The following is a 144,179-nucleotide window of genomic DNA, read 5'->3' on the forward strand; positions in this document are numbered from 1 at the left end:
TCCATTTGCTGGGTATTCCCTTGAGAGCTGCTCTACAAGAATAAGTGATGATGAACTCAAGATTATGTGACTTCCTGGCTTCCTTGACTGTCATTGAATCTCAGATAAATTCTGTCCTTTTATAAGAAGCCTTTTTAAAAATTCTGGTACCTTTTCTCTCTTCATTGTTTCTTATATATCCTATACATAGCTTGTTTCTACATATTTGTTTGTTTGTTGGCTCTCCTGTTACACTGTTACACTAATTTGAGAACAAAAACTGTCTTTTTCCTTTCTTTATATCTTAGCAAAATATCTGGAATATGGAAGGCATTCAATAAGTATTTATTGACAAACTAGTAAATGCTTCTTGGATTGTTTGCTGAATTCAGTGGAAGAGAAAGGCAAGACAGACACGAGTAAGATAGAAATCTAAGAGCTTGGAGATACAAAGACAAAAATTGAAGACGATTCCTCAGAGACTATCTCATTGAAACCTTTTATTTTATAGCTACGGAACCAAGAAGCAGAAACGGAAAGATCGCACCCTGCCCCAGTTCACACTGTGAGTTCATAGCAGAGCTCTATCATGATTCATAACTCAGAGGCCCAGCCCAAATGTCTGGCCTCCATATCACCCTGAAAGGATAGTCCATGTTATCTTAAGTCACGGGGAGGTCAGTGAAGAGAGTCATCAATATTGTCTCCTAAAAGATCGGGAAAGAGGTGTGTCAAAAGTCAGAATAAAAGCGCTAAAGAGAGATAGCGTGATAAGGAAGTAGAAAAATAATGTAGACTACTTTTTAAAACTTTGATGATAAAAAGGAATGTAAGAGTGTAATGTATAGCAGGTCTGGAAAAACTTTCTTTTTTAAAAAAAATAAGTTTTTTTATTTTCAAAATATAAGCAAAGATAGTTTTCAACATTCACCCCGAAAAACCTTGTGTTCTAGTTTTTTCTCCCTCCCTTCCCTCCATCCCCTCCCCTAGATAGCTAATAATTCAAAATAGGTTAAATATGTATTATTGAGAAGTTTTATTTAGGATAGTGAATGCCATAGGATTAATCAGTATAATATCATAGATTTGAGCTAGAGGGAATCTTAAAGGCCAATGAGCCCAAACCTCTCATATTACAGAAGTGGAAACTGAGGCACAAAGGAATTAAGTTACACATCCAGAGTTACACAACTAGTATTTGAGGTAGGATTTGAATGCAGGTCTTCTTGAATTAAGTTCAACTCTACCTACTATTCCTCATGAGTTATTGGTACTAAGTAACATTGGACAAATAGCTTAGTACAGTCCAGATACATGAAATAGATCTCATTCAGAGTCTTTAACCCTACTTGAATCTTGTCATTTTTCTCAGGGCATAAAGTATTTTTTGAAAATGGTCCAATTCTTTTTTCCCTAATAATATTTTATTTTTCCAATTACATGTAAAGATAGTTTTCAACATTCATTTTTGTAAGATATTAAGTTCTAATTTTTCCCTTTCTCTTTTACTTCTTCTTCCCAAGATAGCAAGCTTTCTGATATAAATTATACATTTATAATTATTTTAAATATGTTTCCATGTTAGTTATGTCTTGAAAGAAAAATTGGAACAAAAGGGGAAAAATTGTGAGGAAAAAAAGCAAGCAAATAAAAGAGTAAAAATGTGCTTTGATCCCTATTTAGTCTCCATATTTTTCTCTCTGGATATGGATGGCATTTTCCATCCAAAGTCTGTTGGAATTGTCTTGGACTGTTGTATTTGCTGAGAAGAGCTAAGTCATAGTTGATCATCACTAATCTTGCTGTTACTGTGTACAGTGTTCTCTCGGTTCTGCTCACTTTACTCAGCATCAGTTCATGTAAGTCTTTTCAGGCTTTTTTTTTTTAAATCCTAATTTCTTATAGAAGAATAATATTCCATTACATTGAATTCGTAATTGACTTTCTTTAATTTACGGCCTCCTTGGCTACCCCCTATTTAGGTGGATTTAGAGCTGGTTGAATGGCTAGACCCAAAGAATAATCACTAATGGTCCAAAATCAACATAAAAAATCTCTGGTGGAGAGCTTAAGAGGAGTGTGCATAGAGTTATGATAATAAACATTTTATGGATGATTTGGAAAAAAAGCACAGTAAACAGGTTTGTCAAATTTCCAGATAACTTAAAGCTTGGAAAAATAGCCAACACATTGAATAGTAGAGTCGAGATCAACCTTAGGGAGAATGTGATAGCTATCTTCAGAAATCTGAAAAACTGACGTGTGGAAAAAGAAATAGATTCATTTTACTCATCCCCAGAAAGCAGAACCAGAAGCAACAGTAGCAAAGAGGTAGGTTTAGGCTGAATGTCAGCAAAGTCCTTCTCAGCAATTACAACTACTCCCAAATGTAGTGATTGTTCTTGAAAGATAGTAAGTTCCTCATCCTTAGAAATATGGTCACCCAGCTAGAAAGTGTTAAGTATCTGAGGTCAGATTTGAACTCAGGTCCCCCCACCTTCAGGGCTGGTGCTCCATCCACTGCACCAGAGAGATTTAAAAAACCTCTGTCACAAATCAATGCAGCAATCAATTAGCAAGCACTTACTAAATGTCTACGAAGTATGACTCTCCAGGAATGACAAGAGAGGGATACAGGGGATGCTCTGATGTTGTAAGAAACAGAAAATAGCAATACATTATTGGCAGATACTTTGGAAGTTAAAAGGATAAAAGTGAAACAATACTCAGGATATTTCTCCCAATTCCTGCTCCCCTTCCTCCAATCACCCCAGTAGAATGGAAACTACATGAGGGCAGAGACCGATTCATTTTTGTCTCTGGACCCCTTGATGGCCACCAGGGTATTACATGGTAGGCACTTATCAAAGGAATGAAGCAAGCTAATAAAGCAGCCCCTGCCAGAAGATGTAGCCAGTGTTGCCGAGAAGCCAGCAGCCCTCCCTCTTCCTTTCTTCAGCTCAAGAATATTCACAGGGCAGGCTCCTATGGACTCGCTGAAGCTACGGGTATTTCCTGAGCAACAGATGTGATCATTTTCACAGAAAAACAGGGTACTAAGTGCAACGGCCCTATCCTGCCCACAGCCTTAGTGTGACTTGCCTGATGCTCGCTGCTATTTCCTGACCACAATTCTTCACAAGGTGGAGAAACCTCCTCTGCCACAGGAAGCTGCCCCTACAGGGCCATAGAAATTCTGCCTCCTCCTTCTTCTTGTTAATATGAAATGTCTTATAGAGGGGTTTCTTTTTCAGGACAATAGGATTAGAGCTGGAAGAGGTCCTAGAGGTCAATGAATCCAATCTCCCATTTTACAGCTGGGGAAACTGATGCTCAAGGTCATATAGCCAATATGTAGCTGAAGCAGAATTCAAATCACAGTTCTCTGCCCTTTCCACTGCATCAATGTGTCTGAACTGAAGTCCTTTCCAATTCTGAAAGTATAGGATTCTGGGATCCAGTGTGTAGCAAATCCAACAAACCTTTAAAACAATAACAAGTTAATATTCTTCCTTGATCACCTAGATTAAATGATTATCTGAGATAGATCGATGGGCAGTTCTGGGATGATTTGAGAACTAGTTCTTCAGATGGATCATCTTGGAGAAGTCCTTTCTCACCATTCTAAGCCTCAGTTTTGCTACTTGCAAAGTGACTATCTCTTCTGTTGGGAGGATAAGATGGTCCCCACTGTCAAAGTCCAAGCATTTTGGAATTTCACAGCTGGGGGAAGAAGAAAGTGACCATCTAGCCTTGCGCATCCCCTTTATACCATATCTGACAAGTAGCCACCCAACCTCCAATGATAGGAAAGTCAGTCTCTCTTGAAGAAGTCCAACCCTCATCTGGACAGCTCTTTTCAATTATAATAAATATAATATTATATTGGAATGTGAGGGCGAGAAATCATCTTCATTTTTGTCTTGTATCATCAAGCCCTGGTTCTGCACATATTAAGTCCTTAATAAATTGCTTCTCCTAGTCATTAGTTCATGTTCGAATCCCTCTTCTGCAGGATAACCTTCTAAATATCAGAAGAAAGTTTTCATATCCCTCTCAATTATCACCTGGAGCTGAAAGCCAAAAGATCGGCTTTGCTAGTTCAATCCTGTTAACTGACAGATGAGGAAACTGAGGACCAGGGGCACATCTAGATTTTTAATTTTTAAACTTAACTTTTAAAATATTATGGACTTGATAAACATGAAATTGTATTTATTTCCATCTATAAAGAACACAGTATCTTTATTATGTACAGATTTTAAAAAAGGTATATATTAAACCCATTAGTGTCAACATTGATCTGTTTGTGTTCCTTTCTGTTTGCTTTTGTAAATGTGTATGTAAACATACATACATACATACATACATACATACATACATATATATATGTATAGGAAATGCTGGTCTTTTGTTTTTATATTTCTTATATTTATGTATATGTGTGTATAAAACGTAGTTTCATTGACCATCTTTTTTTTTTTCTTTTTCTTTTTGCTTCTCTATCACTCTTCAACCACTTCCTTCCACAACCCTTCCCTCACCTCCACCCCCAATCACTACTGAATAAAAGCTTAAAAAAAAAATAACAATGGGGCAGTTAGATGATGCAGTGGATAGAATGTCAGCCCTGAAGTCAGGAGGACCTGAGCTCAAATCCAGCCTCAGACACTTAACCCTTCCTAGCTGTGTGACCCTGGGCAAGTTACTCAACCCCAATTGCCTCAGCAAAAAAAAAAAAGCAAAAAAAAATTAACAAATAAGTCTAATCAAGCAAAACAAATTCACACTTTGGCCCCATCTCAAAAGGTGAGAAGCCTGGCCTTTCCTCATTCTTCTGAAGTGGTGCTTCCTCCTTGGTTGCTCAGTTTTTAAGACTTTATAAGTTGCTAGAGTGACTTTTCTAGTGTCATAGAGGGACTGTCAGAAGCAGACCCCAGAACTTGTAATTCCAGAGGCAGAGCTTTTTCCCCACTCCAGAGAGAAATTCTCAGAATGCATTCTTCTCTCAGCATCCTCCTTGGTGAAAAGATGGACTAAATCGCTAAGCCTACAAACTATGATTTTCAGGAAAAAGAAAATTGGTCAACTTCCTCCTATAACCAACTGTTAGGTGACATTTGACCCCAGTCTAGTTCATTACCTTGTTATAAATGAACTTTCTCTTAACTGTATAACCTTTATAGGAACAATACAAACCTCTGGCTCCTGGAAGTCAACAACAATTAACTCTCTTTCCTCCCTCTTCCCCTCTTCTCCTACAATTGATTAAATGACCATTCCTCATCCCACTTTGGACTCAAAACTTGGATAATTCCAGATGCTATTGTTCTAGCACTTGAGCCAATCAAATGTACTAGAGTAATTTGACTTATTTTTTTTTGGAAAGTTTATACTGATTAGTAAAAGTTTGCAGGTCTGAAATGATAAATAATAATTCTGTCCTCACATCTACCTCTTAAATATCTTTGTTTTCTTCAAAACTCTGTTCAATCCAAGTTTATGGCCATATATTTGTGTATTAATTGAAATTTTTAGCCATAGATCAACTAGAGACATAATAGAAAACTTCATATAAAGTATTAATAAGTAGCCTATTGAGTGTTGTTATTCCTTTGATATTTTAATAAAGATTCTCTTTAAAGTATTTCTCATTCTGAAAAATACAATTTGAAGCTACATGCTAACTAAACTCTGATAGGTTTTAATGTACTGCTTTCAGCCCTGCCCCCAAAGTAATCTTTGGAGGAGACAATTCCTATGGAGAAGGAGCCAATCATTCCCACCAGCTAGAGCATCCGAGTAGCAAGATACCCTGAAGGGGAGACAGGAGAGTGGTTGTACCAGTAAAGTTGCAACCAGCACCATCATCTCCTCTTAGACCCTTATGGAGACAGCCTAGGATTCTGAATACAAGAACTTTGGGAGAAGCAATGCCCTCCAGACAATCAGTCCACCTTTCTCCAGAGCTATCACTAAGGAAAGAAATCACAACCTCAAGAACCTCAAATCTCCAACACTAACTGTTGATTAAATGTCATCTGAGGGCAATTCTTCAGACAACAGGTCCTGCTTCCTGCCCAGCCCTCATAATTCCAGTAAGCAGCCTCTGTAAAGATGTAGCCTAGCAATGACTGCTGCAATTGTGGGTACTGCAGCTACAGCTACTGAAGATCTAGCAAAGAAAGTTCTTGTCGCCAAAATCTTTGGCCTTGTGATATGATTCAACCTCAGAAACATGTGATTTTATCAGTGGAAATGACATCAAAGACAATACATTGCCATCTGCTTTGATGTTGCATCTTAAGGACCACTGATTTTCTATCTGACTTGTGGCTAAAACCTTCAACTGTGTTGTCTCCCCAGTTAAGATATTATCTCCTAAGATAGTGCTGGGAGTATCTTACCCATTTATATCTTTAGCACTTAGATAGTACTTGATACATAGTAGGCACTTTTAAAAGTTTATTAATTCTCAAAAAATTGCCTTGAATTCATAGTTTATATTATTTTGTCTTCCCTTAGGAGAATTCCCTCATGGAATTTCAACTCTTTGGAATAGGAGCTATGCTTTTACCTTTCTTTGCATTCTTAGTATAAGTGCCTGATACACAGTAAGTGTTGAATAAATGCTTGTTAATGGATATAATATAGCAGTTTATGCAGTTTTTATTCCAATAACTGTGAGTCAGAAGTACAAGAATGACTACCACTATTTAATAGATGGGAAAGCTGAGGTCCAGAAAGGTGAAAGTGATATCTCTTCCCCTTTCTCCTTCCCCAATTCAAACTGAGCCCAGGCTTCTTGACTTTAAATTCAGTGACTTTAAGACCTTAGCATAAGTGCCCGGTACACAATAAGTGTTGAATATAAGATTGTTTATTGATTAATATAGCAGTTTATGTACTTTTTATGCCAATAACATTGTGAGACAGATAGTATAAAGATGACCATTTGACAGATGGGAAAGCTGAAGACCAGAAAGGTGAAAGTGACATCTCTACTCCCTTCCCCATCCCCAATTCAAACTGAGCCCAGGATTCTTAGCTTTAAGCCCAATGTTATGTCTACTCAAAACCACAATGCCTTGGATGCTGACTCTGAGGAGTGTCTGTTTCTCCATTCTGGATAAGTATCTTCCTTTCTTTGAACCTGATTTTTCTTTCTTTATTTTTAAGATTTTTCTTTATTTATCTTCTTGTGAGGCAATTGGGATTAAATGACTTGTCTAGGGTGAAGAACTAGGAAGTGTTAAGTATCTGAGACTGGATTTGAACACAGGTCTTCCTGACTCCAGAGCCAGGGCTCTATTTACTGTGACATCTAGGTGCCCCTGAACCTGCTTTTTCTACCAATTGAATGGAATATATTGAAGAGCAGATTCTTATTCAAGAAAAGATTGGACTAAATGGAATTTGTATGGCCCTCTTTCGTGTTCCCACCACTTGTCTACTGAATGTTAGGAAAATAGAAAAAAGATGGTTCCTATGGAGATGATTGCTAGTCTTGGGCTTAACTTCCTGAGCCACTGCTTCAGGAAGGAGGCTACTGATGCTCCCCTCTATGAACATCAGATTTGGAAACAGAGGACCTGGGTTTCACACTATTTAATGCTTATAGAAATGGAACTTTAGGCAATCATTTTCCCATTTCAGTCTTTCCTAATTATAGAAGTTCCAGCTTAAGGGTTCTTATTCTATCCTTTGTAAATCTTCCTTTTTCTTTTCTGGTTGTTATTTTATTTTATTGTACTTTAATAGTATTTTATTTTTCCAAATACATGCAAAGATAGTTTTCAACATTTGCTTTTATAAGACCTTATGTTCCAATTTTTCTCCCTTTCTTCCTTCTACCCCTTCCCCAAGACAGCAAGCAATCAGATATAGATTAAACATGTGTAATTCTTCTAAACATATTTCCATATTCATCATGCTGCAGAAGAAAAAAATCAGATAAAAAGGGAAAAAAACATGAGAAAGGAAAAAACAGCAAACAACAACAAAAGACAAAAATGTTGTGCTTTGTGATAAATATGAAAATATGTTTAGAAGAATTGTACATATTTAATCTATATTGGACTACATGCTGTCTAAGGAAATGGGGAAGTATTTCATAGTTCCAAATTGCTTTTTAGAATGGTTGGATCAGTTCACAACTCTACCACAAAATGTCCCAATTTTCCACATCCCTGTGAAGACCGAGTTAGCACCCTGGACACCTTAGAATCAGCCAGAGTCAACATAAACAAAAGTCCTTGATCTTTATTCTTGGTGTTTAGTGGTAGGAGTGAATTGGATGGATGCAGAATCTCCACGACCTCTCCTCTTCGTCTCCCATCCAGAGGTCACCCTGGCTAGTCTTACTCTAACTCCTAGTTCCTCCTATAATTCTCTGTATACACCAATTATCGAGCCAGCATAGAATAGTGGGAAAGGCCATTTTCCAATCATATGCTTATAGGGTATTGTCCAATTGGTAATTAGCCTTAAGTGCTTGGTTGTCCAACCTCAGTGCATTAACTCAAGATATTCAGCCCTCTACATCTCCTGCTTTCTTTTGTTTTAGAACACAGGTGGTCACGCCATCCCTGACATCTCAGGAAGGGAGATGAAAAGCACCAAAGGGAAGTGGGGATTGCTAGTGGGTTTCTGGGCTGAAGGATCTTATTAGAAACAGGTATGCACAAACCCATCAGCATGGGAGGTATTACACAAGCACATAGCAATAATACAGAAACTATTAGTGGTGACTTTCCCCACAGCCAGTGCAGGCTCAATGTGGTGCAACAAACATGAATTGTACATGCAAGTAGTGATATAACAAACAATATAAAGCAACATGGTGTTGTAACGGATTTCCAGAAGTCCTAGAAGGAGGGTATGTAAACAACAGTTACACATACACCTTCTTCAGTAGCCAAGAGATAGTCCAAAACCAATCTATTGTCCATTGCTTCACATGTCAGGGAATCCATTGATCCCCGCAAGTTTTTGAAGTCCTGCAACTGTCTTTTTATATGTTAGGAATCCAATGATTCTAGCAGATTTTGAAGTCCTGCAACAGTCTTATCATTTCTCAGAAAATCCAATGATTCCTGAGGATTTTGAAGTCTTACAACAGTCTTATCGTGTCTCAGAGAATCCAATGATTCCTGAGGGTTTTCAAGTCCTACAACAGTCTTATCATGTCTCAGAGAATCCAATGATTCCTGAGGGTTTTCAAGTCCTACAACAGTCTTATCATGTCTCAGAGAATCCAATGATTCCTGAGGGTTTTCAAGTCCTACAACAGTTTTATCATGTCTCAGAGAATCCAATGATTCCTGAGGGTTTTCAAGACCTATAATAGTCTTTTCATGTCTTAGGGATTTCAATGACTCCTGAGGATTTTAAAGTCCAACAATTTTTGATGTATATGAGTCAAATGCCAAAACTGCCATGCTCTTTCAGTGGTGGGCACAGTCAGCAATGGATCCACCTGATGTTTCTTGGGTCTTCTCCTTTGTTTCAAGGGTCTGCTCCACCTCTCTCTGATGGACAAGGTGAATACGGCTCATTGGCATCCATCTGATTCCTTCTCCATCTGTGGAGATATAAACAAACCCTCTCCCCCAAGCAATTAACCGATCTGGTCCCTTCCATTCACCACTTTCTGGGTCTCTCCACATCACCTGGAGATTATCTAAAGATAGTGAAGCTGCTCACACTGGACAATGCCCTTCTGGTGGGTTATAAAACCTGTCTGCTGGACCCAGTGCTTCTTTTTTTTTTAAATTCTCAATATTTCACCACCCTGTTTTTCTTTCTTTTTTTTTTATTATTATTATAGCTTTTTATATACAAGATACATGCATGGGTAATTTTTCATCATTGACAGTTGCAAATCTTTTTGTTCCAACTTTTTCCCTCCTTCTCCCCACTCCCTCCCCCAAATGGCAGGTTGACCAATCCATGTTAAATATATTAAAGTATAAGTTAAATACAATATATCTATACATGTCCAAATAGTTATATAAAAAGAGTCAGACTTTGAAATAGTGTACAATTAGCCTGTGAAGGAAATCAAAAATGCAGGCGGATAAAAATAGTGGGATTGGGAATTCTATGTAGTGGTTCATAGTCATCTCCCAAAGTTCTTTCCCTGGTGTAGCTGGTTCAGTTCATTACTGTTCTATTGGAACTGATTTGGATCATCTCATTGTTGAAGACGGCCACGTCCATCAGAATTGATCATCATATAGTACTGTTGTTGAAGTATATAATGATCTCCTGGTCCTGCTCATTTCACTCAGCATCAGTTCATGTAAGCCTCTCCAGGCCTTTCTGAAATCATCCTGCTGGTCATTTCTTACAGAACAATAATATTCCATAATATTCATATACCACAATTTATTCAGCCATTCTCCAATTGATGGGCAGCCACTCAGTTTCCAGTTTCTGGCCACTACAAAGAGACCTGCCACAAACATTCTTGTATGTGCATGTGTATGTTCTTGCACATACAAGTCCCTGTCCCTTCTTTAAAATCTCTTTGGGATATAAGCCCAGTAGTAACACTGCTGGGTCAAAGGGTATGCACAGTTTGATAGCTTTTTGAGCATAGTTCCAAATTGCTCTCCAGAATGGTTGGATTTGCTCACAATTCCACCAGCAATGTATCAGTGTCCCAGTTTTCCCACATCCCCTCCAGCATTCCACATTATCTTTCCCTGTCATTCTAGCCAATTTGACAGGTGTGTAGTGGTATCTCAGAGTTGTCTTATTTTGCATTTCTCTGATTAATAATGACTTGGAGCATTTTTTTCATATGAATCAGTGCATCTTTGTCAAAAATCAAGAAGTTAATAGTATAAACAGCTAAATTTAGAAGTTCTCTAGGGTTACTTGTGGCTCCCCCTTTCTTTTCTTTTTGGAGGGGCGTCTTAATGTCTCTGTTTCTCCTCTCTACTATTGCCTGCCCTTGAGAATTAAAAGGTATGCCAGTGGTGTGTAAAATCTTGTGCACAAAAGTGTGAAAAATGTTTAGAAGTATATGCAGGTCCATTGTCTGTTTTTATTGCTTGTGGCACACCCATAATTGTAAGTGCTTGTATAAGGAGTTCAGTGACCACTCAGGTTGTCTCTTTTGCTGCTGGTATTGCAAAAGTGAATCCTGAAAAAGTGTCTACCAAAACATGGATAAAAGATAAATGACCAAAAGATTTATAATGGGGTCACATCCATTTGCCAGATTTCATTAGGTCTCAAACCATGAGGGTTCTTACCTGGAAGCAGTGTAGGAGCGTGGAAAGGAAGGCAAGCTGTACAGGCTTTTACTATGCTCCTAGCTTCCTCTCTTGTTATTCCAAATTGTAAATGTAAAGCTCAAGCAGCCTGATGATATTTAAAATGAGATTCGTCAGCCTCCTGAAATAAAGGAGTATTGGCCAACATAGTTAGAAAGTCTATCTGCCTTTTAATTACCATCAAAAATAAGACCTGGAAGTCCACTATGAAAGTGGACATGCAAGATATAAACTTACCTGAATGCTTTCTCACTTGCTTTTGAAGTTCCTTAAAGAGCTGATATATTTTAGAGGCTACAAATTTTATTTGGGCTGTGGCAATTCTTTGTACCACACCTATTGAACAGGCCAAATCAGATATTATAATTATATCTCCTGGATAATAAGTAAGAGCTAGAATGATTGTATACAATTCATTCTGCTAAGTGGGCTGAAAAGGAGTTCTGACTACTCTTTATAGTTAAGTCACGAGAGTATATAGCACAACTATTATGTTTGGATGCATCTGTAAAGATAGTTGGTCTTTAAGAGGAATTTTAGAAACCTTTTCTTCAAGAATCGATTGCCAATTATATAATTGTCTGGTTATCTTTAATGGAGACCCGTGTGTAAACTTTGGAGCCATGGCTAATAAAATTTGCCACTCTGGGATGGTTTCACAGCATACATTAATTTGTGCATTAGTATAAAAGGTATCTATCTTGTCAGGTCTTATTCCAGATAATTGTACTGCTCGCTTAATGGCCTTTAATAAAATTCTAGCCACAAGCACTGGGTAAGAAGTAAGGCTTTGTTCTGGTTGTGCCAGGAGATTCGCCCACTCTATCACACTGTCTCCTTGATCGAGGACTGCTGTGGGTGCCTCTTGTGTAGCAAAAACTGATATTTCTAAGGGTTTTTGAGTGATTCTTTCAACCACATTGGATAAAGCCAGTTCAACTTCTCTCAAAGCCTCTTGAGCTTCTTTTGTAAGCTGGCACTTGTAAGCACTGTCTCTCCTTAAAATGTCATATAATGGTTGTAATTGATAGGTAGTCAAGCCTAACACTGGACACATCCATTGGATATCTCCTATCAATTTAGGCAGGGTTGAAGCTGCCTTGTGAGAGCCAGAATCACCAAGCCCTTCACCATGCCCTTCACCACACCTTTCATCCTCACTTAACACCTCATGTCCTCTGATGATATAGCCATTAGTCTGTTCATTGTTGTCCTCTTTTTCCTCACACTTCCTCATCTGGCTGTTCTTAAAATTTTTATTTTTTCTATAACTTGCAGGATTCTTTAAGGCCAATTGTATTATATTGTATATCTAGAATGTTTCCTTGGAAATTGAACCAGGACCTTTATCATTGTAGTATTTACATAGTTGATTTCCTACTAGTTTCCAATTATCTTGCCCAATATCTTCTTCCTTTAAGAACCAAGGGGACGTGCATTCTAGACCCAAGAGTCTAGCAATCTGCAATCAAGTTATAATTAAGCCTTGTCCTTTGATCAACTTAAGCATGCTTTCTATAGCGCCCCCTCCAGGCGGGGATGGGGATGGGGCTGGGGGAGAATCTTTTCCTAATATCTGCCCCATTTCAGCTATAAAAGGTTACTAGTTTAGCCCTTAACAAAGTAAGTTCCCTGTTTGTCTATCAAAATACTCACTCTAATTCCTAGTCACCAGAGACTTCTTCAGTGAAATTAGGGTCCTTGGTCCACACGTTGAGCACCAAATATGAAGACTGAGTTAGCACCCTGGATACCTTAAAATCAGCCAGAGTCAGGATAAGCAAAAGTCCTTGGTCTTTATTCTTGGTCTTTAGAGGTAGGAGTGAATTGGATGGATGCAGAATCTCCTTCTTTCTTGTCTACTGCTAAAGTGGCTCTGGCTAGTCTTACTCCACCCCCTAGTCCCTCCTACAATTCTCTGTATACCCCAATTATTGAGCCAGAACAGAATAGTGGGAAAGGCCATTTTCCAAGCATATGCTTATAGAGTATTGTCCAATTGGTAATTAGCCTTAAGTGTTCGGTTGTCCAACCCCAGTGCATTAACTCAAGAGTTTCAGACCTTTACACATCCTCTCCAACATTTATCATTATCTTTTCCTGTCATCTTTTGGCTCTACTATTTAAAGTCTATGGGACTTTGGGCAAATCATTTGCCTTCTTTAATCTTTTCCAATTGTAAAAACCCCAGTTTAGGAATTCTTATTCTGTTGTTTGTTGGTATCTTTTTTCAAATAGTTTTTAAAATGCATTTCATTATAATTGATTTTCTTTATAATTTTATGAATGTTATACATTTGAAAACATGATTGTAAGAAGTATTCACTTAACTGCCAAAGTGTTCCATGACACAAAGATTAAGAACTTCTATGTTAGGTAATCTCTAAGTTTCTTAGGACTAGAAGGGCCATTTGGGTTCTCAAGTTAAGTCAAGAAGTGTTTATTAAACCCCAACTATGTGGCAGGTACTGTGCTAAGTGCTAGGGATACACAAAAAAGGACAAAAACAAACAACTCCACAACAGTTCCTGCCCTCATGGAGCTTACAATCTAATAGAGAAGATAATGTGCAAACAACTCTATGCAAATAAGAGAAATAGAGAAACAAACATAAATCTGTCAGTCTATTGTGGGAAAATTATGATTATGACTTTCATAATTATCAAGATGGTATGTATAATGAATATACTAATAATTTAGATCTCTCAGAGTTGCCTTTTCTGGCTTGGGAGTCAGATGTTCACAATTTAGCTTGAAATTATCAATCACTCTGACAATGGCTACATTCTTGTCTATACTGTACCTATGTACAAGAAGTGATGCAAAACAGCAAACTGTTCTCATCATAGAACTCTGGTTTTATAACTTAGGGAAGAGGTGTTCACAACCCTCAAGATATGAAACAGTCCAAGAATTGTTGTCCATTCATGCATTTGTATTGGGAAACCAATCAAACCCTGAAAATAAGTGTACTATACTCCATCTTCTTCCTCCCTTCTCCTTCATGATTTTGTATAAAATTTCTACCTTTCCTGTAACAGAAGAAAGTCTCCTGCCTAGGAGAACTTCCAGTTTGCAAACTGTATTCCTCACTCTGAAAGTGATTAGTTAATTAATTAAACTGCTACTTGATCTCTAAAACCTACTTTGTACAGCTCCACCTATTCAGAATTTACAAACCAAGACAATAAAATCCTATTAACACTATCTATTAATGATTCCTGGAGATAATCAATAGAGGCAAAGCGCTAGCATTAAGGGAGATCTGGGCTTTTTACAGAAGATGGGATTTTTAACAGAGAAGCCAAAAAGTGAGAAGAGCAGGGAAGGCATTCTAAGCTTGGAGGATAGCTACTGAAAATGCAAGAAATCAGGAAATGGTCTTATTTAAAGATTGTCATTGAATCACAGTGTCAATTGATAGCCGTCATTGGACCAAAATGACATCACCATGTTAGTCAAATTATAGTGTGTCCAACTGTGGCTGATCAGATCAATATGAGCACAGAATGCTCTGCCACAAGTTGGACATAAGTAGACCCTATAAAGAATTGGGTTGAATTTTTCCAGTGCAACAAGGAAGTTTGGTTCTGCATGCATATATTGTATCTAGGATATATTATATTTAACATGTATAAGTCTGCCTGCCATCTAGGGGAGGGGGTAGAGGGAGGGAAGGGAAAAATCGGAACAGAAGTGAGTGCAAGGGATAATATTATAAAAAAATTACCCATGCATATGTACTGTCAATAAAAAGTTATAATAAAAAAAAGAATTGGGTTGGATGCTCTAACTTTGCCCATCTTGAATTTCTTCTGAGCTAATTCAATTCTACTTTGTTCATGGAGCACATCACCTTCTCTACCATATTAGGCCGTCCTGTGCCAGTGTCTCCCATATTGTACCATCATTTCTAAAGTTCTTAAGAGAGTGCTTGTATCACTTTTTCTGAACACCACATAAGTACTTGTCCTGTGGGAATTCTCCATAAAACAGTCTTTTTGATAAGTGTACATTTGGCATTCTAACAGTGTGGCTAGCTTTCTGTAGTTGAGTTTGAATGCTTGGTAGTTTAGTTTGAGAAAGGACATCAGTATCTGGTATCTTGTCCTACCAGGTGGTCTTCAGAATCTTCCTAAGACAATTTAATGGAAACGATTCAGTTTTGTGGCATGACATTGGTATCCTGTCCAAGTTTCACAGGCATACAACAATGAGATCAGCACAGTGACTCTGTAAATCTCCCCTTTAGTGGTCATTCTAATGTCTCTCCTCACTTAACACTTTTCTTTGGAGCATCCCAAATACTGAGCTAGCTCTGGCAGCATATGTGGTAACTTCATTATCACTGTGAATATCCCTGGAAATGTATACTGTCAAGATAAGTGAACTTAGCCATGGCATTCAAAACTCTATTTGCCATAATTGATAGTTTCACATGTGGGTGATGTGATACTGGCTGATGGAATACCTGTGTAATCTTGGTATTAATTGTTAGGCCACAATTAGCACAAGCAGCAGAGAATCAATCCATTGCTTGCTGCATCTCAGCTTCAGAGGCTGCATTGCGTGCATAATCATCAGCAAACAAAAAATCCAATACTAGTGTTTTCACCATTTTTTGTTTTTCTTTCTCATGTTCTTTCCCTTTTGTTCCAACTTTTCTTGTACGATATGACAGATATAGAAATGTATTTAAAAGAATTGCACATATTTAACTTATATCAGGTTGCTTGCTGCTTTGGGAGGGGGCAGGCAAGGGAGGAAGGGAGAAAATTTGGAACACAAAGTCTTACAAAAATGGATGTTGAAAGCTATCTTTACATGTATTTGGAAAAATAAAATACTATTGAAAAAATTTTAAAATCATGTACCAAACACTCCCTCCACTTTAGCTTCAGCTTGTAGCCCTTTCAAGTTGAAGAATTTACTATCAGTGTGATAGGTGACTTTGATACCATGCAAACATGTTGGTCCTCACTGAAAGCATTTGACAACATGGCTGAAAATAACATGTTAAAAAGCATGGAAGCAAGCATACAGCTTTGTTTCACTCCATTGGTGATTGGGAAAGCTAGCCAGAAATGACTAAGAGAGAATCCACCGTGATTGTTACAAGATAATCTATTCCCCTTACCTTTATAGAGATGGATAATGGAGGCATCCTTGAACTCCCAGGGCATAATATAATCTCCTTTTGCCGTATAATCTGGAAAAACCTAGCCAGTTTTTGCATGAGTGATAGACCCCTCGCCTTGTAAATTATCAGCTGAAATAGAAACAGTACCAGGTGCTTTGCCACAGAAAAATATTCTAATGACATTAAAAATCTCTTCCTCAGTTGGAACTTCAGCTAGGTGGAACTGATTTCAACCTGAGGTAAACAACAATCAGTGGCTACAGCACTGATTGGTGATGGTCTATTGAGAAAACTATGTAAGTCTTCAATCCATTTCTCTAGGATCATATCCTTATCACTAATCAATGTGGCTCCATCAGCATTGAGTAGTTGAGATGCACCATATAGGTCTTTGGTCCATAAATAGCCTTCATTGCATCACAAAAATGCTTTGGATTGTTGCTATCAGCATAAAATTGAATTTCATCTACTTTCTTATTTAGCCCAAATTGCTGCATCTCTCTAAACTTCACTTATACTTTACTTTTGATAGAATGAAATGCTGCCTTCTTAGAGATGAATGAACTATCCCACTAATACCCTGTGGAGTTCTCGTTTTTCATTTAGCAGCTCCAGAATTTCCCCATCATTTTCATGAAATTTGTGGATGTTCTGACCCAGATGAGCAAGTGCAATGCTATACATCAAATCTCTGAAAGCTGCCCATTCCTTTTCTGTTCCACTGTTGCCATCTGTGTTTTGTCAGCTTACCTTCCAAGTTAGCAACAAACTATTTTCTCTCAATGAGGCACTCTAATCTGTTGACATTAATTCTTCTGATTTTTTTTTTTTTTACCTTGAGGCTGTCACTTTTATTGAATAAGAATATTCAGCTTGGAGAGAATAAATCTATGATCAATCCAGCACTCTGCACTCTACATTGCCTTTGTAATTCTCACATCTTGTCTGTCTCTTCTCCTCACAATCACACAGTCTATTAAATGCCAATGTTTGCTGTGAGAGTGCATTCATGAAGCTTTATTGCATTTAGACAAATGGAAGACACTATTGGTGTTGAGAATGTCAAGAGATGCAGAAGTCTTCAGTAGTGAGGGAGTGACCATTGCTGTTGCTGTTTCCAACTTTATTCTTCCCAAGGACTCCCTTCTGAGTCTGGACGTGTGAGCCTACTCTAGCATTAAAGTCACCCAGAATTATAATCTTATTTTCTTTTGGTAGGTTGATGATAGGGCCTCTAGACCTTCATTAAATTTTTTCTTTGATCTCATTAGGGTTCGTCATGATGGCAGCATAGGCTTTGATGATGACGGCATGGCATTTTCCTGCTAATGGCAATTGCATTGTTATGAGTCTGTTGTTCACTGCTTCTCAAAGGCATACACACTTATTTATTAGATTGGTTTTGATTGCACAATCTGTACCAGTTTCACAGCACTTCCCTTACTGTGGCCACTCCAGAAAAATGTATATCCAGCTCCAACTTCTGTAAGTTGGTATTTATTTGCCAACCTTGTTTAACTAATGGTGACTGTTTGGATGCAATACTTATTGAGTTTTCTTGCAACAAGAGCCATTTGTCTTTCAGGTCTATTGGATTTTGTGTAATCTATAAGTGTCTGTGCATTCTGTGTACCAATGGTGAGTAGAATAAACTTTGCAGAATTTTCTTTTACATTTTTGGTGTTTTGACTGCAGGATAGGAAACCTGCTTGCCATAGTAATTCATTGAGGAAACAGGATTGGGGAAACAGATAACTTTTAAGGCATCTTTTCTAGCCTCACATCTGGAGGTGAGCAGTGTGATCCTTAAAAGGCTGCTCAGACACCTAGAGGGCTACTAATTCCCACTGCTGCTCCCAATGAGATGACCCTATTACCTGGGCCACTTCTTTGTAGGGCTGTGACTATAATTTCCAGCATATCTGCACCTACTACCTCATCACTCACCTATTGCCACATTTGGCAAAATGCTAAATAAAATGCTCTGGTGATGTTTTTTCATTCATGTGTAAATGAGATTCAAGGGAGACAGAGTTGCATAAAGTCATCAAGCTCACTCTTTCTTCCACAGTGAGCACTATGCAGTGGCAGGATAGTTAAGATGATTAGAGATGACTCAAAATGCAGTAGTTGACCTTTGATGTCTCAACACTTGCTTCACCTGCCTTCATGGCCTTTAGAAGAAATTGTTCTCATCTGCCCATTCTACTAGGGGAAGTCTTCATATGTTTGAGGTAGATACCCCCTAACTCACCATAAGATTTGAGATCTCTCAATTATCCTCAATCTGCTGAAATAATTATTAGGGTGTGGTCACTGTACATGCCACAGCTTCTTGGAATCACAGGTGAGAATTAGGTAGATCAGGTGGACATTTAAGGTGGAAAACAGCCATGTAAAGGGCTCAGCGGCTCTCACGTCTGAGGAACTAGTCTTGCCCAAACACACCTTACATCTCAAATCACAGTATACTTAGAAGGGAGTAAGGTATAAGAAAATTGAAAGGGTAGGATGGAGTTAGATGTTGAAGATCTTCAAAAGTCAAAATATTTTTGGTTTGATGCAGAAGCAACAGGAAGACACTGAAATTTATTAAGTGTATATGGGGATGAGGTATGATATAATTTATCACTTTATACCATGATTGTATCAAAAACCAATTTGATCATTAAATGGAGGATAGACTAGAGTGGGGAGAATTTTGAGATAGAAAGACCAACCAGAACACTCTTATAATAATCTTATCCCAACTTGTCACTGTCAAAGAGAACAGTGAGGGAACATCAATATGTATGCTGAAGTCCCTTAGAAGGAGAGCTTGGTGGGGAGAAAAAGACTGTGAGTCAAGCATTGAACTTAATGGGGAAGGAAAAAGTTTGTCTTAGATAACAGCTACCAGAATCTTGAGGGTGATGTAAATTGAATAAATCTCAAAAGAGTAGGAGGTTATTAAGAGAACATTGTACACAGCAATCATATGGTGACCAATTCTGATGGACATGGCTCTTTTCAACAGCGAGATTATTCAGGCCAGTTCTAATGGTCTTGTGATGGAGAGAGCCATCTGTTGGAATCTTTACAAACTGCTAACTCATTAGAGTTGATAGATTATTGATCTGATCTTACAAGAAGATGTTTTGGGCCAGAACCTAAAACAAGGTACTAAGTAGAACTAATTGATACAATGCTTGTGTTTACACCTTTACTCATTGGAGTTCACAAGTATGGGAGATTCACAAAGTTAACTGTGTAACTTTGTGAATTCACACCTCCCTTGAAGCTCTTAGGGCCAGAGAGCACTTTGGGAAAAATCCATAATCTCTCTCTCTTGTATCCCACAATTCCTCTCTCTCATATAAAACAGACAGAGGCTCTCAGGGAGAGTTGAGCTGAAGATTGAGAAGGCTCTCTCAGAAGCACAACCAGATTCATCTTCATCTCATACCACTGTGGTGGCCGGGCTCCTGCACTTCCCCTTCTGAGACCAAGATGGTCTGAAAGACTCACCAGAAAGCTAGCCGCGCCCCAAGTGAAGGAGACAAGAGATTCATTCCATCTCTGTGCTGGTTGGAGGCTGAAGAAAGCAGAGGCAGAGGCTGAAGGACAAAACCTTTGGATTTGGCGACATTTGGAGGGAGCTCTTGGAATCTAGCAGAGAGATAGACCTCTAAGCTAACCGGGCTATATTAGAGACAATAAAAGATCTGAACTTTTATCACCTGGCTGCATTTTGGGTGATTATTACTTTCAACTGCAACTAAGGCTGCCTCCCGAAAACCCCCTTGAGAAACCTGTTCTTTCTCCCAGAGAGAACCATCGTCTCATATTATATTTTAAAGAAGAACAAGAACATCGCAGCTATCTGCATCCAGAGAGAGGACTATGGGAACTGAGTGTGGATCACAACATAGCATTTTCGCTTTTTTGTTGTTGTTTGTTTGCATTTTGTTTTCTTTTTCATTTTTTTCCTTTTTGATCTGATTTTTCTTGTACAGTATAATTATGAAAATATGTATAGAAGCATTGCACGTATTTAACATATATTGGATTATTTACTAAGGGAGGGGCAGGGGAAGGGAGGGAGAAAAAAATTGGAACAAAAAGTTTTGCAAGAGTTAATGTTGAAAACTATCTAGGCATATATTTTGAAAATATATTTTTTAAAAAAATAAAAGAAAAAAAGAGTAGAGGTTATTGAGTGATGATGGTAGAGGATGAGCTTGGAAGTAGATGGGGAGCAAGGAGTCTTCCAATTTCTCTATTATGACCAGTGAGTTAAAGGTATGAAAGGGTGAAGCTGGGTCTCAGTGGGTTCCCAATGAAGGGAGGGACAAGAAAGAAAAAATATCTGAGATGAAAGCAAATGTGTTATTGTCTTAGTGCTATTTAGGAAGGTTCAGAATATCAAGGTCTAGAGAGCACACAAGATAGTAAAGCAAACCAGCTCTATTGAGGAGACATACTTGCAATATCAAGTACAGTCAGAGAAGAAGGGGAACTTCTGTTGAATCGGGTGTATCCTACAGAGGTTCTGGAGGAGATGCGGTATCCTTTCACCCTTAACCGTAAAACTAGAGTCTGATGAGTTTTTATTGGGTTTTTCTCTAGGTCTAGAAAGATCAGGCATTCGGGAAAGGAAGCAAGGAGCTAATGATTCATGCTACTGGGAGTGGGAAGAAAGACTTCTGGAGAACTGAAAACTGGTTGATATTCAAACCTCCAACTGTTGGAAAATGAGTTTGGGCTATTACTCCTGCTCTTACTCTGACAGGGTGACTCAGGGCTTTGAACTTCCCTGTAGAAGGGAGGCTATTTGTATCATTATAGCAATCTATGTAAGAAGCATTCCCAAGTGGTGAAAGTGGGGGGGGGCACTTGAATGTTCCAGTTTGATGGAATGGAACCAAGGGAATGGTCAGAAAGATAAAAATGGAATTTGAACACCCAGCTCTGACATCCTGTTCTAAAGACCCTCCCAGCTGACATCCTGTGTTCTAAAGGTCCCCTCAGCTCTGATATTCCATGTTCTAGAGCTCTTCCACCTCTAATATCCTGTATTCTCTAGCCCTTCCCAGCTTCAATAATCTGTGGACTTGTGAAGAAATACTTAGAAACTAATATCTAGATACTAAAAATACAAGAAGCCTGGGTAATTACCTACCTTTACATCCACTGGCGGGGGGTGAAGGGGGGGGGTGACCTTTTTGTGAGGAAGAGATACTTTTCGCTTCCCAAAAGCTTTCAGAATTGGGTGGGCTGAGAGGGAGAACAAGGAGTGAAGTCATCAAGCAGAATTAGAACTACTAACAATCTTCTAAACATCAGAATGAGTCTCAGCCACTTAGAAGATACTGTTTAATGCTGGAGTCAAGTTCAGGTTCTGGTTACCATTTGTATGGCCTTGGACACATTACCGGAGGTAATAACCAGCATAGAGGTGATAACCAGCAGAATATATATATATGATGTGTGTATGTGTGTGTATATATATACCTATGTATATATATACACCCACACACTCTTTCTTTTTTTAAGGGACCCTCTCAGCTCTGACATTCTCTGTTCTAAGTCTCCTTCCAGTTCTGATATTCTATGTTCAAAGGGCCTTCCCATATATGCACATACACATACAAATACACACACATTATATATATGGCTGTTGGCAGGGCAGTGGACAAAGAGCACCTTCGGCCTGCACTCAAAAAGACCTTAATTCATATTCAGCTTTCGATACTTACTTCTGTGTCATCCTAAGAAAGTCACTTAACCTATATCTGCCTCAGTTTCCTTAATTGTAAAATGAAGATAATAAAAGTACCTACCTCCCATGATCGTTACAAAGGTCAAATATTTGTAAAAACTTATTAGCATAGTGGCTGATAAATAGCCTAATGCTAGCCATTTTGCTAATGATGATGGGATGAGTTGATTGGCATGAGATTAGTCTCATTCTGCTTGACTCCAGAGAGCAGAATTAGAGTAGAAGGTACAGAGAGATGGATTTAGGGTCAAGAAAAAACTTCCTAATAATGAGAAATGTCTTAAAGTGAAATAGGGGTGTCCCTGGTGAGTTTACCATCAATGGAAGTCACCACACCAAAAGCTGTGTGTCTATTGTTGGTCTGGATCTCTTTTAAGAGGAATTATTCTTGTACAATTATGGGCTGCCCTGTGTGGGTTGCAATGTAGCTTCATACTCTGAGATTCTATGTCTGAATTCATTCTAAAGACAGAACCCTAGAGCTAGAGCAGCTGCAAGAGACTTGAGACATGGGTTCAACTCCCTGGTTTTACAGTTCTAGAATCTGAGGCAGGAAGAGGCTCTTCCAGCTAAGAACCTAGATTCAAACCCAGACTATCTGACTCCATTTTCCAATAGCTAAATGGTCAGAGGATATGAATAAGCAGTTGTCAAAAGAATAAAGTGCAAAGTATTTATAATAATATGAAAAAATGCCTAATCACTAAAAATAAAAAGAATGCATCTCTGAAGATTCATCACATACTCTGCAAATTGGCAAAAATAACCAAAAATGGCAATAGCCAGAGCTTCACAAGGGCTAGATTTATTTCCTTTTTTATTTATTATATTCCCAGTGATTAGCTCAATGCCTGCATGTAGTAAGTACAAAAAAAAAGAAGGAAAATGATATTTCAAGTTTACCCTAGTCTGAGACTGGGTTCTTAGTTTTCATGTAATCATGTCTCCCAGAGCATCATTCTCTCTGAATTTCCAATTTGAGCAAAACATTATGGGTGATTTCAAAATAATACTCGTGATCCAAACCCCAAGTTCCTCTAAAGAATGTGGTCTGATGAGTAAACAGGCTTATTTTTTTTGTGTGTGTGTTTTTTTTTACCAGACTGAGATCTAGCAGGAGTAGAATGTAATACCTCACTTACTCATGAGGAATATTCCCAACAATACTAATTGGGAATAAATGAGCATCATAATTTATTCTGTAGTTATTCTCAAGGCTAATTGTTTGTTGAAAGGAAAGCTTAGAGTTTTGAATTTTAGTTTTATGAATTATCAAAGGAGAGCTTCAGGATTCCTGAACCTAAGATTTCTTTAAAACTTCTTAATGTCTTGGACTCCTTGGGTTGGCAACTCATTGGTTGGTTGTTGTTTTTCAATCAAAGAGGACCAAAATGGTATTGCTATGTTGGAGTCATGATACAGTGTGTCTGCCTGTGGCTGGTCAGACCAACAAGAGCTTGGAATGCTCTACCACAGGTAGGACATAAATAGTCTGTGTGAACACTTGGAGTGGAGATGGCTCTAAATTTCTGCATCCCATATTTCATTTGAGTAGGCAACATGGTGAAACTGATGGACCACTTCTCAGAATTATTATTTTAAATGTAAAAAAAAATTACAGGCCTCAGGTTAAGAATTCCCACAGAGTCTAGTCCAATTATTTTATTTTGCACAGGAGAAGGCTGAAAGGTTAATTAACATATTTAAGAGCTCATGAATGAAAGAACCAGGCCTTGAAACTAGACTACAACTCAGTATTTTAGAGTGGGCATCCTCTTCATGTATGGGTTGGCATAGATGTTTGATGAGGCTTCCAACTTAGAAGCGGCAGTCAAGTTAACTTCACTAAATGTCTACTTTTTTAAATGATGAGGATATAAAGAAAGACTTAAGCATTTGGAACTATGCCCAGAGGACTACTAAATCGGGAATACCTTTGATCCAGCAGTGCCATTACTGGGTCTGTTTTCCAAAGAAATCATAGAAAAGAAAAAAGGAGCTGTATGGTCAAAATGTTTGTGGCAGCTCTTTTTGTGGGTAGCAAAGAACTAGAAAATGAGTGGATGCTCATTGATTGGGGAATGGCTGAATAAGTTATGATACATGAAAGGATTGCAATATTGCTGTTCTATAAGAAATAACAAACAGACTGATTTTAGAAAATCTTGGTAAGATTTATATGAACTGATGTTGAGTGAGGCAAACAGAACTAGGAGGACATTATATACAGTAAGAACAAGATCATATGATGATCATCTGTGATAGATTTGGATCTTCTCAGCATTTCAGTTACCAAGATAATTCCAATAAACTTTGGATGGAAAATGCCATCAGTATCCAGAAAGAGAACTATGGAGACTGAATGCAGATCAAAGTATATAATTTTCACCTTTTTTCTTCTGTATTTTTCTTGAGATTTTTCCCTTTTGTACTGATTTTCTCCCCCAATATGACTCATATGGAAATATGTAAAAAAATGAAGGCTTAAATCAATTCCTGCCCATTTATATATCTAGGATAATGAAGGGAAGTTTGAATGGTTGTAGAAAATCTTGTTATCAAATTTCTCTGATGAGGATTTGTTATTTGGGGAATAGGGATATGCACATATGTGTATGTATGCATAAATATACACATACATATAATTCATAAATGTATAAAATAATAGTCATTCTCCAGTAGCTAAATGATTAAAGGATATGAATAAGCAGTTTTCCAAAGACCAACTGCAAAGTATTCACCACCCCATGAAGAAATGTTCCAAATCATTAGTAATAAGACAATCACAAATCAAAACAACCCTGAAATTTCATCTCATACTCTGTATATTGGCCAAAATGACAAAAATAGCAATAGTAAATGTTGGAGGTGTTGTGGAAAGGTAGACTCAATAAAAACATTGTTGGTGGAACTGTGAAATGGTACAACCATTTTGGAAAGTAACTTGGAATAATGCAAATAAAGTTACTACCTTTTGAGCCAGAGACTCCATTATTGGGCTTATCTTCCCAAAGAAGCTATTGACAAGAAAAATGTCTCCATATACTTCAAAATGTATAAAGCAACATTTTTTCTGATAACTAAGAATTGGAAACAAACTAGATTCCTATTGGGATATGGCTAAACAAATTCTGGTTCATGAATGTAAAAGAATATGATTGTGCTATAAAACTTATTTGAATTAATTCAGAGTGAAGCAAACAGAGCCAAGAAAATAATATACACAGTAATTACGACAATGTAGATAGAAAGTATAGTGGCATATCAAAAAATAAAAAGTAAATGCAACAAAATTATTAAAAGTGGGATTCAAATAAAGACACATAGAAAGACATCTCCCAAACTACCTCTTTGTGGAGGTTGGAGGTCCACATATGTTATACATTGTACATGTTTTCAAAGTTTTTCAATGTATCAGTTTATTGGGTTTCTTTTTTCCCCTCTAAAAAGAGTTTCTCATATGAGTTGGCTCTCTGGAAAGGGGAGGAGGAGGAATATATGGGAGACTATGTTAATTCAAGAATTAGAAAATATCAATGAAAACTTATTTTAAAAAAAAGATAATTCCTTGTCCTCAAAGAGCTCACAATCTAACAGGAGCTGTAACACATAAGAATGGGGTGTGGGGGGAAGGTTAAGCAGAGCAGGGGCACACACAACAAAGTCCTACAGGTGGTAGGAAAATTCTGAGGAGATATGAGTTTATAAATTGGTTTCATCTTGCAGAATTATGAGCTTCTGGAGATGATGAAATCCAGGAAAGCAGTGCCGTGGAATTCAAATAGAAATAAATCCTTGCCAATGCATATGGAGTTAGAAAACCACAAATTAATATTATCTGTGTTGTATTGTTTTTCTATGTATTTTGTTAAATGTTTCCCAAATGTCTTTTAACCTGGTTTGGGTCACACTAGGGAGTTTTGCTGATGACTTACAGCTGCTTACCTAGTTTGACACCTCAGATATAATCCAATCCTTTCATTTTAGATGAGGAAATCAAGGTCGGTAAAGTGGCTTATCTAGTCACAAGTGTAGTAATCATTAGAGATGAGGCTGAAACCCAACTTAATGTTGGATTGGATGACTTCTAAGGTTCTTTCCAGACTTACATATATGAAACAACATATTCAATGCTCTTTTTGTACCATACAAAAAACAAAGAGATGTTATCCCATCTACATTGATCAGGCTGGTGTCCTAAAGGTGAAAGGCAAATATAGAGAAATTCAAAGAGATTTGGGGAAATGCCAACACATTTTCTCTTAACTACCGCTCACGGCCTTATTTAGTCCAAGCAGCATTTACTCAAGCCACTGAATTTGAAGACAAAGAGCTATACCAACACAAGTGTTGGATTGTTTGCTGTCTTGTGTCCCTGTGTACAAAGTTTCAAAAATAAGCATAAATCAAACACTAAAATTGCAATACAAAGATCCAAACTTTCCCACCATGCTCAGGGTTTGCTGAGCTACTGACTCCCAAGAGCAGGCCAGACCATTTTTTTTACCTTCAGCAGTTCTCAGTGAAAGTTACTTATCTATCATTCTGGGCGTAACAATCAGCCTTCTCAAATTGAAGAGGGGGCTCCATAAAAAAGGACCAAGGCAGGCTTAGCTCTGTATTTTTTGTGGTTTCCCTGGTTTCTCTTTCCTACACTGCTTCCCTCTACCCTTCCACTTCTCAGGGTGGGAAGTTAGGAGTTACCATCTCTCATCTTACAAATGAGAAAACCAAGGCAAATAATTTAAGTGACTTGCCCAGCTCTCAGAGCTATTAAATATCAGGTGTGATTTGAAACTGGATCTTCCTTACTCCAAAGTTCTCCTTCACACTCTTCAGTTTAAGTCAGAGGGGAAATAAGATGGGGGGGCTCAAGGTTTAGAAGACCTCTACTCCAGATGACAGATGAGCCCTGCCTGCTAGAAAATCTCATGTTCTAAGCGGTGTCCTTGTCGGATGATATCAGGGAGACTGAGGAAACAGCAGTCAAGAAGCAAGATGGTAAGGAAGATGGGCACCTAGTACCTACCCAGATATCACTGGACTGGTGAGTCAATGGGATACCATCAGTGGGAATGGTCAGCAGTAGCTGGGGGTCACCCGCAGGTCCCCTACCAGATAGGAGCACCTTTGAGCCTAAAATCTGCTTCTCTTTGCTCAGATCTGAAGAGAAAGATCCAAATACAAATCCCAGTTGGACTTTCCTTTTCAAGTCAAGCAGAGTAACCACAGGGGACTGGCTTAGAGCCCGCTTCTGAGGAATCCACATTCTCCCAGTGGTACGTTTGCCAATCTGGTGCTAGGAAGCATTTCAGAAAGGGGACTGAAGGGTGCTGGCTGCTGGGGAAAAGGAAGCAGTGGCCTAGGGCCAAAGCTAGCCACTTGGTCTCTGCCACTCCGGACAGAATGGATTCCAGGCCCCTCGATGAAGACAGCCAAGTGTGCTTGGGTGGCCTGGGCCTGGAAGCAATGGAGACATGGTAAGGAAGAATAAATCCTTCTGTCTCTCCCAGCAAACTGAACCTTTTAGTGCCCCCTTGTCCCTAAATCACTTCTTCAAAGTGGAAGTTGGCCCCACAGGGTAGGCATCTGGCCAAAGGCAGAACAGCCTCCAGAACATTCCAGTGTAATCCATTAAACAATTCAGGAAGGTCAGCTTAGGCATGTGTCCCGAGCCCTATGGCCTGCAGAGAAGGGCCCCCGCGCAGCCCCTGCTTGTTATCCCAGCTTCCCAAGCTCACTCCCAGAGATGCCTGGCCTCCTTCCTCTGGCCCTCACTTGGCAGACACAGCCGTTGGCCAATGGTATTCCTTCCCTTCCTCCTCCACGGAGAACATGACTTCAAGGTGGCCCCCAGGGGACAGCTCTGTCTCCTGTTCTGGGTAATGGGTAGACTGGTCTGTCTCCAGGATCTTCTTCTCAATTTCCAAGGTCGTGGAAGGATTCCTGCTCTCGGACACTTTGTTGACAGACCCAACAATCACAGTTTCAGCTTTCATGATATAAATATTCTCTGCAAGGCAAGAGGAGGAGGTGAAGCTGGATTTTAGACAACACCATAATGATCACGGGAAAAATTTCAATAGCATTTCAAAGGCTGCAAAGGCACCACCCTGGGGTCTCAGACAGGTCCTGTAATTATTAATCCCATTTTCCAGATGAAGGAACTCTTCTACCATATGCTGCCTCTCCTTCATTTTATTTTTTTGAAGACAATCAGGGTTAAATGACTTGGCCAGGATCACTAGTAAGTATTCCAGTCTAGATTTGCTCTCAGGTAGGTACTACTGACTCCAGGGCCAATGTTCTATTCACTGTACCACTTAGCCGCCCTTGTTTCATTTTATAAGAATAATGATAGATTTTTATCTTATCTCATCTATCATATTTATCTAATGATAGAGTCTAGACCTGAGATTTTACTGGCAAAGGAAATTTGGAGGTAAGAAAAATCCCCCTACTCTGTGTCTTAAAAGTTGCCTGGAATCAGTGACGTGACTTGACCAGGGTTACGTAGGTCAGAGACAGATTGTACGAGCCCATTAAAAATTGAGCAAGTACCAAGTTAAGGAGGCCTCAGCCCCACTGCAGAGGTTGCACGCTTCTTCCCATCTCGCTCCTCCCCTAGTCTCAGGAGCAGCTCGTTTTAGAGACTGCTTAGACTTCCCATCCCCCTGCCAGTTGAATTTAGGGAAGTTGTTCTCCGTGGGGAGCCGTGGTTTCTCATGTAGCTGGGCCACTGGGTACGGATGTGGGGTGGGTGGGGAAAGCTCCCCAATGCCTGGGACAATCTGGGGAGAGCCCAGGCTCAAGGAGGAAATGGCTTTCCCTGGGAAACACCAGGGCTACTATTCAGCCATTTTTTTGTTTTTTATTGGTAAACAGCCATCCTGGTTCTCTAAGATGAAGCCCAGAACCAGAGGTGCTGGGTCCAAATCTCATTACAGAAATTTAGTCTTAGGCATATCACTTAATCACTGGGCTGATATTTTCTCATCTGTAAAAATGGAGTGCTAGTTCCACCTCTAGAACCATGATCTTAGATTTCAAAGCTTAACCTTCTGGATCTCAGTTTCCTCATCTATAAAATTGGGGGAGATGGATTAGACAGTTTCTGAGGTTCCTTGCTGCTCTAGATTTGTGACCCAATATTGTTCTGATCCCAAGGTCCTGAATGGAAGTTATCTCTCTGGTTCTGGATTTGCTGGAAAGTAAAGGGCCATTCTTGACCTGGCTTCCAAAAAGCTTTGGCTCCCATTCTGGCCCCAGGTCTAGGTGATCTTGCATAGCTTTGCTTGATCCCTTGACTGAAGATGATACTGGAGTGACATTTTCAGGATAGACTTGAGCCTTTCTCTGGCTCCATCTACTATCAGCAGTCCCCAGGCAACAGGCTCCTCCTTCCATGGGATACCAGGCTCGAGGTACCTGGCCAGACAGCCAGGCCAGGAAATGGCATTCACCCTGTCCTTTTAAGGAGTGCCTGTGTCCCCTGAATACCAGCCACTAGCCAGAGCATATCCTTGCCTATGTGCCAGTCACAATGGAGTCTAATGGGGGAGACTCCTCCCCTAATTCCCCCTAATGGGGAAAAAAAGGACTGGATTTGCAAGGAGAGGTCCTAGATTTTAATCTCAGTTTGCTACTAATTTCCTGGGTCAATTTAATCAGCTTTGGGCCTCAGTCTCCTCATCTGTAAAATGAGGAATTGGATTAAATCAGCAGTTCTTCAGAATCTGAAGATCCCCCAGAGTCCCTGAGAACCATAAAAACAATGAACACTCAAGACTTTGGGATCAGGGTAACATGGGACCTCAGATCCAGAGCTAGAAAGGACTTCATCTAGTCCCATCCTCTCATTTTACAGATGAACAAATTGAAGTCCAGAAAGGGGAAGTGATCCAGAAGCACAGAATCAAAGACTTAGAGCTGGAAGGGACTTCAGACATCAAAAGTATTTTCACAATAATGTCTATTAAATTAATGTCTATTAAAACACTCCTCCCCTTTCTAACTACAAATCTGTGTGAAGCTAAAAAAATTTTTTTTACAAACTTTTTCCTCAGTTTCCAGTCTTCAGCATATTCCTCCAGTGTAACCATTCCTGTATTGTTAGCACAGTTCCTGGCACAAAGCAGGAGTTCAATTAAATGTTTCCTTCTTCCCTTCTTCCCTTCTCATCTTTTCTTCTTCCCTTTTTTCCTTCCCTTGCCAACAAGACTTAACTTTCTTCTTTCCTTTCTTTCTTTCCCCTTTATCCTTCCCTTTTACTTTCTCCTTCACTCTCTCCTTCCTTCCTTTTTTTCTCTTTCCTTTTTTCTCCTCTCTTTCTTTCTTCCCCACCCTCTATCTCTCTGTCTGTTTCTCCTCTCTCTCTCTCTTTCTTCCTTGTCTTCCCAACAAGATTTACTTCCTTCTTTTTTTCCTTCATTCCTTATTCCTCTCTTTCTTTCTTCCTCCCTCCTTCCTTTCTTCCCTTACAAACAAGATTTACTTTCTTCTCTCCTTCCTTTTTCCTTCCCTCCCTCCTTCCTTCTTTCCTTTCTTTGTCTCTTTCCTTCCTTGCTTTATTCCTTCCTTATTCCTCTCTTCTTTCCTTTCTTTCTTTCTTCCCTCTTTCCTTCTTTCCTTCTTTTGCTAACAAAAATTAACTTCTTTCTCTCCTTTCCTTTCCTCCTTATCCTTCCTTCTTCCTTCCTCTTTCCCTCCCTCCTTCCTTCTTTTTCTTTTCTTATTTTTCTCCTCTCTTCATTTACTCTTTCCTTTCTCTCTCTCCTTCCTTCCTTCTTTCCTTATTCTCTTTCTTCCTTCCCTCCTTTCCTTCTTCCTTCCCTTCCCAACAAGATTTACTTCCTTTTCCTTCCTTTCTTACTAATCCTTCCTTTCTCCTCCCTTCTTTCCCTCCTTTGTTTTTTTCCTTCTTTCTTTATTTCTCTCTCTCTCCTTCCTTCCTTCCTTCTTCTCTCCCTTCTCTCCCGCTCATATCTTCTGCCTCCAAGATCTACTGCTGATCTTAACACAATCCGAGGAATCTTCTGAGATTAATCCCAACTCACTCTGAGTGCTTCCTTCATGACATTTCACCATGTCTCAGTATTCTATTCTATGCCCTGTTCCTTTGCATCTGCCCATGTCCACAGTGATCATTTCCATATTCTTCAATGATTTATGCATTTATAGCAACCACTGCCTGAACAATTGCTCCATGTAAAGTCTCATCTGAGTACTCCCTCGGCGTATCTCTGCTCCCCCGTTCCCCTACTCCAACTACAGTGAGAAAACACAAATCAGGTATTCTCTCCCAATGCTTTTACATTTACTTGGTGTTTTTTAAAAGGTGGGGAGGGGCTGGGAATTATCATAAATGATTAACATTTCTATAACTCTTTAGACTTTGCTAAGAGCTTTTTTCATCCCAGCTCTGGGAAGCAAGCAGTGCAAGTGAGTTTGCCCTCATTTTGCTAGTAAGGAACTTGAGATTTAAGTGGTTTGTTCAAGGTCACTTGGCTGATAAATCTACAAGCTCCTCGATTAAGAACTAGAAGAAAAGTCAGAGGAAGACATCAGTTCCACAGAATGTTAGCTATGCTGTCAGAGGACCTGGGTTCATACCCTGTGCCTAGCACAGAAGTAAATTTTAGAGCTGGGTCTGAACCCAGATAACCTGCCACCAAGCCTAGAAGGGTGAACGATCTTCATACCTCACCAGCCCTTTCAGTCGCTTATGAAATTTTCCAGTGTCAAGTCTCAGCTCCTCCCAGCCAGACACTTTACATACCAGACCCCCAGTGACTCACCGATCTGGTTATTGGTGTGCTCCGGGATCGGTCTGGGTTCGGAAATATCGCCAGGGCCAAGATTCTCAGCAGCATTCAGATCCGGGCCAACAGATTCCTTGTAGAAGGACATCATAGACTTGGCTGTCTCCGGGGCCGGGCGACTACTACTCATTAACCCTTGCTTTTCAGCGACCTCGGCTTTCCTTGGAAGACTCCTGGGCTGCTGACAGAGAGGACATAAACTTGAAGAATGGGGGAACTCCATATGACCTCCAAACTGGGGCTACAAATGCCAACAAGAAAACTCACTCCTGATGCTGAGAACTTTGGTCTGAGAAGGATGGCATGGGGGGCTATACCTACCTCTATCCGTGTCAAGCTTCTGGGGCTTGGTAACACACACACACACACACACACACACACACACACATCTGTATATATAATATGTGCACAGATGTACATGTCCATATATGTATACACATGTGCACATATATGCTATGCACATAGTGTGCATCTGTGCATATATTATATATCCATATGTGTACATATATACAAATACATTTTTGTTGTCATTTTTTCAATTGTATTTGACTGTGACCCCCATTTGAGGTTTTCTTAGCAAAGATATTGGAGTGATTTGCCATTTCCTTCTCCAACTCATTCTACAAATGAGGAAACTGAGGCAAATTGGGTGAAATGACTTGCCTAGAGTCACTAGGAAGTTATCTGAGGCTGGATTTGAATTCAGGTCTTTCTGATTCCAGAGCATACACATATGTGTGTATATGCATATATATATATATATATATATATATATATATATATTACAAACCTATGTGATTAATTTTTTTATTTTTAAAGCTTTTTATTTTCAAAACATATGCATGGATAATTTTTTCAACACTGACCCTTGCATAATGGTATGTTTCAGATTTTCTCCTCCTTCCCCCCACTCCCTTCCCTAGATGGCAAGCAATCCAATAAAACATATGTGACTATTAACCATTATGTTTGAAGATGTCCAGTGGTCAGTGTGATCTGGAGGATCTAGTCATATGCACATTACATAAACATATAGTATATGTAATATTAATATATATTTTTACATATATAATTTTAAAATTTGATTTGAGATTCACAGCAAACCAGAGAGGCAGGTGCTATAAATATTTCCATCTTCAGCTGAATAAACTGAGGCAGAGAAAGGTTAATTGACTTGCCTAGCCCACAGTCAAAAACTTCTAGTTCTAGAGATAGAAAGGGATTTAAGAGGCCCTTGAATCCAATCCCCCTCATTTTACAAATGGGGAAACTGAAGATGGGAAAGGTTAAGTGACTTGCCCAGGGTCATACAAGTAGTCAGTATATGAAAGGGTTGGGACCAAGGTGTGATGTCCTGTGTTCTAAGGCACCCCCCCCCAATTCAGATATCCCATATTCTAAATGTAAAATGGGGGATAATAGTAGCACCTACTTCCCAGGGTGGTTGTGAGGATACAATGAAATTATAGCAGTATAACACCTGGCACATAGTAGGTACTTCATAAGCATTTGGCTGCTTCTTTTTATCCCTGGGCCAGGGATAAAGGGAGGAAGCAAGGAAATGGTGTCTTTATCTTTGCCCTCTGGACATTGCCTACATCCCACCCCAGAAAAGCTTCAGCCATGTGCTGAAAAAATAATTGTCTATAGGTGGCTGGCTGCCACTCTGTCCTGGAAAACCCCAGCGGGATAAGCCAGCACTTGTGGCTTGGGTTCCTGGCATCGGTTCCAGCTCTGCAGGAGAAAGCCTTCCCAGACTCAGCCCCTCCTTCCTCAGGGGCCAAGACAAGGGGTCGCCAGCCAGGCCCAATGGCTGGGTGGGACAGAGGCTGGACAGCTCCCAGAGCAGCCACCCAAGCATAGGCTCACTCCAGAAGGCCAGAGATTTGGGGTGGGTTCTTTCAACCCTCAGCACACTGCAGAGGGCATCTGGTAGAAGCTATTTTAGGAAGGGAAAGATTTAGGGGATTTTTGCCCAGGGGAGGGCTGACTTACTTGACAATTTTTCCTGGGGCTGTAACCTAGAACACAAACAAAAAAACATCATCAGTGAGAGATCCTGACGGAGCATAATTGATTCACTCATCAGGGTGTGTTTTATAGAGGACATTAAAGTTCTAAAAGGACCATAGGAGCATAGAGATAGAACTGGATGAGACCTTAGAGGTCACCAACCCCAAACCCCTCATTTACATATGAGGAAAATGACACATGGAAATAAAGACATTTGTCCAAAAGTCATAGAGACTGTAAACATCAAAGGTAGGATTTGAACCCATTCTGAATACAATTCCCGCCCAACTTCTTGATATCACCAGTAAGAACTCCAATTGATATTATGGAGGAAACTGTTCACGGGAAATGGGAGGGAGAAAAAAATGGGTGTTTGCTGACGGAGAAGAAAAATTTAATTAGAAAAAAAAACGTAAGCAGCCTCTATGAACACAAGAATTTGTCTTTGATGATAGCAGCAGAGACCTAGAAAGGTTCCCAACAGATACTGATCTTAATCTCTAAGATTATTGACGTACCTAGCCAAACTCTTCCTTCCTATTACCTCAACATCTCCTAATGGATCTCTCCTCCAAATAGTTAGCTGTACGCTTTCTGAAAATGTAATTAAAATGATTATCTCATGTCATCATGATTATAATGTGAACTGGGACTTTAGAACATAAAATGCAGGAAACAGATGCTTTTTCTAAGTAGTCCCAGGAGGACTTCATACATCTATCCTACTAAAGACCTAGAAAACAAAGTTCTTGCCACCATAGTCTTTGACACTGTCAGATGACTCAACGTAAGAAACTGATATGATTTATTCAGTGGAAATGACACTTAAAGTAGATGCATCGACATATGGTACCTCAAGGACTTGCAACCAAAACCTTCCAATTCAATCATCTCCTCTTGGGGAGAAGGAACTGTCTCACTTTTTCTAGTTGTACCCTCGATGCTTAACACAGTGCTGTGCACACAGTAAGCATTTAATAAATGTTTTATTCATCCACTCATTTGTTGTTCCCACGCTGCTACTTTTGTTGGAAATGTGGTGGGGATTCACCTTCAAAAAAAGAGACCGTGACATATACATCTGCATCGCCACCATCACCATCATCATTTACTGGCAATCCAAAGAAAAGGATGTGTGATGTCACTGATAGAGGGAACTTCAGAGTGAGAACACTTCCTCTGCCAACCACACAGGCTGGCTCCTCTTCTTCTAACCTATGGTCTTTAAGTTTTCTGCAGCTCTGAGACATTAAGGGATGTGACTTGGATCACACAGTCAGTATGTGTCAGAAGTCTTAACTACCTTTCAGACCAGCTCTCTACCCATTCCCCATTCCATCCTGCTTCCCCACAGACACAGAAAGGTTAGAAGTCACTTTACTGGTATCATCTCACTTGAGCCTTATAATAATCCTGTAAGCTGAGTACTAGAGATATCACCATCCTGTTATTTCAGATGAGGAAATTGAGGCAGAAGTTTGGTGACCTACCTGAAGTCATACAGTAAAGATTTTAGGCATGATTTAAACCCATGCCTTGCTCTATATGTGAATGATGGGAAATCTTCATACTTTAAGGGTAGATACAACCTTTGGCATCATACCTGACTTTTATAAAACATTTTAAAGGTTTGTGAAATGATGTATGCCCAGGATCTCATTTGAAGTAAAATAAATAAATAAAAAGTTAAAAAAAGAAGTAGTGAGTAGATAAGAGTGTTAGAACTGGAATTTGAAAGCCTCAAATTCAAATCTTACTAACAGTATGATCCTGGGCAAGTCACTTAACATTTTCTGCCTCAATTTGCTCATCTGTAAAATGGGATAGTAATAGTACCCACCTCATACAGTTTTCATTCAATTCCCTCAGTTAACTGACTCTGAGAAACAGCCTGGCACAATTGATAAAACATTGGACTTGTAATCAGGGGAAATGATTTCATGTCTCACTTGTGACACTGCCTATGTGACCTTGGGTAGCTCTGAAACTCAATTTCCCAACCGGAAAATATGAAGTTTGGACTTGTCGGTCTAGTCTATCCTACCTTTAAGTCAGGTGAAGAATCTAATGCTAATTTCACAGGGCTGACATATAAGTCAAATGCAAAATAATAATAATAATAGCATTTACAAAGTGCTTTAAGATTTGCAAAGTTTTTTTTTACTTTAACTTTTTTTTTTTACAAAAGTTCTTTACAGTTTAAAATGACATCTCCTTTTATCTACATGACAACACAATGGATAATACATTTAAGGTGTTACACAATTATCAGTTATGTACTCTTGGGGTGTCAGGTAAGTACTTCTCTCAGATTCAAAGGGATTTCTAGTATTCTAATATTTTATTACTGTTGAAGGTGCTATCATCCTCCCATTAACCCCAACCTGTCTCCCAACCTCCAGTCTTTCCAGTTTCCAAATGCCCATTAAACATTTCAAACTAGACATCCTGTAGACATCTTAAACTCAACATGTTAAAAACTGAACTCATTATCTTCCCCCCCCCAAAAAATGCTTCATTCTTCCTACCTTCTCTATTATAGTTAAAGGTGACATGATCCTCCTATTACCCAGGTTCACAAAAGAAGTGACATTCTCAATCTTTCTCATCTATATCCAGTGTGTTACCAAGTCCTGTAAATTCAAGTTTGGCAACATCTCTTATCTGCACCTTCTCTCTCTTCTGTCAGTATCACCAGTCTGCTGGTTGTTCTCCCTGTCTCAAGTCTTCCCCTACTCCTGTCTATCCTTCACTCAGTCGTCAAAGCTGTTTTCCTAAAAGACAATTCTGATCATACTACTCCTCTACTCAATAAACTCCTGTGGCTCCCTATCACTTCCAGCATCAAATTAAAAATTCTGTTTCATTTTTAAAACCTTTCCAAACTGACCCCTTGCTATCTTTCCAGTCTTCTTACACATTACTCCCTACTGTGTACTCCCTATCTGAGGACACTGGCTTCCTTGCTGTTTTTCCATTATTTGATTCAATGCATTTCACCAGCTATTCTCCATACTCTTTTCTCCTCATTTCTGCTTCCTGGATTTCCTGATTTTCATTAAGATTCAGCTTACATGCTGCCTTTTGCAAGAGGCCTTTCCCAATCTTTTTGTTGATGAATACAAATGCTATTGCTTTCCTTCTGAGGTGAATTCATCCTGTATCTATTTTGCAAAGAGCTGTTTGTATGTTTTCTCCTATTTAAATTGTCAGTTCCTTGAGAACAAGGACTGCTTTTGCCTTTCTTTGAATCCCCATCACTTAGCACAATGCCTGGCACATAGTAGGTGCTTAATAAGTGTTGATTGATGAATAGTAGGTATTAAATAAATGCTTATTGAGTAATAACCCCTAACTAGAATACTGCGACATGAGGAAACTGAACCCCCACGAGTTGGTGACTTTACATACCTACTATCTATACGGGGAGCAAGTATCAGAGGCAAGTTTGGAACCCAGAGTCAGTACTATTTCTACTACACCATATAAACACTTACAAGTTATGATACTCTGCTCATTTTCTCCTTTTGTGGGTCTACAATACAGAAGGACTTGGGCAAGATCAACAAAGGATAAATCAGGAACATCTCATATACAATGTTCAAGTATTTATTGATATTACATGTTCAACTCCATTAAAAAAAAAGGTTATTCTGCAACAAACATTGCAAATGATAGAGAAAATAAAACTACAGCAAAAATTTTAATTTCAATAAGGATTGGAGAAAGAAAGAAATTGTTTCAAGAAGATTCTCAGCCTTCCAGTTCATGGAGAAAAAAAAAAAAACTAGAGTTCATCAAAAAAAACAAAATTTCCCTTTTTGACCAAACAGACGTATCTGGTTATGAAACTGAGTAATGTCAGATTCAAAGTATACGAATGAGAAATTTGACATGTTTTGATCCCCATGTCAAAATCCCAGAGAAGGGTAACGTGGTCCAAAACAGCCCAGATCCCAGCAGCTCTGATTGGTTAAGCAATGAACCCCCCTGCTCTGAAAGTATCAGAGACCTCAGAAGCCCTAACCTGTATCAGCCTCTGCTGGTAGGTCCCTAGGAAGAGGAAATCTACCCCCTCTTCACATCTTCCAGTCACTTTGAATAGCTCTAATGGATAGGAAGCTGGTCTTGTCCTCAAACCTAAATTGGCCCCTTCACAACTTTTACTCATGGTTCCTTGGTCTCTGCTCTGGGCCAGAAAATGAAAATAATAACTGTTAAGGAACAGGTCAATTCTCCGAGAGCCTCCACAGCTATGGATCATGGCGTCTGGAGGAGTTGCAGGACAGCCTTTGCTGACACAGGTGTTCCTTGTGGATTGGGAATGAAATAAATTGGAGGCAGAGGGAAAAGGAGAGAGGTCAGAGAACAGCAACTGCCTCTCAGTCTCCTTGTATCATCCTCTCACAAGAGGAGATCCATTCTGGGTGGGCCCCACCCAGTAGCCACTGTCAGGTGGCTCCCGTGTATTCCAACAAATAACAATAGCAAGAATTTACATGGAGTTTCACCTGTGTTAGCCCATTTGATCCTCATAACATCCCTATGATGTTTTATTTTATAGCTGAGGAAATTAAGGCAAGAGATTAAATGAGTTGTGCAGTATGTGTTTAAGGCAGTTTTGACCTCAGATCTGTCCTGATATAAAGTCCAGCACTCTAAGTTATCTAGCTGCCTAATGTAATCCTTCCTTTTCTAAGAGGCAGCCTTCAACCACTTGAAAATGGGCATCCACCTCTAAGTTTTCTCCAAGCCAAAAACACTCAGCAACTTCTACTGATCCTTAGATGGCATGGATTCAATGGTCATGTCCTCCTCTGGGATGATCTCCAGTTTATCAATGCCCATCCTAAAAACATGGTACCCGGAACTGAGCACACTATTCCAACTGTGATCTGACCAGGCCAAAGGGCATTGGGACCATCATATCACTACCTGCCTAAGACACAAGTCTTAGAGGAAGGCGTCTTAATGCAATCCAAGTCTTCATTAGCTTCTTCAATTATCCCACACAGCTAGCAGACCAGGGGCCTTTGGCCTTTGGCTGTGCATTTGGTCTGGACTTGGGGTGAGCTAATAGACCCTTCTTAGGGAGCTTTGGCCTGGATAAACTATAACTTAAATCAACATCTGGGTCAATCTTGATTTTCCTGAAACATGTCCCTTAAATTTCCCACTTCAAAGCCTTTGCCCAGTCCCTCCTTTTCTTTAAGTCTTACGATTCCTTCAAGAAGGAAAGTTCTTTCTTTTTTTTCCCCAAGCATAGCTCAACTTTCATCTCAAAGCTTTTTTTTTTTTTTTTTTTGAGGTCTTTTCTGATTTCTTTAGTCACTAACTTTCTTTCTTCAAAGAAAAGTTTCCTTGTTTGGGTACCATCAAATTGAACAGAATATCACTGAGGGGGATGGTGTTTTTGCTCTTTGTTCCCAGAACCTAGCACAGCCTGGCACATAGTGGGACTTTTATAAATGTTTTTCAAGTTTAATTGAATTGAATTAATAAAAATTTGTTGAGCAAATGAACGAATGAAAGAAAATGAATGAATCTAAAAGTTATCTGTGATGGTGATAAGTGTAAAAAGGAGAAAGAATAAATAACTGAGGTGGGTTTAAAAATTCTCCCTTAGAAGAACAACTCTCAAGGAAGGATGCTGGTAGACAAGGCAGGACCACAGTAATACACAGACTCCAACCAGTCAATCATTTCCTCTTTCTTTTCCGCCCCATCCTCCTTTTAACACATTTTTATTTTATAGCAAGCGCAAATACTATAAAATAGCATAATCCTTTAAATTAAGGATTTAAAAATTAAAATAGCATAATCTCTGGGAAGAGAGGGAAGATTATGCTCAAGGTCAAACTGCTCCTGCTCAGCCAATGCTCTCTCTCTCCACCTGTCCACACACACATCCTCCTTGTACTTACCCAAAGATTTGACCTGGGGTTGGAAGTTTTGGCCAGAATAGAGATGAAGCTCTGAAAGAGAAGATGGAAAACCTGCAGGGGCCAGTTCTTAGACTTTCTAGACTCTTAGGAGCAGGAGCAAGGTAAGAAATAACAATAACAAAAATGACGACAATAACAATAATGCCTATTTTTACAAGTACTTTAAGGCTTCCTCACAACAAGCCCAGGAAGGAGGTGGCCAGTGAACAGGAATTAATAACAAGGTTCTAGAAGGAGAGCTGGAGGAGTCTCAAAGGCCACCTTGTCTGAACTCTGCATTTCACAGGTGAGTTCCAAGGCAGTTCAGCAGCCAAGGTCACAGAGCTGAGTAGGAAGTGTCAGAGGTGGGATTTAAGCCCTGGGTCAGAGAAAAATACTCTCACCATCCCTCTCTTACAGATGAGGAAACTGAGGTCTTGGAGGGGTAAAGTGCCTTGTCCATGGGGCAGGTATCCAACAAAGGAGGAGCCCAGGGTAGGAATGGTCTTCTGCTAGCCTCTAAGTCCAATGATCATTCCACATCACCGCGTGATGGAAACCCAGTGTCCCGAGTGGGAAACCCCATTGGACACCAAACACTCCCTCCTCCCCACTCCCCACCTCCAAAGGCTCCAGGGACAGAACATGCACTCACTTTGCAGAATCCCCTTCCTGCAGGCCTTCTGCTGGCAGACCAGGAATACAACCAAACCCAACATCACAGCAAAGATAGTCATCACCCAGAAAAGAGGCTCGGACCCTGCAACACAAGAGCTCCATTCCAATCCCTGTAAAGACTGGGGAAGAAATTCCCTGACACAACCACTGGGGAGAGACCTTGTCAACCCAACCCTACCAAACAGCCAGAGCCCCGGGAGGATCTGGGGGATCACCTAGCTCTCTCTCTTGCACTTTGTTTTTCTGTCTGTCTCTGTCTGATTCTGTCGCTCTGTTTCTGTCTGTCTCTGTGTCTCTCTCTCACTCTATCTCTTCTTTCTTTTTGTTTCTCTCTTCTATTTCTATCTCTCCTCTTTTTTGTCTCTGTCACGTCTCTTTCCTCTGTGTCTCTTTGTTTCTGATTGTTTCTCTGTCTCTGAATCTCCTTTCTATCCTCTGCCTCTCCTCTCTCCCTCTTTCTATTTCCCTCATCTCTCATTCTTTCTCTCCTTTCTCTCTTTCCTTCTTCTCTCTCATTCTTTCTTCTGTTTCTTCTCTCTCTTTCACTGTCTCTTCTCTCCTCTTCTTTCCCTTTGTGTCTCTCTGTCTCTGTCTCTCTCTTTTCCTCCTCTCCCTTTCCCCCATTCTGTCTCCCTGTATCTCTTTTATCCCTTCTCTTCCTGTCTGTCTTTCTCTCTCTTTCCCTTCCTTCTCTACCTCCTTCCCTACATCTCTCTTTTTCTTTCTTTCTTCCCTCCTCCCTCCTTTTCTCTCCTGTCATTTTGTTATACTGATGTGTTTTATTCTTATATCACAAACTTTTCAAAATTATCTTTGCCTTTTGAGACCTAAACCAATAATACACTGACCTCATTCAAAACCGCATATAACATTCCACATCTATAATTCCTCACTCTTTCCATTTTTAGTGTTTTTTAATGAACAGGAATTTTTCTCTCCCTTCCAACCACAACCCCACTGAAAAAAGAGAAAACAAATTCATTGCAACAAATACATATAGTTAATAAAATCATTTCCCCAGTTTCTATGTTGAAAAAATATACATCTTGCTCTGCACTATGAATCTTTCACCTCTCTATCAGAAGATAGAGAGCACTTTTCAACATCTATCCTCTGGATCCATGGATGCTCTAGGCATTGATCATCGTTCTTACAACTTTAGAGTTTTTGGACTTTAAAAGCTGTTGCTACTGTACAAATTGTTCTCTTGGTTTTGCTTCTTTCATTCTTCATAAGTTTATAAAAGTCTTCAAAATTCTTCATTTTCATAACATTTATACATAGTATACATTCCTTCTCTGCTTGCTTCATTCTGCTCTAGTTTTTACAAGTTATATTTCAAATTATGTATTTTCCAGAGAGGCTTAGAGAGATTTACATGAACTGATGCTAAGTGAAATGAACAGAACCAGGAGATCATCATACAAGGCAACAACAAGACTATATGATGATTAATTCTGTCATGGCACCTCTGATAAAGCCTGTGAATCCCTTCTCAGAATAATGTTTTTAAATGAATAAAACAAAATTCACAAAATTATCCAAGGAAACCAATCATTTTAAAATAAAGATTTAATATTTTTCTATCCAACTTCACAAATTCCTTGAAATCTATCCATAGACCCTTTGGGTATTCTACAAACCCCCAAGTTAAGAAGCTCTGATCTAGGTCAACTCCCTCATTTTATAGACAAGGAAGCAGACATTTTGTAGGAAAGGAAACTGAGGTTGAGAAAAGTAGAATGACTCTCAAGTTCAGCGAGAACTACAATTCAGTGACAGATTGGATTCTAAGACTAGATCTTTTCCACTATAATATACGGTCTCCATTCACAAGTGCCACGAAAAGACAAGGCTGGACCTCCCCTCTTTCTCTGCAGAGCAAAGGAATGGTACTATGTATGGAACACTGGTCAATGAGTCCATCATGTTTGCTGATCTGTTTTATTTACCTCTTTCTTTTTTATTTCTCACAAGGGATTGCTCTTCAGGTAGAGAAGAATCAGAAGTATACTGGGAAATTAAAGTGACAAGAAAAACATATGATACAGAAAAATACAGAAAAATGTTTTTAAAAGAAAAAAAAGAAGGAAGCAAAGAAGGGAGAGAAGGAAGGACAGGGTTAGAAATGTACTGATCACAAGGGTCTGAAGACACCAAGGAAGGAAGGAAACAAGGAAGGAGGAAGAAAGGGAGGACAGAGGGAGTAAAACAAAAAAGGAGGGAAGGAAGGAAGGAAGGAGAGTAAGAGAAAGAGAGAGAGACAGAGAGAGAGAGAGAGAGAGAGACAGAGACAGAGACAGAGACAGAGACAGAGACAGAGAAAGAAAGAAATTTAAGCTCAGATTCTCTTACTCTGGGCCTAGTACTCTCTCTAGTAACTTGAGTAACGCATTACTTCTTGACTTCAGGTTTCCCTGGGAAATGTCAGTAAGTGAGAAATGATCTCTCCCCCATGCCCACCTTGTTCCTCTTGGGTTGTAGACCCTTTTTGCCTTTGGGGTAAGGAAGTCTCTACTGGCCCTCCCCTACTCCATCAGAAACAAGGAATTACCTGGATTGGGTCTTCCAGTGAGAGATGGCGAAACAGTCTCAGTGTCTTGGGTTAGACTCCAATCGGTTGTGGTGTTGGAAGGCTCTGTAATATTTGTGATCCTGGCAGTGGGAGAGAGCGTGTGTAAGCTGATGATGAAGATTGGTGATCCTGAGGACACCCTGTATGCCAAATGGTAATGCCAAGGATTAGCTATTTCCTCACTCTCTGTCCTGGCAGAAGGACCAGTCTCTAGGAGAAGGTACCAGCCCCCAGTTCCTGGTGTACTTGGTAGCATCTGGAACTGACTTTGGGATGACAGGAAAAGAATCCACCCACCCTACTCAGTCTTCCAAGACCCGCTTCCTCCAGGAAGCTTTCCCTACTGTAGGCCTGTATTCCAACCTCCATCACACTCTTCCCTGAACTCCCATGGGTCTGCCTCTGGACCACCCAGTTTTGCATCTGATTCTATTCTGCCTTCTTTCTCACTCAGTCTTAGGATCCCAGCTCTTCAAGTGAAAAGGGATCCCCCAGAGGTCATCTGGTCCATCCTTATGCCCTCAGAGAGCTCCTCCCCAGCTTGCCTACCCATGGGAGCCCCAGGGTTACCTGGGGTTAGGCAGACAATCTTTGGCATTGGAGCTAAAGTTGGAAAAGGTCCCAGGAGGGCAGGGTTCACAGACAGTGTCCTTCTCCAAGGTGCCTGTGGATAGAAGCAACTCCCCACATTAGCATTACCATGAGCAGTCCCCATATTTTTAGAAAGATGAAGTGGAGCTTTTCTTTGGATGCTGAGGATCTCAGAAAGAGGTGCTCCAAAATAAATATTATTTTACCTAGAGAGATTGCCCTCTAAACAGATAGATGACTATAAACTACTTAACAGTGAGGACCAGATGAATCCACTTTCTTTTCTAATCCTTCAGAGAATCACAGAATATCAGAACTGGAAGAGGCCATATGGTGCCCAGAGAAAGGAGAGGATGTCCCTAATAAATGGCAGCTTATTGGTAACTCTCCCATTAGAGTGAAAACTCTTGAAGGAAGGCAGTGGCTTCCCCCCCCACACACACACCCTTTGTTTTGGCCCTCTCAACACTTAGCATAATGCCTGGCATATAACGAACAATTAATAAAGGTTTGTTGACTGATTTCACTTTTGTATTTGTTAAGTCATCATTAAGTCAGTCAATCAACAAACATTAATTAAGCACCTCCAGTATGATAAGGACTTATTCGGAATGCCCTGATTCATATTGTAGGAGAGTGAGATCCCGAGATTCTACATGAGAGCTAAAAGGACCTCTGACCCTATCTAATTCAATCCTCCTCATTTCATGGATGAAAAAGTCCTGATTCCAAATCTTCTCTTCATGATACCCGGCCTGAAAAAGTATCTTTTCCAGAGTTAAAAAGCAAATCAGTGGTAGAATTTGAACTAGGACCCAGGACTCTTGGCTTCCAGCCCATTGCTCTTTCAACCTTACTTAAACATAAACAGGTTTAGACAGAGGTAAATCTGGAAAGGACCTCAGAGGCTCTCTTGTCTAACTTGCTCGTTTTATGGAGGAGGAAAATCTTCCTTGATGTTAGTGTCTTTCCTCTGTGATTATTATCAGTGTTTCACTGTAGCTTGTACCCAGTCCTTTGCATGTTGTCTGCCCCATTTAACCATGAAGTTCTCAAGGGCAGGGACTGTATTTTACCTTCCTTTGTATCTCTTGTACTTAGCACAACGCCTGACACATATTTACAAGAGAGCTTGCTCTCTTGAGAAATTCTCCCTAATGGGAACTTTGGGAAAAAACAGAGAACTGGTTGTCTTCAAGGTAGACAACAGAGCTGTGGCTTAGCGGAAAAACTGCTAGATTTAGTCAGAAGAGCTGGGTTAAATCTTGTAAATATTCTCATGCAGCTCGTCTACCACCAGTAGAATGTAAGCCTCTTGAAGGCAGGAATTGTTCCATTTTCTTCTTTGTATTTCCAGCATTGTGTCTGACACACTGAGACACGTGTTCCTTTCGATTATCACTTAACTCTCTTGGGTAAATCTCTCAATCCTAATTTGCTTAGCTCTAAAGCAAGGGTATTAAATTAGTTATCACATAACATAATTATGATTATTCTGTAATATACACTAATGTAATTATATAAAGTTATAATCCACATAATTCCAATTTTATGATCTTAAAGAAGACTTCCTGAGAGAACTGAAGAGCAGTGAATAGGTTTTGGTGCCATCTTGTGGCCATCCAGTACAACCCACCAGACAAGCACAATTAACTGAATCTGGAGGGACTGGTTGAAGTTCTCATTTAGAAAGGACCTTATAGATCATCTAGTCTAATCTCCTCATCCTATAGATAACAAAACTGGTCAGCCAGACCATCACTGGATCAATAATGACCTCGCGCCTCAGACTTTGCATAATACTTTCTTTTCAATGGGAATCCTGTAATATTACATATTATCAAATCATAGAATTAGATCCTTTGCTGGTCATAGGCTTATAGATGTAGAGAGAGAAGGGAGGGAAGGGATCTTAAAGTGTATTCCCATTCTACATAAGGTCGCTAAAGTTGAGGCTTTGGGCTCTTTGTTTTTTCATACAGATGAGCCTGCACTCTAAGCATAAATTAAATCTAGAGATAATTGTCTCTGTGTTGATTCGGTGACTCCCAGCAGTGTCTAATCAATGGAACCGCAGATAATTTTTATCACAGTATTAATGGTGAATTTAGTTTGGACATCTATAGTTCACAAAATTGCTGTGAGGATCAAATGAGATCACATATGTAAAATTTGAATCCTTCCTGGCCTCTTTCCTGGACTTCAAAATCATACCATTTGTCACCTTAGAGTTTCCTTCAGCACTTGGACCTCCTCATCCTTGAACACCCTATAGGGTGCTGACCCTGGAATACTCCTCAGTAAAGTCTGCTCTGCCTTTTCAAATTGGTCAGTTCTTGCTGAACTTGCATTTTGTGAAGGGCTCCAGGCAGGCTTGCCTTTATTCCCTTCTTGAATTCAGGTTCTGTTGATGACTTTCTGTGGACTTCAAAGCTAAACCCCCTATCCAGTGGGGCTGCCGGGCTCTCTTGTTGTGTTGCCTTCCTCATTAGGAGGTAAGCTCCTTAAAGGCAGAAACTATTTTTCTTTTTATTGCTATTTATATTCCAGAGCTTATTACAATGGCTGGCACACAGACCATGGTTACTAAAAGCTTGTTTTCTTCCTACAGTACTTTGTGAACCTTACAGCATTTTACCAATGCTAGCTTCCATATCATCATTATTATTATCATCATCATACTTGAGAGGTCTTATGGTTTAGCAGGAAGCACTCAACATGGGGACTGAGGATATCTGAATTCTTATTCTGGTTCTCCTAAGTAAGTACCAGAGAGAGGACTGTGAGAACTGAGTGTGGATCACAACATAACATTTTCATTTTTTTTTTTTGGTTGTTCATTTGCATTTTGTTTTCTTACTCATTTTCTTTCCTTTTTTATCTATTTTTTCTTATGCAGCAAGATCATTATATATTTATGTTTACATATATTGGATTTAACATATATTTTAACATGTATAACATGTATTGGATTGCTTTCCATCTAGGGGATGGCATAGGGGAAAGGAAGGGAAAATTTTGAACACAAGGTTTTTCAAAGGTGAATGTTGAAAAATTAGTTGTCCATGTGTTTTGAAAATAAAAAGTTTTAATTAAAAAAAAAACTAACTTGGTACCAATTACAGATGAGCTGAAGAGGCTGGGGATTCTAAGCATGGAGATGTGAAGACCCATGGGAGATGGGACAGTTGTTTTCAAGAATGTCCAGGGCCATTACATGGGAAAGGGATTAGAATGCTGTTTGGCTCTGCCAGTCAGAATTTGGAGCAATAGGGAGAAGCTGAACAAAAACTTCCCAATAAAATTGGCTGTCCATTAGTGGGGAAATGAATGTGAATATAATAGAACATTATTGCCCATAAGATATAATAAATATGAAAAATTCAGAGGGCTGCCCTATTATCCCATTCATTCTCTTAGGAATTCAAGTCAAATCATCCTTTCTTTCCTACCACTCATCTATAGGTGTTGTGTTTCTTGAAGGCAGGAAGCAAATTTGTTTTTGTTTCTGGGTCCCTAGCATGTAGCACAGTAACTGGTATATGCTCAGTGCTTAATAAATACCTTTTCATTCATTCATTTAGAGAAGCATGAGAAACATTCTAAAAATGATGTAGAATAAAGAAAGCAGGATCAAGAGAAAAATCTGGCTACAACTATATCAATGAAAAGAATGAGAAAACTGAAAGGGAGCACCATGCAAAGATAACAACCAAAAAGTTTGGTCCTGAAGAAATGTTGAGAGAATAAATCCACCTTTCTCCATTCTGTGCAGAAATAGAGGGAAGGAAGGAAGGAAAAAAGGAAAGAAGGAAGGAAGGAAAGAAGGAAGGAAGAAAAGAAGGAGGGAAGGAAAGAAAGAAGGAGAGGGAAAAGAAAGGAAAAAAGGAAGGAGGAAGAGAGGGATGCAGGGAGGGAGGAGGAAGGAAGGAAGGAAGGAAGGATGAAAGGAAGAAAGGAAGGAAGAATGGAAGGATAAAGAAAGAAGGAAGGATAAGGAAGGAAGAAAAAAGAAAAGGGAGGAAGGAAGTAAACAAGCATTTATTAAGTATCTACTATATTCCAGGTACTGTGATAAGAAAGCACTTTACAAATACAGGAAAGAAGGAAGGAAATAAGCATGTATTAAGTGCCTACCATATGCCAGATACTGTGCTAAATGCTTTTTAAAAACATTTTCTCATTTTATCGTCACAACAATCCTACAAAGTAGTCACTATTGTTATCCTCATTTTACAATTGAGGAAACTGAGGTAAACAGAAGTAAAGTGATTTGTCCAGAGTCACTTAGTTCAGAAGTGACTGAGGTGTTTGAACTCTGGTCTTCCTGATGTCAAGGCTGGTACTCTAGCTTCTTAAACTGTGGGTCACAACTTCACATGGCATCCCATAACTAAATGTGGGGTTCTCAAAATTATGATTTATTATTAGTAAATGTTTGTTTTGTATACCTATTTTATATACCTATAGACCTGGGGTTCCATACAAATTTCTTGGACAAAAAGAAGTCATGTGAAGAAAAAGTTTAAGAAGCTCTGGTCTACCTACTATGCCATCAGCTGTCTCTGGTGGAGGACTAGGGGTGTGGAATATTATCTATAACATCAGACTCAGTCAATGACTTTACTAAATTGCTTTTTTTCCTCTTCTTTTTTTATCTTTTGTTACAATGAATGGCTCATTGGGCAGAAAAAGAAAAAAGGCCATATTTAGAATTAAGGGTGATATAAAAAATGGTGGTACACATTTTTAAAATAAATAAACACAATGGCCTGCTTCAAAGGATCAGATATTCCCCTTCCCTAGAGGTCTTCAGGTGGCCACCACTTACGGATGCTGGAGAGGATGTCTTTGGCTGGGTCCAGGCTGGAGAAGATGTTCTCCGGGGTTGTTACAATTTGGTAGAGAGGTAGAATGATACATGGTAAAAAAGTGAGAAACCTAGTAGGCTAACATTTATGAACTGAGTGTCTATGTCACTACCATGGACAGTTACAGAGGGTAATTTTCTGAAACTCATTTATCTCATTTGCAAAACATAATACCTGTAACTCCCTCCTTTCTAGATGAGACAATGAGACATTTGACCAACTTTAATATGCTAACTAAAGGCTATTATTATTTTGTGTAACCTAAGATAAATCACTTTGGCTCCTTGAGCCTCAGTTTCCCCATATGTGGAAAGAGTCACTGCAACATGAGATCATTGATCTTGAGCTAAAAGGGAACTCAGGGGCCATCTAGTCCAACTACTTCATTTTATAGTTGAGGAAATTGAAGCTCAGGAAAATTGACTTCCTGTAGATCCTTCAAGCAGTAAAAAGTCAGATTTCCTGACTCTAGAACCAATGGGAATGAACATTGGCATAGTCTAGCTCCTTCCCATTCTAAAAGTCTTGTGATTTCATCTGTTGCACTCCATTGTTTTTTAGGAAAGAAATGAAGATGATAAATAAGAGCAAGCGATCTGTCCCCAAAGAGTTTAGAGCTGAAACAAGTTATCTCTATCCCCTTATCACATTGCCTCTTTCTGGTTTATCAATCCATTCTGCAGATGCCAGATAAAGCTTATGTGGTAGTTCCTTCTTTATGGGAAATTCTAAAGGGCTTTCCAGATGTGATAGGTGAGGGAGGGTGATAAGAAAGAAGAAGTCCCACAGAAATTCAATGTACTGACCTGATGATACTATCACCCATGAAAGACCTGTCCATTTTCCTTCCTCAGATAGGGAAAGTCCAAGTTAGGCCAAATAATTATACTGATCACTAAGCATCAATCACAGAGTCTCAGAACTTTAAATTCTGAAGGTGACTGAGGCTGTATAATCTCATCTGATCAATAATGTTTTTGTAAAAATCCTCCGTGAGGGGTCTTTCAGCCTTTGTTTGAAGAGTTCCAAGGAACAGGAACGCACTACCTCCTAAAGTCATTAAACTTTGGGACAACTCCCACTATCAGGGAATTTTTCCTCATATCTAGCCTAAATACACCTTTTTGTAACTCTTGATCTGCCCCCTGCAGGCTGAGCAGAATGAATCTGATCTTTCCTTTATGTGAAGACCGAGTTAGCACCCTGGATACTTTAGAATCAACCGGACTCAGGATAAGCAAAAGCCTTGGTCTTTGTTCTTTGTCGAAGTCGGAGGAATAGACATAGGAATCTCCACACCTCTCCTCTTGCTCTCTCAGCCAGGAGTCACCTGGCTTGTCTTATTCTACTCTTTAATCCCTCCTCCAAATCTCTCTATACACCAACAGATTGAGCCAGCACAGAGTGATGGGACAGGCCATTTTCCAAGCAAATGCTAATAGAGTATTGTCCAATAAGTAATTAGCCTTAAGTGCTCGATTATTCAAGTACATCTGCTCAGAGATTCAGCCCTTTACATCTTTATATCTTAGTCTTTTATGAACATGAAGAAAACTTCTTTTCTCTTTTCTCGCCACCCCCTCTCCCATTCTCTATCTCACATAAACATTCTTCTCCAGGCTCAATATTCTTAATTCTTTCAACCAGTTCTTATTAGAGCTTATCAAAGTCCTTCTTAAAATATCATGTCCCCGATTGAACATAATGTTCCTGATATCTGACCACAGCAAAAAAACATAGTTGAGAACATTTCGTTGCCTTTAGACTATCATATCACTTTGTAAAACTATAAGGAGTTCACAACCAAAAAAACCTCCAAATGTATTTAATACCCTAAGTTGCCTAGGTAAGCCTCAATTGAACTTATATTTAGGAATTTATTTTTGGACCTAGAACACATAATTGGACTTTGCATTTGTGCCTACTAAATTTTATTTTATTAGTTGGATCTAATGTTCTAACCTATCAAGATGGATTTTGGATCTGTCATCCAATGTTAGTGTTCATTGTCTTTCCCAAATCTGTGTCATCTGTAAATCTGATAAGCATACTATCTAGACCTTTATAGCTAAGTTACTTTGGGTGGGGGCAGAGGAAACCTAGATTTGTGATCCCATCAGTAAGAGAAACTCTTGACTGATGCATAATGCCAACATATTTGGGACTTCTCATCTTAGTACCCAGGGCACTAAGTGGTTAGGCAATTTGCCCAGAATCACAGAGGTAGGATAGGTCAAAGATGAAGCTTGGATTTATATTTTCTAACACTTAGACCCATGCTCTCTCCACCCTTCTGTGCTTAACATAAAGGAAAATGTTAAACAGCAGAGACTCATGCAACTCTTTGGCTGCTCTAGAGACTTCTTCTAATGTGACATCATCACTCATGCAGCTCTGTGCTATTGTCTAAGGGACATCTCTCCATCTTGTCCCTAAGAAGGGAAGGATTCTATCAGAAACTCAGCAAACTGAAGAAGAAAACTAAAACCTCATATCCCCAAGTCTGGTACCCATCCCCTTGATCAAGTTGTCTTCTTCTTGTTTATTTCCAGTCAGGAAACTAGCACAAACCACATTTTAAGAGGATGGTCTTAACATTTCCCATGTATTTTCCAGGCTCTGGAACATTTTTGGGCCCATTTTTCATTCAATGGACATTTAAGCATTTCTAGGTGCCGGGCACTAAGAAAAAGAGACAAAAATGAAAACAATTCCTGTCTAAAAGAAACTTGCATTCCCAGAACCTCTAGAACATATCCAAAGGTATGTTCTAACAATTCTTCCATTATACTTCCTTCCCCTCTTCTAGTAATATATTATATATAGCAACAATATAGTAATCTACCTGAAATCTAAAGGATTGGGGGGAGTACTTCCTTCAAAACTCAACTCAGCTATCACCTCTTACGGGCAGTCTTCTCTGAGCCCCCAATGTCTCATGTGAATAGCCAGTTTATATTTCCATAGATTTATAGACTTGGGGCTTAGAGGTCTAAAGGGCTACAGAAGTCACTTTGTCCAAGTCTATCATTTTTACATTATGAGGAAATTGAAATCTAAATGCAAGAGGCAAGTCTCCTGAGTTCTGGTCCCATATCCAAACTTGCCTAGGATCCATCCAAACTTTATGTCCTAGAGCTGTCAACACGTCCAAAACAATTCATCATCTTTCCTCCCAAAACTTTCCCTCTTCTAAACTTCCCAAGTACTATTGAGAGCACCATCATTCTTCCACTAACCCAGTATCATGACTTCAGTATCCTTATCAATGCCTCTCTCTCTGTTTCTTCTTTGTCTCTCTCGCTGTCTCTGTCTTTTTCTGTCACTTTGTCTCTCTCTCTATCACTCTGTCTTTGTCCCTGTCTATCTATGTCAGTCTGTCTCTATCTTTCCAATATCCAATCAGTTGTCAAATCTAATCATTTCTCTTAGACAGCCATGACCCTGGTTGAGGCTTTCATCCCCTTTTATCTAGACTCCTGCCATGCCTCTTGGTGTACCTGCTTCAAATCCCTCCACTCCCTTCCCTATTCCATTGTCAAAGTCTAAGTGATTTTCTTAACATACTAAGTCTGACCCTATCTCACTCCCCACACAATAAATATCAGTGGCTCTGAATTATCCCTAGATATAATCAGATATAAAATTCCCTGTTCTGGTATTCAAAACTTTTCTGAATCTGGTCCCTACTTTTCCAATCTCCTCCATTATTCTTTTACATACACTCTACAGTTGCATTATACCCAACAACATATTGTTGCTCCAACACAATATTCCATTTTCTATCTCCAAGACTTTGCACTTTCTGTCCTCAATGCCTCTGTCTCTTGGAATGCCTGGTTGTGTTAAGCTTCAGCTCTAAGTACTGCCCACTTCAAGAGACCCTCCCTGTCCACTAGCTGCTAAAGTCTCACTCTTCTATCTACTTTATACATCTCTTATAGATATTGACTCTGAAGTACCTGGGTGGTAGAGGACCAGAAAACTGGCCTGGGAGTCAGAGAGGCAAATTCGGATCCTGTCTCAGATGCTAGCTATGATAATCTGGGCAAGTTGATTAATCTTCCTCAGTTCTCATATAATAATAACAAGAGAATATTTCCCACAAAGTGGTGAGGATCAAGTGAGACAACATTGTAACATTCTGTAAATCTTAAAAAGTTACATATATAATATATCATATATATATAATGTTTATATTATATCATGTTATACATTATAATTATATCTCTAGATGTAATATATATATATATATATATATATATATATATATATATATATATATATATATATATATATAGTGTCTCTGATTAGACCCTTGAGGGCAAGGATGGTGCTAAGTGCAGAGACAAAAGTGAAACTGTGTTTGCATTCAAGAATCTACATTCTAATAAGAGAGATAATACATGGGTAATAAATGCTTGTTGATCAATAAATTGATTAACTGAAGAGGCAGTAAAGTGTAATGATTATCAAGAAGAACTGAATTCAAGCCCTGCCTATATAACTCTGGGCAAGTCACCAATCTATATTGATGAAGAATGTTTCTTCCATAAGTGTTTTCTATATAGATGAACTCACAATTATGGAACCTACCTCCTTTCTCTCCCCTCCAAAAAAAAAAAAAAGAGTTGAATTCAAATGTCTGTGTGTCACATTTTAAATTGTGTGATCTTGGGCAAATTCTTTAATTCTCTGGGCCTCCTCATTTGCAAAATGAGAAGTTGAATTAGATGACCCCTGAGACTCAGTTCCAAATCTGTGATTCTCAGCAGAAAAAATAATTAACAACCCAACATTCTTAAAGAAAAAAAACCAGAGAGCCTCACCCTTTTTACTCTGTTTTGAAGGAGTATTTATTCTATCCATCATCCAAACAATTGTACAAAAGGATGAATTCCCAAGTGACTACCTAGACACACCCTTCTTACCTCTTTTTGAAGGAGTGTTTATTCTATCCATTATCCAACTCAATTGTACAAAAGGATGATAAATGACTGCGCAAGTAGACTTATGAGCTAGAGGTCATTCACTTCAAAGGGACTGGGGGGATCTTGGTAGAGAAAAGGAGGAAGGCTGCAGGAAAGAAGATGGGGGGGGTGGAAATTCCCTACCTTGGTGTTTGACTCTGGCCTCCGGTGGGCACAGGGAGTGTTTCACACAACGGGCACAGGTGTACCTGACTGCTGTGGCACAGAACATACCATCCTGGCATTTACAGACCCGAGGGGAGTTCCAGGTACACGGAATCTTCTCCACAAGGTCACCTAGAAAAGAGAAACCATTCAAGTACAATCCAATAGAGCTTAAAGGAAGAGCAGAGGGAAGCAACAGAGTTTGAGAGTGAGAGAGACCAAAAGAGTGGAGAAATCTCAGTGGCCTGAGGGCAGCCTGTATTTTTCAGAAGGGCAATTTCAGTGAAATATAAGCTCCATATAAATAGAAACAGTTTTTTATTTTATCTTTGCATATCTAGCTCTTAGGACAGTGTCTTGTACCTAGTAAGAACTGAATCGATGCTTATTGAACTGGATTGCATTGGAGGAAAGTCTGAGAAGTGGGAGAAACTTTCCCTATAAGCTAGACTTGGAGTTAGGAAGATCTTGTTCCAAATTCTGATTCTGACACTACTTGTGTGATACCAAGAAGATACTACTCTGATCTTTCAGTTTTTTAGGTGTAAAGTCAGGGGGATGGACTACATGGCCTCGAAGGTCCCTCCAAATTTAAATTTATGCTCTCCATCTTGAGCAAGGATGGATGGACTTCTCCTTTGTTGGATATTAGAGGACCCTGTAATTCCTAAATGAACTCATTCTATTTTGCTTTGTGCTATAATGATTGATCTTTCAAGTCTGATTTCCTCTACTAACCTATAAACTCTTTGAGAGTAGGGAACATATCTTATTCATTTCTGTACCTCCTGATAGCCCCCAGACATATAGCCTCGAATATAGTAGACCATAATGTATGTTTATTAAATGAAGGAATCATAAGATGAATGGTTGGATGAATGGATTGAATATGCTCTGAAATATACCAATTTAAGGGATTATTTTTGCTACTCTAATACTTGCTCAATATTTCCAAAGATCCATGATTTTTCATCAGTATAGGTGCTTCTGCTGCTTACCCTGACTCACAAATCACAGCTTCTCCATGTTTTTTGTAGCCACTTCTCTTCATAAGTTATCATGCCCACCCCACAAAAAACAACAACCCCTCCATCCCGGTAGCTACAATTCAGGCAATAGCCTCTCTGGGTTTGTCTGGATTGGTCCTCCATTGACAGCTGTGAGACGCAAAATTGTAAGGTTTTGTTTTCACAGTTGAAAAGTTTCAGAGTCTCACAGCCTCCCTCTCCACTGCCATGGTTAAAAACAATGCGACATAAGTTTTAGGGTCAGTACATCCTGACTGAAGAGAATTACAGGATGTCTTAAGTCAACAGAAGTAACTGCAGGGGCTGGTTGAGTGCAAATGACCTGGGTTTATGACCCAAGCAAGCAAAAGTTTTAATTGAGAAAATGTAATAAACCTCATGTATATTGCCTTCTCCTCCCTTAAGGAGGAGACAGTCACCATTTTTGAACATATGATGATGTGGCAAGGGGAGGGGGGAACATGGAAACATATCCAGGAGTGTCATGAAATATTAGATTTTGGAAGGGGCTCCTCGAGTGAAAATTCTGGGGAGGGAATGATGAGGCAAGGCAAGGTTATGGAATATAACTGCTGGTTTTGGATTCTGTAAATTGTGTTTATGCTCTCTCAAAGGGACATGACGCTCAATTCTTTTTTTTTTTTTGTTAATAATTATAACTTTTTATTGACAGAATCCATGCCAGGGTAATTTTTTACAACATTATCCCTTGCACTCACTTCTGTTCCGACTTTTCCCCTTCCTCCCTCCACCCCCTCCCCCAGATGCAAGCAGTCCTATACATGTTAAATATGTCCCGGTATATCCTAGATACAATATATGTGTGCAGAACCAAATAGTTCTCTTGTTGCACAGGGAGAACTGGATTCAGAAGCTAAAAATAACCCAGGAAGAAAAACCAAAATGCAAACAGTTTACATTCATTTCCCAGTGTTCTTTCTTTGGGTGTAACTGCTTCTGTCCATCATTGATCAATTGAAACTGAGTTAGGTCTCTTTGTCAAAGAAATCCACTTCCATCAGAATACATCCTCATACAGTATCGTTGCTGAGGTATATAATGATCTCCTGGTTCTGCTCATTTCACTTAGCATCAGTTCTTGTAAGTCTCTCCAAGCCTCTCTGTATTCATCCTGCTAGTCATTTCTTACAGAACAATAATATTCCATAATGTTCATCATATACCACAATTTACTCAGCCATTCTCCAACTGATGGGCATCTATTCATTTTCCAGTTTCTAGCCACTACAAACAGGGCTGCCACAAATATTTTGGCACATACAGGTCTCTTTCCCTTCTTTAATATTTCTTTGGGATATAAGCCCAGTAGTAGCACTGCTGGATCAAAGGGTATGCACAGTTTGATAACTTTTGGGGCATAATTCCAGATTGCTCTCCAGAATAGTTGGATTCATTCACAACTCCACCAACAATGCATCAGTATCCCAGTTTTCCCCCATCCCCTCCAACATTCATCATTATCTTTTCCTGTCATCTCAGCCAATCTGACAGGTGTGTAGTGGTATCTCAGAGTTGTCTCAATTTGCATTTCTCTGATCAATAGTGATTTGGAACACTCTTTCATATGAGTGGAAATAGTTTCAATTTCATCGTCTGAAAATTGCATGACGCTCACTTCTTGCAGGAAACATAATAACATTTTCCTCCACTCACTTCAAGAATATGGGTCTGAAGTGTTCATTTCTAACACAGCCGTGCTGTCCATTGTACAGCTAGGATCACAAAACCTAATTTGGTATGAGTCAGGAGAGTGATAATGCAGGTTGAAAAAGAGGAAGTCTCTGGATTTATTCTGAGAGGAAGAGTTATCTACTACTAGGGAAGTGAGAATGCTCCGCTCATGTGGTCAGACCACACCTAGAACACTGTGTTCAGTTCTATTGGTCCCTTCATGTCCTTAATAGCTGTCATCTTAGGGCATCTCATTTTAGGAAGGAAATGTATCTACTGGAGAGTGTCCAGAAAGAAGCAGGGAAGGTGGCAAAGGACTGGGGATGTTCAGTTTGGTAGAGATAAGTCATGGGTGGTGGTAGGGAACTGATTGTTTTATTCAAAGGTATTGAATGAGATGACACATGTAAAGTGCTTGGCCAACCTTAAAACCTTCTTTAAATGTTATTTCTTATTATTTAATGTCTTAAGGGTTGGCCATTGGAAGAGAGATTAGATATATTTGGCTTGGTCTCAGAGAGGAAAACCAAGATCAGCATATAAGATGGCAATGACATCTGTTGGTTGGTTGTTCTTTATTCTTGAAGAGTCAGGGGGTTGGATTACATGGATAAAGACATTACTACATTAGAGCTGAGTTACAGTGTGTCCCACTGTGGCTGATCAGACCAATATAAGCTCAGGATGCTCTGCCACAGGTTGGACACAAATAGTCCCTATGAACATGTGGGGTGCTTCTCTAATTTTTCATATCTTGTGTTTCTTCTGAGCTAATTCAAAATTTTCTTTGTTCAGAGAGCACAAGACCTTCTTTGATGACGCCATGCTGGGCAGTCCTGTGCCATACAATTAATATTAGATGATTTTTTTTGAGGCAATTGGGTTTAAGCAACTTGCCCCGGGGTCACACAGCTAAGAAGTGTTAAGTGTCTGAGGTCAGATTTGAACTCAGGTCCTCCTGACTTTGGGGCTGGTGTTCTATCCACTGCACCACCTAGCTGCCTCATACAATCAATTCTAAAGAGAGACCTTGAGAGTGTCCTTGTATCACTTTTTCTGACCACCATGTTTTCAGCCATGTTGGTAATGATAAACATTTAGGAATGCTTTTGGGGTTTAGGAATCAGGAAAAAATTCCTTACAATTAAAATTATGCTAAGGAACATGGATTTCTTCTTTAGGTAGTGCACTAGTCTACCCTAAGCTGTAAGGCTTTGTCTGGTCAATCACTTATTGGGAATATAGAAAAAAGATTTTTCCTTCAGGGAAGTAGAATCTGAGACCCATTCCTGAGATTCTATAATTCTATTGGATCCCCACTCAAAGGCTCTTTGTCCAGATTCATTATTCATTCAACAAATATTTATTCTATCCCTCCTATGCAAATAAGGCACAAGCAGCTATCTTGTCTGCGTCTAAGATAGAGTGCTGGACTTGGAGTTAAGAAAACTCATCATGAGTTCATATCCAGGCTTGGATACTCACTAGCTATGTGACCCTGGCCAAGTCACTTCACCCTGTTTACCTCAATTTCTTCATCTGTAAAATGAGCTGGAGAAGGAAATGGTAAATCACTGCAGGATCTCTACCAAGAAGAGTCCAATATGACTCAACCATACTTATATGCCAGGCCACATGCCTTGCCAGTGATATTTCTTTTTTTCTAGTAACATGGACTTTGTGAACCCAGCATCATGTCCATGCTATGATGAACTGTCAGAGAACTTTAGGAGATACCTGTCTGGATGCCTAATTGGTGTATAATGAAGAAAACAGAACTGAGAGAACAATATACAGACAGCAACTACAGATGGAAGGGGAAGGGAATAAGCATTTCTATAATACCTACTATGTGCCAAGAATTTTATCTCATTTGCTCTTTACAACAACCCTGAGAGATACGTACAATTATTATTCTATTTTGCCATTGACAAAACAGGAAAACAGAGGTTAAGGGACGGAACCAGGGTCACACAACTAGTAAATGGGGCTGGATCTAAGTTCAGATATTCTTGGCTTCAGGCCTTAAACTCTATTCTATCCATCCCCTAGTTTTCTCTATAATAGTATACATGAAAAGCACTTATCTCCCTTCATATTCTACACAATGTCTAACATTAGTTCCAAATCATTAGTGATAAAATACACTTCTCAGCTCTCAGTACAGGGGTGGGGAAATGGAGGAACAGGGACTATGGATGCAGAAGGCTGCATATGCTGTCAGTGGCAGCTGCTTTGTGACTCTGATTTGCTAAATTGTGTTTCTTTGTGATGAAAAATTATGGGATATTGAAAAGTCACAGCAGTTTAAAAAATGTCAACAAAACATGAAAAAAAGACTTGACTCTCTGTGACTATAATGATGAAGGAATAAGGGCTGGCTCAGAGGACCTGACCAGCCAGCTCCCAATGAGCAATACTCTCTCTCTCTCCTGGTCATCTGTATTCTCTTCCATATATAGACACACTCACACACATATTCACAAACAAGACTCACATACACTCATACACACATACACACACTTACAAACATAAAACTTACACACATTTATATTCACACAATCACACACACTTACAAACATGCTCACACATTCATACACACATACATACACTTACACACACACACACACACACTCACAATCCCTTCATAGGTGAAGAAGGAACAAACACATGGCTAGTAGTAAGGACAATACCTTCTGAGCAGCTAACACAGGCCAGGCAGCGGGATGTCCGCTTATCTTCCAAGTAATAGTCTGGATTACACTTCTTTCTGCAGTCTTGAGGCCCTTGGGGACATGACTTTCGAGGCACCTGATCTAGAAGAGAGAACACAGTTGTTCTAAGTGTTTGTAGAACAGCAGATCAGGAGTGGATTTGAAGAAAAAAGATCGAAGGTCCACAAGCATGACTCTAAACTAGTCACTTGATCTCCCAAAATCTCACATTTCCTTATCTATAAAAAAGGAAACTCGATTTAGAATTAGAAAAGATTTCAGATGCCATCTCAGGTCTTAAGGACACTACCTCCTCTTGGTTCTCCTCCTACCTCTCTGACCACTTCTTCTCTGTCTCCTTTCCTGGCTCTTCCTCCAGATCACACCCTTTAACCATAGATGTTCCCAGGTTCTTTCCTGGCCCTCTTCTCTTCTTCTTCTATACTATCTCACTTGGTGACCTCTTCAGTTTCCATGGATGTAATCACCTTCTCGGTGCTGATGATTCTCAGATCTACCTATCTTGCCCTAATCTCTCTGTTGACGTCCAATTTCATATCTCCAATTGCCTTTCAGATATCTCAAAGGGACATCTTAAATTCAATATATCCAGAATGAATTTCATTATCTTTCTGCCTAAACCCTTCCTGCTTCTTGCTTATTCATGAAAAGACCAACACCATCCTCCCACTTCTTCAGACTCACAGCCTAGACTCACCATTCTCTCTCTCTCCATGTCTAATTCTCAAACATCCTCCACTTCTTTCCTCTGATACTCTCATGATCCTGGTTTGGAGCTTCCATAACTCATACTTGGACTGGTGCCTGCCTCAGGTCTTTTCCCTTCCTGAACCATTTTTCTATTTGACTACAAGGAACATCGAAACCAAAGTACAAAGTGGAAGAACCCCAAACACACAATGGCTAAATTTTAAAATTCCTTTTAAAAAAATAAGAAGTTCTACAAGCAACTGAAGGAAGATTTTCTTTTCTTTCTTTTCTTTTTTTGAAAGATTTTCAAATACAAAGGGAAATAAATTTGAATAACACAAAATTATTCTTCAGGAAAGAATGGAATAATGTATTCTGAAGACCAAGGGAGTGCAAGATGTAGCCCAAGATGAACTAAACTGAAAATTTGAGCTTAAACATGAATGAAAACAAGATGCTGAAAAACAATAAAATTGTACTCAATAGATTCTTAGAAAACAGGATCATAGAGAATGAGAAAGATGTTACAGAATCAGAAAAGGGGAAGTGCCCCAATTTTCAAAAAAAAAAAAATGAGGAAAGAGTACCAGTTGCACATTATAGTTAAGAGTTTGTCAAACATATATTGGATTGCTTGCCATCTAGGGGAGAGGGTGGGGAAATGGAGGGAGAACATTTGGAACATAGAATTTTGCAGGGGTGAATGTTGAAAATTATCCATGTATATTTTTTATTATATCTTTTTATTTACAAGATATATGCATAGGTAATTTTTCAGCAATGACAACTGCAAATCCTTTTGTTCCAATTTTTTCCCTCCTTCCTCCCACCCCTTCCCTCAGATGGCAGGTTGACTAATACATGTTGAGTATGTTAAAGTTTAAGTTAAATACAATATAAGTATACATGTCCAAACAGTCGTTTTGCTGTATAAAAAGAGTTGGACTCTGAAATAGTGTACAATTAGCTTGTGAAGGAAATCAAAAATACAGGCAGACAAAAATAGAGGGATTGGGAATTCTATGTAATGGTTCATAATCATCTCCCAGAGTTCTTTCTCTGGGTGTAGCTGGTTCAGTTCATTACTGCTCTATTGGAACTGATTTGGTTCATCTCATTGTTGAAGAGGGCCACATCCATTAGAATTGATCATCATATAGTTTTTTCTAATAACTTCTTATTGATAGAACTCATGCCAGGGTAATTTTTTTACAACATTATCCCTTGCATTCACTTCTGTTCCGATTTTTCCCCTCCCTCCCTTCACCCCCTCCCCCAGATGGCAAGCAATCCTTTACATGTTGAATAGGTTACAGTATATCCTGGATACAATACACGTGTGCAGAACTGAACAGTTTTCTTGTTGCACAGGGAGAATTGAATTCAGAAGGTATAAATAATCCAGGAAGAAAAACAAAAATGCAAGCAGTTTATACTCATCTCCCAGTGTTCTTTCTTTGGGTGTAGCTGCTTCTGCCCATCTTTGCCGATCATCATATAGTACTGTTGTTGAAGTATATAATAATCTCCTTGTCCTGCTCATTTCACTCAGCATCAGTTCATGTAAGTCTCCCAAAGCCTTTCTGAAATCATCCTGCTGGTCATTTCTTATAGAACAATAAAATTCCATAACATTCATATACCACAATTTATTCAGCCATCTCCAATTGATGGGCATCCACTCAGTTTCCAGTTTCTAGCCACTACAAAGAGGGCTGCCACAAACATTCTTGCACATACAGGTCCCTTTCCCTTCTTTAAAATCTCTTTGGGATATAAGCCCAGTAGAAACACTGCTGGGTCAAAGGATATGCACAGTTTGATAGCTTTTTGAGCATAGTTCCAAATTGCTCTCCAATATGGCTGGATGTATTCACAATTCCACCAACAATGTATCAGTGTCCCTGTTTTCCCACATCCCCGCCAACATTCATCATTATCTTTTCCTGTCATCTTAGCTAATCTGACAGGTATGTAGTGGTATCTCAGAGTTGTCTTAATTTGCATTTCTCTTATCAATAGTGATCTGGAGCACCTTTTCACATGTCCACAAATAGTTTCAATTTCTTCATCTGAGAATTGTCTATTCATATTCTTTGACCATTTATCAATTGGAGAATGGTTTGATTTCTTATAAATTAGAGTCAATTCTCTATATGTTTTGGAAATGAGGCCTTTGTCAGAACCTTTGACTATAAAAATGTTTTCCCAGTTTATTGCTTCCCTTCTAATCTTGTCTGCATTAGTTTTGTTTGTACAAAAACTTTTCAATTTGATATAATCAAATTTTTCTATTTTGTGATCAATAATGATCTTTAGTTCTTCTTTGGTCATGAATTCCTTCCTCTTCCACAGATCTGAGAGGTAAGCTATCCTATGCTCTTCCAATTTATTCATAATCTCATTCTTTATGCCTAGGTCATGAACCCATTTTTACCTTATCTTGGTGTACGGTGTTAAGTGTGGGTCAATGCCTAGTTTCTGCCATACTAATTTCCAATTTTCCCAGCAATTTTTGTCAAACAGTGAGTTCTTATCCAAAAAGCTGGGATCTTTGGGTTTGTCAAACACTAGATTATTAAAGTTATTGGCTGTTTTGTCCTTTGAACCTAACCTATTCCACTGATCAACTAGTCTATTTCTTAGCCAATATCAGATGGTTTTAGTAACTGCTGCTTTATAATATAATTTTAGATCTGGTACAGCTAGGCCACCTTCATTTGATTTTTTTTTCATTAATTCCCTTGAAATTCTTGACCTTTTGTTTTTCCATATAAACTTTTTTGTTATTTTTTCTAGGTCATTAAAATAGTTTTTTGGGAATCTGATTGGTATAGTGCTAAATAAATAGATTAGTTTAGGTAGTATTTTCATCTTTATTATATTTGCTCACCCTATCCAAGAGCATTTAATATTTTTCCAGTTGGTTAGATCAGACTTAATTTGTGTGGAAAGTGTTTTGTAGTTTTGCTCATAAAGTTTCTGATTTTCCCTCGGCAGATAGATTCCTAAATATTTTATACTGTCATATGTATTTTAAAAATAAAATAAATGTTTGTTGAACATAGGCTAGTGTGTTTGATTTCAATTGCTGGCAAAATTTGAAAACACTAAATAAAGAAATGGTTCAGTGAAAAACAACTTAAAAAGCAACTGGTAAAACAGCTTTAAAAGTGCCAGTTGAGCATCATCAGAACAGATTATGCTAACCAAGTATCATCTACTTTGGTAGTAATCAGGCTAGTAGATCGTGGAAATAATGTACATATAACTCACCTATATTTCAACAAAGTATTTCACAAAGTATTTCATGGTATTATTGGTAAAAAGTGTTACTGGTATTAAAATGTTCTTTCATGGCATTATTCAGGGAAATGTGGTCCAGATAACAGGCCCCAACCTGAAGAGGCATTGCGCCCAATGGGGAGTTTTGTGAGAATTTTATTGTTAGTAATAGTGCTATATTATTGGAGGAAAGCTTTTGTACCCTGGAAGCTCACTACAACTGGGCTTCTCACATTGGAAGTGCCTTGAATGCCTATGGCCCCTGCCTTTGATCACCTGGTTCCTCCCAGAACCTCCATTTTAAGGTCTTAGGCCAATATTTTCATTCCTCTCCAGCTTCGTTTATAACTCTCTGAAGCTTTCTCTACTATGCCCCAATGTAAGTCCCCCTTTTCCTCTTTATATGTGAGTTTCCTCCACTAGAATGTGAGTTCCTTAAAGGCAAGAACTGTCTTTCAATCAATCAATAAATGCTTATTAAGGGCCTACTATGTGCCACAAAACTGTGCTAAATACTGAGGATATTTTTGTAAAAAAAGGCAGCAGATAGGCTCTACCCTCAAGGAGCTTACAAACCAATGGGAGAAACAAGAAACAATCAATATTGTATTTATATTCCTAGCTCTTAGCATAATGCCTGGCACATGGCTTATTGAAATTGTGAAAGACAGTTGTTCAGAACTGCTTGGGCTCTGACTTCTCAGGTCCATATCAGCTCTGAAATGCATTGATTTCAGAGAAATATAGTACTCTGTCCTTTTCACAATATTGTCAAACTTTCTGTCTCAGGATTCTTTACACTAAAATATTACCAATAACTCCCTAAAGAACATTGGTTTGCATAGGTTATGTCTATGAATATTTACTATATTAGAAATTAACATGCCTTAATATTATTTTCTTTTAATTTTTGTTATTCTAGGCTCAGGTTCATTCCTCTTGCAACTTTTGGTTAACTAAAAGCCTGTCTTCTGTTAATATTAACTTCACCTGACCAAAATGTGTCCCATAGAATGTGAAAATTTAAACATTTCTTAAATAAGAAGCCAGAAGAAGAATCTCAATTGTCTCTGTCCTCTTGGCAATATGTAAATCTTCCTTCCCACCTCAATCAGCCTATTCGTGTCAAAAACAGGAATTGAACCCAGTTCTTCCTGCCACTCAGGCCAACTCTCTATAAACTTTTCCAAACGACTTCTGTTTGTGATCAGGAAGCAGCAATAAAAAAAGAAAATTATAATGACTTCTAAACTAAGGTGATTTCTAATCTCCCAAGAGAAGCTGCCTCCAGAAGCAGACTCAGTCAAGACTTAAAAAAGCTATCCTGTCAGAGGTCTAAAGTCTACCAAGATAATAGCCTCTTCCTCCCTAGAGATAGATACCTACCTTGGCCTAAAAAGCATCAATAAACCTACCACATGAGCAGGACAGTCAGGATGTTAAACTAAACTATAGTAGAAGATTCCTGTTGTGAAAAGAAAAATAGAATTGTGAAGAAGAGAGAGCCTTGCATTTCACACAGGAGCCACTGATAGAAGATTCATCTTCTGTGCTCCATTAAGAGGCTTGCAAGAGAATTCCTTCCATATATGCTTAGTTTATGCTACTGAGTTGCTGCTACCAGGACCCATGTATCCAGCTACCCCTCTGTGTTTTGTTTTTATGCATTAATAACAAAACGAACAAAAAAGTGACAAGTCTGTAGGTGAGATGAGTTCGAAGATCTCTTTCAATTTAAAATCCCGTGATCCCTTGTCCCATTTTTCTTGGGAATGGAGTTCAGGTGTAGGGAAGGGAACCCAAAATTTCCAACCTTTCTTTTCTCCTTCTACCTTGACCTGGCCTTGGAGGAGAGAAGGGAGGAAGGGTCTCCCCCCTTCCCTATTTCTCTTAGAGCCACCATCCCAATAAGCTCCATGCAAATTCTGCCTCTGAAGGCCCAGTGTTTAAGTCAGGCACCAAATGTCACAAATTTCCTTCCCAGAGTGAGTAGGGGTTTTTTGTATATGTGTGTGTGTTGGGTTTGGGTTTTTTTTTCTTTATTCTTTCCGGAAGCAACCCCACTGGGTAAAACACCAGCAAAATGCCCCGCCCACTACTCCTCTCTTCCCCATGCATCTGGCTGGCTTCCAGAACGAGCTCTAGTGACTGTCCTCAAGGGGGGAGGGAGAGAGGAGTGTTCCCCCCGTGAGTCATGCAGCTGGGGGAGCGGGAGGGAAACCCCATTCACAGCACCCTGCTGCCTTGGACTTCTGCTCCCCAACCCCTGCACCTGAGTCTGTAATCAGAATCCACCAATCCCCGTGGTTTCCCACCAGATCAGTGATGGAGAGGCCAGGGGATTGAAAGGAAGTCAATTCTTCCTGGTGCTGTGTGTGGTTAATGATCTGGGAGAGATAATCTAGAAACCCCAAAGTGGAGTTCAAAATTTTCTCCTGCTTTGGAATCAGCTATTAGCAGAAGTTTTGGAGGATGGGGGTGGGAGGAATGATGCATGCTGGAATTGGAAAATGAAATATCACAGGAGTTCAGAGGAGAAAGAGATTGCTTCTGACCGGGCAATCAGGGAGGGTGCCTCAGAAGAAGTGGCAGTCTGTGCTGAGACTTGAAATCTATGGAATATCTCAACAAGAGCAATTTTTTTTTGGTGGGGAGGGCATTTCAGGGAAAGAAATTATCTATATTCCAAGTTTTAAAGACAGGAAGATAGAGATGCCTTTGCAGGAAATAGCTCAATTTGATTGTACATGAAAAGCCAGAAATCCAGCTATAGGAGGATAGACTTAAGGGATGTGATATATTGCTTTCTATTTTGTCTATGTCCTTAGTTCAGAGTTGTATAATGACTAAAGAGCCCACAGTTCCAGGAAATCCTGGGTTCTGAAATGTCCTGGCTGTGTAACTTTGGGCAATTTACCTAATCACTCAAGGCCCCAAAGTAACCTGGGTCTACAAATTGCAGAGAAGATGACAACTAGCATAGGTAGGACTTCCCAGTTTCGTGTCAATGAAATCATAGACTTAGAGGTTACCTCCCAGCACTTATTTCAGTGTCCTGGATGTTGGAAGCACTTAATAGGTTCAAGATGGATTTGATGGTAAAGGGTCCTAAAATTTAAGTAGGTTGACTTTGTTTCCTTACCAGAACTATGATTTCATTTGCAGAAGAAGTTTCCAGTAAGGAAATCTCTTCTATTAATCCATTAGTCATCAGGCATTTATTAAGCACCCATTATGCTAGACACTAGGGTAGGGAAACAAAGCACTGAGGTCATCACTGGAGATCCAGAGACTAAAATAAGCAAACAAAAAAAGAATTGAATAAATGATTGTTAATTGACTGATTTTTCATTCATTCACTTGTTAGAGGCCGCTAGGTGGGCAGGGGATAGAGCACTGGGTCTACAATGAGGAAGATCTGAATTCAAACGTAGCCTCATTCATTCCTTAGCTATCTAATCCTGGGCAAGTCACTTAACTTGTGTGCCTCAGTTTCCTCCACTGTAAAATGAGGATAATAATAATACATACACACCTTATAGGATTGTATGAAGATCAAGTGAGATAATATTTGTAAAGCACTCAACACAATGCCTGGCTCATAGTAGGACTTTAATAAATATTTGTTTTCTTTTGCCCTTCTGCAAGTGAGCCTCAGAGGATTACCAGAGTCATGCAGCCAGGATGTATTAGAGGCAGGACAGAAATTCAATCTTCCTGAAAGGCTCTGCTGCCTCTCTAACCAGCAAGTTAAAACTAGCAATAGATATCCATCAAGAGAAGGAATGATGTCTGGGGTCTGTTCTTAGCTTTGCAAACTCCATGCCCTCCCCTCCATCATCTCAAGGCCTTACAAGAATGCTGAATAGCTATCAGATCTCTAATTCTTCCATCTCCCTCATGTTCTGCACATAGTAGGAGTTTAGGATTGGTAAATCTGAGTCTTTCTTGGTAAATCCCACCCAACCCACCTCAGAGGACAATATTGTTATCAAACAGTATAAGATATTAGGGAAAGCACTTACAGTTGAATACAGCCACATTGATACAATCTGGTTAAATTCGACAAACATTTATTAAGCACTTACTGTAGACTAAAAATTAGCTAAAACTTAGTCCCTGCTTTTATAGAACTTATAACTTAGTAGATAAAAAAGGTAGCAAGATAAAAAATTGAATTGTCTATTTGTGTCCGATTTTTTGTGACCCCATAGACCAAACTATCCATGAGGTTTTCCTGGCAAAGACACTGGAATGGTTTGCCATTTTCTTCTCTGGTGGATTGAGGCAGAGATAAAGTGACTTACCTAGGATCACATAGCTAGTGACTGAGGCTGGATTTGAACTCAGAACCTCCTGATTTCAGGCCTAGCATTCTATCCACTGAGTTATCTAGTTGCCCTGAGGTGTAAAACAATGTGTCATGAGAAGTCTAAGAAAAAAATCAGTTCATTTACAAACATTTATTAAGCTCCTACTATATACCAGGCATTATGTGCCAGGTGGTAACATACAAAAAAAGTAAAGTAACTGATTTTGGGAGAATCAGGGAAAGTGTTACTTGAACTGAGATTTTTTGTTTGTTTTCTGTTTTTTGCTGAGGCAATTGGGGTTAAGTGATTTCCCCAGGGTCCCACAGCTAGGGAGTATTAAGTGTCTGAGGCCAGATTTGAACTCAGGTCCTCCTGACTTCAGGGCTGGTGCTCTCTATCCACTGCATCACCTAGCTGCCCCTTGAACTTAGTTTTAAAGGTAGTCAGTCAACAAGTATTTTTTTTTCTGAATTTATTTATTTATTTTTAATATACATTGCTTTATGAATCATGTTGGGAGAGAAAAATCAAAACAAAAGGGAAAAACCATGGGAGAGGGGGAAAAAATTAGAAAAAAGAAGTGAACATAGCATATGTTGATCTATATTCAGTCTCCTTAATTCTTTTTCTGGAAGCAGTTGGCATTTTCTGTCCAAAGTCTATTGGGATTGCTTTGGATCACTGAACCACTGAGAAGCACCAACTCTTTCACAGTAGATCATCGCACATTCTTACTGTTACTGTGTACAATGTTTTCCTGGTTCTGCTTGTTTTGCTCAGCATCAATTCGTGAAAATCTTCCCAGGCCTTTGTAAAATCAACTTTCAACAAACATTTATTAAAAATGCCACAGGAATTCAAAACAGAAGAAGGGAAGGACATTCCAAGCATCCTCACTTCCTAGAGAAGCACTGCCAGATTCTAGCAGCAGCGAGGTGGTTCTGAGGACCAGATAAGGAATTACACCTCAGATGACAAGGTCCTGCCTTAACACTGAGCAATAACAAGAGTAACCATAGCTGCCGAGTATTGTGGTCCATTAACTCATTGGTGTGGGACAGTTTTTAGATGTTTAGAGTTTGTGACTTGATGAAAATATATATTAAATCAAATAACTATATGGAAACCATGAGGAGATTTTATAAGGGCTGTTGGGCTAATTTTTGATACAAAGGTGGATTTCTTGAGTTTTAGTTTATAGTTAATTATTAGCAGCAGCATTTGACATTTATTAAATTCTTTTTGAGTATCCTGCTAGTGTTGGGACCACAAAGAACATATAAAATACAAAGTGCTCTGAAGGAGCTCACACTGATGAAGGAGATTACATGCAAACAATTATATACGACTTGATATAGACAGGGAAAATTGTATATAGTCCAGAGGGAAGAAGCAAACATTAAGGGGACCAGAAATGGCCTCTTAAAGTAGAATTTGAGATGAATCTTGAAGAAGACCAAGGAGTTATGGATAAATCACTAACCACCAGAAGGTTCTAACTGGAGATATAAGAGTAAAAAAAAAAAAACCAAGGGATGAGATAAACAGAAGAACCAAGAAAATGAACTGAGTACAAGAGGAGATATAAAAAATTAAGGACAGTAGATATAGGAGACTTCAGCATAGACAGCAGAGTCTTTAGTGGCTTTTCCAGGAACTTGCTGATTAGAGGAGGACTATTGCTTGGCTGATCGGATGGGAAAAGACTGGAAACTATTGATTGAGAGCCAAATCCTACTCCTATGTGAAGTCTATGGGACTATTCTTCTTCAGCTACCATCTACAAATGAGAGAAGAAATTTTCTGAAAAGTACTGGTGTTGCCTTTTGTCTGATTATATAGAGAGAAACAGAGGGAAAAGATTTGCTTTGGCTGAGAGAAGACTTTTGGAACTGATTGGGCAAAATGCAATCCCAACTATTTGCAGATGGGAAAGAGGTGGTGGTGGTGGGAGAGACTTGACACCTCTTTATCTTAAGAAGAACTTTTGACTTTTCAATGAAAGTGTAACACTTTTCTCAGCACCCTGTTAAGAGAGGCTAGAAACAAAAAGAGCTTATCATTGATTCATTAGCTTGAAAGTAAGAAGAGCTTTGCTAAGCGGGAGAGCAATGACAATCAGAAAAGAAGCAGCTTTGTGTGATATAGATTGCTCCTGAAGGGAACAATAACAACAAGGCCTGGAAGTCCAGAGGTACAGGTTGCCCCAGGAACACAAGTTTCTCTACTCATTGCCATCCTTCAAAGTTTCTAAAAGTTTCTCTCACCATACTTCATGCATTAGTAAGAGAGTATGACCCAGGTTCTATTTAGTAACTTATATTTGATTATTCTTACTTTTGTTTTCTATTAAGTAAATATTCAGTTATTCATACTTTTGCCTTATCATTAAATATTAAACGTTTAAAAATTAATAGTAAGTGCTCATCTCATTTGGTATTTGTTTAGTTTATAACTTTAAAAAAAAAGAAAATCGATTAAAAATAGTTAATGATGTCAATGGTGACTGATTTTGTAGAAATGGGAAGTACGCCTACAGGAGCTCAGAAGCTAAAACAATAATAGAACTGTCCCCACCTCACATTCACATCAGGGTTACCCCTAGTATTCAAAAGAGAATCTTGAGTCATAAATACAAAGTCATTGCCCCTTTCTGCACCAGAGCTGTCAGCATGAATAAAGGTTCAATGAGCAAATCAACCCAGAGATCAAGAGTGAGGGGCAGACTGGGAGAGGAGTATACTACATCCAAAACTACACATGTATTTACTTCCTATGTATATATGTGCATATGTATATACATATATACAAGTGTGTCTATGTCTATATGTATGCATCTATATTTATCTATCTATATAGATACAGATATATAAAACTTATATGACATTTTTTCCATATTGAAAAGTATTGTTTAACATTTATATTCTTAGCATCCAAAAAATGCCTTGTATGTGGTAAGTGCTTAATATGTGCTTACTATTTGATTAACATAAGTATTGGTGGATGGATTCTAAATGTTTAATTGTTTATTATTATGTGAATAACAGTATTGATTCACTTGGCTTTTCTTGTGTGAATCCTTAAGTTGAACTTTCTTGAAGGATTTAAGGATTTCACTTATATATATGTATAATGCATATAGATATTATTTATATATTATATGTACGAGCACATGTAGAAATATATATTTTATATGTATATACATCTATACATTTATATATACATATATCCTTTATATAAACTCATCCTATTTTACTTACAATATTGCAATAATTTCCTAATTGATCTTCCTTGCTCAAGTTTTTCCCTATTCAAATCTATCTTCCACATAATTGACAAAATGATTCTCCTGCTGTCCAGGGAGCCTACAGAGTATCAGAGATGAGGGACTTTAGACATTACAGAATATCAATTACAGAATGGACTCAAATAGAAAATTAATATTTGATTTTCTCAAATATATAAGAAATAACATACTCCATTTCTCTGGTAAATTTACAATCTATTAATACTAGTAGTTTGCGAGGCAGCTAGGTAAAGCAGTAGATAGAGCATCAGCCCTGAAGTCAGGAAGGCCTGAGTTCAAATCTGACCTCAGACACTTAATACTTCCCAGCTGTGTGACTCTGGGCAAGTCACTTAACCCCAATTGCCTTAGCAAAAATAAAATAAAATAAAATACTAATAGTTTATACATCAATCCTTGATTTCATTTGAACTCACAGTTATCTTTAAAATTAGTAGGGGTAATATTGGGAGGAGGAGAAGGAGGAATAATAATAAGGTAGTAGTGGTAATAGCAGCTGCAGCAGTAGCAGTGGCAGTGGTAGTAATGGTAGTGGTAGTAGTAGTAGCAGCAGCAGTAATAGTAGTAGTACTTATTACTATTAAATACTATTACTATTAAATTGCTCATTACTATTAAGTACTATTACTACTAAATTACTTATTACTATTAAGTACTATTATTAGTAAAGTACTTATTACAATTAAGTGCTATTACTATTAAAGTACTTATTACTAATTAGTACTGTTACTATTAAAGTATTTATTACTATTGAGGATCAGAGAGTGTCCAGTAGAATTTACTGGGATACTGGTATACAGAGTAGTTCTGATATAATTTCTTACATGAAATGGGCTGGAGAACTTGTATCCAGGACAGTTGTAATAACATGAAATGGGAATGACTTTGAGACATTTTTGAGTATGTGTAAACATTTTATAACTGGTTAGAGTCAACTAACCATATGATGAGGAGAAATCTTTTCAATTGTCTGGGCAGCCAGAAGTTGAGGAGTCTTCAAAAGGTACCAGCTGTCTAGCTAACCAGAGTCTTGGCCATTCTCTTTGGCTGCTCTCTTGGTGGATATTTGCTCTTGGTTTATCTCCATTTTCAGTATCTCTCTGTATGTGTCTCTGTCTCTCTCTCTCGGTCTTTCTGTCTGTCTCTCTCTTTCCCCTTTTCCCCTTTCTTCCATCTTTCTTTTTCACTCTTCTTTCTCTCTCTCTGTCCCTGTCCTTCCTCTCCTCTCCTTCTACTTTCTCTTCCTCCTTTCCTCCCTCTCTTTATTTCTTCCTCCCCACTTCTCTGTCTCTATCTCTCTCTGTCTATCTCTGGGTATCCAACTCTATTTCTATAGTTATCTCTGACATACAGTTCTGTGAAAATAGGATTGAATGCTTTGTCTTGACATGGATCCTTTCATTTCAAAGGAAGGAGAATAATCTGCAGGTTCCAACCTCGTAAGTTTCAAAAGGTGAGGAAAGCAATCCTCCTGGAATCCAGAACTCCCAGTGGTCCAGGTTGCGACCCATCCACAATGGACATCCTGAGGGTAGAGGAATTTAGCTGATACAAGGACTCTTTGGAACACATTTTGATGCTAACTTGATAAGACCAAGGCAACCTGGAAAGTGTGCTTATGAGTGAGTCTGCTCTTCCTAGAGACTGAGGTGTTATAGGGAAAAAGTGTCCTCTGAAGTATTAGAGAGAAATATTTATACTTCTGTTCTTGCTACATTTTTGAAGTAAATATTCCTTTATATAAGAAACTGAAGCACAAATCAAGCACCTAACAATGGGGGACACATCTGGCAGGGACTTGAGAAGATAGCATACCCCTGAGGAGGAGATGCAGCCAGTCAGTCAAACATTTGTTAAGCACCTACTATGTGTTTAGCACAGTGCTAAGTGCTAGCGATATAAACAACAGACCTTGTTCTCAAAGAGCTTACAGTCAAATTTGGAAGATAACAAGCAAACAACTATGTACAAATGTAGTGTTCTCTTCTCTAAAATAAAATGTTCTCTGGGAACAGGTTTCTTGGGGGAGGCTTCTGGAGACAGCCTTAGTTTCAGATCAGAGTAATAATCACCTCAAATTCAGCCAGCTGTTAAAGTCCAGTCCTTTATTGTCTCCTTCAAAATAGCCCGGTTAGTTTTCTTAAAGGCCTATCTCCTTGTCCTTTGCCACTAGTCCTTGCCTCTGCCAGCTTCTACCTCTCATCTTCCCAATGTCTCCAGCCAGTACAAAGGTGGAAGTTGGAATGAATCTGACTCCGCCTCTGAGAGTGGGCTTGTGGGTTTCTGTCTGGCCCTGAAAGCTTCTTGCTTATATGCTGTACATTGAGTACACACCAATCATTACATCACTAGGCAACCATTATTTGTTGTAGGATTAAATCAATGCTAAATTAGCAATTTCCACAGAAATAGGGAAGTTAGGAAGAAGGAAGGATGTATGTGAATACCCCATCTATCCCATACTGGAGGTCAGTAGAAAAATTAGAGCTGTATAAGAAGAGTTGAGAATTATCAGCATAGAGAAGATCATTGACTCCATGGGAAATGACAAAATCACCAAATGAAATTGCAAAGAGGGAGAAGAGAGGAAGAACCAGAACATATCCATATTTAGCAGAGATGACTTGGATAAAGATCCAGCCCCAAACCCTGAGGAGCAGTCAAATAGATGGGAGAGAACAGGAGACAGTACAGTCATAAAAACTTAAGAGAGAAGACAGAGTCAAGGAGAAGAGGATAACTGACAGTATCAAAGGCTGCAGAGACCTCATGAAAGATGAGGATGGAATAAAGACCATGGACTTACCAACTAAGAGACTTGTTATATATAGAGTCAGGTGATTGGGTTTAAGTGATTTGACTGACATCACATAGCTAGTAAGTGTTAAATGTCTAAGGCTGATTTTGAACTCAGGTCCTCCTGACTCTATCCACTTTGCCACCTAACTGCCCAACAACTTGGGAGAGAGCAGATTCACTTGAGTGACATGCATAGAAGCCAATCTGTTGTTTATTCTTCATTCTCAAATAAGATCTTGAAATCAAGAAGGAGTAGCAAGTAAATTGGATTTAAGTGAGGGTGGGCCATGCAAAGTCATCAGCCTTGCTCTCTCCCCCAAGAGCCATCTGGATCCAGTGGTGAGATATAGATCAGTACAACCGAAGATGGTAGGTTACAGAGAATGAAGAAGAGAATGAGAGGAAAGGAAGTAGAAGCACCAAATATAGATGGTCTTCTCAAAGAATTGAACTGTAAAAATGCAGAGAAATATGGGACTGATCAAGTTTCTTTTTTTTTTTGCTGAGTTTTGGGGTTAAGTGACTTGTCCAGGGTCACACAGCTAAGAAGTATTAAATGTCAGAGGTTGGATTTGAACTCAGGTCCTCTTGACTGCAGGGCCGGCCCTCTATCCACTGCACCAATTTTCTTTTTTGAGGACAGGGAAGACATGAGCATGTTTATAGGTAATAGGGAAGCAAACAGTAGACAGGAAGAAATTGAACTGAGAGAGGAAAAGACAGAGGCAAGATCTCTACTGGGGGAAAAAAGTGGACAGTAATCTTTGGCAGGGGGAAGAACCATCCCTTCATGTGAGACGAGGGAGAAGAAGGAGCTAAGCAAGATTCTCAACTGAGAGAGTGGATGAAGGGGGAGTCATGGGAGATTTGAAGAAGGATGAGAAGATTAGGAAGAGCTGCCATAGTGAATAGGATAGTTAGTTAAGGAGATAGAAAGGACTACCTTGTTGAAGTGAGGACCATTTGAGTTATGTAAAAAATTATTAGTGGATTCAATCAGGGAGATTCCATTTTTTTCTGTAGCTTCTTTTAGCAGCACATCTGTCAAAACAAAGGCAGCGGATAGTGAAAGCAATCCAGGACCAAAGCTTAGTTCACCAGGGATGAAGATGGGGAAAGGAAGAGGATGTACCTAGGGCAGGGAGAACAGTGTGGGGAAAAATGAGAAGTGAAGGGAATGACTGTGTGGTGAAGTCAAAGAACAGGCCTGAGATTAAATGGAAAAGAGATAGACAGAATGATAACTGATTGTTATCAAATAGAGCAATTTCAGAGTTCATGAATGTAGAAGTGGTCCATTTGTGAATGATAGCAAGATGTATGATCATGTCCGTGTGGGGTGCAGGAAGAAGTCATGGGAAATGCGTAACCTGAGGCTAAGATATCTGAGATATATATATCACAACTTTAGTGGGGAAATGGCATGTATAATACAATGGGATATATATATATATATATATATATGTTTAAGCCCCTAGCATGAGGGCAGGAGTTGGAGAGGAAAGAAAGACTATGAGTTTGGCAGTGGATTAACTGAAGAAGGAAAGAGAATGTCCCAGAAGCCCAATAGACAATGGTCAGCAGAATCCTGATTGGGTGTTAAATCTGGGTTAAATGAAATTCACAGAAAGAGAGTTCACTAGAAATGTGGTGGAAGGGAGTGAGCCTGACAGTGGCAGTGGGGTACAAGTAGTACTCCAACTCCCCAACTATCAGTGAATTGGGGAGTAGGAGTGATAGTGCAACAAGGGAGGCAGGTCTCAATGAGGGCAAGAAAATGGATGGAATCAGAATGGAAAAGATATAAGAGGAAAGCAAGTTTGTTATCTATGGAGCAGGCACTCTAGAGAGCACAGTGAAAGGGGTGGGGAGCATTAGAGGGAGGACATTGAAGAGCTTGGGTTTAAGAGGAAAGGGAATAAGGAAATAGTGGAGTCCCCAGAAGGATTTGGATGATAGCAGCTGAGGGTTCAGAATCCCTGAGACACATAATGTTAATCATTGAATAGTGAGTTCAGATAGGTTATCATTATTCATAGAGTTTCAGCCTAGGGGCGAAGCTGTCTTAGGGGGTCAGAGGCAGCTGGAGAGCATGGGGAAGAGGGATATCCAAGGTCAGGCAAGAGTTTGAATGATGAAAGAGAGTGACTAGAGTTCAATTAGGTGGTGCTGTCGGGAAGAACTGAGTTCAGATCTGGCCTCAGTCATTTATTATCAAATCATCTAATCTGTCAGCCTCAGTTTCTTCATCTGTAAAACACAGGTACTAACAGCACTAACCTCCCAGGGTGGTTCTGAGGATAAAATGATTCAATAATTGTAAAGTGCTTAGCACTAGATAAGTGTTAAACTATATATATATGTATATAAATGTTATATAGCACTAGATAAATGTTAGTCATCATCTTCTTCTTCATCATCATCACCATCATCCAAGAGTTGCCCCTGGGAAGCCAGGAAACCCTCAAAGGCTTCAAGCATAAGCAAACCAATCGCTTTAGAGGATGCAGCTTCACTGCCCAGAGAAGGTTAGCAAATCTTCTGACAGGCAGGCTGTTGTGGAGATAGCGGAGTACCGAGTTAGCTTGATTCTACAATGGTGACCTCTGAGTATATTTGCTACAATAAGCTAATAAATTTGGAGCTGGAGGGGCTAAGAGGCCATCGGGTCAAACTCCCCTAACTTTACAGGCGAGAACCTGAGGCTCAGGGTGTTTAAGTGACTTGCCTAAGATCTCCCAGGTAGGAAGTGGCAGAAGTAAAATTTGAACTCAGGTCCTTTATTCTAGCTCTAGTGATCTTTCCAACTGTACCAGAAACTCTCTAGAGAATTTATAGGAGGACCTGAACACCCATGATATACCTCCACCTTGAATGAATGGGCAAAAACTAAAACATTAAGTTCTCCTGTGTTCCAGGCACTGCGCTAAGTGCTGAGGATACAAAGACCAAACAAATATAACAAAACCAGTTCCTGTCCCCAAAGCTTAAACTTTATTGGGGGAAATGGCATATATATTAAGGTGGGATAAGCTGGAAGGGGAGGAGTGTTTTGATCAGGGAAGTTCCGGGGATGATGGAGAGCCCCCCGGAGAGCTAACACACTCTTTCCATAGCCATGGCAAGGAAGGCAGGAGTTAGAGTGAGCTATTATTGATAATAATTAATGATATTGGGGCAACTGGGTGATGCAGTGGATGGAGCACCAGCCCTGAAGTCAGGAGTTCCTAAGTTCAAATCCAGCCTCAGACACTTAACACTTCCTAGCTGTGTGACCCTGGGCAAGTCACTTAACCCCAATTGCCTCCCTCCCAATAATAATAATTGTTAATGATATTATTGTTTTATTAAACAAAGTCAATTAGGATCTCTAGCTAAGATTTGCAAAGAGCTTTACCTATATCTTCTCATATTGTTCTTATAACAATTCTGGGAGAGATGTGCTATTATTATCCTTCATTTTGCAAATAAGGAAACCGAGTTTCAAAGAGGTTTGCCTGTTTTCTCCTCTGTGGCTCTTTGAGAGCAGAAATTATCTTTTGCTTTTCTTTGAATCTCCAGAACTTAGCACAATGCCTGGCATACAGCACATGCTTGATGCTAATAGACTCTCCCCGGTTAGCGTCCCAGACACAACACCACCTTCAGAATTTACACCATCGTTTATTGTGGTTATTCCACCTCCACTTGAAGCCCACATCTAGAGGAGGTGAGACAGAACCCGCTACCCCTCCAGACATCCTTTCTACTGGGGGGAACCTACATGGTTAGAGACTTCTTTTCCTGACATCTGGCCTAAATGGGCCTCTTCCTTTCACTGCCCAAGTTCAGCCCCCTGAGGCCAAAGAGAAATCTAACTTCCCCTTCCAGCCTTTAAAGACTTCAGGATAGGAGACATGTCCTAGTGCCCTATTCCACTGCCCACTCTTCTCTTCTCCAGGCTAAACCAAGAAAAGTTTTTTTTAGCTGTTCCTTAAATGGCATGAACTCAAGGCCTTGCGCCATCTTACAAACCCTCCTTCAGACGCTCTCCAGTTTCTCAGTCATTCTTAAACTGGAGTGGCCAGAACCAAGCACAACTCTGAGACTCTGGCGATTTGGGAAGGCCATCAACTAAGACACATTGTACTCTGATGACCTGTGATCTGCGTCACTGGAGGGGAAGGCCACGACACAAAACCAGAGATCTTTAGAAATACTGACTTGTGTGCTGATATGATCTGCCTTGTCTCCAGGATCACACTGTCTGTCCTTACGGGGCAGAGAGCAGCTGAGGGTGGTTGGAGGGGCTTTTTTCTGTACTCCCCAGATGACAACCCTAAGTATCTAGAGCATCCAAAAAATGCTTGTCTACTAAAATACAGGGTAAGCAGTGATGATATAGTTTCTTTATGTTCACTGCCTTGCCATCTGGAAAAATGGACCATTTCACTACCAATGTACATTCAGTAAGTCAGCATTGATGTTATGATGGGATCTTGACTATTCAGACATTCACCAAGTCCAAGTTCCCCACTTTGTAGAGGAAGCTGCAGCTCAGCCCCAAAAAGGGGAAGTAACTTGCCCAGACTTAAATAGTTAGCAAGAATTAGAGCAGGGATTTGAACTTTCATAAGTATTCTTTCTATTCTGCTACACTGCCTGTCACTGAATGGATGCCGTGTCCACCGTACTAGGCAGGAAGACAGGAGTATGGAACCTGAGAACTGACAGCAATTACATAGCTCTTTAGGATTCACAAAGCACTTTACAAATACTTTAACATACTTTATAGTACTCACATTTTTAAATTTCACAACAATCCTAGGAGGTGGGCATTACTATTCCTATTTTGAGGAACTTGAGGCAGACAGCTTTTAAATGAAATACCCAAGGTCACGTAGCTAGGAGTACACAACAACTCTAAGAGCTAAGGATTATTATTATTATTCCCCTTTTACAGATGAGGAAACTGAAGCAGAGAGCTTTTAAATGAATTACCCAAGGTCACGTAGCTAGGAAGTACACAACAACCCTAAGAACTAAGGATTATTAATTATTCCCCTTTTACAGATGAGGAAACTGAAGCAGAGAGCTTTTAAATGAATTACTCAAGGTCACATAGCTGGGAAGTACACAACAACCCTAAGAGCTAGGGGTTACTATTATTCCCCTTTTACAGATGAGGAACCTGAGGCAGACGGCTTTTAAATGAATTATCCAAAATCACATAGCTAAGAAGTGCACAACAACCTAAGAGCTTATTAACCTAAGGTTATTATTATCATCTGCCCAAGGTCATGTTTGAATTCAGGTCTTTCTAACTCCAGGTTCAATATTCTATCTACTGTACACCCAGCTTCTTCTACAGAAATATAGCACCCATCACCTCCCCTTGTCCCATCAAACAAACCTGTCTCTCCTCCTAAGTTACCTATCCAATTGAAGAAAATGGAAATGTTTAGTGGGATGGGAAGATTAGAAAGTCCAAAACATGAGAGCAGGCTTCAAGTATTTGAAGGACTCTGAGCTGGCTTCAAGTATTTGAAGGGCTCTGAACTGGCTTCAAGTATTTGAAGGGCTCTGAACTGGCTTCAAGTATTTGAAGGGCTCTGAGCTGGCTTCAAGTATTTGAAGGGCTCTGAGCTGGCTTCAAGTATTTGAAAGGCTCTCCCATAAGAACTAAACTTCTTCTGCTTGGTTTCAGATGGAGGAAATAAGAGACAGCATTTAGGTTTGGTGTCAGGGAAAAGTTCTTAACCATTAGAGCTATGTCAAAGTGGAAACTATTGCCTTTTAAAGTAGTAAGTTCCCTGTCATTGAATTTTTAAGCAGAATCTGAATGACCACTTGTCAGTTTTGTCATAATCAGTGCTGTGATGGAACTAGTTCACTCCAGCTTGTGAGAGCCAATTGTTAAATTTTGGGTGTGAACATTTACATCTTGGAAATTGGTAAACACTACAGATTAGGATTTAATTTCTTACTCTGTTGATTGTCTAGATTTAAGAAATGTTAGTAACAAACTTAAAGTGTATCATCCAAAATAGATTTTTAAGAAAATTTAACCAACACTATTTCATCCTGTAATGTTCTCTTCTCTAAAATATAAGTTCTCTGGGAGCAGATTTCTTGGGGGGCTTCTGGAGGCAGCCTTAGTTTCAGTTCTGAGTAATAATCACCTCAAATGCAGCCAGGAGTTAAAGTCCAGATCCTTTATTGTCTCCTTTAAAATAGTCCAGTTAGCTTTCTTAGAGGCCTCTCTCCTTGGTTCCGAGAGCTCTTGCCACTTTTCCTTTGCCTCTGCCAGCTTCAGCCTCTAGCTTCCTCTGAATCCAAAGCCTCCAGCCAGCACAAAGGTGGATGTTGGAATGAAGCTGACTCCGCCTCCCAGAGAGTAGGATTGTGGGCTTCTGTCTTCCCTCAATCTGCCTGACTTGTGAATCTTCTCAACTTGTGAATCTCTCTAAGTCAGTCCTAGTTGAGGCTCCTAGCTTATACATGCTCTCCAAAGGTGTGAACTCCAATGTGTGAACCAATGTGTGAACTCTCTTAAAGGTGTGAGCTCCAATATGTGAACTTTCCTAAAGGTGTGAACTCTAAAGGTGTGAAGTAAGTACATAACTATTATCTCTCTCAACTCCAGTGACTTAGCACCTTGTTTCAAGTTCTGGCCCATAACATCTCCCGCTTTCTTTTGATTTAGAACCTAGATGGTCATGACCTCCCTGACTTCTCAAGGAAGTGAGAACCCCCCAAAAGAAGGTGATCACATCTTCCCTGACTGCTCAAAAAAAGAGTGAAAATACCATAAAAAGGAGGTGATCACACCCTCCCTGACTTCTCAGGAAGGGAGATGAAAACACCAGAGGAAATGGGAAATCAAATCAGATCAGCGGGTTTCTGAAAGGGCTCATTTGAAACAGGTATACATAAATCCATCAATATGGGAGGTATTACACATAATTACATAAATTACATTAGCACATAGCAATACAACACAGGCTAGTAGTGATATAACAAATAACATGAATCAACATGAGGAATTATACATGTCCTAGAAATAGTCCAAAAGGAATCCATTGTCCATTAGTTCATGTCTCAGGAATCCAATAATTCCTGCAAGTTTTGAAGTCTTGCAACAGTCTCTATCAACAATTTTTCATCTCAAGGAATCCAATGATTCCTGCTGGTTTTCAAGTCCTGCAACAATCTTATCTTGTGTTAGGGAATCCAATGATTCCTGCAGATTTTGTTCTTAGGTCTTCTCCTTTGTTTCCAGATTTTTCTCTTTTCCTGTCTCTCTCTGATGGACAAGGTGAACACAGCTCGTTGGCACCCATCTGATTCCTTCTCCATTTGTTTCCCTCTCTGTCTGTAGGAATGCAAGCAAACCCTCTCTCCCAAGCAGTTAACTTATCTAATTCCCTTCTATTTACCACTTTTGGGATTTCTCCTCATTACCTGGCAATATATTGAAACTGTGTGCACTGGACACTGCCCTATTGGTTTAAAAAGCCTGTATTTTTCCCAATTGTAATGCCTTTCTGCCATGTGGTTACTTTTCGGCTGATTGATCACATCAGAGTTCTGACCTTCTAAAGATTCTCTGGGTGTAAACTCAGCTGCCATCATGTCCCATCTGTCTTTTGTATGATATCTTGGAGCTGGGCCCCACCTCTCATTTCTCTAGGTCAATCCACTGCAAACAGCTTCAATATAATTGCCAGGTAATGAGGAGAAATCCCCAAAGTGGTAAATAGAAGGGAATTAGCTAGCTTAACTGCTTGGGAGAAAGGGTTTGCTTGTATTCCTACATCATCCTATATTTGTTGTCATTAAAAATGTAAATTATAGTATATTTTATGTATATGTAAATATCATAGTGATAACTATATATTTAAAAATATAAATAATATGTAATTATCATGTTATTCAGTTCAGTCATGTTTCAATTTATGTCTAGTTCTATGTGGCTCCCTTTGGCTTTTGTTTTTTGTTGTGTTTTTTTTTTTTTTTTTGTAGAGATTCTGAAGTAATTTGCCATTTCCTTCTCCAGCTTATTTTACAGGTAAGGAAACTGAGGCAAACAGGATAAAGTAATTTGCCAGGGTCACACAGTAAGTGTCTGAAGCCACATTTGAACTTAAGAAGATGAGTCTTTCTGACTCCAGTCCCAGTGCTTTATCTCTTGAGTCACTTAGCAGCCTTTATTATGCTATATGCAAATATATTTTATTTAACTATAAATATATGCATGACATATATCAAATGGCTCCATTTTCCATAAATTTGCAGTTATAAAATAAAATTCATAAACTCTGAAGTTTCAGGAACCCATCTCCTTTTTACCCTATCTTATAAAGCTCTAGGAGTTGTTTAACAAATGTGGATTAACAAATTAACCAATAAAGAAGATACTGTTTCCTTTGGTCCAGTGTAAATGGTTGTGCTAAAGAATACATTTTTTCCCTTTGTAATAATTCAATCATACTCTTAAAAAAAAGTTCCTTTTCTGTATCTTTTCCTAAGTTCCCCATCTTATCTTCCCCAAAAGAGCTTTGTACTCTCAGTATCACATAGCTTAGGAGAAAAGATAGAGATATAGATATGGATATATACCTTTGTATATGTACATATGCCATCTGTGAAATTGTGAATTACATATGTTCGTCACTTACTGATGGTATGGCTCACACATTTGAGTGGATAAATAAATTGCAATTTACCTGTGTGTATCCTCTGCTAGTTTATTATGTAGCAGCTAGCAAGGACCTTGAAAATTCTTGCAACAGTATCATGTAGTTTCAGAGAGCTGACTGTTAAACATTTGTTTAGAGACTGACAACTCTTGTAACAGTATGATACATTTTCAGAAAGCTGGTTATTAAATATTTACTTAAACCTTGAAAATTCCTGCAAGAGTATCTTGCATTTTCAGAGGGCTATTTGTTAAACATTTATTTAGATCTTGAAAATTCTTGCAAGAATATGATGCTTTTTCAGAGGACTGGTTGTTTATTATTTACCAATATACCCTTGATTGTAGTGGACATTTTTTTCTGGATGGACCAGACCCAAATCCTCATGAAATGCCTTCCAATACTGAGATTCTGTGATTCTGAGAGTTGCCACGTCTTGTCAGTTCCACCCACAAAAAATGCTTCCCTAACTTTCTAGTTTTATTGGACACCAAATCAACTCATGCTTTCATCACTACTATTACATGATTTGGAACAAGAAGGAATCTAAGACAGCATTTGGTTCTAACTCTTCTCTTTCAGATAAAGACACTGAAGTCATTAGGGATAAAATGTCATATCTATGGCCATGGGAGCAGGATGGCAAATCCAGCATTCAAACTCTAATCTGACCTCGATCCGGTATTGTCCAGGTACTTCTCACCTGATCTTGTAACAACCCTCTTGCTTGTGGTATCTCCAATCTATCTCTCCCACTGCTGTCAAAATGATCCTCCTAAAGCATAAGTCTAAATGGTCACTATTCTATCACATCCTCATCCCAGAAAGCACCAGGAAGCCACAATGGGGATATGTTTAACAAAATAAATAAAAATACAATGCAACATAGATAATATAAACTTGTGGTTTTCTTCATCATTCTATGACCCTTGACGACCAAACAACCAGATTTATTTGTGGTTTTCTTCGTCAATAGATAATATAAACTTGTGGTTTTCTTCGTCAATCTATGACCCTTGACAACCAAATGTCCAGATTTATTTGTACCATTACTTCTACATGAAACAGTCTAGACTGCTCAGCATTCTTAGCAGCTTATCCTAACTCATGCATTTGTGGGATCTCTCTGCCGTCTGTGAAAGTGATTCCAGTCTGTTAAGTTTCTCAGCTCAGATTTCCCTTCCCTCTTGAAGTTTTGCTCAGTTTAAAGGTTTTCCCCAGTTTAAAGGTTTTCCCCTTCCCCCATGTTGTTTGGAAGGCCATACCAGCTCCAAAAATCTATCCAATGGTTAGACATGCCCAAAAATTGGGGAAAAAATTTGAGTTCAGAGAAATAAGGACACTATAAAACTTTCCTCTGGGTATCAGAATGCCCCGCCCACCTGGTAAGATCTTCTCTGCATCTTGCATCTCATAAACACTCAGGGACAAGGGGACCAGGATTCCCCAAGGAATGCATCTTTCTGGCTGTTCCCACCTGTGTGGTCTTCCTTCCTTACCTGAGGGACAGTGGTAGCAGCATCTCCCAGAAGACTCATTGTGATAGAAGCTGGGTGCACACAAGTCTTGTTTCTGGGGAAAGAGACACAGGGGGAGAGAGAGAGTTAGGCAGGGCAAGCCAATGGAGGTTGAGCGCTGCCAAATCAAATTAAATCAAAGTGCATGTACCAAGTGCTTACTTTGTGCCACACATTGTGCTAATAATGTTAATGGGTACTGTGCTCTATGAGCAAAGCAGAATTGAAGTAGCTCAGAAGAAACGTGAGATGCGCAAAGTTAGAGAAGCACCTCAAATGATCATAGGGACTCTTTGTGTCTGACTTGTGGCCGAGCACTCTGAGCTCATACTGTTCTGATCAGCCACAGTCAGACACACAGTAACCAACTCTAACACAGTGATGCTATTTCAGTCCTCTTTGAGAACAAAATATAACCAAACTAACCACTGATTCCATTCACAAAAAAAAATCCTTCTCTAACTTTACATTGTTATTGGACATCAAACTAACTCAAACCTTTATTCCTAGTATCACACAATTTGGAATCAGAAGGAACCTAAGAGGTCACCTGATTCTAGCCCCTTCTCTTTCAGATGGACACTGAGGTCATTAGGGATAAAATGTCTTATCTGACAAAGTCCATCAGCAATAGAGAGAAAGAGAAATCCCATTTAAAATAACTGTAGACAAAATAAAATATTTGGGTGTTTGTCTGCCAAGACAACCCAAGAACTATATGAACACAACTACAAAACACTTCTTACACAAATAAAGTCATATTTAAACAATTGGAAAAATATCAATTGCTCATGGATGAGCCTAGGTAATATAATAAAACTGATTATTTTGCCTAAATTGGTCTACTTGTTCAGTACCATATCAATCAAACTGCCAAAAAATTATTTTATGGAATTAGAAAAAATAACAACAAAAGTTATCTTGAAGAACAAAAGGTCAAGAATATCAAGGGAATTAATGAAAAAAATAAAGAATAGTGGCTTAGCAGTACCAAACCTAAAAGTAAATTATAAAGCAGTAGTCAGCAAAATCATTTAGTACTGGCTAAGAAATAGAGTGGTGGGTCAGTGGAATTAAATTAGATATACACAACACAATAATCAAGGGACTATAGTAATCTAATATTTGATAAATCTCAAAACTCCAGCTTCTGGAATAAAAACTTACTATTTAAGGCAAAAATTGCTGGGAAAACAATATGAGTGATGCTCATCAATTGGGGAATGGCTGGACAGTTGTGATACATGAAGGTAATGGAATATTATTGTTCTATAAAAAAATTGGTGAACAAGCTGATTTCAGAAAGGCCTGGAAAGATTTATGTGAACTGATGCTGAACGAAACAAGCAGAACCTGGAATACATTGTACACAATAACAGCAAGAATGTGTGATGATCAACTATGAAAGACTTGGTTCTTCTCAGTCTCTATGAAAGATTTGGCTCAGTGATCCAAAGCAATCCCAATAGATTTTGGACAGAAAATGCCATCTGCATCCAGAAAAAGAACTGTGAAGACTGAATGTAACTCAACACTTGCTATGTTCACTTTTTTTTCTGGTTTTTTTTTTTTATTTCTCCCATGATTTTTCCCTTTTACTCTGATTTTTCTCTTCCAACATGATGCATAAAGCAATATAAGTAAAATAAAATGTCTTATTCAAGACCAATACAAAGGACACAGTCCTTGCCCTTAAAGAACCCATGGTCAGATGAGGGAGACACCATGCAAACCACTATGTATGAAAATATATATCCAGTGAGACAGGAAAATAATCTCAAAGAGAAAGAACTGGAGAGTGGGGGTTATATGAAAAAATGAATTAATAAAGAAATACTTTTAAAGTTTGTCCAAATAAAGTCAGACAATCCAACTCATACACTGGTAGTTAGAAAAGGGAGAAGGACAATGACAGGCAAATAATACCTTGGTTAGATAGCGCAGTGAATAGACTTACCTTCACAAGTTTAAATCTGACCTCAGATACTAGCCGTGTGACTCTGGGTAAGTCACTTAATCCCATTTGCCTCAGTTTCCTCATCTATAAAATGAGCTGGAAAAAGAAATGGCCAACCACTCCAATACCTCTGCCAAGAAAACCCCTAATGGGGTCAGGAAGAGTTGGACACAACTGAAAAATGATTTAACAACATTATTATAAAAATAGTTTTTATTTTCCAGACTCCCTGAAAGAATCTCAGGGACCTATAGGGGTCCATAGATCACATATAGAAGATCTTGGCTTTATAATTTAAAAGCATTTTTCTAGCCATGATCAAGAGGTAGCTTAATGCCCTACTAAAATAGTAATGGATCCTTGCAAGTGCTTATTGACTTAGAAAACCACAAATTAAGCTGTGTTGCTTTGTATTTGTATTAATTTTGTTAAATATTTCCTGATTATATTTTAATCAGACTCATCCTGGGTTCAAATCTATACTCTTTTATGACTGCGGTATGCCTCAGTTTCTTTTTTTGTAGAAAAGTGTCTTTTTTCTGTAAAAATTCCTGTAAGTCCTACCTCCTTTGTGAGAGAAGCCTTTTTGTACCACAGAAACATTAGGAGATTTTTTAAACAGACTTTATTTAAGTAGGGAGAGTCTGTGTGACTTAGTAGTAGACAGAGGACTAACCTTGCAACCAGGAAAAACCTGGATATGAGTCCTGTCTTTGACTAGGGCTATGTGACTGGATAAGCCCCTTCACCCATTACTGTTCTAGTCCCCTTTCTAAGGCTTTAAGTTACAGTGAGCTGCAAGTAAGCACTGATGGGAGACATTTCCACATCAATAGTTTCTCATGCCAGTGAAATCACAGATATTCCCTGACATTCCCCTAACTCATAATTAATTTATTGGAGAGCAAAGGAGATTTGTAATTAAACATCAGCCTTGCTATCACAACTAACAAGTAGCTAATGTTTATATAGCTGCAAATTTAAGGGCAAAGAACTTTACAAATATCATTTCATTTGATCTGTATAACAACCCTGGAAGGTAGGTGCTGTTATAATCCCTATTTTGTGGTTATTCAGTCCTAACAGTTGTGTCCCACTCTTGTAGACCCCTCTGAGGTTTCCTTGGTAAATAAGCTGGAGTAGTTTGCCATTTCCTTTTCCAATCCCTGTTTTGCAGATGAGGAAACTGAGGAGGGCAGCCATTAAGGTCACCCAGAAGTTCCTGGGTTCATATTTGCACTCAGGCCTTCCAAACTCTAAGTCCAGTCTATCTACTGAGCTATCTAGATGCCTCGAAGTCACTAATTTCTATGGGCCTCAACTTTACTATCTTTAAAATGAAGGAATTACACTAAATCAGGGGTTATTATTCTATGATCCATGGATCCCCTAAGGATCAAAAGGCAGATTTCAGATTTTATGAACTAGGAAAAGGAAAAAAAATTACATCATTCTTTTGTTGTTTTCCCTGTAATCCTATATATTTTATTTTATGTATTTGAAAACATTATTTTGAAAAGATGCCCACAGGTCAAGATTGCCCAAGAAGTCTGTGACACATACAAAAAAAATTAAATGTTTCTGGATTAGATGAATTTAATTACTTGTCAAAGCTCAATACTCTGATTATTATTATTGTTACCACTATTTTCAGGGTCCCTTGTGAATCATTTCTCTCTCCCCGCCTCAATTTCCATTTTTGTTAGTTGATACACACAAGCCATGGGACATCCCACTCTAGCCCACACCCTCAGGGGTGGGATTGTAAAGAAGCCTTGATAATCAATCTCCACCAATCAGGAGGATCTAATACAAATGAGCTTTAGGCCAAGGGTGGTCTATGAGCTCCCTACGGAGATAACAATATCTCAATTTCATAGCACAATTGTAAAGATTGAATAATAGTAATCGCTAATATTATCCAAACATTTTACTGCTTGAAAGAGTTTGACATAGATTATTTGAACCCTTCACCTATCCTGGGGGGACTATTATCCCCATTTTACAGAGAGAAAAACAAAGAAAGAGTTGAAATGACTTCAACAGGTTACACAGATAAGAAACATTATAGACCATATCTCTCCTTGACAAGTCCAAAATCCTCTCTATCACATCATACCCACTCTTTCTCAATCCTAGCTATGAAAACACTTTGTAAAGCATAGCAGTCAAACTGAGACCTGTTGAAGACCTGAGCTCATGAAGGCTGAGATCTCCCATATCATCCAAGGCCATCTCCAGTCGTCCTGATCTATATCTGGCATTCACTTGCATGTCATGGCATCTCCTCCCCAGATCTCTTCAAGAATGAAAGACAAACAATAATGAACAACAGACTCTAGAAATTATAAAATTCTCTTTGTAATTTATAATAAACAAGACAAATGGGATGCGTTCTTGTATCACATCCACAATCAAGGGCACTCAACACATCTCTTTGGAGTTATTGCAAAGAAATAGGGATTCAGTTAATCTTCAAGAAATTATTAAGTACCTATTATGCATCAGATACTGAGCTAAGGGCTGAGGATTCAGACAAAGAAGGAAATGGTCTCTACTAGCAATGAGCTTACATTCAAATAGGGAAACAGGTGTTTACATACACAGAGAGAGTTATCTAATAATAGCAATAGAAAGCATTTCCTTTTTTAAAATAGTATTTTATTTTTTCCAATTACTTGTAAAGACAATTTTCAACATTCATTTTTATACGATTTTTGAGTTCCAAATTTTTTTCTCTCCCCAAAATTGATATAGGTTATGCATCTGCAATCATGTTAAACATATTTACACATTAGTGGAAACAGAGTTAAGTCAATTGCACAATGTCACTGTCACTATGTACAATATTCTCCTGGTTCTGCTCATTTTACTCGGCATCAGTTCATCTAAGTCTTTCCAGATTTTCTGAAATTTGCCTAATAACCAGCATTTCCATAGCATTTTAGGTGTTATATGTATTGTTTCAGTTGAGCCTCACAATAACCTTCAGTAATAGTTGCTATCATTATTATTCCAATTTTACAGATGAGGAAATGGAAGCAACCATAGGTTGTGACTTGTTTGGGATCACAAAGTTAGGGAAATCAGACCCAGTGTTCTAGCCATTGAGCCACCAAGCTGCCTTTTCCTTAAAGTATGATACGGTATGAAATAATGTCAGGTTTATGAATCAAGATGATTGGAAGGCTAGCACTGCCTTCAATAGAAATGGGGAAGTGTAGAAGAAGGGAGGGTTTGGGGAGAAAGAGAATGGATATAGTTTTTGTCATGTCAGGTTTGAGATTTCTCCAGGACAACCAGTTTGAAAAGTCCAGGAGACAAATTAGTAATGTGAAACTGAAGATGGAGAGAGACTGGATTAATCTGGCAAGCTATTCCATAGAGCTATGGAATATATAATTAAATCCAGGGAAGTTGGAGAGGCTACAGAAAGGGAGAGAGGGAGAAGGAGAGAAACAGACAGAAAGCTACAGAGACAGAGAAAGGGAGAGACAGAGATGGAGAAACAGAGAAAAGAGACAAAGAGAGACACAGAAAGAGGGAGGTAGAGAGACACAAGCAAGCAGGCACAAAGACAGAAAGAGGGACAGAGACAGAGAGATAAAGAGGAGAGAGACAGACAGACACAGAAAAATAATAACAGGAAAAGTGAATAGGGTAAAACCTTGGGGAACACCCACAGTTACCCAACAGGATGTTTAGACAGGAATGAAGACTGAAAGGGAGAAGTCAGTCAGGTAGGAGATGAGCTAGGAGGAAGCAGACTGTAAAAACTCAGAGAGGAGAAAGCATCCAGGAGGAAAAGGCAGCCAAAAAGGCTGCAGAGAGGTCAAAAAGGATGGGGGCTGGGAAAAGGCCATTGGGTTTGTTTGGCAAGTAAGAGTTCACTGGTTAACTTGGAGAAGGCAGTTTCCATTGAGTGATAAGACCAGAAGCTAGATAGTTGAGGAGAATGTAAAAGGAAAGGAAGCAGAGGCAGTGAACTTTTAAAAAATAAATATTTTATTTTTAAAAAAAGAATATGAAAAACAAAAACAAAAAAGGAATACAAAACAAAAGAAAGCTTTGTCATGTTCCAGCAGAACATCATGGAGGATTCAAAATATATAACAAAGGACCAGATCAAATATATATATATATATACACACACACACACACACACACATACACATATATAAAAGTAAATAATATATATATATATATTCATGAATGTCCATTTTTTCTATACTTCCTTGTAAACTGCTCTTTTGTTTCTGCTGTGTAACTTATTTACTTTATTCTTTCCCTCCTTACATTGCCCCCCCACCCCAAGCAAGCTATAGTTAATAAAAGATATATATTTATTATACACATGTAGCTATAGACATACATATACACACATCTCTTCTCTATCTTTGCTGAGCAGTGAGCTTTTTCATGGAGTTTGGTGACGAATGGGAGAAGAATTATGAGAAAATGGCTTGAAGGGATGGCTGGGCCTAGTGAGGATCTTTTTAAAGGATGGCAGAGAATTGGGCACATCAGAAGGAAGGAGAAAAACAACCATACGATAGAGAGAGATCCTATGTATAGGTATAGGTGCTATTGGGGAGAAGATGAAGGTTTTTAGGACGGGAGAAAGAAATCCATGGAAATCAAGGAAATCATATGTCCCAGTCCAGACAAAGGTCAAAGGAAGAGGGAGCTGACATTTATAGAGCATTCTGAGGTTTGCAAAGTTCTTTTATAGACCATATCTCATTGATATTTCACAACAATCTGGATTGTCTTCATTCTACACCTAGAAATTCACAGAGATTAACTGAATTGGCCAGAGTCATAGAACTGGTGAATGTCTGTGGCAGAATCTGAATGCAGGTCTTCCAGACTCCCAGGATTCCGTGATGAGGGTAGTGGAGTGCAGGGGATGGCGTAGGATGTGTTGGGGAGGAGACTGGCCATCCTCCATAAGTACAACTCAGCCAGCTGAAGGAGAGACATCTCCCTGCTGAGGATAAGAAATGAGTCTAAAGGTATCTGAAAGGCAGAAAACCTGGAGCTCAAGGCTGGTGCTTCAGCTCCTTGGGGCACAATCACTGTCCAAATAGGTTCTGGTTTACTTTTAAGCTAGTGTATACATGGGGGAACTGTCTTAAACTAACACATTACAAAAAAGACCCCACGTACCCTGGACTTTACCCACTCTTCATTGGGAATTTCCACCCCAATACAAAATTTAACAAAGAGCCTCGGCTCTTGAGAACTCAGGCCAGTCTGAAGAGAGGACCAGTGAACGTGACCTCAGCCCCAGGCAGCCCCACTGCCTTGATATATGAAGCCTGAAATGAATATGGGGAAAATTCACCCTCCCTAGAACATCCAGCCCTGGGTTTCCCCACCTAGACTATCTGCTTACATCTACATTATTCTTATCTCACTCAGCAAAATCTCCCAAGAAGAGGGACAGCAAAAGGACCAACCCAGTGGACTATCTCACAAACCTATAGATGACTACTCCCCCCCCAATTTCTCATCAAGTCCCAACCCCCAAAGGCCAGGTTCTACACACTGCTAGCTTCCCCTCCCTATTCTATCTGCTTCTCCTTCTAGGAGAAGGGATGGATATTTCCTCCAACAATTCAATTCAATACACATTCATACATAAACACATATATATTGCCTACTATGTACAAGATACTGTCATTTGAGGTTGGGGAGGGAAATGAACTAGATTTGGGGTCAAAAAGTCTGGGTTTGGATCCTGCCTCAGATAGGTATAACCTTTCCGAGTCTCTGTTTCTGCATGAAAAAGTAAGGGGGTGAAATGAATACTATCCAAGGTCACTTCTCAATTTGTGATTCTAGCTTGACCAAGCCCCTTCATTTTACAGACACTTCAGGAAGTAGTTTGCCATATTCCATCACTTAGCTAACTAGTATGAGAGGGAGGCAGGTCAATGCTCTTTCCATGATGACACACTGCCTCAAAGTCCCTTACAACTCAAAATCCACAATCCTGAGGCAAATTCACCATATCTGAAGACAGCCCATTCTTCTTTGACATGGTTAGAAAGCTTTTCCTCACATCAGGCTTCAATTTACCTCTGGGAAACTTCCACTCATTGATTTTAGCTCTGCTTTCCATGGCCAAGCAGAACAAGGCTAATCTTTCTTCTAAGTCATAGTTCTCATCTCTCCCTCAAGCTAAATATTCTTCAAATGATTCTCATATGGCATGACCTAGAAAGTTGTGTTGGGTATAGAAAGATGAAGGGTATAAGAGTATTCTCCTGCTTCTCAGTGTCTTTCCTGAAATGTGATGTACAGAATGGCATTGTTAAGGTATTGTCAGAGATACAGGAGAGATTGGTGGTAAATAAGAGAGAGAGAAGAAAGAAAGAAAGAGAGAGAGAGAGAGAGAGAGAGAGAGAGAGAGAGAGAGAGAGAGAGGAAGGAAGGAAGGAAGGAAGGAAGGAAGGAAGGAAGGAAGGAAGGAAGGAAGGAAGGAAGGAAAGGAAAGGAAAGGAAAGGAAAGGAAAGGAAAGGAAGGAAGGAAGGAAAGAAGGAAGGGAAGGAAGGAAAGGAAGGAAAGGAAGGAAGGAAAGGAAGGAAGGGAAGGAAGGAAAGGAAGGGAAGAAAGGAAGGAAAGGAAGGAAGGGAAGGAAGGAAGGGAAGGAAGGAACGAAGGGAAGGAAGAAAGAGAAAGGTGAGAGGGAGAGAGGGAAAAAGGAAGGGAGGGAGGAAAGAAGGAAGGAAAGAAGGAAAGAAGGAAGGAAGGAAAGAAGGAAGGAAGGAAGGAAAGAAGGAAGGGAGGGAGGAAGGAAAGAAGGAAGGAAGGAAGGAAAGAAGGAAGGAAGGGAGGAAGGAAAGAAGAAAGGAAGGCAGGCATGTAAAATTAGTCACCTGATATATGAATGCATCCATGTCTCACAGTTAAGGATGCTTAAGGGAAAACTAGAAAACACACTGAGTCCACTAGAGGGCGCTCATCTGCCAACTTTAAGCCCTACAATCCTAGACGAGTAAAAGATCCTTGGAAGAGGACCTGATAACCCCGAATTCCAAGTGAAAGGGGACCTCCATAGGTTTGTAGATTTAGAACTGAGATTAAATCATCTGGTCAAACCTTGATTTACAGAAGAGAAGACTGGCCCAGAGAAGGAAAGTAACTTGTCCAAGGCCACACAGCAAATTAGTAGCAGGCTCAGGATTCAAATCCAGATCTTCTGAATCCCTTGTCCCATTGCTCCTTCCCCTTTTCCAGCCTCTAGAATTCTGCAGCTAACCCAACCCCAGTTTCCACCAAGCAAGATTCCCCAGGCCACAGTTCACCCACTTCCTTCCCCAGCTGGGCCAGCTCTGTCTGTCCACTCAGATCACTGACAGGGAGAGGGAATGAATATCTCCTTCAACAATTCAACACACACACACACACACACAAATATATGTATATGACTACTTATTGAGAAGGAGCCGAACCTCCAGCCCTAGGGAGGGAAAGGAAAGCTCTCAGAGAAGCTAATATCCTTTAAAAAAAAAAAAAAGTCCCTATTCAGCCTGCCCTCCCTCCTACCTGTCTTCCTCTTTAAATCCCAGGGTTCGGAATACCAGAATCATTTCTCAATCTCCCAGCACTTAATGCTTCTCCTTCAAAATCCCCTTGAATTTATTTTGTAGACAACAGTAAGTCATAGTGGATTAAAAACCAGTGTCAAGGTCAAGAAGCTCTGAGTTCAAGTCCTGTTTCTGACACATATTGACCCTGGACAAGAATCACTTAAAGTCATTGCCTTAGGCAGTGTTTTCAACACTATACATTACCCAAAAAATTGCCCACCTGCATTGGTGAAGGGAGCTCCCTCATCCGGAGTTCTCGATATCAATGAAATCATAGATCTAGTTCCTTTCCAGCATTTTGTCTATTCTTATTTATGTAGGCTAGAGGGCAGGGGTCATTTTCATTTTAATCTTCGGGTGCCCAGAACCAAACCCAGGGACTCAGATACAGTAGACACTTAAATTTCTACTCATTGATTTCTTTAAAGCCTCTGCAACAGAATCAAATCTTTTAAACCTCAGCTGAAAGCTGCCTTGTATCACAACTGTGTATTCCTCCTTCACCCACCCCCACCATGTTGCCATTGAATAGAAATTCCTTGTAAGCAGAACAGTAATATTTCTATCTTTGAAATTCTAGTGATCAACACTATACCTGGCCTTATAATTCAATGGACCTAAAGATGTGGATACTAGTACTCTCCCTCCAATGGCCCAGATCACAATTCATCCATAGCGCCTAATCTGGCTCGCCCCTTGTCCATACCTAGCATCAGTGATCAGGAGCCCAAAGGGACCTTCTCTCATTTTTACAAATGAGGAAACTAAGGTAGAGTTAAATGACTCTTCCAAGGTCACCTAGCTAGTAAATGTCAGGGGCAGCATTTGAACCCAAATCTCCTTCACTCCAGACCTCTATTTACTGCACCGATTTTTCTTTGAATTTCTCCATTGGTTCCATCTGAATTATACTTACTTGTTTAAGGAACCAAGCAGCTGGAGACAGTACAGACATCTCATAGCTTCCATGCTCCTCCCAATAGTAGACTATAAGCTCTTTGAGGGCAATCACTATGTTGCTTTTTTGCCTTTGTAATTATGGCATCCAGCATAGTCCTTTGAATATACAAAGCAGCTAATAAATGTCTGCTGAATGAGTGGATATGAGCAGGGCAGAATCTATCTCTGTGATTCTCAGGATTAACTTTCCATTTCAACAAATACCTATTAGGGCTAGAAGAAATATTAGAAGCCATTGAGTCCAACCTCCTCATTTGCAGAATACAGAGACTAAGAAGGGTTAAATGATTTTCTCAGAGTCATATTGCTAGAAAGAATCTGAAATGGGTCCAGGGACTTCCTGAAGCCAAGTCCAGTGCTCTACCCACTATACAACACTTCCTCTGGTCACCTGACTTGCTTTGAGAGTTATTGAAGTTACTTGGATATCACTGGAACTGGTCCTAGCAGGCCAATGATTACCTCTTGCTCTCCTGCCCCACCCCCTTTTAATCTGATCATCCACACCTTAGAAGCCACCTTTACATCCACTTCTGCACAATCCTTCATAGGTAATTTGCTGTGGTTCAGGCTCACTTGTCTACCATTCCTTTCAATTGCCCTGAAGATGTCTACCATTCCTTTCAATTGCCTCATTTTAATTTTACAGGGTATTCTATAATTTATGCTATGTGATATCACCATAAGAATATGATTATCAGCACAAATATTCATAGGGGGGGCTTAATAAAACTTGTTGAGAGGGGCAGCTAGTTGGTGCAGTAGATAGAGCACTGCCCCTGAAGTCAGGAGGACCTGAGTTAAAATCCGACCTCAGATATTTAATACTTCCTAGCTGTGTGACTCCAGGCAAGTCACTTAACCCCAGAAAAAACAACAACAACAACAACAAAAACTTGTTGAGTTGTGAATTGTTGAAGCATGTGGATATATTCATGGAGTGATATCCCAGAATTCTGAGGCTCTTGGGCTTCCTCCATTGGCAGGCCATTTTCAGGAGCCTGAGCTTGGACAGTTCCCCTTGATAATCTTCAAAGCCTTAAGAAAGAATACTTCCCTTACTCCCAAAAGATCTTTTATTTAGAGGGATTGGAAGTGTCCCTAGAGTTACTCTCCTAGCTTCTAGGAATCCCAGGCATAATTTGATATTGGGACTCCCATCTACTTCTCTAGTCTTGTTTTGTTTTCATGCTCTCTCTTTTCCAGTTAATTTGGATCTGCTAGCTATCCTTTTTGCCCATAATATCCCATCCTTTGCAAAAATGTGCAAAATGTTCTTCTTCCTCACCTATGCCTCTTGGAATCCCAAATTTCCTTCAAAGAATGGCAAAAAGGTCTTTCTTCTACATGATTTTTCCCCAATTTCCCTATTTGTTAATATTTCCCCCTTTTTAAATTGCTTTGTTATTATTTTCTTGTATATTGAATAATATAATAATAATAAAAATGTTGAAATTATTTTGGATAGATTTAGGGTTTCCATAACCATACTTGTTGTTTTCTCTCAATAGAATGTAAACTTCCTTCATTTTTGTCTTTGTATCCCCAATGCCTAGCATAATATCTGGCACCTAGTAGGTGCTTAATAAATGCTTGTTGACTGGTAGCTGTTGATTATACTTGCTGAAGTGGTTTCTGAACTCTTGTGTGTCTGTATGTCTGCATTCAAATGTGTCTACTTGTGTAGTGTGTGTGTGTGTGTAAGAAAGGGAGAGAGAGAGAAAGAGAGAGAGAGAGAGAGAGAGGAACAGAGAGAAACAGAGAGACAGAAACAGAGAGAGACACAGAGAGAGAGAGACAAAAACAGAGAGAAAGCGACAGAAAGAGAGACAGAGAGACAGAGAGAGACAGAGAGCATCATCTTACTCCCTGGAGCGGTCAACCCACTAGCATATACAAATCTCCAGTGTGGGTGGGAAACACAGAGGAGTTCAAGAATGCATCTCTACACACTTAGAAATTGCAACCAGATCAGGTTCTTCCATTTCATTTATAGAATTGCATTTCAAGGGTTTGAAAATTCCCCCAGCTCCCTTATCAGTCATCATTCCCTGTGGCCATCTTCCCATGGCTGAGAAAATGCTGGACCAGCAATTTTCTCCTGGGCAACTTCCCGTACATACCCCCTCTTATATAAGAAGAGAGGTTGGGGCGGAGAGGGGGGGTGGGTACTAAGCCCTGCTTCCTGCAGAAAGCCTCCAGATCAATTTGATCTTTTAGCCAGTTTATCCAATTCATGGATTCAGGGACTATCAATGAGCACAGGGAGACACTTGGGGATGGGAATGGACCTTTGGTTTCATTATTGTAGGCACTTCTTAATAAGGAAATTCCCTCTATTAAAGAAGATCCACAATTCAGTTTGTTTCCTGGACCTCCAAGAGGCTGATTGGCCTTGGCTCACCCAGCCAACAGGTGTCAGACCCAAGTGATTCTGGACTCCAGTTGTCAAATTGCTACGCCATCTTTCTTCTCATTGGTGAATCCTAAAACAGCCTGCAAACAGCCCCTGCCATCTGCCTTTCTCCTAGCCAAGGAATGAAGATGGAGAATTTCTCTGACATCCATCCCTGGGAGCATTTTTAAGGAAATGGACTTTAGTAAAGGCTTTTCCTCCTGTTATTTTCCAATGAGCGGTTTTTGAGACCAAATGCAGGGCAACTGAGCTGTAGATCATCCTTCCAAGGGGTGCCAGCCAATACCAAGGCTGTCCAAATGTATGCGCTAAGTCTAGGAGATCTCTGAGTTCAGCTCCTTGATTTGATTTGTTGACAGATAAGGAAACTGTTTCTGCCCGTTCTAAAAGGAGAAAAAGCCAACTTGGGAGGTGATGGAGTCCCAGCAAATGGCAGGTCCTCAAGCAGGAGCTGGATACCATTTGTCATGGAATTCAGGGCAAGCATGGGTTGAGCTAGCTGGTCTCTGTGGGCCCAGAGAGGGGCAGGGAATTGCTCAGCAAAGCAAGAATGAGACCTCAGCTTTTGTGACCCCAAATCCAATGTTCCTTTCCTTGTATATTAGAACAATCTCACTCTCTCAGATGTAGAAAAAAGATGGACCATAGAACCATGTTGGGGGGAAGGGAGATCAGGGACCCACTCTCAATTTCACCTACGACTTGCTGTCTGTCACTTTGGGGAGATTTTTAGATTATGGGATACAGGGCTAGAAGCCAAGGCTACTAGAGTTAGCACATATTGAAGAGCTAAATGATTATTATCACATAATATTGAATCATATTATCATATGATTGTCCTATTGTCATGGAGTCAGATCATATTGAAGAGCTAATTGAAGAATTGATTGCTAAATGTTCAGCGGGAGTAGTTATGTCTCAGAAATCAACAAACAAGGTCCTGGAGTTAGGAGGACCCGAGTTCAAATCTGGGCTCAGACACTAGGGCAAGTCAACAAATGGCTAACCAAAAAAACAAAAAAGAAATAGAGGAAGAGAAATCAACAAATACTACAAACCAGAGCTTGATTTGTTATTCACTTGATTGTCTAGGCTTAAGAAAGTGATGAATTTAGAAGATATTAATAATTCAGATTCAACCTAAAAGTTGTCCTACATACATTTTGAGAGAGGGAAGCTGGTTGTTATAGCTAGAAGGGACTTTCAAGGCCATTTAGTCCAACCTCCTCATTTAACAATTGAGGGAACTCAATACCCAGAGACATCATAGGATTTGCATATCTGTAAGTGGCAGAAGCAAGGTTTAAGACCAGGTCTGCTTGATTCCAAACACAGGATGCTTTCTACTACACCACACTGCCTTTCTGTTCCCTAGTTTCCCTTCTTGTCAATAAATGGAATCAACAAGCATTTATTAAGTACCAATGTATGCACAACACTAGATGGTTATTAAATTCAAGGAAAACAAGAGAGATGGCTCCTGCTCTCAAGTAACTTAAGGTTTAGTAATGATATGAGACACTAACCTAGTAGAGTGAGGTCCCCATCTTCTCTCTGGGAGGGCCCTGCCCAAGCTAGGGGGAATTTTGACAGGGTTTGGCATCCCCTAAGACAATGTTGTCACACCATTTCTGGGACAGTGCTAGGAAATTAAATCATCATTTATTACTAAGAAAGAAGATTTATCCCCTCCCACAGGCACCAAGCCTATGTAGTCCCACCCCAGGATCACAGAGGAGAAGGAGGTAAAAAGAGGCAGCAGATTTGGCTCCTTCTCTGACTTGTCTAAGAGAGTGACCTTTCTGCCATCTTGTCTACTGCTCTCTGCAGACCACACAAATCGGGCCACCTGTGGTTTGACCTGAATAACCCCAACTCAACTCCACTCCCTCAAACTCAACTCAATACTAGTTCAAACCACTTCAATGCCTTGACATTCAAAGACAAAGTGGGGAAAAGGAAAGAGGAGATGAGTATATATGTGTCTGTATCCAAGAAGTCTATAAAATAAACTACTATCAAAGTAAATAATATAAAAGTAAAGTATATGACAGTAAACAAAAGGCTGTCACTTGAGGGCCCATCCAAACAGGTCCCTACTTCCCTCCCTTTTTTCCCTCCTCTAGCCCTGTCATCAGGGAATGAAAGGAAGCCAGTCCTACCTGCAGGACTCAGATGGCACACTTGGACGTGGTCAGAATTTGTTTGTCAGAACAGGGATGTTCAGAGCTGGAAGAGATCTCAGAGAGCATGTCATCAAACCTGTACCAGATACATCATCTCCTTCCACCAAAGCTCAAAGACTCTTCCCAATGGAGGAAAGCCCATTGCCTCCAAGGCAGCTCCTTATCTAAGGATTTATTGTCCCAGGCCTGAGACAAAACCCAGGATCTAGAAGGCATATGATTAATTCTTGACTGACTGATTGATTAATTGATTGATACTGAGCTCAAATCCATCTCTCTACAACTTCATATAATTTAAAAAGCTATAAGTCTAGCTTAGAGGTGAAAAATATCTCATTAATGAGCCACACAGTAGCCCACAACACTTCTAAATATAGACTGACCAGATTCAAAAGTAATTGGGAAATATTTAACCAAAAATACAATACTATGTAGCCTACGGGGATCCTTAGATACATTTTAGTGGTTGACACTTCTCTTTGAGTTTTGACACCTTTGAGCAGCAGATCTGGGAATCAGGAAGCTCTGAATTCAATTCAGCCTCTGGCACTTAGTAGCTAAGAGCTTCAGTAGGTCTTCCAGTAAGACAAGGATAGAACTTAACTCACAGGGTAGGTTGTAAGGCTCAAATGTGTTAATATAAAGAAAGTACTTTTCAAGCTTTAAGGGATGATATGAATATCTGTGGTTTGACCTGAATAACCTCAACTCCTATCCCTGTTATCTCTGAGCCACTTGATTTTTCTCCCCCCAAATCACTCCTGGCCTAATGAAATCTGAAGGCCCTTGTGGGCCTTGATACCTGCTGACCTCCCTCATATGTATTATTTCCCCCTATTAGAATCTTAAAATCAGGAATTTTTTTTCCTTTTGTATTCTTTAAGATGCAAGCATTTAGTAATTTTTTCCCATTATTCATTCGTTCAATATTTCATTCATTCATTCATGTACCCTGGGATCTCTCAGCCCCAGATTTCCCTTCTGCCCTCAAAAACCCTAATGCTTGAAATTCATGGGCTCATGGATTTAGATCTTAAAAGACTCCTTTATAAAGTAGGAAATTCAATCTAGAACTGAAAGGGATTTAAGAGACCATCTCTTCCAATGCCTTCATTTTATAGATGGGAAAACAGTTCTAATGGATAATTTACTTGCCCCAGGTCATTCTGGTATTAAATGGTGGAGCCAGGATTTGAATCCAAGTGTTCAAACTCTAAAGCAAGTGTTCTTTCAACTGTTCTATGCTGCCTATGTTCCATTTCTCTTACAAGTTGGCTAAGAGCAGAAGCCTCTCAGACGAGAGGTGACTCAAACAAAATCATAAAATCCTAGATGCTGAGCTGGAAGGGACCCAAGAGGCCAACGAATTGCAGATGAGAAAACAGAGATCCAGATGGGTTAAGTGAATTGGCCAACATCACATAGAGAATAAGTGGGGAAAGCCCGATCTGAAAATTCACAGCGACGAAAATTCAGGTGATGGGAAAGGAAGAGAAGACATCACAGAATCTCAGGAACAGAAGAAAATTTTCTTTTCAACATCATGGAACTACAGATTCTGAAGGACCTCAGTGAGCCTCCTCCTTACCTGCTTTAATACTCCAGGGCCAGAGGCGATCAAGTCCCATGAAACCCTTCCTGACTCTCCTCAGGTAAAAGTGGCTGCACTTTCTCCCCTTTCCACTCTTTCTCTAGGTCTCTCCTTTGACCTGGATATCTTTCTAGAGAAAACAGGGCTATTATCTGGGTCACATTGTAAAGAAGACAGAACAGTAGAGTGGACCTAGAATCAATCCTCTTTCTGCCACTGATTACCTGTGTGGAGTTGTTCAATATTTCAATATTGACTTAGAAAGCCACATATTAAAATATTTATGTTTACTCCTGGACCTCACTCTCCTCATCTGAGGAGTAAAAGGATGAGTCCCCTTCTAGTTCTAAATCTTAAAGTCTAGTGTGTTGATCAGGGTATCTCAGGGGAAATTCCAGAATCACAGAATTTCATAGTGAAGGCCATCGAATACAAGCCATACCCCAAAAAGAATCCCCTCTTTAGCACACCCAAATACAAGTTCTCTAGCTTTGGTTCAAATAAAAGAGTGGAAGACCTCACCTCTCATCTCAAAACAGCCCATTCCACTTTAAGCTCTTCCTGATGTGAAGCCCAAATCTGGGCTTAGCAACTTCCTCTATTACCTCACTAGATTTGCCCTATAGGTTCAAACAAAATAAGTTTAACTTTTTCCCCACATAAATAGTCTTGCGAGCACATGAAAACAAATGCTGTGGCCTTCTGGAGTTATTTCTTCTCCAGTCTAACTCTCCCCAGTTCTTTTAAGCAATCTTCATAGGCTGTGGACTGGATGCCCTTTGGTTTATCTGGATTGCCCTTCTCTGGACACTCCCCAGTTTATCAAAGTCCCTCCAAAACTGTGTCAGAACTGAATATAACACTCAAGAAAATGACCTTGGTGGGATCCATGTGGTCCCAATTCCTGAAAACTACACCTTTCTCAATGTAATCCAAGATTACAATCGCTTTTTTTTTTTTTTTTTTTTTGGTCATCAATTTTGATCCACCTCTAGAAGATTGTAAATTTCTTGAGAGCAGGGACCATTATTTTTCCCCATCATTTTCTATTGCCCCCTACTATATATAGACAGTTGTTAAAATCAACTTGCTCTTCTTGACTATGGGTAAACACAGAGCTGTGGGAAGCCATTCTCTATCTGGGTCATAACATGAGGTAACAGTTCAGCATTCCAATCTGTATCCAATTCTGTATGCTTACGACTTACTCATACTCTAGTTCAGAACTAGGTGGTGGAGAAGTGGGGACATGCGGTACTTACTATGAAAAGCCCTAAAGGGTAATGGGATGGTCTAAGTGATTACTTACAGGAAGGCAAAGGGTCCCAGCTCTAGAAGAACTCAGCACCACGTGGTTTCATCTGCTGGGTTCATTCATAGTCCTCTTTAGAGTTTATCTTTAAATACACACCTATACCTTTTTCACCTTGCTCTTCCATCTCACCTACTTCTCTACTCAAGAATCACCCCAAAATTCTCTGAAGCTTCTACTTTGAGATCTAGGATTGTCCTGGAGATTAACAAATGAAGCAAGTGAAAGGAAAGGAAAAGGACAGATGAAATGCCCTCAACTGATCTTCTGGTTCAAAACACAAGTTTTACTGAAAACAATCCTGAGAACATATCTGATTGGAAAGGATGACCTTGGAGGTCACTCTTCCAGTCCTGGAAAGTAGCGGTTACATTAGCCAAAGCGTTCGATTTGGGACTTGGGTTCAAATACTATCTATGCTACTTTGGCCAAGTCACTAAATCTGCCTAGGTCTCAGTTTCCTCATCTATAAAATGGGATGATCTGAAAAATCCTTTGATCCTAATTCATGAAGCTGGAATGCTAAATTTTCAGTTCACAGTCACACACGTGTTTGCGCATATATAACTGACACCAGGTTCTTGTGCATCTGGTACAGGAACAAGACAATCTTTCGGCCACATGTCTCTCTCAAGACTCTCTCCCAGTGTAGAGAGATAGGGATTAGGGATAGGAACAGGGTTTAAGCCTCTGGTTTGGAAGATTCTGGGTATTTTGTTATTTAAAGGGAGAATATTAATTATTATCAAAATTACAGAAAGGAAACAGAAGCCAAGAAATACTAAGTAGCTTACCTATGGTCACATGGCTAATACACAGGGCAGAGATTTGAACTCAGATCTGCTAAATCCAGGGATTTTTAACCACAAATAATTCCTTAAGATTTGTCACATGTCCTTATACAGACTTATTAGGGAGGCAGTGCCAAGTAATATTATCCTCCTTTTATAGAAAAGGGTAACCACGGCCAAAAAGATCATAGATTCAGAGCTGGAAGGTTATTTGGTTCAATCACCCCTTTCCCCATTTTTCAGATCAGGAAAGAGAGGCTTAGAGAGAGTTTAAGGGACTTGTTCAAGATCACACCAATCATGAATGGAAAAGGAAGGATTCGAATGCTGGTCCTGTGATTTCAAGTTTAATACCCTTTACACTGATCTATGCTAAGGGTTTGAACCAGAATTCAGAGCTGGCCAAGCTCACAGAGAGATTACATGATCTGGCCAAAGTTAGAGTTAATAAGCAGCGGAATCAGAATTCAACTCGGTCTCTTTTCACTAACCCCACTCTTCTCAGCAGCTCCGTGAAAAGGGCAGGCAGGGATTCTTAATCCCATTTTATGGATCAAAAAATTGAGGATGGACGCGGGGAACTGGAATCCAAAGTTCTGCGGCCACTGAGCAGAGACCAATAAGTAACCATGGGGACGAAAAGTCAGGCTGTCTCGTGTTCTCCAGTTCGGAAGCTTCTATTCAGGGTTCCCCACACTCATAGGGGAGGAGAAAACGGAGGTGCTGTGAGATATCCAAATTTACGCACACGTTCGGGGATTGGAATCCTGCTCTCCCGCCCCCCATTAAGCACACTTTCCACCACACCACGTTGTCTCCCTCCAAGCAGCGCCCTGGAGCCAGGGGGTGAGGTGGGGGGGCCGGGAAAAAAGCTTGGCCCATGCAGCTCAGTTCCAACCCATTCCGTCCTGTCTGTCCCAGGGTCCCCAGCACCGGACTTACCTGCGGAAGGGCCCCGACCGCTCCGAGGAGCAGCAGCCCCAGCGCAGCGCGCCCGGTGGCCATGGTGTGCCAGGCTGGAGCGCCACGAAGGAGGCGGAGAAGAAAAGAGAGAAGTCGGGACTGCCGAGTTGGCCCTCTCTGGACTCCCCGACAGCTTCGCGCGTCCCGGAGCGAGCTCGAGGGGAGCCCTTTCAGCTGCGGGCCCCGGGCCCCGGAGCCGATAGACGGTAACGCGCAAGCGGAACGGCGCATAGGCGCAGCCCAAGTCCAGGTGCTGTGCGCGCTGCAGCTCCGGCGCGTTCGGCTCCGCTCCGCTCCGCCCCTCGCAGGGCATCCGCCCGCAGCTCCTCCGCGCTCCTCTCTGTCTGCTGGCCAGCGTAGCCGCAGCCTCGACCCCAAGCCCAGCTCAGGGCCAGGCAACCGCCGGCAGGGACGTGCACTCTCCGAGACGTGCAAACTTAACACAGGTTTCCCGGCACTGCGTGGGGCCCAGCACCGGGCTGTGCAGTAACTTCGAAAGCGCCCTCCCCTCGGCTGGGCGCAGACGGTCCCTCCCCTCGTCTCTCCCCAACCGCCACCCTCTTCCCCCATCCTTCGCACCTTTGGGACCACAAGAGATTGGGGAAGGATAAGACTTCGTCGGGTTTCCAGGAACTGGGAAATTTGGAGAGAAGCAAGCAAGCAAGCAAGAGACTCTATTTTATGTAATTGAGTTCACGAGTTCACCCCGAATTCTGAGCGACTTAAGCCTCGGGGCTGCTTTCAGTCTGATTAAGAGGATCATAGAATCGTGGTGTTAGAGCTGGAAACGACGTGTCCTGCTATAATGAATAATCACGTTATTATAATATTATGTCTGCTGGGAAGTGCCCAAGCAGACTTCTTCTAACTCAGGGATCAATTCCAGGTTTCTCTAAGTTTTATTTCTGTGAAGGATCTTAAAGATAACCTAGTCAAAGTCCCTCATTTTATAGATGAGGATACTAGGGCCAGTTTAACTGATCTGGATTCAAATCCTGTCCATGCCATTCCCCATCGTTGTAAAGCTTGGGCAAACCATCTTGTTGCCAAGAATGAAAGAGATTGGACTAGTAAACCTGAGGTCCATGGTTAGCCTGAAATCTATGATCCCCTGGCATCAAGTTAAAAGCCCAAATGCAAACTCAGGTTTTCCAACTCTAGAATAACTGGGACTGTTCTTCCTCTTCCTTTGTATCCTCAGTCCTTAGCACAGTGCTTGGCACATTTGGCAATCTGTTTTATTCAGAACAGCGAAAGCTGCTTTTTCTAAAGTGTACTCTGAGGCAGCCACATTGTCTAACCAAGTGTTTCTGGGACCAGAGGTCTGAATAAGTGTTACGAGAGTGACCAACTCACTACTAGGTCTGTATCCCAAGGAGGTCATTAAAAAGAAGGAAAGACCCACATGTGCAAAAATGTTTGTGGCAGCCCTTTTATAGTGTCAAGGAACTAGAGACTGAGTGGATGCCCATCAGTTAGAGAATGGCTGAATAAGTTATGGTATATGAATGCAATGGAATATTATTGTTCTATAAAAAATGATCAGTAGGATGATTTCAGAAGAGCCTGAAAAGACTTAAATGAACCGATGCTGAGTGAAGTGAACAGAACCAAGAGAATATTGTACACAATAAGAAGAAAATTATGTGATCAACTGTGATGGACGTGGCTCTTTTCAACAATGAAATGATTCAAGGCAATTCCAATAGGATGCAATGGGATGGAAATGCCATCTGCATTCTGAGAGAGAATTGTGGAGAATAATTATGGATCAAAGCATTTTCACTTTTTTGTTTGTTTTCCTTCTCGTTTTATTTTCCTGTGCAGCAGGGTGAATATGGAAATATATTTAAAAGAGTCTCACATATTTAATCTATATCAAATTGCTTGTTTTCTTGGGGAGCAGGGAAAGGAAGAGAGGAAGAGGGGAAGAGAGGGAAAAACCTTAGAACACAAAGTTTTACAAAAATGGATGTTGAAGACTATCTTTACATGTATTTAGAAAAATAAAATAATATTGGGGGGAAAAAGAAGTATCATCAATTCACAAAGGAAGTAGCCCAAGCATTCCCATTGCAATGGGGAAGACAAAGGGTTGGGAGAGCTCAGTGGAACCTGATGATCCCACCAAGATCTGAACAAAGAAGTAAAATACTCTGCTCCCAAGATACACTGGGAATGGGTAAGACCTAGAAGATCAGTTACACACAAGTAATGTAAGAGCTTTCCATCAATAGCATTAAGGTGGTATACAAGAGTTATTCCTGGCACTTATATTGACATCCCCCATGCCAGCCTTAAAAGGTAGGTTATTATAGGTATTATGATCTTAATATTACAGATGAAGAAACTGAGGCTCAGATATGAGAAACAACTCTTATATTCACATAATAGAGTATGGATTTGAATTTGGGTCTCCTGGCTCCTTAGAGAGAATTTTGTAGTGGAAAATGTGTTTGGAGGCAGAGAACCATATGCAAATCTTGGCTCTGCCATTGACTGTGTTATCTTGCACAAGTCATTTAATTTCTCTGGACCTCAGTCTTTTCATCTACAAAATGAGAAATGACTAAATGATTTGTAAAGTCCTTTCTGTTTCTAACCCCATGAGCCTATAACTCAAAGTCTGGAGGGTCAACATGGTGTAGTCAAGTGGATAACAAGAAAGATCTGGGTTTAGTGACTATGTCCAAATTGTATGGCCAGAGGAAAATCATTTAACCTCTGTGAGACTCAGTTTCTTCATCTATAAAATGGAAAAAAATAGTACTAACCACAGCTATCTACTTAACATAGCTGTTGGGCTCAGATAATACGTCGTATTTGTTAAAAATGACTCTGGCATCAGAGGACTTTTTTCTAAATCTGTCTCTAAAACTCATTAGATTGAGGTAGCTAGGTGGAGCAGTGGATAGAGCACCAGCCTTGAAGTCAGGAGGACCTGAGTTCAAATCTGGCCTCAGAAACTTAACACTTCCTAGCTGTGTGACTCTGGGCGAGTCACTTAACTCCATTGCCTCAGCAAAACACCAAAACCAAACAAAAAAACTTATTAGATTCATGAGCTTGGATGAAGCTCTTAATTCCCTTGAACCTCAATCTCTAAACTAAGGAAACTGTGTTAGATGTATTAGAAGGGAGCTAGTCCCTTCCAACTGCAATTCATGTACTTAATAAAAGTACTATGTGAATATAGCTTGTAATATAGTATTAGTATTGGTGGAAGGTGGAGATGATGGTGGTGGTGATGGTAATAATGATAGTGATGATGATGATAATAGTGGTGATGGTTGTTATAGTGAAGGTGATGGTGGTGGTGGTACAGGGGGTGATAATGGTGGTTATGGTAGTGGTGAAGGTAATCGTGGTGGTAGTGATGGTGACATAGTGATAGTGCTGGTTGTTAGTGGTTAATAGTGGTGAAGGTGGTGGTGGTGATCTTGATAGTAATGATAGTGATGAAGGTGAGAATAGTGATAGTAGTAGTAGCGAAGGTGATAATGATGATAGTAAAAATGGTGATGGTGGTAAAGGTGGTGATGATACTTAGTCATCTGGAGGTCTGGGGCTGAAAGTGACAAACTATTCAATAACCAATCAATCAAACAGCATCGACTTGCTGTTGGATGTTAATTATTTGGGATAAGCAAGAATTTTGATATGGTTTCATCTTGTGCCAGAGAAGTCACACAGGTGTGCTTCTGTTGACACTAGACCAACTCAGGTAAAACTAGATTGAATAATTTTTCCATCTTTAGCTATTTCAGTGCCAAACACATATATTTCATTGCTCACTTTTGTTATTCTCCTTCTCTGGTTTTTAAGAATGGATATTACTTCAAGGAAATGTAGTTCTAAAAGAGAGCTTGTCAATAAGGGTTAAAAGTATTGTTGCTGTAGGTTGTTCAGCCTCCATTTGCAAAGAAAACTAAAGACATAAGGAGAGTGATGTCTTGACTTGCAAATGAATTAGATTTAAATGAGACAGTGTGCAAAGCCATCAGCCTCACTTTTCCCTCCAGAGTCATCAGAGTCCAGTGGCAAGACTGTAATGTTTGAACTAGCTCTCTGGAGGACTTCCTGATCAACCCGAGTCCTTGGTCTTAATGGAGAAGTGAAGGAGGCAAGAGAGCCACCAGGAAGATGGTCAAGGATAGTATGTCTCATTTTCAATCCTTCTCAGCCCTTAGATACCTTAGTACAGTTACATCATTACAACCTACTGATTATGTGTGAACTAGAGAACAATTACATCACCATGCTAAGTACTAAGTATATGTATACTAGAGAACCATCATCTCATCAATTCCTCTGAGTTAACACCTTGTTGTAAGTATCCTTGTTTCAAGTATACTTCTCCAGAGTTACAGCCCTTTACAATAGGGCAAGAGCCTGACAGTGACCCCAGATGCAATAGGAGATTCTGGCCTTTGCAAGGTAAGTTCTTTCCCAGGTCTCAAATTATATCAATGGCCATTCAATAGATAATGGATAAGTAAGAAATGAGGCAAAAAATGACCTAGTTTGCCTTTGCAAAAGAATTAGTATGGGAGGGGAAGATCCTCCCAGTGTGGCCAAAGCAGAAACAGTTGCTATTTGCACTCACTCTGAGCCATCAAAACCGAATGAACAATGGAGGCCTGATCTAGAACCTATTATTGGCCACGTCACTTCAGTAAGAGCCAGAGTGATTTGAGTTTAAAGGTATAGTCAGGTAGCTCCATTTGAATCCCAATGGACTTTTTCAAAGTTCGGTTTACTAGAGTTATATTTCAAGAAATCACAAAACAAAACTATATCAAACAAAAGAGCTAATTATCCCAGTTTTTTGGAGGGAGAGGGAGGACAATGATAGAATAAATAAGTAGTGAAGAAATATTACCGCCAAACCCCAAGATATCTTTTGAAATCTGTGATCAAAATTTATATTACTTTGGACAGAGAGCCCACATGTGAAGGTATGACTCCCTACATGGACAGAGGGAAAAGAGGAGAAGGGAGGAAAGAAAGAGTAGGGGAGGAAAAGGAAATAGTAGCATTGCGTAGCTGGAACTGATCTTTTGGGTTCCTGGAGGTGTGGGGGAGCTATTACTACTCACTATTGACAGATTCGCAGATTGTTGTTCACCCTTCATTCTCAAAGAGGACCAGTGAATTGGATTTAAGTGAAACAGGGCTGTGTAAAGTCATCAACCTCTCTCTTTTCTTCCTAAGTCATCAGAGTCCAGTGGCAAGATAATAGGTCAAGATGACTGATGATGGCCGCTTCTTACAGGAACTGGGGTTATGTAGAAGTCAAATATTTGAAGAAGTGTTCATACCCAAAATGTAATGGGATCAGTCCCACCAAAATATAAAAGAAAATATGATCAAAAAGAAAAACATTGCCAAGAACAGAAAAACTAAGTCAACAGCCAAAAGTGATGTAAAAGAAGCAAATATCTTTTGAGGAAGCTGAAACCAAAAGGAGTAGTTATTGATTCCTCTAAAGTAGGGGCTTTTTTCTATGTAATGGCCCTTTGACCCTTTGGTGAAGGCTATGGGTCGCTTCTCAGAATAATGTTTTTAAATATATAAAATTTAAAAATGGGAGGTAGAGCCAGGCAGCAGAGAGTAGATAGAACTTTGCTTGAGCTCTTTCTTTCTGGCTTCCCTCAGAATCAATACTAGATCAAGCATTTGAGCAGATTTAAGAGTGACAGAACCCACAAATATTTGGAGTGTAACAAATTTTCAAGCAGAAGATATTTTGGAAAGACTTCAGAAAAGGTCTGTCTCAGTCCATCAGGGAGGAAGCAGTCCAGCACAGGTGTGGCACAGGAAGGTCGTAGGCAGAGAATCTAGTGGGAGGCTCTTAGCCAAAATACATCAGGCTACAATGTCCTGGTTCAGAAGGCCAGTGGGTCAGCAGACTAGCTGGGAAACCTCCAACTCAACTACAGAAGGCAAATAGTGAGCCCCTGAATTCCAATATAACAGGCAGAACTTGCCCATGTCCACATAGCATAAGATGGAAGCACCACTGGCCTCAGGGCAGTTTGAAGCCCTGTCACCCTATACAAGAACCTCAGGACAATCTCCCTTTGCCTTAGGAGAAGGCCTCAACCTTCAAAAGTGAGTAAAAAAACAAAAAGAGCTCTGACCATAGATAACTATTATGGGGACAGGAAAGACAGAACATAAACTCTGAGAACACTGAAAGCAAAACCCCTCCAGGTGAAGCCTCAAAGGGGAATATGAACTGGTTTCAAACTCAAAAGGCTTTCTTGGAAAAATTCAAAAAGGATCTTAAAAGAGAGTTAGAAGAAAAATGGGAAAAGGAAATGAGAGCTTTGCAGGAAAGTTTGGAAAAGGAAGCAGAAATTAACTGGAAAAAAAAAACCAACTTCTTAAAAAATACATTTGGTAGAGAACAGCTAGATGGTGCAGTGGATAGAGTGCTAGCCCTAGAAACAAGGACCTGAGTTCAAATTTGACCTCAAACACTTAATACTTCCTAGCTGTGTGATCTGGGCAAGTCATTTAACCCCAATTGCCTCAGCAAAAAAGCAAAAAAATAAAATAAAAAATACATTTGGTAGGGAACAGCTAGATGGTGCAGTGGGATAGAGCACTGACCTTAGAGAGGAGGACCTGAGTTCAAATCTGACCTCAGACACTTAACTGCAATTGCTTCACAAAAATACATTTGGTGAAATGGAAAAAGAAAATAAAATACATGGTATTACAAAAGAAACCAATTAGACATAGTATCAAAATATTAACAAAACAAATTCATGGACTCCAAGTTAAGAACCCCAATGCAGTCTAGACTACTCAGAGTTGAAAGAACAGTGAAGAGATCAGCAAATAAATAAAAGGAAAAAACATAGCTACTAACAATTGCTGTGAAAAAAATAATAATTTTTATGAGCAAAAATAATACACAAACTAGAATATTGAAAAGTGAAAAAAAATCATTTTTGCTGATAAAATTCCTGTTTTCATTTAAGGCTACACAAAAACAATTTTCAAGCAAGTCGATAAAATCTGACCATTTTTACTGGACTATAAAACACTCACCTAAAAATGTTTTGGAGATTTTGTTTTAATTTCAGTGAGCTCAGAAGTCTTCTCCCAGTGAGGTAATGATCAACTTCGATCAACATATTGATATATAGAGAAGAAGAGTTGTTCTGAAATAACAAAAATTCCCAAATGTATATGGAATACTGCCATTTTGCTCCATATCACACACATGGCAAAAATTTAAGAAATCAATCTAATGATTCAATGATTTGGGAACATGATATAACCAAAACTAGACTTGGCAAAATGCTCATCAAAAGTAATACAACATTCAGTGGGATGTGTGGTTTCATGAAGAAGAGTTAAAGAATTCATGTCAATATTTGGTGAACTCAATTCAAAATCCAGTAAAACAAGTAATTAAAGCAACATGAGAATGTATTTGATATTAAAAGTTTTACTAAATGTAAAAATAAATTATAAAATTTATTGTATAAATCAATAAATTTATTTTATTTTGATACATAGAATTCACATACCACTAGATAGTGTTTAGTCTTATGCAAAACAGAATATAAGGAAATTCTTCCCTTAAGGAACTTAACCTTAAATAAGACCAATGAGATGAAATAGATACTTTCTGTAATCCTTATTACCTATTAAGCTCCTTCAGCCTCTCCAAGATAGGGGTTAGGTGCAAAAGAGAAAGCAATTTCAGTGGTTTCTATAGTCTAAGAAACCAAGAAACTGAATGAAGTGACAACTCAATGAACTCTTGGCAGACAAAACCTAATTCCTAATAGGCTTATCCAGCTCTCATTCCCCCACTGGTCACCATACTCTGGCAAGGAAGCACAAATTGACCCACAAGCTTGAAACAAAACTGGGCTCTGCTCCTTTTCTCTCTGGGAAGTCAAAACCAGAACTCTGCTTTGATGGGAATGGCAACATAGCTGTCAATGCTCATCCAAAAAATTGAAGAAAATGGATCTAGAGCAGATTGCTAGTATATGTGGCTCCACAAGGATAGAAAAAAAAGGGAGACTGACCTCCAGATGTGAACAATTCTACTCCCCTAAAGGTGACTTGGAAGCCAGTGAACTATGAATTCCCCAGTATGAAAGAAAGCTGAGACAGCTTTGCTGTTCAGTCCTGGAGAAACCAGCTTCAAAGGAGAAGGAGTCAGAAAGTGAGCTATAATGAATATAAGAAAAAAGGATTTAAATTGCCAAGGAAAATAAGGAAAGAAATTCAATTAAAGATCTTGAGCACATGCAGCAACACTAATAGGAAAAAAATATTAATGAGAGAAAAGAATATGGAATTTATATTATCTAAATAAATCCAGACATCATATTTCAGGACAAAGGAAAATAAGTCAACATGTAATGTGGCAGAGGACTCAGTGGATTCCCATAAGAACATGGGATCATGATAGGATACTCCCAAATAATTTAAGAGAGAAATGAGAATTGTGAAAGCCAAATTTATGGCTTGTTCATCAGAAATAGAAAATTTGGCAGAATAGAAAAAAAAAAGAGTGCCAAACCTCATCAAAGAACAAAATAGGAATTGGATATTCAAATCCACAGAAGTAAAGCACTCTGGAAAGAAGAGAAGCAGAATGCAAGACTGTTAAAAGCAAATAATGTTTATACAAGTGATATAATTATCTTAAAGGATAGAACTCATAGACATAACTTAAGGATTATAAGTGTCCCAGAAAAAAATATGATTAATTAAAAAAAACTGAATTCAATAATTCAAGATAATACAAGAAAACTGAAAGAACTTCTGAATACAAAAAACAAAGTGCCAATTGAAAGAATCCACAGATCATTGGGGGGGGGGGTGGAGGGGAACTACACACAAAAACATTATGCTACAAGATGGCTATGGAAATGACTATCTTAAAATGTGATCTGGGAGATTTGATACTTATGGAGATCACTCATCTTGTCTCAGAAGAAGGGGAAACAGCTTTCTGGGAGCAACTCATATTGAGTAGAGTAGGAAAATATGGACCCAATGATGAGATTTCATGGCAAATAGGGAGTTAGGAGGGAAGGAGCTTATCCTCTAGTTGAAGAAATAAGACTGGCTTGTTAAGGGTCACCTAAATATCCTTCTCATATTTTAATAATCTCAAAAGAGAGTGGATAACCTTCTATATAGTAAAAATCAAATGGATGGACAATTTGTGCTCCCCACATCATGACATGCAATAGAACAGGCAGTCCATTGAGTTAACACATCAGTTCAATTCAATTTTTAAATGTCCACTATGTTCCAAGCATTGTGCTAAGAAAATAACAACTCTCCAAGAGCAAAATATTCCTTATCTTAAGATAATGATTTTATATATTAGTGGTACCCCAGAATCACAGAAACTACAGAATTTGAGAACTGAAAGGGACTTCCTCAATTATCCAATCCAATCCATCCATGAAAGGGATCTTCACTCTAATATGCCTGACCAGCAGTTGTCTAGTTGTCTATGCTTAGAGATCTCCAAGGAGAGAGAACCCATTACTTCAAGAAGTCCCTCATTTTACTTGCAAACTAATTATTAATTTTTTTCCCTTCCATCAAGTCCTCTCTATTGGCCTCTCTACAACTTTCAACTTTGCTCCGTGGGGCCAATCTAGTTCCTCCTTCATAGAACAGCCCCTTCAAATACTTTAAAAGTACTATCATGTACTTACTGAGTCTTTTTTCTCCAGGCCAAATAGGTCTAGTTCTTTCAGCGGAGCATTATATGATGAGGACTAGAAATCCTCTACTATCTTGGTTGCTCTACTCTAGTTTACCATGGTACTCAGAACTGAAGTCAAAACTCTAGAGGAGGGGAAAAATTAATCCCTTCAATTTACAGATAATGTCCCATAGAGGCTACATAACTGTTAAACTTCAGAAATGTGATTTGAATCTTTGACTTCCCACAGCCTCAAGGAAATGCTATTTTATCAGGGATGGGCAACAAAGTGTGATGTCAAGTAGAGTGCAGAACTGAATAGGAAGAAGAGGATGAGACTGACATGCATTGAGGAAATCACATGACTACAAGCTTCTTACTCCCAAAGCTATCTTTTTGAGACTAATATTTTCCAGGTGACTTTGAATGGCAGCATAACATGGAGCATACTAATCTCAAGATTTTGAGAACCCAAAAGGCAGTAGCGAAAAGAAACATGACAGAAGTTACCCAGACTGGCATTTTTACCCAAGAAGACCTGTGAGCAAGAGGTGACTTTGAAGATGTTATCAAGGAAAGATGAAATGTGAAAAGCAGGGCAGTGAGTCATATTATGATCAATTAACAATCAATCAATCAACAAGCATTTATTAAGCAATTACTATGTGCTAGGTGTTATGGTCACAGGGGGGAAAATTGCCTTCAGGAAGTTTACATTTTCTTACAGATTCATATACATTTATAAATATTTACAGAATGAATGAAAAAACATTTATTAAGCATAAATTAGGTGACAAGGCAGAAGGAACTAGGTAACACAGTGAATAGTTCTAGTCTTAGACTTAAGATGAGTTCAAATCCAGTCTCAGATAAATATTAGCTGTATGACCCTGGGTATGTCATTTAACCTCAGTTTGCCTTAGTTTCCTTGTCTGTAAAATTAGCATAATAATATCACCTACCTTCTGCAAGTCTAAACTAAATAATAGGTTAATTTTTTGAGGGGAGGATCCTGATAGTTGGGGGATCAAAAAGGCTTCATGTAGAAGGTGGCATCTGTGCCATATCAATCAAACTCCCAAGAAATTATTTTATAGACTTAGAAAAAATAATAACAAAATTCATCTGGAAGAACAAAAAGTCAAGAATTTCAAAGAAATTAATGAAAAAATGCAAATGAAGGTGGCCTAGCTGTGCCAGATTTAAAACTATATTATAAAGCAGTGGTCACTAAAACCATTTGGTACTGGCTAAGAAATAGAGTCAGTGGAACAAGTTAGGTTCATAGGACCTATGTCCTATGTCAATAGTCAATGACTAGTTTTGACAAACGTAGACACCAGCTTTTGGGATAAGAATTCACTATTTGACAAAAACTGCTGACTATTTTTAAAATTGGAAACTAGTAGGGCAGAAACTAGGCATTGACACACACCTAACACCATATATTTACCAAGATAAGGTTGAAATGGATTCATGATTTAGACATAAAGAGTGATATTAGAAGAACAAAGGATAGTTTACCTCACAGATCTGTGGAGAAGGAAGGAATTTGTGGCCAAAGAAAAACTGGAGCTCATTTTTGAACACAAAAAGGATAATTTTGATTATATTAAGTTAAAAAGTTTTTGTACAAACAAAACTAATGCAGACTAGATTACAAGGGAAGTAATAACTTGGGAAGATATTTTTACATTCAAAGGTTCTGACAAAGGCCTCATTTCTAAAATATACAGAGAATTGACTCAAATTTGTAAGAATTCAGCCATTCTCAAACTGATCAATGGTCAAAGCATATGAACAGACAATTTTCAGATGAAGAAATTGAAACCATTTCTAGTCATATGTTAAGGTGCTCTAAATCACTATTGATCAGAGAAATGTACCATTACACACCTCTCAAAATGGCTAAGATGACCAAAAAAAAAGATAATGATTAATGTTGGAGGGGGTGTAGGAAAACAGATACTAATACATTGTTGGCAGAGTTGTAAACTGATCTAACCATTGTTGGACTATGCACTTTGGAACTATGCCCATGGACTCTAAAACTGATCCAGCAATAGTTCTACTGGGCTTATATCCCAAAGAAATCTTAAAGGAGGGAAAGGACCCACATGTGCAAAAATGTTTGTGGCAGCCCTCTTTATAGTGGCAAGAAACTGGGGGAATGGCTGAATAAGTTATGGTATGTGAATGTTATGGAATATTGTTATTCCACAAGAAACAAGCAGCAGGATGGTTTTAGAAAGTTCTAGAGAGGCTTATATGAACCGATGCTAAGTGAAATGAGCAGAACCAGGAGATCATTGTATATGGCAATAGCAAGATTATAGGATGATTAATTCTGATGGACAGGGCTCTCTTCAACAATGAGATGATCCAGGCCAGTTTCAATGATCTTGTGATGAAGAGAGCCATCTACATCCAAAGCAAGAACAATGGGAACTGAGTATGGACTACAACATAGCATTTTCACTCTTTTTGTTGTTAATTACTTGCATTTCATTTTCTTGCTCATTTTTTCTTTTTTGATTTGATTTTTCTTGTGCAGCAAGATAATTGTATAAATATGTATGCATATCTTGGATTTAACATATATTTTTACCATGTTTAACATATATTGGATTATTTGCCATTTAGGGGAGAGGGTGGGAGGAAGGGGGTAATTGTATCACAAGGTTTTGCAAGTGTCAATGTTGAAAAATTATCCATACATATATTTTGAAAATAAAAAGCTTTAATAAAAAAAAGAAGGTGACATCTGAAATCAGGGATAATAGTACATACCTGTAATCCCTGTGTCTGGGGAGACCAAAGCTGGTAGACAGTTTGAGTTCAGTTATTCTGAGTGCTGTAGGGAAGCTATAGTCTTTAGCTGTCTAGGCTAAATTCAGTGTCAGTGTTGACATCCCACCCCAGGAATGGAGGAAAAATACCAGGTTGCCTAAAAAGCAGTAAATAGGCCTTGGTCAGAAATGGAATAAATGCTTCAAAGACTCCAAGTTATTCTAGATGGGTTTACACTATGAAACACTTTGCACTCAAAATTCTGAGGACCCAATAGGCAATGGAAAGAACCATAGGCCAAAACTTCCGCATCAATCAGTATGGGAATTGAGCCAAAAATAACCATTGCATTTCCAGCTCTGGTAAGATAAGGAGACACAATTTTTAAAAGAAATAGAGAGAAAAAAGTGACACATGAGGTGAATTTTTAAGGAAATGGAATTATACAAGGTGGAAATGAGGACAGAGTCCATCCCAGACTTAGGGGTCAGCCAGTACAAAGGCACAGAAATGTGAGTTGGAGCCTTATGTGTAAGGAACAGGAAAATATTAGAACACTTAGAAATTGATGCATAATGAGCCCAGAAAAGTCATTTGGGACTAGATCATGAAGGCTATAAATGCTAAACAAAAGAGTTTGCATTTGAGCAAAGAGGCAAAGTCACAAAAATGAGAGAGAAGGGAACCAAAAATGACCTGACCATCCCACCCAAAAGTGCCCAAAGGGACAGAACCTAGTCCAGACAAAAAATCCCAAATTAAGATTTAATACTTGAGATATGGCTAAATCGAAAACACTATGATAAAATATTAAGAGGAATCATGAGATTTCAAAGAGTATACCGAAAAGAAGAGAGTAACTCCACAACTGCAAATAGAACTTCAGAGGAAAAAATTGCATGGCTATAAGGCAGAAAGAATTGAAAGGGATATAAATAACTTAGAACAGTAGGTGAAAATCTTGCCTAAATAACCTGAAAATGAGAATGGAGCAAACAGAACCTAATGACTCCATGAAGTAAAAAGAAACAATAGAACAAAATGAAAAGACTGGAAAAATAGAAGAAAACATTGATATTGAAAAATATCAATTACAACTAACCTGGAGAATGAGTCAAAAAGAGATAACTTAAGAACCACTAACTACATGAAAATCCAGAGATTATATTTCAAGAAATCATAAATGAAAATTTCCTAGACCTATTAGAATCAGAAAGTAAGGTGATCTAATCCTATTAGAATCGGGAAGTAAGGTAAAACTATAATTTATGTCATTTCCTGAAAAAAGACCCAAAATAAAAACTCCCCTGAATGTCCATTGTCAAAATGCAGAGTGTCCACAACAAAGAAAAATTATTTCAATCAGCCAAAAGGACAGATGAGTTTATCATTATATTATTTATGAATTTATTATTATATTATTTGATATAGTTCTAGAAATCCTAGCTGCAGCAATAAAATAAAAAATAAGGGAAGTAAACACAAGTAAAGAGAAATAAAAATTATACTTATTTTGTAAATGGTAATGATTTATTTAAACTTAGAGATTTTGCTGAAAATTAATTGAAGAATGATTACAACAAAGCAGCAGATCTAAAACAATCCCACATAAATCACCAGCCTTTTTTTGTTTCACCAAGAAGACACAACATTAAAAGATATTCAATGTTATGACAAAATGTATAAAAAATTTTGGAGTTCCCCTATGAATACACATATAGGAATTATATAAATATAATTTTAAAACATTCTTTTCTGAAATAAAAGAGACTTTACTAATTGGAGAGTCTTTAATTGGTTATGATTAGGCCATGCCAATATAACACTATTATGTGGCAATAGTAGTAAATATACTTATTTAGTATCATACTGTTCAATCTACCAAAGAGTTATATTACAAAACTAGAAAAAAATAACAATTCATTTGGAGGAACAAATAATCAAGACTTTCAAGAGAAATAATGAAAAAAAAAAAGGTAGCAAGGAAGGGAGCCTATCAATATCAGTCTTAAATTGCACTTCAGAGCAATAATTATCCAAACTATTGTGTATCTGTTAAATACATAGGTATTATAGTTCATAATTAAATACATAGCTTAATCATTTAGAAAAATAGGTTCATGTCATATGGAAACAAACACATTAGCAGAGGATGGTACAGAATAAAGCATACATTTTCAGACATGGCCAATTTTTGCTTTTCATTACTTAACTTTTGTTTCAAGAAAAAAATTTAAATTAAAATTTTCTCAATTATTAATCATTTATTTTTATTATTTGTTAATCAATTAGGAGAGGTAGAGGGAGAGAGACAGGGAGAGGGAGGGGGAAGAAGAGGAGGGGGAGAAGGAAGAGGAAGAGGAAGAGATAAGAAAATTAATGATACATTATTTTAAATAAAAGGAATAGCAGTAAACAGAAAGGAGCTCAGAGGGAGCTACAGATAAGCAAGATAGCTTTGAAATTAATGTATTAAATTTATTATTCATTTTTTAAAATTACAAAGTGGACATCATAGTGATTCAAAGTTTAACATAATCCTCTTTTTCTATTTCTCTTTGGATATGGAAGTATTCATGTTTGTTGGTATATGTCAAATTCAAGATTTTTTGAAAATGTACAGAAAGCAGGAGTCACTGGTAACAAAAAAGATTAGTCTCTCTGCCTTCATTAAGTTATTCCCCTTCTCCAATCAATCCTCCACACAACTGCCTATTAACAATGAAATAAAGAATCTGAATATCATCCAGACAAGAGATTTGTTTTGCAAGGCATGTAGTTGCAGAAACAAATTGGCCCAAGGTTCTCAGTAGCACAAGAGGCCTTGAATCTTGATTTCTACACAATTAATATACAATTTGGGAGAGAATGATAAACAGGAATTAAGGATTAAACCAACCTAGTTTCTTATTGGAAAAGATGATTAGGAGACACTCAGATAAGAGGGAGAGGGGTATTCTTGTAGTAGGGTGATGTTGAGAAGGTGGAGGGTAGTCTTGGGAAATCACCAAAATTAGATGACTCAAATGAATTGAAACTAAACTTCACAACATGGTGAACAAAGGCAAAATGGAATCACTAATATTATTTTTAATGTAACATTTTCTTCTTTGATTCTGGGGTCCTCAACCCCCAGGATAACTTATTTAAACTCTTTATCTATTAAGGATTTCTGGATGGAATGATAGTCTAAAAAATTGAAGTAATGGGTGAGAAGCACAAAGAGTACAAGCAGAGTCATAATCTCATATATTCCCTAAAGAGACAAACCTTATTAAATATAATATTTAAATAGAAAAATAAATCAGGTTGCAAATCAGTGCACTCACCATGGACTAGTTTGAGCAGAGCGATTTACATGATATCCAGATAACCAAGAAAACTCAGCAAACATAAATACTATGAAACAAAAAGAGTAATACAAAAAAATTAATCCCTTCCAAATCACAGGGATTAGGGGTATCGCCATCTGCAGCCCAGAAAGTCTGCATATAATTTTGGGGCCCCCTCATGCTGAAAAAGTCTGAATTCGTTTTTTTAATGAGGTAAAATCCAAATTTTAAATTTTGAATTACTTAGTCACAGATTATATTATACAATACTATACATATGTTTTATGTAGTTTTGAGTTTCTAAACTTTTTCTGTGTTATCTCCTAGCCTTTATGTGTCCTCTGCAGCTTGCACTCAAGTTCCCAAAAATCCCCACTTAATTTCTTATGCCAAATTATGATATAGCAAAATCTCAGTGAGGAAAATTGTGATATGGAAAGGATAACTGTAATGATCATCAACATTAAATAACAACAAGTCTCCTTGTGATCTGGTAACCAACTCCCAATGTCTATTTAATCAGCACATTTCATCTTGAATTCCAGATATTCCAGGCAGTTTTCTGGTCTATTTAATCAGCACATTTCATCCTGAGTCCTAGATCTCCCAGGCAGTTTTTTGGTCCCTGGAAACACTTTCCCTTGAACATTCTGGAATAGGTCTCATTTTCAGAGCAGCTCTGAAGGGCTTCCTTAGTAGATCTGTTTCTCTAGTTCCAAGTCACTTATAGAGATTCCTTGGTAATTCTGTTAGAATCTGCCAGTAGTACATCCTAATTTTAATATTCTAATAACTAGCTCATGTGGTGAAAACTAGCTAAAGTCTTATGCTTCTGAAACAACTTCATTACATAAGAAGAACATCAAATTAGGAACACATAATTCACCTGAAACTTCAAAGACTTTCAGTTTTTACATAGCACTTGCTATTTATACCTTTACTTAAACCCTGTACTTGAAACAGACATAGCCAGAAACAGGCTGAATTAAAAATCTTTTTTTAAACTCTAACTTGGAAAATGAGCCCTCTCTTAAAATGACCAGACTGAGATTTAAAAATGGGAAAAATTTTTCACTTTATAATTAGTAACATAATTTTTATGTAAGATTCTTAATATAATTTTGAGAGTTTATTACTAAAACATACTCAAGGCCTGCATATTTCATCAGAAATATTTGGAAGCAAATACCACACACACATACACACACACACACACACACACACACATACATACACAAACACAGAGATACACACACACACATTTATTCATATGTATAAGATTCTAGCTCTTAGAGAAAAAAAATCTGATTCTTGGCTCTCTCAAGATTTACCTCTCCATTTAAGCAGAAAATTTTTACATCTGAGACTTATTCTCCCTTTCTGAGGCTATTATTCCTGTATTATTCTTAGTCAGGTTCAAGGACCTAAATTTATATATGAATATATATTTGCAAGTGGCACCCAAAAATCTCATTTACTTAGTTGCTTAGAATATTGAATGACCTTAAGTACAGAATAACAACAGCAAGATCTTTCATATTTACATCCTATTATAACAACTCAGACATTAGTATTAATCTATTAATTGATTCAGTATTACAGCAATGAAAACTTCCACTACTCAACTCTGCTGATTATAGAGAATTGATATGAAAGGAAAAGGAGGGACATGGTTAAGACAATATCAAGACTATTCTTTTAATGTCACAGATTAAACTGACATAAGCCATAAGAAGGGGAAAACTCCATTGGCTTTATTTAATTCAAAACAAAAGACATAATTAAGAACCAATCATCAAGCAAAGTTCCACGTTATTTCCCCACAGGATATCAAAAGCTGGATTCAAAATTTTCTGTTCAAAGGAAAAAAAATCCCCAATGGGGAAACTAAGTCAAGAGACTTATCTCTTAGCCAATGCCAAGATTGCGCCTCAACTTTTACCAGATACAAACTTCCACCATTAAGAGTTCTCTCCTACTGCACTCCCTTTGGGCAGCATATGGCATTCCCCTTGAATGGTGGACTATTGGCCTTGTGACAATTCAGACAAAATCATACTTTAAATCAAAACCAAGAATGATAAATTATTCTCTCAAGAGATTTTACCTCAAATAACAAAATTTTACTAATTACAGCTCACGACTAAGTTATTATTATTCTCTTCACATTGCAGCAACAGTTTAAAATGTTTAAAATAAAAGAACATTCCATTTATCCTTCACTTATAAGTTAATAATAACCACATTCTGAAGTTTTTATCCATACAATGAATAGTTGACTCAAAACCAAAGGAAATTCCAACTACTGGAAGCTCCATTCTGAAGTTTTTACCCATACAATGAATAGTTGACTCAAAACCAAAGGAAATTCCAACTACTGGAAGCTCCAATCTATATTGCCTATTCACCCCTAAAGCAAGATTGAAAATTTTGAATCTAAGGTCTATTGTTGCTAAATTGGATCAAACATATAATTTCAATACAGATTACTTATTAGCCGGTACAATTTCATAATTTTCATAAATAATAGTCAATTTATCAGATAAAACTCACTCTTTATTACAAACAAACATAAATTTCCCCACTTTGGCTGGAGAGATCCTAGTTTCTCAAATTTCAGTACTTGAGAATTTCATCACACACTTTCTGCAGTACTGATAAGATTGTATGACCCTGCCCAAACAGAAAGTCCTGAAAAACCTCCCAGAGAAAGTTAACTTAAGGGGAAAAAACTACTTTTTTCCCTCAACAATAAGTTATTATTATTATCCATTTTAAAGAAAAATATATTCCATTAAATATTTAAGTTTTTAAACATTTTACCACATTCTTTTAACAGCTCAATTCATTTTCTAACAGTGTCCAGATGAAAAGAGAAATTAGTTTTCCAATAGTGTTTCTGATACAATGTTTACCCAAATTTCACAATATAAGAAAATTTTGAGAAACACAGTAACAACATATATAATACCATGTATTTAAAACATGAAACGAAACTTAGTACCAGTAGAATGTATTTTCCAATGATTCTAAGTAGAAATTCAATCATTTTATCCTTTTGTCATTTTATATTGATAGCATTCAAGACCAATTTGTCATGTATCAGGTACTTTACAATAACATGATCATGGAAGGTGGATGCTATATTTTATTGGTCTCCTTTACAGATTAGGAAACTGAGGTAAACAGAGGTAAAGTAACTTCTTAAAGTCACATAGCTAATAAATTTTGAAGACCAGATTTTTAAAAATAATTACCTATTTTTCTCCAATTACATGTGTCACAGGAGCCACCTGCTAATGACTGCTTGCATCTAATTATGACCAGCAGAATAAATTGTTTCATGTGAGAGGACGATAATGATACAAGGAGACTGAGAGGCAATTGCAGGGAAGGTCTCTTGACTTCTTACCTCTATCTCTGATTTATTTCATTTCTATACAGAATATATATTTTCTAAGCACAGCAAGATTATTATTGTTTAAAGAAATGTTGCTTTCTCAAGCAACATCTGCGTCAGTAAATGTGTTTTATGACCTTCAGACAGATATTTCTAATCCTTTGGGTTATGTAGGTCTCTCTATGGGTCTGTCAGCTCTACTTCAAAGAGTAAGATAAAGATGTTAATAATAAAACATTCTTTTAGTCTCTCTAATGTGCTGTGATTCACAGTTGTGGAGCTGGGATTCACAACAGGGGGAAGGAGGGGTTGAACCAGCCCGCCCCATTGGTGCAGTCATCTCTGACCTTTTTACAGGCTCTCTGGGTTTCCCCACTTAGTGTGGTCCTCAATAAATCCCCATTTTTGTTTTAGAGAGCCTGAATGAAGTTGGGTGCTAATTTGACTGACAGGCCGAAGGGACATTCTCAATAACCCACATAAGCAGAGTCAAAATAACACAAGCACAATAATAATTGGTCCAAAGTGTAACAAAAAAGAAATTATAGTGCTTAAAGGATTAAATTGTTGTATGACAGATAATATATATATTTTTTGCAATATTCTTCATGTGATACTAACTTAAGACACCAGATGTCAATTACATTTTTACCAAAGCATATAGAAACATGATTAGCCTTGCCTGTAAAGTTAAAAGCTGTAGGATCTGTATTGGACTACCTGCCAGCTAGAGGAAGGGATTGGGGGAAGGAGGAGAAAATTTGCAACAAAAGGTTATGCAAGAGTCAATGTTGGAAAAATTACCCATGCTTATGCTTTGTAAATAAAAAGCTTTAATTAAAAAAAAAAGGCTGTAGGATCTAAGTTTTCCATATGGTTTATTTTCCTTCTTACTAGCATGGTATTATTTGTGGTTGAATCAGTAAGTTTATCCTCTCAAGTCACAGTTCACAGTCCAATATTGGACAGCGGCTGTTATAGGAATATGTTAAGGAACATAAACAGCATTGTCCGAGTCCCAACAGAATTTAAGCCTTTTCTTTTCTGCCTTCTCCTTCTGCACTATCCCACCGCCGGTAAGAATGCTCACGAATTTGCAAGGTGAGACACTGTGACAGCTGTTGAATCTGGTGGGATGTTTGCTTTCTCCCAGACGATGTGGATGTGTCTAGTTGGAATCATTTTTCTTCTCCATCACCTGTTGAAATAAAAACAAACTTTCTTCCCCAAGTTAGAATGTGTGTCGGTCCATGCCGTGTATCTGTGCAAGGGTCTCACCAAATGATCCTAATAGATTTTTGTCCTAGTGCCCGAGGAGACCCTGAAAGGAGAGAATAAAACTTGTCTCTGGAGTTTAAGCCACTGTCATCAAATGTCAAAAATTGAATGGTAAAAATAACACAAGATAGCTGCCGAGATGGCGAGTCCCATCCTGTGTTATTCATTTTTTGTTTCTGTGAAGTATTTTAACGTTTCTATTGTGGTGTTTCACAATTCCTTGACCTTGTGGATTATAAGGAATGCCAGTAATATGTGAAATATGCATCTCTGTGCAAAAAGCTTTGAATGGGGCTGAAGTATAGGCGGGAGCATTATCGGGTTTTAACATTACTGGAAAGCCCATGCACAAAGATGATTTATGACAGCCTGAACTCCCTCAGATTTGCTTGTGTTAGCATAAATATATGTCCACTGATACACGCACATACTTCTGGGTTTCAAAAGATGATACATGACAAGAAAATATTTTGCCATGTAGTGCTCTTAATTGTATCTACACTTCAACAAATAATTGGAATATAGGAGCTGATTGAAATTTAACACGTGGAGGCAGGTAGATGGTGCAGTAAATAGAGCACTAGCCCTGAAGTTAGGAGAACCTGAGTTCAAATGTGATCTCAGACACTTAAGACTTCCTAGCTGTGTGACCCTGGGTAAATCACTTAACCCCAATTGCCTCAGGGAAAAAAAAAAGAAATTTAATATGTGCTGTCTCTAAATGCTTTAAAGCAAAATTAGCATAAGCACTGTCAGAAAGTAAATTAATGTCCATAGGCCAAATCTTTAAGACCTAGAAAATAGCAAATAATTCATTCTGTTGTATAGACTCAAAAGGAGTACCATTCACATATATTTGATTAAGAGAAGGACAAAAACAAGCTGCGTTATGTTTAGTAGCATCAGTAAAAACGTTGAGATCCTGTAGGATAGTCAGTAATTATTCTGGATATCACTCGGACTCATGTAGAATACAATTTTGCATTAGGTAAAAGAGAGCCATGGAAATAAGACAAGGGAAATTGCAATAATAATTGCCATTCTAGTGATATCTGAAACAAAATCACTTAGGAGTCCTGGAGAAAAAGGGATATATATATTACAGAACAGCCTTTTTGACATCTTTGAATAATAATCTGGCTATCATAGTAACATGTGTAGTTAATGAAGAGTTAATCTGCATCGTGGTGTCATCCATTCTACAATAATTTTTTCTTGATGTAACATCAAAGTAGGAGATTCAGGAGTATCTAACACTGTAATACTTAACCCTTTATCTGGGTCAATGAGACCTGTTTGAGTCTTTTTGATGCTTTATTCAACTGTTTGTAGTGTTTTCATAGCTAAGTCAACATGGAGAGTTTAAAATTGAATCTCCTCTCAAAATATCATATAAAGGAGCCAATTGTGCATTAGACAATCCTAGTTTGGGGGAAAGTCATTGTATGTCACCCATAAGCTTTTGAAAATCATTAAAGTTTTTAATCTATCTTTTCTGCTCTGCAATTTTTGTGCTCTTATAGTATCTGTTGTAATCTGAAAAACTAAGAACTGAAAAAAAAGAAGGTATTTTTGTACTTTTTCTGGGACTACTTCCTAACTATGCAATTTTTGCTGTCATGATTTCTTTTTTTAATTAATTGTTTTTTTATTTACAAAGCATATGCATGGGTAATTTTTCCAACATTGATCCTTGCAAAATCTTTTGTTCCAAATTTTCCCCTCCTTCCCTCATCTCCTCCCCTTATTGGCAGATAGTCCAATACATGTTAAATATGTTGAAATACATGTTAAATCCAATATATGTATACATAGTTATACAGTTATCTTGCTGCACAAGAAAAATCAGATCAAGAAGGAAGGAAAAGAAAAACTGAGAAAGAAAACAAAATGCAAGCAAATAATAACAGAGAGAGTGAGAATACTATGTTGTGTTCCCATGGTTCTCTCTTTGAGTGTAGATGGCTCTCTTCATCACTACACAAGTAGAACTGGTTTGAATCCTCTCATTGTTGAAGAGAGCCACATCAGAACTAATCATTTTATAATCTTATTTTTGCCATGTGTAATGATCTCCTGGTCCTGCTCATTTCACTTAGCATCAGTTCATGTAAGTCTCTCCAGACCTCTCTGTATTCATCCTGCTGGTTGTTTCTTACAGAAAAATAGTATTCCATAGCATTCATATACCATAACTTATTCAGCCATTCTCCAATTGATGGGCATCCACTAAGTTTCCAGTCTCTTGCCACTACAGAGAGGACTGCCACAAACATTTTGGCACATATAGGTCCCTTTCCCTTCTTTAAGATCTCGTTGGGGTATAAGCTCAGTAGTATCACTGCTGGATCAAAGAGTATGCACAGTTTGATAACTTTTCAAGCAGATTGAATTGGATCGGTTCACAGTTCCACCAACAATGCATCAGTGTCCCAGTTTTTCCACATCCTCTTCAACATTTGTCATTATCTCTTCCTGTCATTTTAGCCAATCTGACAGGTGTGTAGTGGTATCTCAGAGTTGTTTTAATTTGTATTTATCTGATCAATAGTGATTTGGAGCACCTTTTCATGTGACTACAAATAGTTTTAATTTCTTCATCTGAAAATTGTCTATTCGTATCGTTTGACCATTTATCAATTGGAGAATGGCTTGAACTATTATAAATTTGAGTCAATTCTGTATATATTTTAGAAATGAGGCTTTTATCAAATCCTTTGGCTGCAAAAATGTTTTCCCAGTTTATTGCTTCCCTTGTAATCTTATCTGCATTAGTTTTGTTTGTACAAAACCTTTTTAACTTAATGTAATCAAAATTATCTATTTTATGATCAATAATGATCTCTAGTTCTTCTTTGGTCACAAAGTCCTTCCTCCTCGACAAATCTGAGAGGTAAACCATCCTATGTTCTTCAAATTTGTTTATAATATCATTCTTCATGCCTAGATCATGAATCCATTTCAATCTTATCTTGGTATATGGTATTAGGTGTAGGTCTATGCCTACTTCCTCCCATTCTAGTTTCCAATTTTCCCAGCAGTTTTTGTCAAATAGTGAATTCTTATCCCAAAAGTTGGGGCCTTTAGGGTTGTCAAATACTAGATTGCTATAGTCATTAGCTGTCATGACTTCTTATAAAGTTTACTCTAAGATAAAAACCTCCTTATGAGCATAGAGTTTGAGACTTATTATTCTTATCTCAATGGGGGCACTAAGCCTTAAAATATCCTCTATAGAGGAATCTTTTTTTAAACCAGGCAAGGCTTTTTTTTTTTTACAATTTTCTCGAGCCAGCTGTTTCAGAAGTACTTTTGTTATCATTACCAATTGACTAACCAGGGCTTCATTAAGACGTTCAATAAGTGAAAGAACTCTGGGAGATGACTAAGAACCATTACATTTAATTCCCAATCCCTCTATTTTGGCCTCCCTGCATTTTTGATTTCCTTCCCCAAAAAGGGTTATCAAAGGGATACTTGTGTGAAGGATCCTGTCATCAACAGCTCTCGAGGGCTGCTGCTTAATTTTTTTCCTGTTTCTTGTGACTTGTGTCCCAGGTTTAGGAGCCATTTGTCATGGGAGCCACCTACTAGTGACTGCTGACCAGCAGAATAAATCATGTCATATGAGAGGATGATAATGATGCAAGGAGACTGAGAGGCAATTGCAGTGAAGGTCTCTTGACCGCTTACCTTTACCTCTGATTTATTTCATCTCTATACAGAATATATATTTTCTAAGCACAGCAAAATTATTATTGTTTAAAGAAAAGTGTACATTCTTTCTCAAGCAACATCTGTGTCAATAAATTTGTTTTATGACCCTCAGATTCTTTGGGTTATGTCTGTCTTTCCTTGGGCCTGTCAGGTCTATTTCAAAGATTAAGATAAAGAATAATAATAATAAAACATTCCTTTAACCTCTCTAATGTGCTGTGATTCATAGCTGTGGGGCTGGGATTTACAACTGTGGTGTAGAGAGTGGCTTTGGAAAACCAACCTATCCCATTGGTACAGTCATGTCTGACCTTTTTACAGGCTCTCTGGGGTTCCACATTTAGTGTGGCTCTCAACAACATGTAAAAAACAATCTTTTAACATTCAATGGGTCTTTTCTGAAAATGTTGAGTTCCAAATTCTATCCTTCTTCTTCCCCCTCCTTGAGTTGCTAAGAAATCTGATATAGGCTATACAAAAAGGAAAGGAAGGAAGGAAGGAAGGAAGGAAGGAAGGAAGGAAGGAAGGAAGGAAGGAAGGAAGGAAGGAAGGAAGGAAGGAAATAAAATGAAAAAAGAAGGAAGGAAAGAAAATGAAAAAAGAAGGAAGGAAAGGAAAAAAGAAGGAAGGAAGAAAGGGAGGAGAAGGGAAGAAAAAGAACAAAGGAAGGAAGGAAGGAGGAGAGAGAGGAGGAAGGAAAGAAAGGCAAGGAAAGGGAAGGGAAGGGAAAAGAAAGAGAAAGGAAAAGAGGGGAAAATAGTATGCTTTTCTGTATTTAGATAACATGAATTCTTCCTTTAGAGGCAAGATAGCATTTTTCATCATAAGTCCTTTGGGATAGTCTTGAATCATTCAGTTTTTCATTGTATAATATTGCCTTAACTATTTACAGTGTTCTCTTGGTTCTGCTCATTTCACTTTCATCTGTCCATTTAAGTCTGGGTTTTTTTTTTAAATCATCCAGGTCATCATATCTTATAGCACAATAATATTCCATTACTATCATATATTTGTTCTGCCATTCCCCGATTCATGGGCATCCCCTCAATTTCTAATTCTTAGCCTCCATAAAAAGCTGCTATAAATATTTTTGTCCAAATATTTTGTCCAATAGGAAAGAACAAAAGGGAAAAAAAGAAATTTACAACGTAATTTTATTATTTAATTTAATGTTTTTATTTATTTTTTATTTGAAAGGAATATTTAAAAGGAAGAGGAAGTTATGTATAATAGATTTGCAATTTCATATGCAATCATCTTTTTTACTGTATTATGTTATGGAGGAAAACCCGAAAAGGTCTATTTCTCTTTTTAAAAAATCTCTTTGAGATACAGACCTATTGCTGGGTCAAAGACTATGCCCTTTGGGCATAGTTCCAAATGCTCTCCAAAATGGTTGGATTAGTCACAATTCCATCAATAATGCATTAATGTCTCTTCCTCTCCAACATTTGTCATTTTCCTTTTCTGTCATGGTAGCCAATCTGATAGATGGGATGTGGTACTTTAGAACTGTTTTAATTTGCATTTTTCTAATCAATAGTGATTTAGAACACTTTTTAATATGACTATTGATAGCTTTGATTTCTTTGTGAGACCAGGTTTTTAATTCAGTCTTCCTGATCCATGCATTTTTCCAGCATTACTGCCTTAAAATAGCAAATATATTTTGTATTAAGTTCTGATTTACCTCAAATATGCCAAAGGAGAACACATCTCACTATAAATGATATCATGCTATGATTTAGTATGAAGACAGATTTTGGCCAAATCAAATCTGGATTTTTAATCATAAAGAATAACCACATGAAGTTTCTCATACCCTTCTTATTTCAAAGAGATCAAAACCTCCCTCAAACCTCTTTCCAAAACTCCAAAACCCTATTACTTTCAAACCCTCCATTTAAACTGTGTCGATACGAAGAGACTCCAACTTTTTCTCATTTTCTCCTGTCATCCCTACTTACTTAAACATCTTTCTTCCTAAGAGGCGTAGTAGAAGTAGATAGCGCTCTAGGCCTGGAGTCAGGAAGAACTGAGTGTGACCCTGAGCAAGTCACTTATTCCTGCTTCTTTCAGTTTTTTCATCTGTAAAATGAGCTGAAGAAGAAAAAGTATAAACCACTCCATTATCCTTTTCCAAGAAAAAACCAAAAGGGATTATGAAGAGTCCAACACGACTGAAAAACAACATCCAGTGGACTTTGATTAAAAACCTTTCAAAACTGCATCTTTCTTGTTTTTTTTTTTCTTATTGAAATCCAACACTTCTCATACTTTCAACTTGCTTGATTTCTCTAGTCTTTTTTTTCCCCAATCATATCCCAGGTTATCTATGGAATTACTCTTCCCTCCACTTTTTTACCCCTTAAAACAAATTCCAAGACACGGAACACAAATAAATGGCAAGACGGATACATAGAAAGTAGCATTGTCAGTTACAAGGAGAGTGTTCAATGCCAGTCTCTGGTCAGAGAAAATGAGTCAGCTCAACTGAAGGTTTAGTGATCTCCCTATAAAAGGGATATTTGCTATATGAAAGAGCCTGCAGCTTCTCAAGTGGCAAGTAACTGGTGCTTGGTTTTTGGAAGGCCAAGGTTTGGTAGGACTAAGATCTTTTTGGAGTTATCTGCTGGGACTTGTGACTTAATAGAAATCCTAGGTACTCCACCTAGCACCTTTGTTGATTTATCTTTAGAAGTTTCTTTCTACAAATTACTTTAAGACTTGGAAAGACTATTAGACTAAATCTAACTTTATGAGAGGGGACAAGCAATAAATCACCTTGGATAAAAATAGATTCAGCAGACAAAATAACAGAGCCTAAATCAACTTTAAGGATCTGAGAGAATAGATTGGCCCCTCTACATAATCCTGTGGCATTTTGAATCTGTTGCTGATTCCATCAGATGACAAACAGATATTGGGAATTGGGATACACCAGAATATTAAAGAAAGCTGAGGACAAATCTGCCATCAAAAGACAGACAGCTGAAAAGGGCATGACCTCCTTACAAGTCCCACCTCAGAGGAACTTTAACCCCACAGATTGTCTGGAATCCCACAAGAAGGCATGAATTATGACCCCCTTGGTTTTCTGGGCTAACTCTGAGGAGTGTTCCAAAAGAGGGGAAGGAGAATTATAAATCAGAGATTTTCAAACTTAGGGATCCATTTGAGGAACACTACTCAATATGGAGGAACCTTTTCCCCTCCTTCCCCCCACCCCTTCCCCAATAGGCAGGTTGACCAATACATGTTAAATATGTTAAAGTATAAGTTAAATACAATATATGTATACATGACCAAACAGTTATTTTGCTGTACAAAAATAATCGGATTTTGAAATAGTGTACAATTAGCCTGTGAAGGAAATCAAAAATAGAGGGATTAGGAATTCTATGTAGTGGTTCACTCTACAGGAAGGAGGAACACTCCTTAATAGTGGCCTTAAGCTTTCATAGCAAATCTCTACCAGAAGGTTCCCAGGAGATGAGAGAAGAAGACCAAAAAATGTTCCAAGGACAGGGGTCTTAAAATAATACATGGAGGGCATAATTTGGGAACATTCGAGGACTTCCTACATAGTCCAATCATATCCAAGGTGCCCTGAATTTTCACATTTGTGTGGTAGATTTTCAGAACAGAGGTAGAGTATCAATCAGTTTCAAGTATCATCTGAGCAATCATAATATTCTTCTCCTACCACAATGACAGTGTGAGATTCAGATGTGGGGTGTATGCAAAAACAGAAGGATGGACTGGATGGTCAGGCTCAAAAAATCCATTCCCCATTTGCCTGTCACCGTCATGTTCATTGAGACTATTCAGGCTTCTGCTTCAAATCCCACTTTCTTTCTATAGTAAAAGCATTCCCCATTCCCTTTCCTGATTCCTGAGTGTCCTTGACAATAGCAGGCACCTCTACAGTGGGTTTGAATTTGTTACCTTTTCCATACCCCTCATAAACATCTTTAATTCATGGCGTCTGAATTCATGGAGGCTGATTTGGACCTCTCTCCCCCAGTGGGTTTGGAATAAGTCATTCTTGCAAAAGGAAAAAAAAAAGACACCTAAGTGGGGTCAGGAGCCAAAGGTGTGTTAGCAATGGAATGGGGTAATGAGAGAATGGAAGTGCAGTAACACTAAGCGACAATAGGCAAGAGATAGATGGGGAGACAAGACTCTGTGGGAGAGCACAACCCAGCAAAACCAATATTTTGCCTATGTGTACAATTCTCGAGAAGAATGAAGAATGCTTTTGATTTATAATAATCAAAGGTCCCTCCTTTGGGTCAGATTAGGGACCCATCTGGATTATATTATATATTTTATATTATATTTATATGATATATTTTAGATCAATCTTTACATCATTTGAGAACTCTATTTTTAGTCCTTTCCTTCTGAATGAAAGTTTCCTTGTTCTCAGGCCAATAAGAACTTTCCTAAGTGGGCACCGTAGGGAGTGGTACCGAATAAGCCTTTTGTACTGGTTTTCTCTGTACTTGGAACATTCTGCCCCTCTACCTGTGACACTTGGAATTCTAGTTTTCCCTCAAAGCCCAGCTAAAGCATCACCTTCTGCAATCCCTTCCCAACAATCCCCTACTTACAGGGGTCATTCACCATTTTTGTGTGCCATGGAACCTCTCTATGGTCTGGTGAAACCTAGAGATCCCTTCTTAGAAAGTTGTTTTTACTGACAGAAAATACATACAGTTATGACAGAAACCAACTATATCAAACAATTTTAAGTTCAAAGATCCCAAGGTAGGAACCCTTCACTAATACCTTTTCTTTCACATTAGCTGGTATCTGTTTTGTTTCTAGATACATATGTGTTGTCTCACCCATTGGAATATAAATCCCTTGAGGGTGAGAACAATTTTCATCTTTCTTTGCACCTTCAGATTTTAACACAATTCCAAGAACACAGTAGATGTTTAATTTACTTGTGGGTGGATAGAGGGTTGGGTGGATGGACAGATGAATGGCTAGATGGATGGATGGACAGTAAGTAGATAGGTGGAAGAATGGAAGCATTGGTATTGATCTGCACAGTACTTACTCTATTAATATTTACAAATTCATTGGAAGGCTCTGAAAGAGGAGTTATTGATACAAAGCAAGAGAGGAGAGGACTAGGGTCTGCTTGTAAATAGGACCAAACAACTAGTATTATAGCTTATAATATTAAAGAAATATTATGAGGGACTATAGGTCCCAACTCGATTTTGGGAAATTTAGGTACTTCCCCAGCATCTGGTAACCCAAATATCCCCAAAACACCCCGCACAAGACAAAGGAATTATTTTTTTGTCATAAGGCCTGTAGGCAACATCAAAAGAGAGGGGGAACATGTCATTTTTTCCTTTCCCCAGGGCCTCATGTTAGCTTCTGATTCCTTTCTGGGTCTTCAGGGACTTCTTGGTTTGTTCCATTTTTGGTTATCTCCTGCACAGGTCAGGGACAGATGGAGAAAATGGGAGAGTGTAAGGGCATTGGAGGAAATCTGTCCCAGCCCCAGCCTCTTGAGACCTGCAACAGCTGCCAGCTCAGCAGAGACCTGTGGGGCCAGCTCACCAGGCTCTGAGCTCTCTTTCCCACTAAAAGCGGCCAGCTGAAAGTGATACCCAGCTTATTTGACAACCTGCCACATTTTCAAAGCGCCCCTTGGCCAGGCTGACTCAGTTCAAACTACTGTGGGGAGAGGCCCCACTGATCTTATCTCCCTTTCTACTGGTGAGGAGAGAAGTCTGCAAGCAGCCATTCTCACAGCTCATGATGGGGGTACATGTTAGAAGCTCCTTATTCCTGGAGCTGGATCAGGCCATTCTGTTACTCTCTCTTTCTCTCTGACCCCCAGAATAAACAAAGGGATCTAGCATAAACTGACTTGCAAAGGCTGTATCTGAAAAAGTACATATATATCCTTTCTAATATGCCAGAATTGTATTGGGTATTGAAGGCAGAGAACTAGAAGCCACTTATTTTCAGCACTCTCACCCCTATCTCCACTCTCTTCTCTCTTCCAGTATAGTGAAGACCATAGGAGACCATGGTTCTGGTCTCAATTAATGATCTGTGTGATTGAGTGCAAATTATCTCTTTAATTATCCATTTTCTCATGTGTTAAATGGAAAGTTTGAATGAAACCAGGAGTTCTTAACCCAGGTTTATGAACCTGTTTTTTTCTTTTAATTTTTTGACAAATATATTCCAACATAATTGGTTTCTTTTGTAATCCTCTATATTTTCGATTATGTACTTAACGTACTGTGCTTGCCATCTGGGGGAGGGGTTGGAGGGAGGGAGGGGAAAAATCGGGACAGAAGTGAGTGCAAGGAATAATGTTGTAAAAAATTTCCCTGGCATGGATTCTGTCAATAAAAAGTTATAATTATTTTTTAAAAAAACATTCTTCTGAGAAGAGCTTCATAAGTGTTTCCAGACTGATTGGCCAAAGGAGTCCATGACCCAAATTTGATAAAATCCCTGGACTAAAAATTTTTTTGAAGGAAAGCTCTAGGAGCACCTAAATGGTACAATGAATGGAGCACCAGGCATGGAGTCAAGACAACCTAAGTTCAAATCTGAACTCAGACACTTGACACTTACTAGCTGTGTGATCCTTGGACAGTCACTTAACCCCATTGCCTCACTGAAAGGAGAGAAACAAAGGAAAGAAAGGAGAGAGAGAGAGAGAGAGAGGTGGGGGGGAGGAAAGGAGAAGAAAGAAAGAAAGAAAGAAAGAAAGAAAGAAAGAAAGAAAGAAAGAAAGAAAGAAAGAAAGAAAGAAAGAAAGAAAGAAAGAAAGAAAGAAAGAAAGAGGGAGAGAGGGAGAGAAGGGGAAGGGAGGGAAGGGAGGAAGGAAGGAAGGAAGGAAGGAAGGAAAGAAAGAAAAAAGATCTCTTTGATTTATGAGATGTCAAAGGGATCTTCCTAAAGCACAGGTGTGACCATATCTTCCCTCTACATAACAAACACCAATGGTTCCTTATAACTTTAAATTCAAATATAAAACCCTCTAATTAGCATTCAAAGCCCTTCATAAGCTGGCCCACCACCACCTTTCCAGTCTTCTTACACTTTACACCTCCAACATGAACTCTTTAATAATTAAGTCTTAAATGATACCAATCTCATATAAGACCCCTCTGGATATTTTCTCTGAATGACTGGAATGTTCTCCCTCCTCATTTCTGACTCCTGGCTTACCTGGCTTTCTTCAAGTCCCAGCTAAGAGCCTACTTTCTTTGGCCCTATCAAACAGGGCATATGGTTCAACTCCCAAGTGCAGTCCAAATCAGATTAAAATATAACTAGAAAATATTTAATAAATAAAAATACAACAAAGCATAGATAATGTTAATATGTGATTTTCTAAGTCAACATGGGACCTTCAGAGATTCATATATATGGCTTAGTAGCCTGGTTACTATTTGAATTCAGTGCCACTATTCTAAAAGAAAATTTTCCCTATCCTTAATACTAGTGCCTTTCCTCTATTGATTATTTTCAATTTTTCCTGTATTTAACTTGTTTCTACATTGCTGTTTAGATAGTCTCCCCCATTAAATTGTGAACTCCTTGAAGGCCAGGACTGTCTTGAATCTCTAGTGCTTAGCATAGTGCTGGCACATAATAAATGTTCAATCGGTCATTTTTCAATCATGTCTGATCTTAATGACTCCATTTGGAATTTTGTTGGAAAAGATAATGGAGCAGGTTGCCATTTCCTTATCCAGCTCATTTTACACATGAGGAAGCTGTAACAAGCAGGGTTAAGTGACTTACTCAGGATCATACAGATTTGAACTCAGGAAGATGAGTCTTAAAGGACTTAAAGGAAGCCAGAGAGGTCAGAAGTCTGGGTAAAGGAGGGAGAAGGAAAGTCAGAGAAACTGAGGAGTTGAGAGGAGTATCTTGTTTGTGGAACCATCTGGATTTAAGAATACCTGTTGAGAGTAAGATATGAGTATTTTTGAAAATATAGGCGGGGCCAGATTATGAAGATCTTTGAATGACAGACAGAGCATTGTGGAATTCCCTGGAGGGAATAGGGAACCATTGGAGTTTGGGGGTGGAGTGAGAAGATGACATAATTATACCTATCCTTTAGGAAAGTCACTTTGGCAGTTGAATGGAGAATGGATTGGAGTTAGGGAGAGACTTGAAGTAGGCAGAACCCCCACCAGGGTTACTGTAATAATCAGGGCTTGAGAAGATGAGGGACTGCACCAGGGTAGAGGCAAAAGAAAGTATGATGTTATCAGAGGAAAGGAGGAAGGCATATTGGAGAGATGTCTGAAGTGAAATAGACAAAAGATGCTGCTGAAGTGAAATAGACACTATAGAGATACTATAAAGTGAAATAGATAAGAGATGCTGCTGAGGTGAAATAGACCAGAGATTGTGGGAGACAAAATAGAGAAGAGATGCTGGGAGGTAAAATGGAGAAGAGATGATGTAAAGTGAAATAGATGAGAGATGTTGCAGAGGTGAAATGGACAAGAGATATTGGGAAGTGAAATAGATGAGAGATGTTGCAGAGGTGAAATGGACAAGAGATATTGGGAAGTGAAATAGACAGGTCTTGGCAACAGCTTGGATATGAAGGCTGAAGAGTGAAGACTCCAGGAACACCCAGATTGGGAGCCTGAGGGATTGGGAGGATAGGATACAATAATACTAACACTCCAATACTGTTGTGTAAATAATATTATCCTCTTTTGTAGATGAAGAAACTGAGGCTCAGAGAGTTTGAGTGTTTTGCCACTGTTTCAACAGTTGATAAACATTGAGACAAACTCTCAGGAGTCCAAGTCCTCTGATTCTGGACTCTATGTTTTAAACCCCTTAGGGATTAGAGCATCAGGACAAATGTGCAGAACAGCTATCTGCAGCTGGGAGCCATCATCCAGTCAATCAACAAGCATTTATTAAACATTTAATAATTTCAAGCACAGTACTAGGAACCAGGCATATAAATTCAATAAAAATAAATCCCTGCTTATAAGAAGTTCACATTCTAATGGAAGAGACCACAAGGGGGAAGAAAAGGAAACAAGCTCATTTTTGGGGCCTATTATGTATCAGGCACTTTATAATTATCATTTCAATCTGGATTTCACAATAACCCTGTGAGATAGGTATTAGTATAATGTTTGTTTTACAGATGAGGAAGCTGAGCAAAAGGGTGAAGTAACTTATCCAGGGTTACACAGCTAATAAGTGTCTAAGTGTATTTGATCCTGACTCAGGGCTCAGCAATCTATCCACTGGACTATCTACCTGTCTCATATATATATATATATATATAGGAAAGTACCTTCATTTTTCTGAGCCTCAGTTTGTTCATCTATAAAATAGGAGCAAAACTTGTAGTACTTGCCTCACAAGACTATTATGAAGTGCACATGACATGACATACGTAAAACACTGTGTAAACAGTACACCTCTACAGAAATGTTATAGTTAGTACTAATAATAATATAAAAGAATCTCTCTTTTTTATTTTATTTTTTAATTATAGCTTTTTATTGACAGAACATATGCATGGGTAATTTTTCAACATTGACCCCTGCAAACACTTATGTTCCAACTTTTCCTTTCCTTCCCTCCATTCCCTCCCCTAGATGGCAGGCAATCTCATATATGTTAAACATGTTAAAATATATCTTAAATACAATATATGTGTATATATTTATACAGTTCTCTTGTTACACAAGAAAAATCAGATTTAGAAAGGTAAAAATAATCTGGAAAGAAAAACAAAAATGCAAGCAGTCCACACTCGTTTCCCAGTGTTCTTTCACCACTTTTGTTGGTTCTGTTCATCACTGCTCAATTGGAACCTAATTGATCCTGTCATTGCCAAAGAGAGCCACGCTCATCAGAATTGATCCTCATATAGTATTGTTGGTATAGTGTATCATGATTTCCTGGTTCTGCTCATTTCACTCAGCATCAGTTCATGTAAGTCTCTCCAAGCTTCTCTGTATTCATCCTGCTGGTCATTTCTTACAGAACAATAATATTCCATAACATTCATATACCACAATTTACCCAGCCATTCTCCAATTGATGGGCATCCATTCAATTTCCAGTTTCTGGCCACTACAAAAAGGGCTGCCACAAACATTTTTGCACATACAGGTCTCTCTCCCTTCTTTAAGATCTCTTTGGGATATAAGCCCAGTAGAAACACTGATGGATTAAAGGGTATGGACAGTTTGGAAACTTTTTGAGCATAGTTCCAAATCTCTCTCTAGAATGGTTGGATCCGTTCACAACTCCACCAACAATGTATCAGTGTTCCAGTTTTCCGGCATCCCCTCCAACATTCGTCATTTCTTTTCCTGTCATCTTAGCCAATCTGACAGATGTGTAATAATATCTCAGAGTTGTCTTAATTGGCATTTCTCTGATCAATAATAATTTGGAGCATGCTTTCATATGAGTGGAAATAGTTTCAATTTCATCATCTGAAAATTGTCTGTTCATATCCTTTGACCATTTATCAATTGGAGAATGGCTTGAAGAATCTCTTTCTTAACATGGAGAATTAATGGTTTTTCCCCAACCCCTAGTTTATAGAGAACTATTTTCTATTTAGTTTCCATCTCCTCTCCACCATTCTCCCATTGGCTATCCATTTGGGACTACTTCTCAGCATGTCAGAAATCCCCTAGATGCAGTTTATGTGAGCTTTTTTCCCCCAGAGGGAAAGAACAGCTGTGACTTGATGCCTTAGCAGCTAGTCTTGCCCCATGGCCTTGTAGGACCACTAATGCTGTTTGAGAGAGGCTATTTGACCTTGCCTGTCTGCCTCTCAAATTCTTTAATCCAAGTTACTCACATGTTTTTTCCTAAAGCAAGTTGCTTAAGGATGTATCTGAGTAGATGGAAGCCAACAAACTTGAAGAGTTGATTTATATGCACTGAGCTTCCAAGAAATAAAAAAATTCCTGGAGGCCAGCTCCCTCTTTAAGCTTCATAATTTTCTCAATCTAAGGCCATATAGTCAAGTAGTGATAAAGAAGGACACTGCCTTCAAATGTTCTCTCTGTTAGATTTGAGGTGGCCTTGCCTTTGCCTCTTCAACATCTCTAACATCTTCCTAACCTCCTCATTTCTGCAAGTAGTAAGAATGAGTCAAACCCAGTTCCAAGAAACTTACTGACTTGCTAATGTCCATTATTCATTGCAGTTCCAAATCTGAATCACAGAACTAGGTGTTTTTTTGAAGCCTCAGATTAAGGGTGTCTGATATAAATCAGACTGGGAAAGACATTAAACACAGACAGATGAGAAAAAAAAAAAAACAGAATGTCTATGGGCTAGAAATTCTTCAAGACAAGGCCTTAGGTAATTCATTTCAGGGCTAACAAGAAGGGTTCTTCATCAGCCCTGATTAATAGTAACTAACATTTATATAGTGCCTATTATATCAGGTAGTGTGTTAAGCATTTTACAAATATTATCTCATATTGTATCTTTGTCAGGACAGTTAGAAGAGGTATCCTTAGATGGTGTTAGATAAAAACTGACTTTAATGTGATGATATAAAAAAGAAATTAAAGGTTTTTTAAAAAAAAGGATTGTACTAGGAGAAGAGGAAAAGGGAAGTAAAATGAGGTAAATGATATCATATGAAGTGACACAAGAGACCTGTTTCAGTCGAGGGAAAGAAAGGAGGGGGATGACTATTGTTTGAACTTTAATCTCCTAGGATTTGGCTCAGGGAGGGAATAACATACATACTTAATTTGGTATAGAAATTTGTTTCATACTATAAGGAAGTAGGAGGAGAAAGGGAAAAGAAAAGGTGGAGGTGAATAAAAGGAAGGGCATAAGTAGAAGGGGAAAGGGGAAAGAAAAGGGGAGGCTGATAAAAGGAAGGGCAGATTTAGGGAGATGACTGACAGAACAAAACACTGGTGTAGAGGGACAGGGTGAAAGGAGTGAGAAAAATATAAGTTGGGGAAAATAGAGTGGCAGGAAATAGAGTTAATAATCTTAACTGTGAATATGAATAGGATGAATTCTCCCATACAACAGAAGCGGATAGCAGAGTGGGTAAAAAGCCAGAATCCTACAATATGCTTTACAAGCAACTGTGATGGATTTGACTCTTTTCAATAATGTGGCAATTCAAGGCAATTTCAATAGACTTATTTCTATTTTACAGTTGAGGAAATTAAGAGAAACAGAGGCAAAGTGACTTGCTTAGGCCACACAACTGAGTCTCTGAAGATGAATTTGAACTCAGGTTTGATACACTATCCACAGCATCACTTAGCTGCTTTTACTACAGTGATAGAACTAAAAAGAAAAGAAGGTGGGTCTTCACTTGAACATTACATAAAATTTAATTTAAAAAAATAAGCTAAAGAACTTATTTACGTCTTATCCTATCTACTCCCATTTCTTTTGAAGTCAGCCAGGAGACAAAGCCAAAGCATTTCTATTCAATTCACCAATGACTTGCCTAAGGTCTTGGAGAGAGTAAGTGAAGCAGCATCAGAATTTGAATCTGGGATTGCTTGCCATCTAGGAGAGGGAAGTGGAGGGAAGGAGGGAAAAAATCGGAACAGAAGCGAGTGCAAGGGATAATGTTGTAAAAAAAAATTACCCTGGCATGGATTCTGTCAATATAAAGTTATTATAAAACAAAATTAAATTAAAAATAAAAGAATTTGAATCTGCATTCTTGCCTCCAAATCCAGGCTACTTCCACCATTCTTTGTCCCCTATTCTACAGTTAGAGGAACAGAATGGTTAGGAGAATAAGTTATTCTGACACACAGTGAATTGGGAACCTTTCTCCCTCACCTTCTCTGATTTAGCAGAGACGACCCATATGTCCTAATCATGTGTTTGTCAAGAAATGAAAAAAGGGGAAGAGAGGGGAGAGAGAGACAAAGAGAGACAGAGACAAAGGCAGAGCCACACACACACACACACACACACACACAGAGAGAGAGAGAGACAGAGAGACAGAGAGACAGAGAGACAGAGAGACAGAAACAGAGACAGAGAGACAGAAACAGAGACAGAGACAGAGAGACAGAGAGAGAGGAGAATGATCACAGAGGCTGAATATTCACTTTGAATGAAACAAATTCTAGGCTTCCTTTAGCTCCAAATCTATGGTTCCAAATAATTTAAGAAAACTATTCCATCCCTACACTTAACATACTATACATTTGGGGAAAATAGAGTGGCAGGAAATAGGAGGACTTTGAAGGATAGCTCTGTAATGCTTCTTTCATGAAGATAGATGTGGTTTCTGATTAATAAGAGATCTTTAGGAAGAAGAAAAAGAGAGGAGATGGGAAAAGGGTGAAGAGGGAGAGACATACAGACAGAGACAGAGAAACAGACAGAGGCAGAGACAGACCACACACACAGAAAGACAGAGAAAGAGACCTAGAGAAAGACAGAGAGAAATATAGAGGCAGTGAAACAAACACAAAGACAGAGACACATAGAGAAAGACATGGAGAGATAGCGAGAGACAGAAAGGACAGAAAGAAAAGAGGGAAGAGGGGGATGAGATAAAGAGACAGATAGAAAGGGCAAGAAGCAGCAAAAGGGAGACCTCTCAGAACTACAGACATGTGGGAAAAAGTCAGCACCCCAACATGACCTTTGTACCTCTAGAGACTGCTAAGTGTGAATTCATTGAGCAAGAACATTTGCTTCTTGGTTGTTGTGAGATTTCATTTCACACTTGGATCCCAAGGCACCCAATTGTGGCTTCTATTGCCTATGAACCTGGAATCAGGAAGACCTGAATTCATCCAGTCTCAGACATTTCCTAGTTGTGTTACTCTGGGCAAGTCACTTTACCCTATTTGCCTTAGTTTCCTCATCTGTGAAATGAGATGGACAAAGAAATGTCAAATTACTCCAGTGCCTTTGCCAAGAAAATCCCAAATGGGGTCACAAAAAGACATAACTGAAATGATCAACAACAATATGAACCAATCTGGCTTCCCCATACTTTCTTGCTTTGTGTTGTTTCTTTGATATCCATGATTGACTTTTGTATAATAAGCATATGGTATCCTATTCAAAGATATTTAAAGCAACTCCTTTTGTGGGGACAAAGAACAGAAAAACTGGGAAACAGCTGAAGTTTTATGATTTATGGATGTCATGAAATTCTGTTGTGCTGTGAAGGGATGTAGGAAATGATTTTATAAATTGATGCAAAGTAAAGTGAGCAGAACCAGAGAAATAATTACAATAACAACCACATTATAAAAATGAACAATTTTGAAAGACTTAAGGACTCTATTCAACATAATGTTTAGCCAGCATTCTAGAGGACGTCATTTCGCATCTAGCAGCACCACTTTGGACTTCTCTGAATGACCATGTCCTTACCTTGAGTACCTTCTTTCTCCCTCACGTTACTAACTTCTTTTTAAGTGCTGTCTTCCCTCATTAGATTGTGAACTCTTTGCAGACAGTTACCGCCTTTCTTTTTTGAATTTGCAACCCTAGCACTCTGCACAGCACCTGGCACATAGTAAATGTTTATTGATTTATTAATTGGTGAAACATACCATCCACATCTTGGTCAAGAGATAATGGGTTAATCCTAACCCTAACCCTAACCCTTCACATGTGCCTTCTCAGTTGTGGGGAGAAGGCAAAGGAAGGGGAGGGAAGACAGGAAAAGAACTTGGAACTCATCGTTTTAAAAACAAATGCAAATATTTTGGATTATTTACTGTCTAGGGGAAGGGTGGGGGAAGGGAGGGAGAAATTTAGAGCACAAGGTTTTGCAAGGGTGAATGTTGAAAACTATCTTTGCATGTATTTTGAAAATAAAAAGCTATTTTTAAAAATTAAAAATAGAAAAAAGTAAATAATAAAAAGTGTTTTGCATGTAAATAGAAAATAATTATACACACACATATATATGATGGCCTAATAGGATGAAACACACATTTCTGGACATGGTAAATATGAGAATTTGTTTTGCTTTATTAGACTTATTTATTATAGGAGTTTTTCTTTTTCCTTTGCAGTTAGCGGGAGGAATTTTTTTTTTTAATGAATACTAGTTCTACAGTCAGAGATTCTGAACCTTGGGAAAGCCACTTTATCTCTTTAGGCCTGAAATTTCCTCATCTGTAATGAAAGGGTTTTGAATTAACTGGCCTTTGGGATTTTTTTTCTACCCTAGATATAAGATATATGATCAGATAGGAGTCAGTAAAGCCATTTTCAGGAATTGAGGCTTTTATGGACCTTTCTTTATATTAATTCAAGCTTATTCAGAAAAAGAACATTTTCTCTCTAAAGGGGCTTATTGTCTCCAGTAAGGAATAGGGAAAGCAGATCACTTTGCTTCCTCCTTTACATTATTGGAAAAAAACCGAGACAAAACATGGTTTAACTTTCCTTCCAGGGCTCCAACTCTTAACTTTAACCCTACCAGCTCTATCTGTCTACCTACCTCTAACCCCATAGAGTTACTATGCTGCATTTTAATTATGAGAGTCATTCTCTTTTTTCCCTAGGATCTAGAGCCTCAAGCTTTGGCTTGGAAATAGACATGGTCATCCCACAACTTCAATGAGCAATGAATCACCAACCACAATTCTTTTAGTAATAGGGGCCAATCACCCTACAGATGAACCCTCCTACATATATCCAGAGGCTTATCTCAATTTTTTGTTTTATTCCCAAAGCTTAGATAGTGCCTGGCACATATTTAGTGCTTAATAAATACTTGTTCATTTATTCATTCTTTAGGAGACAGGATTAGCTTCAGAGAAGACATGGATGGGCTCAAGACCTGCCCTAGTTAAGGGATCTTGTACTAGTCCCTAAATCTTTCAAAACTCCCACGCAAATCTCTGTGACCATAAGTAGCAGAGATTATCTGAATTGGCAGAAAGGATTTCCTCACTGGAAATTTTCTATACCCATGATTTAATTCAGTCAAAACAACAAAAGAACAATATAAGCTAACATTGATTGAGTGGGTGCCAAGAATATCAATCTAGTCCTTTGATCTCTTCCTCTAATCCATTTTCCTTCTCTTGGTCCCCAGACAGGGAGAAATAAGAAGCAACCTTTAAATTGGATGGGATTCTAGTGGTTATTACCAGAAGCTTCCAGAGAAGTCAGGGGAAAAGGATGTGGTTGATGAACCACTGGTAAGGATCTTAGAAATTCAGTTCAAAATATATTAAATTCCTATGTTCAAGGTCCATGTGAGAGAGGGAAATTGTAGAGACTACAAATAGTCAAGGTACAAAAAACAACAACTTTGATTTCAGGAGTCCATTTTAGAGTCCCCTTGTCAAAGCAAAAGAATCCATCTTTCCTTTTCA

General features: G+C 38.8%; 2 protein-coding genes across 2 annotated transcripts; both read right to left on the minus strand.

Moving 5' to 3' along the window:
* Window positions 1-23,812: 23,812 nt before the first annotated feature.
* On the minus strand, window positions 23,813-32,333 carry LOC127555857 (tumor necrosis factor receptor superfamily member 8-like). The gene is made up of 2 exons (XM_051988526.1): window positions 31,963-32,333; window positions 23,813-28,178 (listed from the first exon to the last, which is right to left on the minus strand). The coding sequence occupies exons 1-2, from the start codon at window positions 32,207-32,209 to the stop codon at window positions 27,940-27,942; spliced, it is 486 nt and encodes a 161-aa protein (XP_051844486.1). The 5' UTR covers window positions 32,210-32,333; the 3' UTR covers window positions 23,813-27,939.
* Window positions 32,334-43,129: 10,796 nt separating this feature from the next.
* Window positions 43,130-103,637, minus strand: TNFRSF8 (TNF receptor superfamily member 8). The gene is made up of 6 exons (XM_051990845.1): window positions 103,575-103,637; window positions 83,803-83,875; window positions 59,187-59,309; window positions 53,753-53,905; window positions 43,747-43,840; window positions 43,130-43,316 (listed from the first exon to the last, which is right to left on the minus strand). Exons 1-6 carry the CDS (start codon window positions 103,635-103,637, stop codon window positions 43,130-43,132), a joined length of 693 nt encoding a protein of 230 aa, XP_051846805.1.
* Window positions 103,638-144,179: the final 40,542 nt, after the last annotated feature.

Source organism: Antechinus flavipes, chromosome 3, assembly GCF_016432865.1.
Source record: "Antechinus flavipes isolate AdamAnt ecotype Samford, QLD, Australia chromosome 3, AdamAnt_v2, whole genome shotgun sequence".
NCBI classification, from domain to species: domain Eukaryota; kingdom Metazoa; phylum Chordata; class Mammalia; order Dasyuromorphia; family Dasyuridae; genus Antechinus; species Antechinus flavipes.

Coding starts and splice junctions, on each gene's coding strand:
- LOC127555857 (XM_051988526.1), bottom strand. CDS start 32,209: ATGGAGTTCCCCCATTCTTCAAGTTTATGTCCTCTCTGTCAGCAGCCC. Junction 28,179..31,962: donor GCACACCAATAACCAGATCG/GTGAGTCACTGG, acceptor CTTGCCTTGCAG/AGAATATTTATATCATGAAA.
- TNFRSF8 (XM_051990845.1), bottom strand. CDS start 103,637: ATGGCCACCGGGCGCGCTGCGCTGGGGCTGCTGCTCCTCGGAGCGGTC. Junction 53,906..59,186: donor CTGTGTTAGCTGCTCAGAAG/GTATTGTCCTTA, acceptor TCTCTTTTCTAG/GTGACCTTGTGGAGAAGATT. Junction 43,841..53,752: donor GGCCAGAGTCAAACACCAAG/GTAGGGAATTTC, acceptor TTCTATCCACAG/GCACCTTGGAGAAGGACACT.